Source organism: Pinus tabuliformis, chromosome J, assembly GCF_031772625.1.
Source record: "Pinus tabuliformis cultivar Carrire ecotype Pingquan chromosome J, CPIR1, whole genome shotgun sequence".
NCBI classification, from domain to species: Eukaryota; Viridiplantae; Streptophyta; class Pinopsida; order Pinales; family Pinaceae; genus Pinus; species Pinus tabuliformis.
The window spans coordinates 279982901-280127079 of record NC_142295.1 but is presented as its reverse complement, the minus strand read 5'-3'; positions in this window follow the sequence as shown (position 1 = coordinate 280127079).

Here is a 144179-nt window from a genome sequence, read left to right as displayed (position 1 = left end):
TATTATAGGAGCATTCAATAAGCCTTTGTATGTTATGGGTGAATATCTATTTCTCCATTCAATCTTCCAAATCCCCATGCCTCTCATAACCAACACCAAGTTCTTCAACAAGCAACTTTCTCTCATAACCTATCGAATGTCAATTATCCCTAATGTTGTGCCCAAGAAATTTGGATGATAATTTCCTCACAATGTTTGAACCCCACAATTTATAATATCCTCAATATTCTCTCGAGCATCAGACGAAACCTCAATTTGTTTCCCCTCACCTCTGTTGCTCCTCTAGACTCACCAACTTTCCTTCCTCTTCTATACATTATGGTCCATGGCATGTCAATAAAATTTACCTGCATGCATGGGGATGATCATGCCACCCATCCATTTAATGGATTAATCTCATTAGGGTGGGAAGCACAAACCCTAACTCCATTATCCTCCTCGAATAACACCCCATAAGGGAGATAAGAACAAATTTTTATCAACAACAATTTCCAGTATTGAAAAAGTGGATGTTAATGAGGAAATCAAAGACTAAATAAATTCAAATAAAAGACATTCCATTAATCATGATGGTTGTGTTCATGAATTTAGCAACTTTTGTGAAAATTATACCTATAGAATACATTCTTCTAAGATACTTTTAAAGGCCATTATTTAATATGAAGAAGAAGAATTAGATTATTTTGAACAACTAAAAAAAGAAATAATTTATATAAGAATTCTTATGTTTTCTCTCATCTTGTTCATAAATGGAAAGAAATAAAGGTTAAAATTCCATTAATAAAAATGGTTAAGGAAGAGAAATATAGAGCAAAGTATTTTGAATACAAAATAATCCTACATATCAAGATGCTATAATTTTAAGAAGATGCATGGAAATAAAAGAGAGGTACAAAAGAGAAAATAGTTCCCCCTGATCCCTCAAACACTCCTACATTTTCTAAGGAGATATTCAACCCATATCAAATTTCAACTATATAAGTCCTTCAACATTAGTAAACCAATTCAACCATGGGTATTTTGAGCTAAAAATCCATGGGGGCTTCACTCAATGAACCTTGGACATATCACATGCATTTGTGACATACTAAACAATACCCTTAATTTGACGGCATATTGAAAAATACCTCTAAAAATCACATAAAAAATGAACTCAATACACCTTCCCAATTTAAAAACCCTTACTTTCACTAGATATTGTAGGTATCGATTTTTTCACAAACCTTTTTTTTTCCACTTTATATTTTTCATTAACTTTGAGCCCCATTTTTTATACCTGCCAATATAAAAACCACTTACCCCCTATTGTATGCTCAATATATTATGTCACATTTTATTCAATGTATATCCCCCAATATGAATGACGTGGTATGGTATTTCTCCCCCAGTGAAGCCCCCATGTATAACTAAAAGAGCCCTATCTAATATTGGGATTCTTTTGTCAAATGTTGGACTTAATGATCTATAAATTGTCATGCATACTACACTAGGATAGTTCGTAACAATAAATCTAATAAAGTATAGAAATATTCAATATAAATGTTAATTTCCTTAGATCTTAAATTCTTTGTTTACTATTTTTATGTTTAAATGAATAAATTAGTTAACATGTGATTAATATAAAATAGAAAAAAGTATTTATAGAATCCATAAGACACAAAATTTCCCTTGAGAAACCCTTATGGAAGAAAAACCAGATAGGAGGTGAGGCTACTATACTCTCTCTTTTCTATAGTATGGAAATATGCAAGTACAAATGAAGAAGTACACTTTATGAACTTACTTGAGATATGTGATCTATAAGGCTACTACAAATAGGGAATATTTTAGGGGTGAAATTTTGCCAACTAACTATTTTTTGGAAAATAAAAAAAAAAAATATTTCCTCATTTGGTTAAAATATTTTTCCTATTATATCTATATATATATATATATATATATATATATCTATATATATATATATATATATATATATATATATATATATATATATATGAATAAATTAATGATATTCATGAAATATTTACTAGATTTAATAGTAAATTACATACCTTTTATTCAATATTTTCCTACATTATATATGTATGATTTTTCAAACTAGAATAGTCACCTGTAATACTATACATAGGAATAATTTTTGAACCCTTTAAAAATACCCTGAATACAAAACGTCAACTCCCTTTATTACACTCTCTAACTTCCTATTCCTAGTTTCTCTTATCAACCATGGATTTAAATTCAATAATGTAGAATGGAAACCTTACTCCTCCTACTGGCTCGATATTTAACATAGTTTGATCACCAATTATGGTTATCATTTGACTCCCCAAATCCTCAACTACATTTACAATTTTTGACCTTCTAGAGTCTTCTTGAAAGTACATACATGGCTTGCCCCATATACATGAGTAATGGGACTAATGTGACATCCTCTCATACCATGGTGCTCAACACTACAATTTAACTTGTAAGAGGTATAATTTTTTCATATGAAATCTATTTAATGCGATTATTGTGCCATTGGAAAATTATGTAAGTATAGAATAGTGCCAAGGGGATTAACATGAACAAGATTTCTTTTGAACACAGAAAAAATTATATTTAGTTCCACAAAATAGTTTTGGCAGGTTTTAAGACACCAATTCTTTACTCATCATTAAAATGACCCTACAAGCTAATTCCTCTAATTATTTTCCACTCTAAAAGCATGAAGATAGAGAAAAAGTAATCTAATTACCCAATTTGTCTCATAGCTCTAGATTCAAGGAAGACTTTGGTATTGACAATATTCATTACGTGGAGTGAAGAAAATTTTCCTCTACCTTGTCCTTGGAATACCATTTTTATTTTCTTGTAAGTTTCCCTTTCAACCTAATCTACCAAACGTCCTGTAGTTTGTACCTTTTAATTTTGGACCTCTTTTGCAAAACTATGTTTGCATATAACTATACACGGGAATATGATATTAAGTCCTTTATTGAAGGTAAAAACTACCCCTCTTCCTTATCCAATATGATAGCTAATAGAGTTCAAGATTCTTCACATTCACCACTAAGTAAATGTGTATATATGGGGGTAACTAAGTCTATAAGAATTACTTCCCACCTTTTCTAATGTATTAAAATGAGATGTTCATTGGAGGAGTTGTCCCATCCCAATAAGAGGGAAAATTTCAAGATGATAGGTCCCAACTAGTCCCACTCTCTTTTGGTATTGAAATTTCCACTAGTATGTGGTCCCAGTTTCCACCAACTAAATAGATTTCTCCTAAAAAAGAGAGTTTCTCATTGAATTTTTTCTAAACCGTAAATATTGAACTAATCTATTATTTAAATGAAATCCTACAATAACCTATACATAATCTTAATATAACATGAAAAAAAATGTTTTTTTCAAGGATAAGGTAGCTACTAAAATAAACAAATAATTCACTGCTATCAACATAAATCAAAGTAGCATATTCAATTCTAATCCACTACAAATAATTTGCATGGATATAATATTGAATATGTTCCTAATATTAAATTAGTAGCTATATCATAACGTTTCCTATAAAAAAAAATGATAGAATGACAAATTGGAAGAATCTATAGATAGAAAACAATCAACAATAATGCATAATTGCTTAAATAGACTATGAATTAAATTGTCCTTTTATTCACTCTTAAGAAATAGTTCCTAAGATTCAAGAAAAATTATCCATCCTTAAAGTGACTTATTAAATCTGATACAATTATACCAGCATCAATTTTGAGTTTTCTAGCTCTCTAGTCATCAATCTTTCAATTCATCTTATAAGAATATACGAGTAACAATCTTTGATTTTCCAACGATCATTCTGAGTGTAGGAAACCATTTCTCATAAAAAAAAAAATCCTAAATAGTTCCTCGATTCCTTTATCTTGTTATATGGTTATAACTAATTCTTTTATTCTCTTCAAAAATTCAATACTCATTTACGAACAATATCTTGAGAATAACAATAAAATAAAATAAAAATATAATTTAACCATTTGAATCATTTCCAGTTTTATTCTTACTAAATTAACGATTCCCACTCCATAAAAATTTTAATTTTTTATACAAATGTGAAAGTATGATTAAGGACATGGAAACAAATATTATTTATGTTTATTTATCCTTATAAGTACATTGTTACCATAGCTTAGTATCCATTAATTTCGTACCAAAAAGAAAACATACATCAACATTTTTTAATTGATTGATTAAATATTTCTAATTAAATTATTTAAAGTGATAGAGAATTTCATTAAAATGGGATGGAGAAATTTAAATAGCTAATTAAGTTTCTCCCCAAATTTTAATCATTCGAACAAGATCTTTCTTACTTGATTTAGTCATTTTCTGCTAAAGATCTAGCCTGCAAAAAAAATTGGTTACAACAACATTTGAGGTTGTCTCTAGGTGAACTTGAGGTATTCATTTATAAGTTTTTTATCTATACCACATGCATCATGGGTTTTAATTATAGAGAATTTAAAATGGACATGCTTCTCAACAAATTTTTTATTTGAAGCCATTATGGTATGGAAGCCCATGTAGCCCATTTGTAGTCTAATTTTGGAATTACCTAGTCATTTTGTAAATTATTATTTAGTGATTTGAGTCATACCATGCCTCACCAAGTGTCCAAACAATGTTTATAAAGTGTCTAAGAGTCATTGATTATCATCTACATGTGGAGGTCAAAGGTGTCTAAAGAGAGATCTAGAATCAGCTAGAATCTATAAATTTAGAAACTAAATTTTTTTTTGGGAGGTTGAATACCTAAATTCACATATATCTTATGATCTAGTAGCACTATATGTACAAAAGTAAGCCTGAAACATGAACCTAGATGAGGAGTTAGATAGGAAACATCCCATCCATGTCGATGACACATAGTAAAATCCTCATACACCACATAACATGACCTAATGATCTAGGTGGCTCTAGAAACACTTAGAAGTCAACGTGGGCTCAGGAAAAGCTCAAAAGTAAAATTTGTTGGATCATATTGAAACTACATTCATATCGAAGAGCTCGTCATAATAGTTTCAATAGCGCAAATGAAACCTAAATCCGAGTTCGTATGTGAAAGTTATGGGAAGTCAAAATTTTGGTCAACTAGGCATCTTAGCTAAAGTTAGTAGAGTGCCAACTAAATTTGGAGCCCCACTAAATTTGGTGGAAATTAACGAAGAAAAAAATTGACACTTGTCGGTGATGGTTTCCTGTAGTCAGAAAGGGAGAAATTGTCACCTACTTAATTTTTTTGGTGACCCCAAAATTTTAGCGAATGAGTTTTGTCCATATTATTATAAAATAAAATAAAAATTTATAAAAAAATGGGGTGGGCCGGGCTTGGCAGGCTCGATCACCCAAGTGATTGTTTTAAATTAATATATATAAACATATATATTGGTAATTGTTACAAATGGCTATATATATATATATATATATAACGACTGTTGTAAAGAAAATGACACTGACAGGTGTCGAACCTGCGCTGGCCGAGTGGGCTCGCCCGCCACTAACAGCTTCACATAACACCATATTCCATAGAAAAAAACACACCAAAATAAATTTAATCGTCCTCCAACCACTTGGGGGTCCCGCGAGGTTTAACCCCGGGACCTCCCACAACTGTTATGTTTAAAATAACTCCACCCGCCAACATGCCAACAAACACATTGTAAAATCCGATCGAGAATTTTATCTAAAAACCGAATTTCTCATTCACTTGAGATGAAGGATTGCACACAGAGGCCAAGGCAATGCAACCATGCTTGGAATGGATTTCTAGGAGAATATTCTTTGATGCAGAGGAGGAATCTTAGATATTCTTTGGAGGGAAAATTTTCACAATGACAAAATTATGTTGAATTTATACTCAAATTACTCAAAAATTCGCTAGGAGTCTTGTGGTGCCGATGGTTTTCTAATCTGAGCAACGAATTTTTTAGAGACACAATGTTGAGGCCAGAACGATGAAGGTGGAACCATGATGCAAGGATCTGCATGGAATCTGAAATATTCCCTTGAGGGTAATTTTTGAAGGTGACAGAAGTATGTCGACTTTATACTCATTTTTCTTAGTTTTTTTCAAGGAGTTTGATGGTGTAATCAATTTCCTTATCTAAGAAAAATAATTTCGTTCTGTCCAACAAAAGGAATATTTAAGGAATCTTTAGGAATCTAAAAGATTCCCTTGACGCCTGAAAATGATAGTTTCAAAACCAGGCCAACTTTATACTCATTCTTCTCAGTTTTTCATAAGAGTCTGACAGTGTAATTAGATTCCTCATCTAAGAAACATAATTTCATTTAATCGACAGAAAGGAATATTTGTGGAATCTTTAAGATTACTTGGCAGCCCAAACTTGACCGAGTTAGAAAGGGGTCAAGTTTACAATCAAATTTCACCAATTTTCAGCAGGAATTTAATTGTGCAATTTGTTTCTTCAGCAGAGGTGTGCATTTTCAAGTCATCCCTAGATGTGGAGGTATAAGAGATGTCATGTCTTCTTTTGATTTTTGGTGAGATGATGCTTTGATGTTGAGATCCTTGTTTGCTACTATGTTGGAGGATCCTTGTATTCCACTTCATTTGAAACTTTGGTATCTTGTCAAGCTAATTGAGAGATTTTATGAGTGAGAGTTCTTATAGAAGAGTGTCTTGTGGAGAGACATGCCACTCTTGTTAAGAGAGGTATTCCTTGCATTGACAAAGAACACATCATGTATTCATCATCATCTTGCAACAATTAATGAATCGGCCTCCCCACTCTTGACACTAGGCCCGAAGACATAGCCTACACTAGTTGAAATCCATTATCAAGTTGTTTGTGCCCTTTGATTTGATGGTTTCCTTTATGTATCTGCTTATTTAGAGTTTGCACATGTGCTTTTTAATACTCTTTAACATTCAATTCTATTAACATCACAAAAGTAAAAGATCTTGTTTAATTCTGATAGTTGAGAGAATCTAGATCAAGTTTGGTATCAGAGCAGTCTTTTTGTTGGTGTGAATTGTGAGTGTGAATGATAACCAGAGATTGAATGTGCAACAAGAAGGGAAATGGAGGATCACAAATATCTCTATGAGGACATACTCACAATGGCACACATGGTACATATAAAATATGTAGATTATGTAGAGAAAATGGAAAAAGAGAAACATAAGAAAGAGAGAGAAGAGGACGATGCTCTATCTCCATCTTTGAGAGAATATTCTTCTCATCATTCAAATGAAGAGATCAACAAGAGCCTTCAAGCAGAGAATGTTGATTTTAAGAGACTTTTACAAGAAGTAGAGATTGCAACTTCAATTACGAGCCATGGAAGAAGCCTTGGAAAAGTTGAAGCACAACAAAGGCTTAGCGAGTCCATCATTGCCAGCTTCAGAATCAACAACTGAGGAAAACAATGTTGATTGTTCTTTAGTTCCATTTTCACATGATGTTATTTCAGTTGGAAGCCTTGATGTACCCATTTGAGGAACCGACATGAGATTCCTTACCAAGATGGGATATAAAGGGGGAGGACTTGGTGTTAATGGCCAAGGAATGACTAAGACATTGGAGGTTGTACAAAGACATTGATTTGGAGGATTGGGATATACTGAAGGAGAGTGTTCAAAGGTAGCGGAAGCTTCTAAGCCATTGAAACCATTGAGGAAAGACTATGATGGGAACACATCAAAATATTCCCATGATATTGCACATTATAGAGGAAGAGCTAAGGCAAGCTCTCGTTGCCAGGAACCAAAGACAACCAAGAGAGTTGTAAAAAGTCGCATTATGCTCATATTCATTTTATTTTCAAGCACATTGTTAAGGATGAACATAATTTGTGGCATACGAAACCATGTAGTTTTCATGACTTGTATAACCATGTGGTTATCGAGTGTTGGAAGAGAATGATAGTAAGAAAGAGGACAAGACATTAAAGTCCCTCTCCACATCATGGAAGGAGGAAGGTTAAGCAGGTTTGGAGGAAGAAGAATTTGTGAAGTCATTGCAATAGAGGTGGACATCAAAGATCCACATGTTGGGAGCTCCATCCAAACTAGTGACTCAAGAAGGATAAAGCGCCCATGCAGGAACTAGTTGGAAAAGTTGTTCAACAAGTGAATCAGCTCCAAGATGATTACCAATTCACTTTAATGAGTGAGAGATGGTTTTATTAGATATAGTAGTTTTTCATGGCCATATTATCGTAAATCATATGTTGTTCAATGATTCTAAAAGTGTTGATGTGTTTTCCATCACTTATGAAAGAAGCATGATGATGTTTTTGGCCTTTTGTTGATAGTTGGGGTATCGGTTTCTCTTATTATTCTAATGTAAACTTGACCAAAGCATGTGTTATAAACTCTTGGAAAGTATGGGGTTTTTCTTGGGTCATGATAGGTCTTAAATTGTAACATGTATTTTGCAAGATTTACTACAGGTTTGCAGAGAGTACAGGTGTTGGTTCATCCCTTATGGATTTGAAGAACAAAAGTGAAGGAGAAGGAAGTGTGTCATGTTAGGGCACTTGTTATGTAAAAAAGGGAGAAGAACAGATTTCACATTACTTTGATGCTTTTGGAGGACCAAAAGCTCCTCAGTGGGGAGGAATGATCCAAATGGCTCCAAAAACACTCAAAAGCCAAAGAGGGATCACGAAAAGCTCAAAAATAAAATTTGTTGGATTGTAGTGAAAACAAGGTCAGATTGAAGAGGTCGTCACAATACTTCCAACAAAGAAAACAACACCTCAATCTGAGTTCGTATGTGAAAGTTATGGCTAGCCAAAGTTTTCGTTAGCTAGGCCCCCTAGCTAAAGTTATAAGAGTGCGAACTAATTTTGGTGCCCAACCAAATCTGGTGGAGCCGTTAAATTTGGCAGAAATTAATGAAGCAACAAATTGACACTTATTGGTGATAGTTTCCTGCAGTCGAAAAGGATGAAAGCGTCGCCTACTCAATTTTTCCAACCACCCCAAAATTTCTGCCAATGAATTTTCTCCACATTATTATAAAATCAAAAAAATTAATAAAAAAGGGGGTGGGTCGGACCTGACAGACCTGCCTATCCCACTGGTCGCTTTAGATTAATATGCATGTTGGTCGATGTTACACACATTTGACCATATCTCTCTCTCTCTCTCTCTCTCTCTCTCTCTCTCTCTCTCTCTCTCTCTCTCTCTATATATATATATATATATATATATATATATATATATATATATATATGTTGAAAAGAAAACGGGGCTGGCGAGTGTTGAACTCGGGCCGACTGGGTGCGCTGTCCTACCACCCGTGGCCCCGCATAACACCATATTCCACACAACAAAACACACCAAAATAAATTGAACTACTTTCCAACCACTCGGTGGTCCCTCGCGGTTTGACCCTGAAACCTCCCCAAATTGTTATGTTTAAAATAACTCTGACAACCACTAGGCCAACAACCCCATTGTAAAATCTGCTTGAGAGTTTTATATAAAAACCAATTCTCTAATTCGTCCAAGATAGATGAGTGCGCACAGATTCCAAGGGAGTGGAACCATGTCTGGCATATATTTCAAGGAGAATATTCTTTGATGTAGAGGAGAAATATTAGAGATTCCTTGGAGGGAAAATTTTCACGGTGATAGAATTATTTTGAATTTATACTCAAATTACTTAGAGTTTTGCTAGGAGTCTGATGGTTCCGATGGTTTTCTGATTTGAGAATTATGTTTTCCAGTGACATAATGTTGAGGGCAGAACCATGATGTAGGAACCTGCATGAAATTTGAAATATTCCATAGAGGCCAATTTTTGAAGGCGACAGAAGTGTGTTGAATTTAAACTCATTCTTCTCAGTTTTTCACAATGAGTCAGATGGTGTAATCAATTTCCTCATCTGAGTAGAAAAATTTTAGTCAATCTACAATATATATATATATATATATATATATATATATATATATATATATATATATATATATATATATATATATATATATATATATATATATATATATATATATATATAGATATAGATATATCGAATCTTGAGGAATCTAAAAGATTCCCTTAAGGCCCGAAAATGACAGTTTCAGAACCAGGCTGACTTTATACTCATTCTTCTCATTTTTTCTCAAGGAGACTGATGGTGTGATCAATTTCCTCATCTGAGCAGTGAAATTTCAGTCAATTGGAAAAAAAAAATGACCAAATTTGACCAAGTCAGAAATGGGTCAAGTTTACAGTCATATTTCATGATTTTTTGCTAGGAATTCAATCGCGTATTATGTTTCTTCAGCCACACTCAAATGTGGAGGTATAAGAGATGTCATGTCTTCTTCTGATTTTTGCTGAGGTGATGCTTTGATGTTGAGATCCTTGCTTGCTACTATGTTGGATGATCCTTGTATGCCACTTCATGTGAGAGTTTGGTATCTTGCCATGTTGATGGAGAGTATTATAGAAGAGCGCTTAGTGGAGAGACATGCCAATCTAGTTAAGGGAGTTCTTACTTACATTGACAAAGAACACATCATGTATTCATCATCATCTTGCAATAATTAATGAACCAAACTCCCCACTCTTGACATCGAGCCCAGAGACATATCCCACACTGGGTGAAATATATTATCAAGTTGTGTGTGTCCTTTGATTTGATGGTTGCCTTTATGTTTCCTCTTCTTTAAAGTATGCACGTGGTTTTTCATAGTCTTTCACATGCAATTCTACTAACATCACAAAAGTAAAAGATCTTGATTAATTATGGTACCTAAGATAATCTGGATCGAGTTTGGTGTCAGAGCGATCATCTTGCTAATGAAAATTGTGAGTATGAATGATAACCAGAGATTGAACGTGAAACAGGAAAGAAAATTGAGGATCACAAAGATCTCTATGGGGACCTCCTCAAGATGGAACACATGGTAAATATAATGTATACAGATTATGAGGAGAAAATGGAAAAAGAGGAACATGAGATAGAGTATAGAACGATGCTCCATCTCCATCTATGAGATATTCGTCTCCTTCATCTACTTCCCATCATTGAAATGAAGAGATCAATGAGAGCCTTCAATCAGATAATGTTGAATTGAAAAGACTCCTACAAGAAGAAGAAGAGGAGAAGCAAAGATTGCAACTTGAATTACGAGCCATGGAAGAAGCCTTGGAAACATTTAAGGGCAAAAAAGGCTTAGCGAAGCCATCATCGCCAGCTTCAGAATCAACGTTTGAGGTAAATAATGTTGATAGTTCTTTAGTTTCATTTTCACATGATGTTATTTCTATTGGAAGCCTTGAGGTATCCATTTTAGGAACCTGCATGAGATTCCTTACCAAGATGGGATATAAAGGAGGAGGACTTGGTATTAATTGCCAAGAAATGACTCAGCCATTGGAGTTTGTACAAAGACCTTGATTTATAGGATTCAGATACACTAAAGGAGAGTGTTCGAAGGTAGCAAAAGATTCCAAGCCATTGTCAAAACGATCGAGGAAAGAGGATGATGGGTACACATCAAAATCCTCCCAGATGGTGCTCATTGGAGAGGAAGAGCTAAGGCAAGCTCTCATCGCCAGGATTGCACCAAAGACAACCAAGATAGGTATAAAAGGTCTCATTATGCTAATTTTCATTTTGTTTATAGGGACATTATTAAGGATGGATAGAATTTGTGGCATCAAAAACCATGTAGCTTTTATAGCTTGTATAACCTTATGATTGCCAATTGTTGGAAGAGAATGGCAACAACAAAGAGGACAAGACATGAAAGGCCTTATCCACATCAAGGAAGGAAGAAGGTTAAGTAGGCCTGGAGGAAGAAGAATTTTTACAGTCATTGCAACAAAGGTGGACATCAAAGAGCCACATGTTGGGAGCTCTATCGAGACCAACGACTCAACAAGGACAAAACTTCCGTTCAGGAACCAACTAAAAAATTTGTTCAATAAGCGAATAAGCTCCAGGATGATGACCCATTCACTTTGATTAGTGAGAGATGGTTTTATTAGAGATAGTAGTTTGTCATGGCCATCTTACTGTAAATCATATGTTTCCAAATGATTGTAAAAGTGATTATATGTTTTCCATCACTTGTGAAAGTAGCATGACGATGTTTTTGGCCTTTTGTTGATAGATGGGGTTTTGGTTTCTCTTATGATTTTGATGTAAACTTTCCCAAAGATTGTGTTATAAACTCTTGGAAGGTATGGGGTTTTTCTTAGGTAATTAGAGGACTTGAATTTGAACATGTATTTTGCAAGATGTACTAGAGGTTTGCAGAGAGTACATGTGTCAACTCATCACTTATGGCTCTAAATAACAAAGGTGAATGACAAGGAAGTGTGGCTTGTGAGGGCACTTGTTGTGCAGACAAAGGAGCACAACAAATTGTAGGTTGTGTTCTTGCTTTTGGAGGATCAAAAGATCCTCAGTGCGGAGGAATGATCTAGGTTGATCTAAAAACACCCATAAGTCAAAGAGAGCTCAATAAAAGCTCAAAAGTCAAATTTTTTGGATCACAGTGAAAGCAGGGTTAGATAGAAATGGTCATCACAAGTTTTTTAACGACGCAAAAGACACCTTCATTAGAGCTCATCTGTGAAATTTATGTCCTTTCAAAGTTTTGGTCAACTAGGTGCCATGGCTAAAGTTGGAAGAGCACCAACTAAATTTAGAGCCCAATTAAATCTGGTGAAGTCGTTAAATTTGGTGGAAATTAATGAAGCAACAAATTGATGCTTATTGGTGATGGTTTTCGGAAATCGAAAATGGAGAATTTGATGCCTAGTTAGTTTTTCCAGTGACCCCAAAATTTCAGCCAATGAATTTTGTCCATATTTTTATGAAGTCAAAAAAATTAATAAAGAAAGGGGGTGGTCCAAGGTTGAAAGACCCGCCTACCCCACTAGTCTATATATATATATATATATATATATATATATATATATATATATATATATATGTATATGTATATGTATATGTATATGTATATGTATATGTATATGTATATGTATATGTATATGTATATGTATATGTATATGTATATGTATATGTATATGTATATATATATATATATATATATATATACATATATATATATACATATATATATATATATATACATATATATATATATATATACATATACATATACATATATACATATACATATACATATATATATATATATATATATATATATATATATATATATATATACATATATATATATATATATATATCTATACATATATATACATATATATATATATATATATATATATATATATGTGTATATATATATATATATATATATATGTTGGAGGACCGTCAAATTTATTTTTGCATGTTTTGTTGTATGGTATATCATGTTATGTGGGGTTGCCGGTGGCGAGCCGACCCACCCGTCTGGCACGGGTTCGACACTCGTTGGCCCCATTCTTTGAAACGATTGATATATATATATATATATACCAACGAGTGTCGAACCTGTGCCAGACGGGTGGGTCGGCTCGCCACCGGCAACCCCACATAACATCATATACCATACAACAAAACATGCAAAAATAAATTTGACGGTCCTCCAACCACTCAGGGGTCTCGCGAGGTTTGACTCCAGGGCCTCCCTAGGCTATTATCTTTAAAATAACTCCGCCAGCCGACGGGCCAATGACCCCATTGTAAAATATGCATAAGAATTTTATATAAAAAAAAAAACTAATTTTCTAATTGGCTTGAGACAGAGAAGCATGCACGGATGCCAAGGTTGTTGAACCATGCCTGGAACAAATTTTAAAGAGAACATTCTTCGATGCAGAGGAGGAATCATAGAGATTCATTAGAGGGAAAATTTTCATAATGACAGAATTATGTCGAGTTTATACTCAAATTACTCAAAATTTTGCCAGGAGTCTGATGGTGTTGACAATTTCTAATATGAGAAATGGATTTTCTAGAGACACAATGTTGAGGATGGAACCATGACAGAAGAATCTACATGGAATATGAAAGATTCCCTGGAGAGAAATTTTTGAAGGTGACAGAAGTATGTTGACTTTATAATAATTTTTCTTAGTTTCTCGCAAGGAGTATGATGGTGTAATCAGTTTCCTCATCTTAGAAGTATAAATTCAGTCAATTTTCATAAAAAAATCTTTGTAGAATCTTGAGGAATCTAAAAGATTCCCTTGAGGCCCGAAAATGACAATTTTAGAACTAGTTGACTTTATACTCATTCTTCTCAGTTTTTCCCAATGAGTCTGACGGTGTAATCAATTTTCTCATCTGAGTAGCAAAATTTCATTAAATTATTAGAAAGGAATATTTGTGGAATCTTTAAGATTCCCTGAGAGCCCAAATTTGAGTGAGTTAGAAAGGGGTCAAGTTTACATTCAGATTTCATAATTTCTCACCAGGAATTCAATCATTCAGTATGTTTCTTTAGCAAAGGTGTGCATTTTGAGGCCATCCCTGGACGTGGAGGTATAAGAGATGTCATGTCTTCTTTTGATTTTTTGTTATATGATGCTTTGATGTTGAGAGCCTTGTTTTCTACTATGTTGGAGGATCCTTGTATGCCACTTCTTGTGAGAGTTTGGTATATTTTCATGCTGATGGAGAGATTTTATGAGTGAGAGTTCTTATAGAAGAGTGTCTCGTGGAGAGACATGCCACTCTAGTTAAGGGAGTTCTTCCTTGCATTGAAAAATAACACATCATGTATTCATCATCATCTTGCATCAATTAATGAAGTGACCTCCCCACTCTTGACATCGGGCCGAGAGAAGTAGCCCGCACTGGGTGAACTCTATTATGAAGTTGTGTGTGCCCTTTGATTTAATGGTTTCATTTATGTTTCCTCTTATTTAAAGTATTTGCATTTGGTTTTTCATACTTTTTCACATGCAATTCTGCTAACATCACAGAAGTAAAAGATCTTGGTTAATTCTAGTAGCTGAGAGAATCTGGATCACCTAAGAACCTCAATCCAATGAGGAAGTTAGCTAGATTATGATGTGGAGATGAGTCATATTCGAAATCTAGGTTTGTGTTTGAATAGCAGATAGTGTGTGGATTTAGATAGCCCCATTAGGGGAATTTTGAGGTCTAAAATGGGCCTCCTAAGGAAATTATAAAATAATAGTGAAATAATAAAATAAGATTAAATTACATCATCAAGTTTTAGAGGGAAAAAAGGTAAAACTATTTTTTCAACTGGTATTTTCAACTTATCTCCCTACGAGTTTACTCAAATTTCGAACGAAAACACTCATTGGATGTAGAATTTGATTTCTCATCCAAGGAGTACCCATGTTGCATACTTTTGATGGACCCTGCTATTATCACTCAGATTTTTTCCTTAGATTTATCAAAGAAGGAATAGTCTGAGGTAACCACAAACCTAATCTTTTAGACTGAAGTTCTAGCCAACCTAAGCCCAGAGAGGGCTCTCTCTTTATAATTTAACTTTGTTTTGGGTAGGTTTCAGGCTAGTTATTAGTGCTCAAGGTGTTTTGTTTTGATTGGGTGGTGGAATAAAGAAACAGATGGGCAGAGAAAGTATTTAGGCCATTGGGCTATGGAGTCAATCAATAAAGCTTAACTGGATCTGATCAATCACTAAGGTAAGAGTCCACTGGGAAAGTTAGCACAGTAAAACCAAATCTGCAGGTTTAAGTGAATGAAGTAGTCCTAACCAGGGAAAAGGGCAATGAAGAATCCTTAACCAGGATTAAGATGAGGAAAGGAAGGATGATCAGTAGCAAAGGGCAATGAAGGATCCTTTACTATGGACCAAAGGGGGGTAAACTATGGAAGTAAGGGAGAAATTAAGAATTCCCAAACCAAGATAGCTTAGTTGAAAACATATAGAAAGTAAACAGTTAAAACAGAGAGCATTTAAGCTAATTCTGAGATATTATTCCTTGTTTACTTTACAGATTGTATAAGAAACACATATGACTATTCATAACATGAAGAGATAACAGTAATTCAACACGAAGAGATAATACTTATTTGTTCCATAGTGCACATGAATCCAGTGAAATGTCCTTAGCTTTATTTCATTTCCAGCAAAACCAGTCCAGTCTTGTTTACGATAACTCCTTGACTCAAAAATAAAATGTCTATAGAAATGTATTTTCATCCACACTAATTACTTCGTTTTGTGAAGTATTTATACAAAAATGTTTACAAAAATATCTCATAACTACATGAGAATTATTCAAGGAAATGAGAAGATATTTAGCAAGAAGATAGAGACAGATGGAGAACTATCTTCTTGTTGTCCCTTTTATTGTGACTGTGCTGGTTGTTGCAACTCAGATTTGGCTCTTTCAGTTGCTTTGTAGTTGTGTGCTGGAATCACTTTCTATCTTCTACCTACTGATACTCTTTACCTGTTCTGCTTTGACCCTGTATTACCTGTTTCACCTGACAACAATGTTTTACCATACAGATTTACCTTAGTAACTTTATAGTAAATCAGTCAAACTTGTCCACCATTCACTGTCAGGTAATTTCATCCTTATCATTTTCCTGTAAATCTCATCAACTTCTGTGTACTTGGAAAAATTTGGTTTGCTTGTGAACAAGTGCTTGATTTCATGCTCTATGTAGAATAGATTCTCAAGACCATCATATAACACTTTTCCAATGGGCAAAGATTTTGCTCCTAAAGTACTAGCTTGGCTTTTGGCAAGCTTGTTTAACCTTTCATTGTAATCTTCCTGGGTCATCAGCTTGTAATTTATTACCAAAGGATTGGGAAGTCCTTTTTCTCTTCAAATGCCATACTTTAGCATAAAGCTGTCAATGTCTATTTGGATTCTCTAACATCTTTTCTCTAGATTAAGCATTAGGTTCTTTTTGGTGAGAAACTTTTCAATTTTTATGATTGTTGTTGTTTGGTCTTCTATTTCTAGTTCATCAAGCTAATATCTATTTTTGTTGTTCAAAAATGTGATTAACTGATTGGCTTCTTTAGGCTTATTTCCCAATTCTTCCACTGTCTTGTGGATTGCTTTCGTAGCCATCTTGACTAATTTAGTTTGTTAAAAAAGAATCTAAATAGCAGGCCAAACTTCATTGATGGAATCAATGATGTTGGCCCAAAGGATTTCTTTCATGTCTCCCACAGGCTCTTGTAATGTTAAGTCCTTTTCAAGAGCTTTCATCTTATCTACCATCCTTTCGTTCTTCTGAGCTTCTTCTTTCTGCTGTATTTGAGCAAGTTTAAAATTGGTCTCTAAACTTGTCACTTGTTCTTTGAATTTTTTAAGCTCAATGGCCTTGATACTCATTTCTTCCATGGCCTTAATTAATTATGCAGTCTTCTTTGTTGGTGTCTCTGTGCTAGTTGATGTAGATGTGCCTACTGAAGTACTTGTTACTGGCAAAGCAGTTGTTGGTGGAATTTTTGGTGCTAATGCAGCAGCCAAGGTGGAGGGCACTGCTATGGAAACTGTAGGTATTACAGTCTGAGGAGCGGTGGCCAGCTCACTCTGCTTGGACTGTATCAAGTTATCAAATTCCTTTTCAATTTCCTTCAATTGGTCATTCAACTTAAGTACTAGGTCCATAAGTTCTTCTTCCTTCTATGTTTCTAACACTTCAACCGTTTGAGGATGATGCAGAGGAGGAATTTTAAGCTGCTTCTTCAGTGTAGTTATGTCATCATTTTTCTTCTTTATAAGCTTCTCTACAACTTTCAAATCCTTGGGATCATGCCCCAGTTCTATGACCAAGTCCTCTAAGGACTTTATTCTGGTGTCTCTGGCCTGTGAGGAGGCCTTCTCTAGTTGGAACTGTGCTGATATGTTGTTTAATGAATTTTGGAGTTGGTGGGTTGTGGTTTCCTTGCCGGTCAGTGTTGAATAAACCATTTCACCAGTCTATTTGTGAAACTCTATTTGGTCAATAGGATTGATATCCTTTGCCAATACCTCAAAATATGTTTTAAGATAATCTTCCATTGATTTAGGTTGCTGTGTGGTTGGCTTCAAAAAGCTCATTTGCATTTTAGCTTCTTTTACGTCAAAGGCTGACATTAGCTTGTTTGGTTTGTTGGAGCCATCTTCAGATAATGTGCATAACTTTTCACCTTTAGTCTTTCATTCCTTGCTTTGATTTCTTTGTATTTTTCCTTAATACCTAGGCTCTGCCTAGTAGGAGCCCTGAAGGAGGATACTTCCACACTTTGTTGCCTTTCTAGCATGTGAGCCTGTGAGGTGGAAGGTTCTTGTGTCCCTCCTGAAGGAGTGGTATGTCTGCCTTCTTCTCCTACTATACCTGTTGTTTCCTCAGTGTATTCTCTCTCTGAAAATGGATTTAACCTCTGCCTTTTAGCATAGGTTTGGGCAACAGGTCTGTTGGAAGGAGTGGCCTCCTCTCGGTCTCTTTTAAGGTTCCTTTCCTCATTTAGAGGAGCCTGCAAAACGAGAGGATTGCTCATGATTTTCTCAAGTGGAGCAAGCTCTTCTGAAATTTTAGGTTGTTCAGATTCCTCTGGCTGCTCTGTGTTCTTTGAATGCTTTGATGATTTTGGCTGCACTGAAGGCTGCTGCTCTAATTGACCCAGTTGCTCAGAAGGGCCTGGATGTTCTGCTTTGTGTTCATTGGGTATTTGTGACTGAATTGCTTCTGGCACATGTACAAGTGAATCCTCATCAAGTCTTATATCTAAATCAATCAAAACATTATTTACAATAGTCTCTGTGGTACCACGGTCTACCAAAGTATTTTCCCTCCATTCAAGTTGATTTGCATATTGTTCAATTTCAGGGATTCTATGGTGGATGTAAGGAGATAATTTATTCTTCTGTCTCCTATTACAAATGAAATCATAGGGATCATATATCCAAATGAAACTTTGTTTTAATCTCAGTCTTTGGAGAATCTCTTCTGCTACTTTTCCTACTTCCCTATTATTACAAATGAATGGGCCAAGTTGATCCTTTATTCTAAGTTGTGCTTTCTTCTTGGCTTTGACAAAGTGCACCTCATCTGAGTTGATCATTTATCTATAGTACTCTAGAGCAAATAATCTCATAGGGAGGTGTCTAGGAAATTTTCAGGGATCCAACTCACATCCATAAATTCTTGTCTAAGTTTGGTTTTGGTACAAGTACCAATCCCCCACTCTATACTATTTTGATAACTGAAGGACCCTCCTGATGTCTGCACTAATTCTGGGTGGAGGGCTTCCTAGCAACATGGTTGCTACTAGATGTACAAAGAGGTCTATGAAGTCATTATAAGAGTACTGAGAGTCAAACTGGTGGAACAACACAGTCCAGAAGAGCACTGACCTGGGGTTGCCTCTGGTATCAAGCTTTTGGAGGGCAATTGGAAATCTATCAGCTTGATAATACAAGAATAAATGATACAGAACTGAGGAATACTTAAACACTCTTTCATTTTCTAATCTCATGAATTGATCATGCATTTTGTTAGCAATGAACTTGGCATAATCAAACATGATGGCTGGTGGTTGCCCAGGAGAGTAGATGGACATAAAGGCTATAATGATTTCATCAACAAATTCACTTGTGGTATAACCTAACACATTGGAAATCATGTCTATGATGTCTCGGCCAAGGTCAGAGAATATGGTCCATAGATAAGGGGGAGAGTCCTTTGGGGTGTATTGTTCTTCTCTGATGAAGGTCTGGTACAATCGAGCAAGTCTGATTGAAGAAAGGGTAGGGTATCTATTCAACATATCTCTGATGGAAAGAGGAGTCAGGTCTTGACTTGGTCATAATTGCAGCATTTCGTTTATTGACTGAGTAGTTATAGTGAATAGTACAGACTGGTTCGGGGCTCTTACTGCTCTTTGGTTAGGATCATAGTTCATGTGGCAGTAATGTACAATCTTTGGGAAGATGTGGACCCTTGGGAATTGGTATTGGGGTAGTCCGGATTCCCAAAGCCCTATGTGGTCTACATGGTTGAGGAATTGGTCCCGGTACTTGCAATAGAGTTTCAAAGGGGATTCAGAGACAAAGGTATCTTTAATCTGGAAATCTTTGTCTGCAAGTGGGAGATGGTCTAAATCTCTGTGAGGAGTTGTAATGGGCATGATATTCAATGCAATTGGGGTGTCCATCCTTGGTTCTTGTGGATTCAAGGACTGGGGCAAAGGGTTTCAGTGGAATTGGGAAGAATTGGTCTGTTTTAGGGTGTTTTAGAGTCACCAGGCAACTTATCTTACCAAATTACTTAGTATTTAAAGCAATCTAGTTTCAGTCTTGGTAAGAAAACCGGGTTTCTTGGTGAAATTGGGGTAAATACCTGGTTTCGGCTATTGAGTAGGAAGTGCACGGGTCTGCAAGGTGGTCTGGAGTTCAGCAGCTTTGGTAAGTTGGCAGTTGATAGCAGGTTGATAGTTGAAAGTACTTTGTGCTTTACATGGAAGTCAGAATGATATTTTCATGATAAAACGAAAAACTATAATTTTTTTGGTTTTGTGAGTAAAGTCAATGACTTTGGAAGGTACATTGGGAAAAGGACAGTTGGTGCCAATCGAGGGATGTGATGTTTTGGCATGTAGCATAGGTCGTAAGTGGAATTCATCGCACCGCTTTTGGGAAAAAGTGGTTTTGGGTAGAGGTCACCCAATGCCATTCATCGGGCACTACGTAGTGGCGGAGTGAACAGTGAAACCGCTCACATCGGGCGAGTAATGTTCAGCTTTCAAAGGCCGCCTGATATGAACGTAAACTGTTGGATATAAAGAGGTCGTATCACACGGTGATTGGGATGGTGATTTGATCGAAGGTTTAGTGGAGGGGCCCGACGGTGTTTTAATGAGTGGAAGGATTAATTAATCGTGTATTAGGGAGGCTTAATGACGTTGGGAGTGATTTGGTTGGTGAGGAAAGATTATTAATTAACCACTGGTTGATTAATTAATTTCTTCATACGGTGGTGGGTCATGGTTATTAATTAGTCAATGATTGACTTAATTAGTCCCTTTATTTAGTTTACTAATAAGACTTATATTTCAAACCTCGAGGCAGGATAATAATATATGGGATTTAATAAAATATATGGGGAAGGGTTTATTTTCGAGAGTTAATAACTATAGTTAAAATTAAAGTTTAATATGAAATGAAAGTGGAAAATTGATTTTTGTGCTAAGCATAATTTGTTTGACAATTGTTTACATATTTGCATTTGCACATTATAACTTAGGCTAAATTGTTTTTTATGGGTTTTTGTGGAACAAGGGGTTTTGTATAGGGGTAATAACTTTCCCTAGGTAAATGGTGATTTCACCTTAGGAAAAGGGGTTTTTCAGATGAAATGAATGAATTATGGAGGGGTGAATATTGGGAAAGGGGCTTTAGTACTTAGACCCTATAAGTTATTGGGCCAAGGGTCCGATCCCTCCAGAAGTCAGAGAAATGCTCTGAGCCCCTTTAACTTACGGTTTTAGGTACTTTTGTCTTTACTTATGGGAAATTAGTAAAATTAAGGATGAAATGAATGGGGAAATTAACAATTTGACTTTTTGTAACTGCTCAATTATCCACCATACTTTAGCAACTTGATGATGAAAGTAAATGATATGATCTTAACTAATCATTCATCATAATTCTGCAACTATTCAACTACTTACCCATCTATTCATCCTACCATTTTTTCTACTCTTTAATGGGGTGCACTTAAGCTGGAAAACCGTTATCAAAACATTTTTCCTTTCTTTTACAATAGAAATCTAACTATGTCTATCCTTATTACATCCAAGGGCTCAGATGAAACAGTTGAGCTCCTTTTATTCACTCTACCTATCTATTTATCTGCCAAGATTACACTGTTTGGTCAGATCTTTATTCTCTATCTATCAACATGAAATTTAAAACATGGAATAACCAAGATTTAACTGTTTGATTACCATGGATTGTGGCATGAATAAAAAGTTGCACACAATCATTATTATGCATAAAAATTAAATGGTAGTGGAATTTGGACTTGCACACTTTCATGGTCTTTTTCTTTCTTGGGGTTCATTTTTTCATCTTTTTTGACCTTTTTCATTCTTTTTTGTCCTTTGATCTTTCTTTTAGGACATACCCTCTTTACATTTTTTATTTTTTTTTATATTTATAATATGGAAAACATTTGCAGAAAGAAAAGGTATGTACATATTATAGGTTTAATCTCAACCATTCATAAATTATGACTCCTATTGGTATAGGAACCTAACAGTGGCTCCACTTGGGGATGGCATTTCCTGGTGAAATGTCAAGAACTAGTAGATCAATGGCCTTCTGAATTGCTGTGATTTTTTCTGCAATTTTCCCTTTTACTTTGCTGCTTTATTGATACTTATGATAGTGAAACTTTTGAAGCTTAGGGCCTTCTCTTCGGGCTTCAACTCCAAAATTTTACCATCCAATCCACACTAAACTTTTTGTAAAGGATATAATATGTACAAGTGATTAGTGGAATTAGTTACTGGGATCTATATAGTGCTTTAACATTCGACCATTGATTGGTCCTCCTTCTACTTCAGCACCATCCAATTATTTGAGAAAATAAGCATTGTTACCTCTGAAAGCATAAATTATGTAAGGGCCTTTCCATAGGAAGTCAAACTTCCCATGTTTACCTTTTTCCTCCCTTCTGGAGTCCCATTTCAAAACTTTATCTCCTAGATAGAAATCTTCTGCCTTGGTTCTTTTGTCAAAAGCCTTTTTGATTTTCTCCTGCACAATTTGGGATCAGATATAGACTTCTTCCCTAGTCTGTTGCAAGTGTATTGTCTGGTTAATCCTCCTTTGAATGTCATTTGGCTCAACCTGTGCTTCTTGAAGCAGTTTCATTACTGGTGTTCCCAAAGAAGATGGGAAAACAACCTTCATTCCATAAACTTACTGATAGGGATGGGTACCAGTGGACTTGTTAGTGGTCAGCCTATCTGCCCACAAGGAATTTACTAGCTTCTTATTCCAGGTCTTCTTGTTATCTTCCAACAATTTTTTGATGATATTTACTAAGCTTTTGTTGGAAGACTCTACTAGTCCATTTCCCTAGGGATAGTAGGCTATGGAGTGACCAAGGGTTATGTGATATTTGTTGCAGAAATCAATCATTCTTTTTTATTTAAATGCTACTTCATTGTCTGTGATGATCTTGGAAGGGCAACCAAATCTGGATAGAATGTTAGCCTCAAGGAAACCTATTATGTCAGTATCAGTAGCTTGTCTTGAGGGTATAGCTTCAATCCATTTTGTAAAATAATCTATGGCAGTTAAGATCCATCTATGTTGGGTACAGGAAGGGGGATGAATTTCACCAATGAAGTCAAGACCGCATTGTTGAAATGGTGTTTCGGTAGATATAGGTTTCAATGTTAATGGCAATAATTTTCTTTTTCCTTCAAAACTCTGGCACTTGTGGCATGAGGTTACAAATTTTTTCACATCCGAGAATAGAGTGGGCCGGTAGAAACCAGCTCTTAAGATCTTATTAGCTATTGTCTTCCAATAAAGGTGTCCCCCACAGTCTACTGCATGAAATTCTTGCAATATCTTGTCAAATTCTTCCTTTAACAAACAATTCAAAAGGATGCCTTCATGAGTTTTCCAAAATAAAGCATTGTCGAATATGCAAAACTTTAAAGATTTCATTTTTAAGAACATACTTTTAGTTCTGGAAAACTATGGCAGAGCTTGAAGATTCTGTAGAATGTATATTATGCCATCATACCATGGTCAGTCTATAAAGGCCTGGCTAATCTGTGGAGTCGCCATCTCCTCTTTGTTATCCAATTCTATAATGAAACTTATGTCTAGGGCCTAGCAGTTTGATTTAGCCACGAGTTCGGCTAAACCTTTGCCTTTGATCAATTTTGTAGGTTTAATTTCTAAATCATACTCTAATATTGTATCTATCCAGTTCCCTCTCTTTCCATCTGGTCCATCCTATGTTAGAATGTCTTTGACTATAGCATTGGGAACATAAGCTACTATATGAGAGTACAAGATATAAACTCTGAAACCTTTAATAGCTTTGACTAGAGCAAAACCTTTTTTTTTCCATTATATTGTACTTTAAAGGTGCATCCCTCGAGGCTTTATTGAAAAAGGCTATTGGTTGTTCAAAACCCTGATCATTTTTCTGTAGTAGGACTGTAGCAATTATGTCTTCTGGGGTGAAAGAAAAAATGATGAAATCCCTATCAAAAATTGGACTAATGAGGACTGGTGTTTGTGTTAAGGCTAGCTTTATATCTTCAAATGACCTTTTACCCTCTAAAGTCCATTTAATAGTCGAATCTTTCTTTAACATGTTGTTTAGTAATCTAATTAGTTCAGCTGGATTAGAGATAAATCTTCTCAAAAATTTTATTTTATCTAAAAATGCTTGGAGTTCCTTGATGTTCCTCGATGTGGTATCTGCAAAATGGCTTCAATTCTGGTTGGGTCAATCCGGATACCATCTTTGGAGATTATGTGACCTAGTAGTTTTTCCTCTTCCAGTCCAAATAAAGATTTTTTAGGATTTAGGGAAATTCCATACTTTCTGCACTTAGTGAAGACTTGCCTCAGATGATCCAGGTGTTGTTGATCTGATTTAGAGAATATTGTGACATCATCTAGGTAGATTACTAGGAAGTCATGGATTTCCTTTGAAAATGCTATGTCCATTGCTCTTTGAAAAGTGGCCCCCGCATTTTTTTAACCCAAATGGCATTTTCACATACATGAAAGTGCCCCATGGTGTGGTGAATGCAGTTTTTTCCTAATCATTTGGGTTGACTAGGATTTGGTTATAACTGGAAAACCCATCTAGTAGTGAGATTCTGGTGGAACCTACTACCCTTTGTAATATGTGATCCATTTTAGGGAGGGGGTAGTTATCCTTTAGTGAAACTTTGTTTAAATTCCTAAGGTCAACAAACAGTGTAATTTTGCCAGTTTTCTTTCTTGTAGGAACCAAATTAGAAACCCAGTCTGAGAATATAATTGGTGCAATAATCTTAGCTTCATACATTCTTTTGATCTCCTTTTCAATGGAAGGCAATAGAATAGGGTTGATTCTTCTAAGCTTCTGTCTAAAAGGCTTTTGATTTTCTTTTAAGGGAATGGTGTGTTGTATTATGCTAGTACCATAGGACTTTAGGTCCTCATAATTCCAGGAAAAAACATCTTGGAATTCCTTTAGTAGTTCCATATATTTCACTTTTTCATTGGGAGGCAATGATTTTGAAAGTTTTATCATTTTGGGATCTTCTTCAGAGCCTATATTACATTCTTCAATGTCTGATTTTAAGGTTTCCATTTTAGGTTTTTTAGGAGCATCGTTTGAATCAAGTAAGTCCTCCAAAGGAGTTAATCCTTTGGGAAAAAAATTATCTTTCAGGTTGAGGACTTCAGACTCTTCATCAATTTCTTCATTAATTTCCATTTGTTTTAGGCTTCGAATATCTGATTTTGTAAAGTTTGTGGGATGAAATTTATCTATATGATCATCTTCTACTTTGTTAATTTCTACTTCATTAGAGCAATCAAAATATAATGCTATGTTTGTGTCTATTCTTCTATTTACAAATTCATCATCTAAAGTTAGAAAATTGTTAATTTGTTGATCTTTTTCAAACACTTTCCAGTTCTTTAAGTTGTCAAGAATAGCAGGTCTATGCCTCACCTCAACAGTGTATTGATGGTTTGGCTGAAATGGCAACTTGCAAGTACTAGCAAACATCGCTAAACTGTGAGCTTGCATATTGTGCTTTCTTGGAATAACAAGCAGCTTGGTTTCTAAAATAGTATTTAGTATTTCTACCACTGTTCGTCTATAAAATCCTAGCCTAGGATCCCTAGTCATATAAACAACATTAATTTGTCTTATTACCAACTCAAAATCTCCCATAATAGAGACTCTTATGGCTCCTAACCTTTTGACAAATTTCAGACCTAACAGAAGTGCTTCATATTTTTCCATATTGTTTGTACATTTAAAGTTCAATCTGTAGGCATGACCTTCTAAATGATCATTTTCCAAGTTGTAAATCCATACACCTACTCCTGCACCTAGTTTGTGGACTGACCCATCAAATTCAATATGCCAAATAATTTCGTGTTCATAATTCTTACTATCTAAGGGTACAAAATCTTCTTTGACTAAGGTATCTAGGTATTTTTTGTTATTTGAAATCTCATGAATTTGGACATTTTGATTTTCTTCTGATGCTGCAATTTATTTTGGTTCTGCTGTTATGCTGTTTGAAGTGTCTTCTTGATTAGATTCATCATTATAAAGTATGAAAGAATCAATATCAGAATGTACTAAATATATAGGAAAGTTCTGAGGTCTCTCCTGGGTACTCACTACATACTTCATTAGAGTCTCTCTATAAATTTTCCTAGGATGTCCAAAGACTGATATGGTAGCATATGGTATGTCCAGTTGCAGAAATCCCTGGAGTTTGGCGCCCCAAGATCTAGACAACAGCATACCATACTTAGGTGGTATATCAGCAACAACTATGTCCATAAGTATGGTCTTAGCAGGGTACTGCACTAGGGAAACACATAAATATTTTATAAGTCCTAAGCACTTAACTTGGCTTGAATCAAAGGAAAACAGATCCTTGTAAGGCCTAGTGATATCCAAGTTTAGTTTCTCCATTACAGACTTAGGCATAAGATTGTGTGAAGCCCTAGAGTCAAGCATGGCATTATGTAGGATTTTATCGTGGATGTTAAGGCTAATGTAGAAGGGTGGTATCCCTCCTTCCACTGGTTTTCCATTAACATCAGGTCTGAAAATTAACTCAGGTTTATCATCAAATAGGTTCACAGAGTCTTCATTTTCAACAAAGTTTAAATATTTACTTATTTGAGATCTGTAAGTTTCATGTTTAACCAATTTTGTTAGAGGCACTGATATTTTGAGTTTGGCCACCTCTGCTCCCAAATTGAAAGGCAAAGGGTTTTGTCTGTTTGAACATTTGAAATCTTAGCACTTAGGTTATGAGTGGTTTGTTCTTCTTTTTCATTCTTTGGAGTTGTTTTAGTTGGATTTTCTACTGCGATCTCTGGAGACTGTTCCACTATTTCCTTGAGGGAAACTAAAGTGGAAGGTTGGTCATTTGTTACATCTTCAATGATAGGACTGGGAGGATTTTTATTAGGTCTAGAAAGGATTTGCAGGGTTTTAGTAACTGGGGGATTCAGATTTGAAGCTTTTAATTTATTTGGTTGGTTAGGTACTAGCTTTTTATTTTGGTCTGGAACACCAGTGTTCTTTTTGCTCCTCAAATTGTACTATTTATGCACTTCGAAAATAGCAGAGTCATACCCTTGCTTGTAATCAAATGATTCTCCAGTTTGGGTTTGTAACTGTTGAAGCATGTATAATTCTTGGTCATCCTGAGTCAGAAAAATAGTTTCTTCTTCATCTAACCCCATTAAGTTGATTTGAGTGTCTAGCTCAAGGTCTTCTTGATGGGAAGTTTCCGCATAATTTTCTTGGAAAGGTGGTCTAATGTTTTGATCAGGCCCATTTTTACCAATGTTTTGGTTCTGGTTTTTCCTAAAGTTAGGATTCCTTACTGGAGGTGCTTGTTGGCTGTCCTAGTGATGTTTCCTTTCAATGACCTCTATTCTATCCATCAACCTTTTAATTCCTTTAGCTAAAGCATCCATTTTTTTATCAAAGGGTGTAGTCTCCTCTTTTAGGGTTTCTCTTCTCTCATTTTTAGCCCTAGCTCTCTTAGATAGCAGATTAGCTTCTACACTAACTGCTACGCTTTTCATATCTTCAAGTGTAGGGGGGTTCCTTTCTCTAAGTTGAAAAGCCATATCTATGTCAAATCTGTCTGGAAACTTAATCAGGGCTAAGTCAGGTAGAGGCCTAAGGTCAAGTGGGATTGCATTATATATATTGCTAAACCTAGTGCAATAGTCCTGAATCGTTTCGTTTGGTCCCCTTTTAAGGTTTTCATATTCAGAAACAATTTGAAGGGAATTCTTCTTCTTCTCCTACCTATGTAAAAATTACTGGTAAAGAACTTCTAAACTATCTATACTCTGATGGGGCAAGGTGCTAAACCATGTTCTCACTTCTCTAGCTAGATTTTGGACAAAGATTCTCATTTGGACATCTCCTATTTCTATTTCATGTAGTTCGAAATAATCTATCTTTTTCTTTGTGTGCTGCTGTGTAGTGTAAATTCCAGTGACATCAAATAAGGTAATTTTACTCTGATAATTTGCTGGTAAGGCACCCTGAGGAGCAGGCATGATAAGATGGGCATATTTGAGTGCCATAGCTCTAAGTTGGACTAGATTGAGAACAGGAGTTGGGGTAACAGGAAGATTTGAAACAACAGGGGGAGTTGGAGTAATAGGGATAATGGGTATTTGAAAGGTGGTGATAGGCTAATGGGGGAGTGAAGGTATGAATGGAGATGAGGGATGATATTCAGAGGCATGGGGAAATGATGGTGAGCTAAAAGAAGTCGAAGTAGCTTCAGAAAGTTCAGGGATTCTTTCAGAAGTGAGGGATGACTGAGGGGAATTCAGAAGGTACTGATCAATTGACAAGTTGGTTCGTTGGACTTCAAGTTCTACTGTGAATTCTGGGTCTAAAACTGTGTTCTCAAGTTCACTTTCAGACTTGGTTCTAAACAAAGAAAGGTCAAAATACTCATCAAAAGGGATGTCTTCAATGAATAACCACTCAGCAGGGCAGGAATTGGATCTGAATAGAGGTCTAGGGCTTACTGAACTTTCCTGTCTTCTAATTATTCTCGGAATAAGGTTGGGATTTTCAAATACTGGGGGAGGATTTGGATCAGGGTTGGCCCTGGTATAGTGAGTTCTCCCTGAAGCCAGATTTAGAGATTTTTATGATTATTTTACTCTTTTATGAAATTTTTCGAAATAACTTCTAGTAACCCCTTAAGATTTTTAAAAAATAAAGATTTGAATTTCTCAAAGGTTTATTAAGACTGAGGGTTTTGAATCCCCAACGGAGTCGCCATTATGTTATCACTCAAATTTTTCCTTAGAAGTTATCAAAGAAGGAATAGTCCGAGGTAACCACAAACCTAATCTTTTAGACTCAGGTTCTAGCCAACCTAAGTCCAAGGAGGGCTCTCTCTTTATAATTTAACTTTGTTTTGGGTAGGTTTCAAGATAGTTATTAGTGCTCAAGGTGTTTTGTTTTGATTGGGTGGTGGAATAAAGAAACAGATGGGCAAAGCAAGTATTTAGGCCATTGGGCTATGGAGTCAATCAAGAAAGGCTTAACTAGATCTGATCAATCACTAAGGTAAGAGTCCACTGGGCAAGCTAGCACAACAAAAGAAAATCCGCAGGTTTAAGTGAATGAAGTAGTCCTAATTAGCGCAAGGGGTAATGAAGAATCCTTAAGAGGGATTAAGATGAGGAAAGGAAGGATGATCAGTAGCAAAGGGAAATGAAGGATCCTTCACTATGGAACAAAGGGGGGTAAACTACGAAAGTATCGGAGCAATTAAGAATTCCCAAACCAAGATAGATTAGTTGAAAACATATAGAAAGTAAACAGTTAAAACATAGAGCATTTAAGGTAATTCTAAGATATTATTCCTTGTTTACTTTACAGATTGTATAAGAAAGACATATGACTATTCATAACATGAAGAGATAGCAGTAATTCAACACAAAGAGATAATACTTATTTGTTCCACAGTGCACATGAATCCAATGTAATGTCCTTAGCTTTATTTCATTTCCAGCAAAACCAGTCTAATCTTCAGTACAGTAACTCCTTGGCTCAAAAATAAAATGTCTACAGAAATGTATTTTCATCCACACTAATTACTTGGTTTTTTGAAGTATTTATACAAAAATCTTTACAAAAATATCTCATAACTACATGAGAATTATTACAGGAAATGAGAAGATCTTTAGCAAGAAGATAGAGACAGATGGAGAACTGTCTTCTTGCTATCCCTTTTATTCTGACTGTGCTGGCTATTGCAACTCATATTTGGCTCTTTCATTTTCTTTGTAGTTGTGTGCTGGAATCACGTTCTATCTTCTACCTACTGATACTGTTTCCCTATTCTGCTTTGACCCTGTATTACCTGTTTCACCTGAAAGCAATGTTTTACCATACAAACTTACCTTAATAACTATATAATAAATCAGTCAAACTTGTCCACTATTCACTGTCAGGTAATTTTGTCCTTATCATTTTCCTATAAATCTCATCAGCTTTTGTGTACTTGGAAAAATTTGGTTTGCTTGTGAAAAAGTGCTTGATTTCATGTTCTATATAGAACAGATTCTCAAGACCATCATATAACACTTTTCCAGTGGGCAAAGATTTCGCTCCTGAAGTACTAGCTTGGCTTTTGGCCAGCTTGTTTAACCTTTCATTGTAATCTTCTTGGGTCATCAACTTGTCATTTATTACCATAGGACTGGGAAGTCCTTTTTCTCTTAAGATGCCATACTTTAGCATAAAGTTGTCAATGTCTGTTTGGATGCTCTGACATCTTTTCTCCAGATTAAGCATTAGGTTCCTTTTGGTGAGAACCTTTTTTATTTCTATGATTGTTGTTGTTCGGTCTTCTATTTCTAGTTCATCAAGCTGATATCTATTTTTGTTGTTCAAAAATGTGATTAACTGATTGGCTTCTTCAGGTTTATTTCCCAATTCTTCCACTGTCTTGTGGATTGCTTCTGTAGCCATCTTGACTAATTCAGTTTGTTAAAAAATAATCTAAATAGAAGGCCAAACCTCATTGATGGAATCAATGATGTTGGCCCAAAGGATTTCTTTCATGTCTCCCAAAGGCTCTTGTAATGTTAAGTCCTTTTCAAGGGATTTTATCCTGTCTACCATCCTTTGGTTCTTCTGAGCTTCTTCTTTCTATTGTATTTGAGCAAGTTTACAATTGGTCTCTAAAATTGTCACTTGTTCTCTGAGTTTTTTAAGCTCAGTGGATTGGATACTCATTTATTCCATGGCCTTAATTAATTTTACAGTCTTCTCTATTGGTGTCTCTGTGATAGTTGATGTGGATGTGCCTGCTGAAGTACCTGTCACTGGCAAAGCAGTTGCTGGTGGAATTGTTGGTGCTAATGCAGCAACCAAGGTGGAGGGCACTACTGTGGAAACTATAGGTATTACAGTCTGAGGAGTGATGGCCAGCTCACTCTGCTTGGACTATATCAAATTATCCAATTCCTTTTCAGTTTCCTTCAATAGGTCATTCAACTTAAGTACTAGGTCCATAATTTCTTCCTCCTTCTATGTTTCTAACACTTCCGCTATTTGAGGATGATGCAGAGGAATTTTAAGCTGCTTCTTCAGTGCAGGTGTGTCATCGTTTTTCTTCTTTATAAGCTTCTCTGCAACTTTCACATCCTTGGGATTATGTCCTAGTTCTATGACCAAGTCCTCCAAGGACTTTATTTTGGTGTCTTTGGCCAATGAGGAGGCCTTCTCCAATTGGAACTGGGCTGACATGTTGTTTAATGAATTTTGGAGTTGGTGGGATGTGATTTCCTTGCTGGTCAGTGTTGAATAAACCATTTCGCCAGTCTGTTTGTGAGGCTCTATTTGGTCAATAGGATGGATATCCACTGCCAATACCACAAAATCTATTTTAATATAATCTACCATTGATTTAGCTTGCTGTGTGGTTGGCTTCAAAAAACTCATTTGCATTTTACCTTCTTTTATGTCAAAGGTTGACATTAGCCTTGTTTGGTTTGTTGGAGGCATCTTCAGACAATGTGCATAACTTTGTACCTTTAACCTTTCATTCCTTGCTTTGATTTCTTTGTATTTTTCCTTGATATCTAGGCTCTGCCCAGTAGGAGCCCTAAAGGAGGATACTTCCACACTTTGTTACCTTTCTAGCATATGAGCTTGTGAGGTGGAAGGTTCTTGTGTCCCTCCTGAAGGAGTGGTATGTCTGCTTTCTTCTCCTACTGTACCTACTGTTTCCTCAGTGTATTCTCACTCTGAAAATGGATTTAACCTCTGCCTTTTAGCATAGGTTTGGGCAACAGGCCTGCTGGAAGGAGTGGCCTCCTCTCGATCTCTTTTAAGGTTCCTTTCCTCATTTAGAGGAGTCTGCAAAATGGGAGGGTTGCTCATGATTTGCTCAGGTGGAGCAAGCTCTTCTGAAATTTCAGGCTGTTGAGATTCCTCTGGCTGCTCTGTCCTCTCTGAATGCTTTGATGATTCTGGCTACTTTGAAGGCTACTACTCTGATTGACGTGGTTGCTTAGAAGTGCCTAGTTGTTTTGTTGTGTGTTCACTGAGTATTTATTATTGACTTGCTTCTGGCACTTGTACAAATGAATCCTCATCAAGTCTTCTATCTAAATCAATCAAAACGTTATTTACAGTAGTCTCTATGGTATCCCAGTCTACCAAAATATTTTCCTTCCATTCAAGCTGATTTGCATATTGTTCAATTTCATGGATTCTATGGTGGATGTAAGGAGATAATTTATTCTTCTATCTCCTATTACAAATGAAATCACAGGGATCATATATCCAAATGAAACTTTGTTTTAATCTCAGTCTTTGGAGAATCTCTTCTACTACTTTTCCTGCTTCCCTATTATTACAAATGAATGGGCCAAGTTGATCCTTTATTCTAAGTTGTGCTTTCTTCTTGGCTTTGACAAAGTGCACCTCATCTGAGTTGATCATTTGTCTGTAGTACTCCAGAGCAAATAATCTCATAGGGAGGTATCTGGGCAATTTGTAGGGAGCCAACTCACATCCATAAATTCTTATCTCAGTGTGGTTTTGGTACAAGTACCAATCCCCCACTCTATACTGTTTTGATAACTGAAGGACCCTCCTGATGTCTGCACTGATTCTGGGTGGAGGGCTTCCTAGCAACATGGTTGCTACTAGATGTACAAAGAGGTCTATGAAGTCATTATAAGAGTACTAAGAGTCAAACTGGTGGAACAACACAGTCCAGAAGAGCACTGACCTAGGGTTGCCTCTGGTATCAATATTTTGGAGGGAAATTGGAAATCTATCAGCTTGATAATATAAGAATAAATGATACAGAACTGAGGAATACTTAAACACTCTTTCATTTTCTAATCTCATGAATTGATCATGCATTTTGTCAGCAATGAACTTGGCATAATAAAAAATCATGGCTAGTGATTTCCCAGGAGAGTATATGGACATAAAGGCTATAATGATTTCATCAAAAAATTCATTTGTGGTATAACCTAACACATTGGAAACCATGTCTATGATGTCTTGGCCAAGGTCAAAGAATATGGTCCATAGATAAGGGGGAGAGTCCTTTGAGGTGTATTGTTCTTCTCTGATGAAGGTCTGGTACAACCGTGCAAGTCTGATTGAAGAAAGGGTAGGGTATCTGTTCAGCATATCTCCGATGGAAAGAGGAGTCAGGTCTTGACTTGGTCGTAATTGTAGCATTTCGTTTATTGACTGAGTAGTTATATTGAATAGTACAGACTAGTCCGGGGCTCTTACTACTCTTTGGTTAGGATCATAGTTCATGTGGTAGTAATGTACAATCTCTAGGAAGATGTGGACCCTTGGAAATTGGTATTGGGGTAGTCCAGATTCCCAAAGCCCTATGTGGTCTACATGGTTGAGGAATTGGTCCTAGTACTTGCAATAGAGTTTCAAAGGGGATTCAGAGACAGAGGTATCTTTAATCTAGAAATATTTGTCTGCAAGTGGGAGATGGTATAAATCTCTGTGAGGAGTTGTAATGGGCATGATATTCAATGCAATTGGGGCATTCATCCTTGGTTCTTGTGGATTCAAGGACCGGGGCAAAGGGTTTCAGTGGAATTGGGAAGAATTGGTCTGTTTCAGGGTGTTTTAGAGTCACCAGGAAACTTATCTTACCAAATTACTTAGTATTTAAAGAAATTTAGTTTTAGGCTTGGCAAGAAAACATGGTTTCTTGGTGAAATTGGGGTAAATACCTGGTTTCAGCTATTAAGCAGGAAGAGCACGAGTCTGCAAGGTGGTCTGGAGTTCAGCAACTTTGGTAAGTTGGCAGTTGATAGCAGGTTGACAGTTGAAAGTACTCCATGCTTTTCATGGAAGTCAGAATGTTTTTTTCACGATAAAATGAAAAACTATAAGCTTTTTGGTTTTATGCGTAAAGTCAATGACTTTGGCAGGTACATTGGGAAACAGACAGTTGGTGCCAATTGAGGGATGTGACGTTTTGGCGTGTAGTGGAGGTGGTAAGTGGAATCCATCACACCACTTTTGGAAAAAGGTGGTTTTGGGTGGAGGTCGCCCATGCCATTCATCGGGCGCCACGTAGCGACGGAGTGAACAGTGAAATCGCTCACATCGGGTGGGTAATGTTCAGATTTCGAAGGCCGCCCAATATGAACGTCGACCGTTGGATTTGAAGAGGTCAGATCGCATGGCGATCGGGATGGTGATTTGATCAGAGGTCTAATGGAGGGGCCCGATGGGGTTTTAATGAGTGGAAGGATTAATTAATTGTGTATTAAGGAGGCTTAATGACGTCAGGAGTGATTTGGTTGGCGAGGAAAGATTATTAATTAACCACTGACTGATTAATTAATTTCTTCATACGGCGGTGGGTCATGGTTATTAATTAGTCATTGATTGACTTAATTAATCCCTTTATTTAGTTTACTAACAAGACTTATATTTCAAACCTGAGGGCGGGATAATAATATATGGGATTTAATAAAATATATGGGGAAGGGTTTATTTTCGGGAGTTAATAACTATAGTTAAAATTAAAGGTTAATATGAAATGAAAGCGGAAAAGTGATTTTTGCGCTAAGTATAATGTGTTTGACATTTGTTTACATATTTTCATTTGCACATTATAACTTAGGCTAAATTGTTTTCTGTGGGTTTTTTTGGAACAAGGGGTTTTGTATAAGGGTAATAACTTTCCCTAGGTAAATGGTGATTTCACCTTAGGAAAAGGGGTTTTTCAGATGAAATAAATGAATTATGGAGGGGTGAATATTGGTAAATGGGCTTTAGTACTTAGACCCTATAACTTATTGGGCTGAGGGTCCGATCCCTCTAGAAGTCAGAGAAATTCTCTGAGCCCCATTAACTTATGGTTTTAGGTACTTTTGTCTTTACTTATGGGAAATTAGTAAAATTAAGGATGAAATGAATGGGGAAATTAACCGTTTGACTTTTTGTAATTGCTCAATTATCCTCCATACTTTAGCAACTTGATGATGAAAGTAAATGATATGATCTTGACTAGGCATTCATCATAATTCTGCAACCATTCAACTACTTACCCATCTACTCATCCTACCATTTTTCTACTCTTTATTGGGGTGCACTTAAGCTGGCAAACCCTTATCAAAACATTTTTCTTCTCTTTTACGATAGAAATCTAACTAAGTCTATCCTTATCACATCCAAGGCTCATATTAAACAGTTGAGATCCTTTTATTCACTCTACCTATCTATTTATCTGCCAGGATTACACTGTTTGGTTGAATCTTTATTCTCTATCTATCAACATGAAATTTAAAACATGGAATAACCAAGATTTAACTATTTGATTACCATGGGTTGTGGCATGAATAACAAGTTGCACACAATCATCATTATGCATAAAAAGTAAATGGCAGTGGAATTTGGACTTGCACACTTTCATAGTCTTTTTCTTTCTTAGGGTTCATTTTTCATCTTTTTTGACCTTTTTCATTTTTTTTGTCCTTTGATCTTTCTTTTAGGACATACCCTCTTTACATTTTTTAATTTTTTTTATATTTAGAATATGGAAAACATTTGCAGAAAGCAAAGGTATGTACATATTATAGGTTTAATCTCATCCATTCATAAATTATGACTCCTATTGGTATAGGAACCTAACACCTGCTACACGAAAATTAGAAGTACATGAAAATACATTTTTTCATGTATTTCTGATTTTCCATGTAGCAAGGTCCATCGAAAGTATGCAACATGGGTATGCCTTCGATGAGGAATTAAATTTTGCGTCCAACGAGTACTCGCACTCGAAACTTGAGTAAAACCTTAAGGAGAAAAGTTGAAAATATGAGTTCAAAAAGTAGTCTTATTATTTTATTATTTTTTAATCTTTTTATGTTTTTACTCCAAAAATGGTGAATCATCCCCCACGGTTAACATCATAATATTGAATCGTATTGGTTCTTATAAATTTTATTTTAGTTGTACAGTTTTGTTAGGAGGCCCATTTTAGACTTCAAAATTCCCCTAATGATATTTGAATTCCATGTAAAGTGGTCATCTCAATGACAATTATTTATCCACATCAAAATAAAATAACACATCCTAGCTCCTCACCTACTGGTTAGCTGCCTGTTGTTCCAGATTGGCCTGTCTATTACGGTTCCGCCACCCTCATAAGCGGTATATTATTCGCTGTTAACAGACAATGGGCCTCCTGCGCGCTGATGATGGTAGGGGATCCAGCGGAAGCACTTGCAGCAGTGCTAGCTGCGGATTTAGTTCAAGATCCTATAGATCCAAAGTAACCACCTCGTCCAGCTTCTTTCCAAGCATCCCTGTTCTTAGCCTTTGTAATAGCCTAGGTCGAATAAAAGCACAGCGCCCGTAATAAAGGTAAAAAACCGCCCTAGATAATCGATTGCACACCCCATCCATCCCAAAAGCCATCTTATATATGTCGCTAATAGCTAATAGAAGGTCGTGTATAGGGGAGGGAATCATTTATGGGAGGGAAAGTGGTAGACTTCGATTTGGAAATATTGTCTTAAAATTCCATTGGAAGAGGTGAGGGATCCATCACATATACAACATCTAGGATATTGGATAAAGGTGAATAACTCAAAAGATATATATATCCATATTATGGATGGTCAAATTTAATGCTATAGTCAAATCCAGATGGTTAGATGATCCAAAATATAGAAAAGTTATTTATCACAAAAATTAAAGTGAAGAGATAAATACTCAAATGTAGATGACATGTCACATGTTAGGTTTGATACCAAGTCATGTACCATGAGAAAATAATACAAAATTAAAAAGTTTTTTGTATATCTAGATGGATTGGAGATCAAGGATCTGGATATCTAGAATCTACTTCAATGGGGTGGTGAACAGAGGAAAAAGACACACACACACACACACACACACACATCTCAAATATGGATGCCACAGAGGATGTGCTACGTCAAATCCCAAAAAATGAATGGTGATACATTGAACACGACATCAAATGACACATGTGATTTTCCGTAACGTGATATGTCAAAAATCATGATAGCCTGGGTGACAGCAATGACACATCATAGGTCAAGCAGTTGAGCTAGTACTAAGTGGCATGATCTGCAAATTCAAGAGTAGAGGAAAATGTCACAAGAAGTAAAAGATAAATGACCAAGATATGTATGCTAAATAAACATGGACACATCATCTTGTAACATAGAATGACACAAATTCAAGTAAGATATGTGGTGTGTTATGATTGAGCCACATAATGTTAAGGCTCCAATATAGATTTCCAAGTTCCATATCCAGCATATGCTTGAGAAATGTAGGTAAGAGGTTCTCTAGATGTTTAGATGTTGGATGAATGTGGTTGATGCTAGTATTAGGATTATCTAGATCCCAATGAATGGTATTATATAACAGATAATGAAAAATCCCTCAATGCTATTCTTGACCCCAGATTTCAAAAGAATATAAAGTTTAAAAATCAAGTATGAACACCTAGATGACTTAGATATAGATGTTGGCATAAACTAAAGTTCTAAAAATCAAGCCAAATTATGCTTAAATTCTAAAGGGAATATGGATGATCCATAACCTAGATTATCAAAATATAAGGTTGAAAATCCAAAATAGAAAATTTCATAAAATATAGATATAAAGAAATAAACTAAAGCTAAAGAGAAACCCTAAGCTTAGATATTATGGATCTGAATATGAAGAATTGAAAAGATAAAAGTATGAATAAAATTAATTTCATGATGACTAAAAGTTTATGGTTTCTTGCAATTTGTATTTAAAAATTCAAAAATAAACATTTAAATAAATGGGGATTTTCCCAAAGATAATAAATGTGAAATAAATATTTGGGGTTTCCTAAGGTAAAAGTTGTGGTTTCCCCAAAAGAAGAATCATTCACCCAAAATATTGAATCCAACAAAATAATCAACATTAAACCCAATGAGAAAATAGCTTAGCTAATTTTGTATACAACAAAATGAAATTAGAAGTATAAATCCACATATTTAAACCAATGTATCTTTATTGTAATTGAAATGATAGATTAGGAAATTAAACACAAAATTTCAAAGGAATACCGATTCACTTTTGTTCAAAATGAAGGGGGAGTTGTTGTAGGCTCAATGGGACCATACCACAAATCCTTGATCCTATTACTAAGAGTTGGTAGTATTTCATTGTTTAATAATAAGCATACTTTGTCTCCCACTTTGAATGACTTCTCTATCTTATATTGATCATGCCTCACAATATATATTGATCATGCCTTAAATGTATTTTATACTTTGAAATGTAACCTCCTAATTGTCTCAACAATAGTTTTTATTTTCTACATTCAAGCTTCTGTGATCCATAATGAATTAAGCAAAGTCTTTTGGTAGAAATCACATAAGAGAAATTTTTGGTCCTGATGATGAACCACACTTGTTGGTTCGAAACACGTCGACAAAAAATTTCTCTTTTGTGATTTCTACCGAAAGACTTTGCTTAATAGTTTTTATTCTTAGTGCATCTCCTGTGAGGTTTTATCTCACTCCTTGTTGTCCATAGACGATATCCAAGGATGAAGGTGAAAATATCCAATCCAATTTTCTAAAGGTGATTTACCACAACAAGCATGGATTTCTATGATATAATCCTTGTTCTATATATGTTATATTTGCATCTATGCATTCGGATGCTTCTAACTATAACCCATGAAAAGTTTCACCAAAGTCTGATTGACTACTTCATTTTTCCCATATGTTTATGGATGGAATGTTGTTGACCTATTCAACAATGTGCTCATATTCTCCAAATTCTAGGCCAAAATGAACCGAGTAATGTCACATCCTTGTATGATACAATCCCCTTTGGCATCCCAAAGTGCACCTAGAATTGTTCAATGAATATGTTTACGACTTCTTTCTCGTTGATGGTACTTTTGTACGACATGAGAAGGCATATCTTATTGAACTTGTAAACTACCATAAATAGGTAACTATCCCCCTTCATATTTGTTGGTAAACCTCTAACAAAATCCATGGAAATTATTTCCTAGGGGTGAGTTGGTATAATTAAGCGATGGAATATACATTTCTTCTTGTTGTTGAGATTGATAATACAACGAAGTATAAATCCTCTAATGTACCATGCTATATCTTCTTGCATTTTCAGACAATACACATACCTCCAAAAGTTTCCAATTATGTTCACAACATTAAAATTCCCTACAACTTTATATGTATGAGACTCCCTAATAAGTTGTAGTTTTTCATATTTAGGAACATAAAGCTTGTTTAACCTATAGAGTATTCCATTCCAAAGATGAAAATTAGCTTTTCTCTCACTATAATCTGCATGACTCTAGACTTGTAGCTATTGAAAAATCTCCATGATGTCCTCATATTCTATGTGTCCCTCTTTGTATGCATGTTGGATGAAAGGCTCCATGTGCATCAAATTTTCGAAAGTTATAATTCTTTATGTGGGCAGCCTTAAAATCATTTCTTCCAACTAGTGTTGTGTTTCTTTTCTACTTGATGACTAGATGAAATTGTTGTAAAGACTCCATCCACTTGTAGTGTTTGGGATGTTGTATATTATTATGGGCCTACAAATACTAAAGTTTTTGGTGAACTACATGGATTATGGTATCCTTTCTTATCAAATAATGTTTCCACCTTTTGTAACTTGTACTAGGGAATAAAGATCCTTATCATAGGTTGAATAATTAATACTTTCCCCATTGAATACCTAATAATGAAAGCATACAAGCCTTCCTCCTTACATTAAAACCACTCCCATGGCATACTCACTTACATCAATATCTACCTAGAAGGTTTCAGCACCTCATAATTCCTCTAGGCTGAGGAGAGGAATCCAAAGGTAACCACAAACCACCTTAAAACTGGAATCTAGCCCTTCCATCTTTAGAGAGGGATCTCTCTATATGAATCTTCAGTCACTTAGATGATTGGTTTTATTGGGTTTTAGGTTAGGTATTAAGATCAGAGATGAATAGGTTTTAATATTTTGATGGCAGGGAAGAGAGAAAATCCATTGGTCATGGAGTCATATTGAGCTAATGATTTTTAGCAATATGATGGGAAAATGAGGAATCCTTAGCCATGGGAAAGGTAGGCAATCCTTATGGTGTCTTTGTCAAATTTAATTATAGAGAGGTGAGAAGAGGAGTAGTGGAATTTATAACATCTAAATCATCTATCTTAGGATGAATTTTAGATATTATGAGGGAGGAAAAACACTAAAATGTTTAGTTAGCCATAACAAAGCACTTAAAAGTGATTTCTGAAATATTTTTTTCTTAAGGAAACATTGAATACATGAAATTTAAGCATGTAAATAACATAATTAAAGAAACAAAACATGATATAAACATCACCATAAGAGACTGACACATGAATCCCTAAAAAAGTAGACTTCAACATTCATCATTCACTGAAACTTTTTAATGAAAATGTACAATGCTCAATGTCTTCTCTATCAAACGATGACCAACCAACTCTTTTCATAATAAAATTCATGAAATATATACAATTATCTCATCCCTAGACTAAGGAAGTCGAAGTCCATCCTTTTCCCAAAGATAGGAAGAGGTTAGAGTGCTTTAAGAATAAAATATTTGGAAAATTTGTCTATATTCTACTATATAGGGTTTGGTTTTTAACGAACCAAAAATATGCCAAATAAATATAAAATCATGGGATTTGGTAGAAATATCTTCAAAACTAATCATCCAAATTAATTTGGAGTCAATTATGCCAAGTTGGAGGTCCACCAAGTCAAATTTCAAAAAATTCTAGAACTTTGTCAACAAATCTCGATTGGAAAAATTCTGAAAAATGAGTCTCAAAATGACACCAGTAATTCCAAAACTATAAAACCTGTGTAAAACCTGAGAAATATTTTGTACATTATCTTTTACTTGACAAAAATGTCTCTCATTTTTCTAAAATTCTTCTCCATCTCCTTGGAATCCACGCCCATAAATCATGACTAAAATAAGAAATGATGAAATCTAAAATATGATCATAAAGTGAAGAGACTCAAGTGACGAAATGAGAAGACAAAAATTGGACTGGTGGCCCTGCAATCTAATCTAGGGTTTGAGTTATGGTTTGGCATTGGTTACCATGGTAGTTCATGGAGGAGGGAGTTCTGCTCCCTCCTACAGTCAAATAGCTACGAACAGAAGCAAGGGAACTGGTCTGCATCACTTCAAGAAACCACCAGAGGTGATAACTGAGGATATTAACATAGGAAATATCAAACCTCACGGACAGAAAGAAAATCATGAGGAAGATAGCAGGGAGAAGAGGAAAGAGGGTAACAGTCAGAAATCTGCACCTATGAGTGTGACATGGGTCTGTAAGCCCAATTCGACCATTATTCCTCGGGTCATTTTAAGTGAACCAGTGCTACAGGTGCACAGAGAACACATGGTGGAACACGCAGTTATATGCAAATTTATGGGGATTTGGCCGACAGAGAAGGCCTTACATGCATGGATAAGGAACCACTAGAAACCAAATGGGGAAACAAACCTTCACCTTGGATCCAAGGGCTTCTTTACGGTGGTGTTCACAAGCTTAGAAGATAAAGACAAAGGGTTCGAGGGAGGACCCTATTTTCATGTTGTTGTAGGCCTTTACATGCGACCATGGGTGATGAATTTTGTCCTAGAATGAGAAACGTTCACTTCAGTACCAGTATGGATAAACTATACTCCCCTCCTTTATATTATTGGTTTCCAGAGTCTCTAAAGGCTATCAACAATAAACTAGGGCATTTTATTAAAGTATCAAATGCGACTCTAAGAGGTAAATACACTTCATTCACCCGAATTTGTGTGGAAATGGACTTATCTGGGGAACTTTTGGACGAGATCATTTTATAAGTGTATGATGAAGAATGGGTGTAGGAAGTGGACTATGAACATGTCCCATTCAGGTGTTATAAGTGCCATGAACATGGGCACCTATACAGAGACTACCCATCAAACAAACTGGAGAGCAACACAAAAACCACCACAAGAAAATATCTCGAGGGTTTCACTAAGGTGCGGGCAAAGGGAAAGGAGGAAAGCGGTACCAAAAGAAAATCAATGAGGATGGGCAATCGAGCCACAATAGTTTCAAAATCTTAGAATACGAAGTTGGAAACAATGGGGCAAACCGGGAATCAGAGACTAATACCAATGAGAAGGATAGGGATTCTAACATGGAGGATATACCAGAGAACAACCAATAAAAGGATGATATAATGAGCATTGTGGAGCTCATTAGGGACCATGAGATGACCCCAAGTGATGCGAGAATGGAGGACCATGAACTACAAGAGATTCTTGAGAGGGAGAACTTAGATCTAGAAAAGTTTCTGGAGCAGGGTATTGCCAAAGGGGTTTACTCCCTGCCAAAGGAGGAGTTTGACAAGGTTCAACAACTCTTCCTCTAGAGATCCCAATTGAAGGGCTCTGGAGTCAAAAGAAACCATGACAACCAGGAGAATGGAGGGCTGAAAACAATGGAGGAAGCACTGAGGCACTCTTCCAAGAATCCAGGTAGGAAAAGAGGAAGAAAAAGATAGAATGAGTTGCTGACAAAATGTGGAAAAATCATGATTAACTCCAGTAAGATGAGAGATCTCACTAGCTACTCCTTTACAAACCTTTCTTAATGAAACTTACAACCTAGAACATTAGGGGCCTAGGAAGTAAAAGGAAACAAATAAATCTTAGCAATAGAATAAAAGAAGAAAAACGAGATATGGTTTTTATTCAGGAAACTAAGTGTTCGATGGAAAAGATCAGAGAAATACATAGCGAATGGTTAAGCAAGTATAAGTATCTAGAGGTTAAGGTAGATAGCTCGGCAGGAGGGATTCTTACGCTTTGGGATCCCCAGAAATTTGGAATCCTGGATGCGGAAGCGTCTAGGAGCTATCTATCACTGGTGATTCAACCTTTGGGTGATAGGGAGACTTACATGATTACAAATGTCTATGGTCCTCAAAAAATGGAAGACAAACTCAAGATTCTCACCTCCGTTGAGGAGATGAGAGAGAGATATCCTGATATGCCCTGGATTCTGGTAGTGGATTTCAATGTGATCAAATCTATTACAGAGAAAAAAGGCAGCACTTGAACACTAGGCAGAGACTCCATTGCCTTCCAGAACTTCATAAATAAAATGAGACTAGTGGATGCTGAAACAATAAATGGAACTTTCACCTAGAACAACAAGAGAGGAGGGGCTTCTCAAGTCGCCTCTAATCTAGATAGATTCATAATCTCAAAGGACCTCCTTCTCACAGGCCTTGACATGTCAGCTCTAATCCTTCCCTTTGGAGGCTTGGACCACTAGCCTGTCCAGTTTGAAGCTGCTTTTATGGGTACACCAAGGAACATACCTTCTAGGTTTGAAAATATCTTGCTCTCTCACCTTGACTTCACCAGCAATATTGACAAATGGTGGATGGAATATTTTCCCATTCAAGGCACTAAAATGTTCATGTCGCAACAAAGACTTAAACACATCAAATCCAAACTCAAAGATTGGAACAAGAAAGAGTTTGGTAATATTTTTAAAGCCAAAAGATAAGTTGAATAGAAACTCCAGTGGATTAATCAAATCATAATCACAGATGGTTTTACCGAGGAAAGGAAAACTTAAGATGATTCTCTTCAGAGGGAATGGGAAGATAGGTGCATCCAAGAGGAGATATTCTGGAGGTAGAAATCAAGAGTGCAGTGGATTAGAGGAGGGGAAAGAGACACAATTTTTTTTCATAAATCAACTTTGGATCACAAGTCACGTAACAGAATTTCAAAAGTCAGAGATTTTCAAGGGAAAGATCTTGTTTCCCACATAGAAATGGAATCTGTCCTAGTACAACACTTCCTTAGCATTGGAAAGGAGCCTCTCTTAGACAAGTCACGGTTCATTAACAATTTCACAAAGTACATTTCCAAGCTTGTAACAAGGGAAGACAATCACAATCTTAACAGGCCAGTGTCTAAAGATGAGGTGAGTGAAGTTATCAATGAGATGCAAAATGGTAAAGCTCCTAGCCCGGATGGATTCAATGTGGAATTCTTCAAAGCATGCTGGAAAACAGTCAAACAACACATCCTTGATGTAGTGGAAGACTCTAGAAGATCCAGAACGGTTTTGAAGGATATCAATGCCTCTTTCATAGCTTTGATTCCAAAGCAAGAAAAATTTATGACACCAGACAGATTTAGACCCATAGCTTTATGTAATGTGGTGTACAAGATTATTTCCAAAGTGATTGCTAATAGACTCAAGCCCCTTCTTCCAGCTCTTGTCTCAGAGGAGCAAACTAGTTATGTGGAAGGAAGACAGATTCTCAATAACATCATACAATCTCATGAGGTGGTACAATCTCTTAAGATCAATAAGCAAGCTGGTATGATCATACAACTTGACCTAGAGAAAGCTTATGATAAGCTAAGCTGGTCTGGCATCAAGGCAGTGCTGAGAGCTTATGGTTTCGACCACAACTGGATTAGATGGGTCATGGCCCTGGTATCCATAGCTAGTTTTTCAATCCTGCTTAATGGCTCGCCCTCAAGAACCTTTATGCCTTCTAGGGGTCTCAAACAAGGAGATCTGCTCTCCCCCTTCCTCTTTGTGCTCATGATGGAAGGGCTGGGCAGAGAGATAAAAAGTGCAAGTGCTGAAGGAAGAATCAAGGGACTGAAACTTATCATATATGGAGCTACTTCAGCTCATAAACAATTTGTGGATGATACTATGCTGTAGGTCATTCCCACGGTCAAGGAAACCAAATCTTTTAAACAAATCTTGAAAGAATTTTCTATGGCCGCTGGTACAGAGGTAAGCCTTGACAAATCAAAAGCTTTCTTTTTTAACACTGGTATTGCTATTCAGAGAAACCTCACCAGAATTTGAGGGCTTCAAATGGATCAGTTACCTTCTAAGTATCTTGGAATCCCTCTTACAGAAAAACCTCTAAGTAGGGGAGTGTGGGAGCCAGTAATTAACAAATTTCAGGAAAGGATTAGGAAATGGACATGCAGATCTTTGAATTTCGTAGGGCGCCTTGTGCTTACAAAGGTTGTCCTGTAGGCCATACCCATTTTTATGATGTCAGCTCTTCCTGCTCCTATAGGAGTTATGCAACAGATCGAGAACATTAAAAGAGATTTTCTTTGGGGCAAAGGGGAAGAGAAAAAGAAATGGGCTTTGGTTGCTTGGGACAACATTTGCAAACCTAAGGCCCATGGTGGTTTGGGGCTTCATGACCCTAAAACCCTCAGCAGAGTTTCAGGTGCAAAACTTTCGTAGAGGTGGCTTAAGGAAATGAAAACCCCTTGGGCCAAGCTTTGGAAACAGAAATATGCAAATAATTGGCAGGAGATGGATCATATTCGAATGTCTGAGCTTACCAGGGGCTCCCACATTTGGAATCTTTCTTGGGAAAATAGAGCCATTATCCAACGACATAGCTTCTGGGAGATTCGAGCTAGGAACATGGCAAGATTCTAGGAGGACAACTAGCAGCAGGAACCAAACTTGTTTAGGGAAGAACTAACCATTCTCAAGAATGACATTGATAACAAAGGCTTACGCATGGTAAGTGACTTCTGGGATCAGGGAAGGAACAATGGTAAATTGAGAATATGGAAGGAGCTGGGCTATAGTGAAGAGAGCCCTTTGAAAGCTCAGGCAGGCTCTCTTGCTCAGGACTTGGAACAGAGGAAGATTTTGGTATCATCCTCCTCTGACTAGCTGAGATGGAGAAGAAACACAGAAGGTACCTTTAACCTCAAAGAAGCTAAACTAATAGCATGAGGGTTTGATTATCAAAACCCTAATAAGGTATGGAAGGACCTTTGGCAGCACCAACATTGGATGAAAATAAAGTTGAGTTGAGGCTTCTGTGATCCATATCAAGTTTATGAGAAAATTCTTCGGCATAAATCACATGATCTTACATTTGTCAACGCGTTTCAAACCAACCAGTGTGGTTCATCGTCAGGACAAGTTGAAGAATCAGATCTAGGCTACATGTTAAATAGTTAGAGCAGGACCTCCAACGGCTATATTTGACCAGGCAATGGCAAAATTGACCAACTAATGGCTAATATTGACTTGGAAACGACTAGTAGGATAGGACGAAGGTAAAGGAGAGCAATTTAATTAAAAATTAAAATAAGTTAAATTTAAATTAAGTTAAACTAACTATTTCAAATTTGTTTTAATTTTAGAGTTTAATAAAAAGAAAATCCTATTGTTAGGATTTTTATAAATAAATTTAAGTTTACTATAATAAGATAAAATAAAATAAAATAAAATAAATTCTACTCTTAGAATTGTTATTTTAGATTTTAATATAATAAGAATTTACATTTTAATTTTATTTAATTGTTAAAAAAAAATGATTTGAATATATATAAACAAACACTCAAAGGGGAACAAAGAACTATGGTAAAAGAGATAAGGATAAAGGATAACAAGGGGAACCTAACAAGCAGTAAAAAATGAGAGGGGAGGAAGGGAATAACATGACTAGGAAGCAAGGGCTGAGGCCCAGCAGCTATTGATCTTCCAGTTGTCCCCTCTATTAAGATTCCTCGGCCTTTTTTCAATTTCAAGGGCTTCCCTAAATTTTCGGTGATGGAATTGTGAAACCCTAGCACTAACACTGGCCTCCTCGATACAAACATGATGTTTGGTTTTCTCTGCATGCTCTGCAAGTGCGGAAGACATGGTTTTCCTATGTTTAAGGTCAGCTTACGTGCTCACTAATCCTCTGATTAATAGAGCACCCAGTTTCACCAATATAGGGGGTCCCAGAGGAGCAAGGAATAATATAGACCCGCTTGATGTCCTTCGGGTCGATAGGATCCTTCACTGATCCTACCGTTTGTGCAAGGGACCACTGATAAGATAGCGAGGATTTTTAGGAAACATAATGTTCCCTTGACCTTCAGACCCCTTAACACCATTCGTAATTCCCTCTGATCAGTGAAGGATCCTATCGACCCCAAGGACATGAAGGGGATCTATATTATTCCTTGATCCTGTGGGACCCCATATATTGGTGAAACTGGGCGCTCTATTAATCAGAGGATTAGTGAGCATGCAGCTGACCTTAAACATAGGAGAACCAAGTCTTCTGCACTTGTAGAGCATGCGAAAAAAACCAAAAATCATGTTTGTATCGAGGAGGCCAGTGTTATTGCTAGGGTTTAGTAGTTCCATCACCGAAAATTTAGGGAAGCCCTTGAAATTGAAAAAAGGCTGAGTAATTTTAATACAGAGGATGGCTGGAAGATCAGTAGCTATTGGGTCCCAACCCTTGCTTCTTAGTTGTGTTTTTCCCTTCCTCCCCTCCTGTTTTTTATTGCTTCTTAGGTTCCCCTTTTTATCCTTTATCCTTATCTCTTTTACCATAGTTCTTTGTTCCTCTTTGAGTGTTTGTTTATGTATATTCAAATAGTTTTTTTTTTTTAACAATTAAATAAAATTAGAATGTAAATTCTTATTATATTAAACTCTAAAATAACAATTCTAAGAGTAGAATTTATTTATTTATATTTGAATATAAAATTAAAATATAAATTCTCATTATATTAAACTTTAAAATAACATTCTAACAATAGGATTTTATTTTATTTTATTATATCTATATCTATATATATCTATATCTATATATATATATATATATATATATATATATATATATATATATATATATATATATATATATAGATAGATATATATAGATATATAGATATATAGATATATCTATATATATATATATAATATATCTATATATATATATATATATATATATATATATATATATATATATATATATATATATATATATATATATATTAAAACAAATTAATAAATAAATAAACAATTAAATTAAATTAAATTATAAATTCTTATTATATTAAACTTAAATTTATTTATAACAATCCTAACAATAGGATTTTCTTTTTATTAAACTCTAAAATTAAAACAAATTTGAAATAGTTAATTTAACTTTAACTTATTTTAATTTTTAATTAAATCGCTCTCCTTTCCCTTGGTCCTGTCCTGCTAGCCGTTTCCAAGTCGAGTTTAGCCGGCTGTTGGTCAATTTAGCCATTTCCTGATCAAATATAGCAGTTGGAGGTCCTTCTCTAACTATTTAACATGCAGCCTAGATCTGATTCTTTAACATGTCCTGACGATGCACCACACTGGTTGGTTCGAAACACGTCGACAAATGTAAGATCATGCGATTTACGCCAAAGAATTTTCTCAGAAAATAAAGTTGTTTATGTGGTTGGTTCAACAAAAGAAAATTCTAACTTGGGAAAATCTTCTGAAAAGGGGTTTTGTTGGCCCATCCAAATTCCATCTATGTGGTTCACAAGAGGAGATGATGGAACACTTACTCAACCTTTGCCCTTTCACCTCTACCTTGTGGGATTGGGTGGCCTCAATCTTCAGGCAAACTGACAAGGACAGACGTTGTATTACCAACACTTTGAAGAATTGGATAAAAGACTTCTCAGGTAATGAAATCATCAACAAAGCTTGGACTCTAGTTCTAGGCTTGATAATCTGGGATGTCTGGAAAGAACGCAATGGCAGGATTTTCAAGAATAAAACTGGCTCAACCCAGAACATTATTGCACAAATATTAAGACAACTCAAAGACACTGTTGGATCCCTTTTAGGGAGACCTCTTGAGGACCCTACTCTGCACTAGGATGCTCGTATACTGCTGCAGTTGGGTCTCCATTTGCTAGTTCCCTAGAGCATAAACAAGGGTGTGAGCCAGATAAATGTTGGTAAAGACTTCTGGCAACCTCCTCCTCATGGTTTCTTGAAATTCAATATAGATGGAGCCTCTAAAGGTAAACAGGGATGGTTGGTTTTGGAGGGGTCATTAGAGATGAGCAGGGGTGCATTAAGGATATCTTTCACAGTCATTTTGGGACTACCACTAATAACATAGCGGAGCTCATGGCCTTAGAGAAGTGCCTGGAAATACTGATTGAGTCAAATTTACATAATGCCATCATTGAAGCAAACTCTGAATTGATTATTAATGCGGCCAAGAAGATATGTAATGGAAAAGCGTCAGGTAAAGTTTCAAAACATTGGCAAATTTTGCAGGTCTTTCAACGCATTCATACCCACCTACAAACCCTGAGAACGGTTAGCTTCGTTCATGTGCGAAGAAAAGCCAATATGCTAGTTAATTGTCTGGTGAATGAAGGAGTGTTATGAAAAGAAAGTTACAGTAGGTATGCTTGGGATTTGACACCCTCAGGAAAATTGCATGAGGATTGTCAAAGACAGGTGGCCAAAGACATGGAGAACTTCCAGACTATTAGAAATGAACAAGAAAAAAGACTAGTGGAAGTAGGAGTAAGTAGAAGCGAAAGGCTTTCCTAACCATTGATCCCTCAAAAATGCGTAAAACAGAGCTTTCTACAGGGGACGGGCACTTGGTAAACAACAGTCTTCTTAAAAGGTCGTCGACCATAGATCTTGATAGCCTTTGCCATCGAATGGCTATCGGGTGGGAAAGTGATCGAAGGTTAACTATTCAAGCAGACCTGAAGATTTTTAGATTAGCAGTTCATAATCTTCTTCGGGTCCACAAAGAGGGTAAAGACCATGCAAGTTTCTGATCTGATATCTTGAATGACCGTTAGATCAATAGGGACCTGATCATATGGATATTAGGTTCTAAAAGTAATCGAAGGTTAAGTCTCAGACCAGACTCAAACATTTATAAACCAATGGCTTATAATCCTTATCAGATCCATGAACCGGGTAAAAGGGGTGCATGTTTCTGAGGCGATAGTGTTCATGACCGTCGGATCTTATGGGATCTGGATTGAAAGGATATCAAGTTTCAACATGGGAGGAGGTTAAGTCCAAGAATGGACCCGAAGTTTTATACATTGATAGTTTATTTACCCTGTCGGCTCCGTAAAGCTGGTAAAGGTCGTGCATATCTCCGAAGCAATTTCTTTAATGACCGTTGGATCACTGGGGGTCTTATCGAATGGCCATCGGGTTGGATAATGGGCAGAGGTTTAGATGTAAGATTTAGGTATAAGGTTTTGGGTTTGTTTCAGGTTTGTTTCAGGTTGTTTCGGGTTAATCTTCATCGGGTTAGCCCTTGTTGGTCTTTACACTTGTAAAGACATGTAATATATGTAATTTTTCTTGCAGTTAATAGAAGGCTCCACTCTTACTTGACCAAAAAAAAAAGATGAAATCTAAAATATAGGTTGTAATATTCATTTGAATATTCAAATATGTGACACTTGTTACAAAATAGAAGGAGGTTTTTGTTACTTACCTCATTTTTTACAAAAAAATGTTTTTTTTCATGATTCATCTCTGTTTGGATAGAAATGATTTTGAAGTTAACTTCTAAAAGAGTAAAAAAGATGCAGCAAATCCCCTTCAGCGAGAATTCAGCAAGTTCATCGTTTTCATACTTCTGACCATCCCCATACTTATAAATGTGTCAAATAGGTGGAAGAAAACCTCCTAATCATCAAACACCTATTAGAAAACATTTTTCCAAATTCCAAACCTCCCTTGTTGAAAATCACCACCTACAGCAAAAGCGCAATGAATTTCATTTGCATGTGTTTAACCAAGTGTTGAAATCTATAATCTAGAAAAATACTTGATATTTGATGTTTACAACCTCATGAACCCTCTTTTAAACTCCACTTATGAAAAGGAGTGCAAAATCATTGATTTTCTTCATATCTTATATTATTTGATAATAGCATAACGGTGAAGGAATAGATATGAAATTGACTAGCTAAGCACCATCTTGAACATTTTGAAATGAATTTTGAGGTATTAAAAATAAAATTAACAATAAAAACAAACTTCTAGAACCTGGAGGTTGTCTAAGTGTAAGAAACCACAACAACTGTGAAAGCGCAACTCAAGGAAGAAACACAACATATTTTTAAACATTTGTATTTGCAAATGATATCACAAGTTTTGAAGTAGCTACAAAATGACCAAGCTTGAAATTGACTACTATAACATTGGCTCCAATGGGGATGATATCCTTTTTGTGAGGTGTTAAAGAATCACAGATCCAGTGCCAAACCATTGGGTTGTTCCCATACGACACATGCACCCTGTGACCTAATCTTCAACTGAAGGTAAATGAAAATTGAAACTCAAACTAAAATTACTTCCCACGGCTGAAGTCAGGAGTGAAAACCAAACTACAACTATTGCAAACTGACTGCTGAAAATGAAAATTGAAAAATGTTGAAAAATGCTCATTCCCATGTGCTTATTTGCATACCTGCCTACCCTAAGTTGTTCCATGAGTTGGTTGATCAAGTGAAATAAAAGATCTAATGAAACAAATCAAGTAAATTCCTACTTGATTGAGGCTCATAGTCATCTTCCCCAGACAAAAATAAAAATTTAAAATTTGACAACTCAACATACTATTGAAACTGATCTCCATTATTCGTGAATGCTACAAAATATACCTTTACTTATGATTGTAATAGACTAGCCATGGGATCTTGAAAAACATGAAAAATTACCTCTTATTGGCTTGGAGAAAACAAAAGATATCCTTCCCTTAATGATTCCAATAGAACTGCAAAAGAATATTCAAAAGCATGATTAGTTACTTTTACTTGATGATCGACAAGAGGAAGGAAACAATCTTTTAGAAACTCAGGACTATCTTCAAAAGAAACAGGAGCAATCTATTCATCTGTCTTTCCATGTACATTAGGGACAAGTTCTACACATCTTTGTGACATTTCCAATAAAACATCCACATTATTTAACATTGGAGTTTCCAAAAAATAACAATTCACATAATTCAACAGGAATATCATTTTGATTTTTAAGAAGAGAAACAACTCCTTGCTTATTATCTACTTGCAATCATGACTCTATGATGAAATTTTCATTAATTATCTCATTACTTTCATGAATAATACATTCATCTTCATGAGAATTTAATACCATAATATGCTTTTCAAAGTTTTTCCCAAAATCTAGTTCATAACTATCATGTGTAAGCATTGATTCTTGATTATAAATATGACAATTATTTTCTTGAATAAATGGCACAAGAAAATTTTGAGCTAATTCAAAATTTAATAATTCAATCATTTTTGTTTCTTGTTCTTATGAAATGACTAAAGGCTGTTGAATTTTATCAACAAGCTCAGGAGGAATAACATGACTTTCATCATTAAAAACTTGATTAGTTCCATTTTCAACCTGCTGAGAATCTACTATTTGTTGGAAATTCTTTTGATTATCATGGAAAATGACTTATACATCTTCTTCCTGATGGTTAAAATGGTTCTCATGAATAGTCTCTACAAGGTCTTCTTCCATATATTTATCATCGTCGCAAAAACTTTCCAAATGCTCAATAATTGTTTTTAAATGTGTGCAACAATATTTGACCAGCAACAAGGAAGGATGATATTATTTATATGTCTCATAAAGTACTGTATGAAAATCTCTAAGAGAATACAAATAAACATTTGTTAAGCTTTCATACCATAATTGTGCATTTCCCTCCAAGGTTACCATAAACATTTCCAGCAAGCAATCTTCATGAAATTGAACCCTCAATTTGTGTACATGCATATGAAATTTGACCAAATGAAGAGCACCATTGTCTCCTTTTCCACCTTTGAATCTAATAAGATATGTTTTCCAATCTACACAAGGCATGTGATGTGGAAAACCTAGAATATGAATGTAATGCAAGGAGCATACCTTGCAGGTCCATGATCCATCTTGAGCGATAAAGTTTCTAGTAAAACCCTGATTTCTAGATCCTATTGCTAGTGGATTCTTTGGATCTGGGCAAAACTTGATTGGAGTCACCAAGTGAATGATATCGCCTCCTTGTGTCTGACCACTTTCCACCATCAATAATTACATCTGAAACTTGATGGTTATTTCTCAGGGAAGATGAAACCTTTCTCTCACCGATAATGGCGCCACTATGCTAGCAGTTCATAATTCCTGCAAGCTGAGTAGAGGAACCCAAAGGTAACCACAAACCACTTTCAAAGTAGAATCTAGCCCTTTTAGCTTCAGAGAGGGCTCTCTCTATATGAGTCTTCAGTCACCTAGATAACTGGTTGTCTTAGGTTTTAGGTTAGGTATTAAGGTAAAAGAGGAATAGGTTTTAATAGTTTGATGGCACAGAAGAGGGAAAATCCATTGGGCATGTATTCATATTGAGCTAATGTTTTTGAGCGATATGATGGGAAAATGAGGAATCCTTAGATAGGGGAAAGGTAGGAAATCCTTATGGTGTATTTGTAAAACAAATTTGTAGAGAAGTGGGCAGGGGAGTAGTGGAATTGATAACATCTAAAGCATCTAGTTGAGGATGAATTTTAGATATTACAAAGGAGGAAAAACATTAAAATGTTCAGTTAGCTATGATTGAGCACTTAAAAGTGAATTCTGAAATAAATTTTTCTAACTAAACAATGAAGAAATGACATTTAAGCATGGAAATAAAATAAGATAATGAAACAAAACAAGATATTAACATCGCCATAAGAGACTGACACATGAATCCCTGAAAAGGTAGACTTCAGCCTTCATCATTCACTAAATTTTTTTAATGAAAATGTACAATGCTCAATGTCTTCTCTATCAAACCTTGACCAACCAACCCTTTTCACACTGAATTCATGAAATATATACATTTACCTAATTCCTAGACTAAGTTGAAATCTATCATTTTCCCAAAGATAGGAAGAGGTTACAATGCTTTAGGAATAAAATATTTGGAAAATCTATCCATATCCTAATATCCAGGGTTTGGTTTTTGACTAACCAAAAATATGATAACTAAATATAAAACCATGGGATTTGGTATAAAAGTCTCCAAAATTCATCATCCAAATTAATTTTGATTTAATTATGCCAAGTTCGAGGTCCACCAAGTCGAATTTCAAAAAATTCTATAACTCTGTCACCAAATCTGGCTTGGCGAAATTGTGAAAAATGAGTCTCAAACAGACATTTGTAATTGCAAACCTCTAATACCTGTGTAAAAATTGAAAGTGGTTTTTATATATGATATTGTTATTGAGAGAAAAATCTCTTTTTTTACATATCCTCGGAATCCACACCCACAAATCATGACTAAAACTGGAAATGACGAAATCTAAAACATAGGCTATAAATATTCATTTCAATCTTCTAATATATGCCACATGTTACAAAATGAAGGAGGGTTTTGTTATATATCTCATTTTTTACAAAAACCTCTTTTATATTTTTAATATACATCTCCATTTGGTGAGAAACCTATTTTGAAGTTAATTGTTAAAACGGTAAAAAACGGAGCAAATCCCTTGCAGCCAAAACGCAACAATTCATCCTTTGCATACTAATTACCGTCTCCCATAATTATGAATGTGTCATATAGGTGGAATACATCCCTTGAATCATAAAATACCTACTACAAAACATTTTCCCATATTTGAAACCTCCCTTCTTGAAAATCACCACATACAACAAAAGCGCAACGAATTTCATTTGCATGGGTTTGACCAAGTGTTGAAATTTATGACTGGGAAAAATAGTTTATAGATGATGTTTACAACCTCATGAACCCTCTTTGAAACTCAACTTATGAAAAGAAGTGCAAAATCATTAATTTTCTTCATATCTTATATTCTTGACAGTAGCATAGCAAAAAAGCGAGGTAGTGAAGGAATATATGTGAAACTAAATAGATAAGCACCCTATTGAACATTTTGAGATGAATTTTGAGGTATTAAACACAAAATGAACAAGAAAAACAAACTTCTAGAACCCAGAGGTCGTCAAAGTGCAAGAAACCATAGCAACTGTGAAAGCGTAGCGCAAGGAAGAAACACAACAAATTTTTACACCTTTGTATTTGGAAATTATGTCACAAGGTTTGACGTAGCTACTAACTGACCAAATTAAATGACCGAGCTTGAAATTGACTACTATAACATAGAACTCTAAGAAAATGGATTTTTCAAGTTAAATAACATTAGAATTGGTGCTTGAATAATTTTTATTTTTAGCACATCATAAGCCTTCTTGTAATTCTTTCCTCCCTAGAAACTCTTTCTCCTCATTTTATGGCATGGAGAGGTCTAAATAATATTGAAAATGAGCATATGAAATTATAAAGGTATTTTGTTTCCCCAATAAAACTCCTAATTTCATATAGTTTTATAGGGAACAAGCACTGCATGATGGCCTCCATGTTCAGGGCATATATATTAAGTTCCATTCCACTAATCACATACCCCAAGTACACCAAATATTGTGGGGAATACTCACATTAATTGAGGATTTCTAGTAGTTAGTTCTTCTTCAAAATCTCTATAAGTTGCATTAAGTGTGAGATGTACTCCTCCCTCGTAGCATTGAAACAAGGATATCATCCAAATATACTACAACACATGAATTTATGTATGGGAATAATACATCATTAATTAGTCTCATAAATGTAGTTAGCGAATTGTATAAAAAAAATGGCATGGCAAACTATTCATACAAATTTGTTTAGTTTTAAAGGTCCTCTTCCAAGTATCTTCTTCTTGTAATTGAACTTGGTGGCATCCTAATTTTAATCCATATTGATGAAGTTTTTGGTGTGCTGCAATCGATCTAATAAATCATCGAGCATGGTTAGAGGGTATCACTGCTCGAGTGTAATATTGTTTAATGCTTTCTAAATGATACACATTCATCAAGTCCCATCCTTCCTTGGTATGGTTCTGATGAGAAACCATCAAGGTAACGTGCTTAAATTAATTATTGGTTTAATTGCACCCTACTCTAGAAATGAATGAAACTAATTTTTCACTTCATTTTCTTCTAGAATGGGCTATCTATATAGGCCAATATTTTTCAATGGAGAGTCTGACAATAATTCATTTTCATGCTCCATTTCCCTCTTGGTTTGTATCCCTTTAGGTTCAGGGAACACTCCTATATATGCTTATATAAATTATAATAATTAATGTTTCCATATTTTTGTACACCCATCCAAGAATGCCTATGCTCTTATTAAATCATCATTTGGATGATTTTCCATTATGAAAAGTAAAACATATTTCTTACTAGACAAAATAGATTATTTGGTTCATTGGCGGCTACTATTGAAATATTTGATTTTCATTTATGTGTATTGATGATGAAGGATTCCCCAACCTTGATGAGGATGTATTAGTTGTCTCTCCTCATAAATATTTCATCCCTCATATACATGTAGGGACTGCCAAACATGACTCTACATACCTCATGTGTTACTACATCCAATTCAACTTCGTTAATATTAACAACACTACATCCTTGTTTATCCATCCCAATGGAGAAGCGCTATGATGGCATAAACTTCCATTCCAAGTTTTTTGACCTATCTATTTCTATGAGATTAGCCCATGAACTTTAGTTAAAAAAACCATTTATCTCTTTTATCATGACTTGGAACTTAATGTGGAAGATTTTGGTCATCTCCTTCTCTTACTAGTAATGAATATTACTCAAGTTAACCTCTTTTTTCACTAATGTGGATACAATATTTTCATCCATAGTAGAGCTACCTTTTACCTGATTGCTTAGATCTATGGCTAGAATATTCTTTTTCTTTGCATCCTTCTTGCAATTCTTTAAGTTAATGTTTGGATGTACTTTCCATCACTTTTCCTCAGTGTTAGCATAAATTTTAGAATGGTTACAATGTTGTTTATGATGCTTTCACTAATGTACAATGTTTGTTGTCTTCTTATCCTTCCTCATTTTCACTTCTCCTTCGCCTCCTTGGAAGTTTCCTAGCATTCCTTGTAATTCAAACTACTTCATTACCCTTTCTTTCGGGCCTATAATTTCCATTTGTTATTCCTGTACACATGCCTCATTCACTATCCGTTGATTTAAAATAATTGGTTTCTTTTGTACATGGGTATGTAGACCCCCCATATACTTGAGGAGTACATCAAAGATCCTAGGAGAGATAGTTAGCATGATGGCAATATTTTTGAACTTAATGGTGTCCTCCAATGCATTCTATCCTTTTGGAAGGAGTGACACTAGATAGTGTAAAATTTAGACATAATGAGGGTTTTGAAGTCGTCCCACCTAGTTACTAGCAAATCACACTCCATGCTTATTGTTTTGATTTCGTTTTCCTTCTAGGTCAAATCATGCCTCTCTAACTTCAATCAAGTAAAATATACCTTTCATTTTTCATATATATGGTGAACATTGAAATAAAATTCTATTTTCTAAAAAAAGATTATGTTTTAATGCATCAATATCACCTTATATATTCATTTCATTCATATATATATTCAATATATTCCTTTCCACTTTTGATTCCATATTGAATAAGGAATATGAAGTATTAATAACGCTTGAACTTGGCTACTCTTTCTTATGCTCTTCCCTTGACTCATTTTATGGGTCTTGATGATTTCTTTATTTCCCCTTCAATCTAAACTTTGACTTAAAACCTTCATCCTTTCTAAATATTCTAATCCTTTGTGACAAATCTAACATGAGGAGGTTCATATTGCAACTAATGTTGGCAACTTGCACTTTTAGACTCTCAAATATTTCTTCTACTGAAATGTGAGGGTTATTATGAACAAACTCGTTGACATTGGATAGCGTTTTATAATTTTATCCTTCAACTAATTCTTGTATCCCCTGCAACTTACCACATAATACCCCAAATAAACCAACTCTAATACCAATATGATATGTAAAATGTCATGGATATTTCACTAGAATGGTTAGTCAAAATCGATCTAATAAAATACTAAATCTTTACTATGAATGTAAGTTCCTTTTAGATATCATATTCTTTATTTGCTATTTTTACACTAAAAATAAATAATTTAGATAAATTGTGAGAAAAATAGAATAGAAAGAAATACGCATGCCATCTATAATAGACACAAATTTTGCCTATGAAATCTTAATAGGAGAAAAGCAATCTAGAAGGTGAGGCTACTCTACTCTTTCTATTCTCTAATATGGAAATATGCATGTTCAAAGGATATGGTACTCTTTAGGAAGTAACTTAAGACTTGTGGCCACTAATGTTACGACATTTTTTTTACCACCTTTATTCTCCTAAATTCTCACTCCTAGCTTATTTGTTCAGCTATGGAACAAAATAAAATAACATACAATTGAATGGCTACTCCTCTTAGCAACTGGATATTTGAAATAGCCTAAAAGCCAACTAGGGATAATATTTGACTCCCTCAACCCTTAACCAAAGCTACAATTTTGGATTTTATAGATTCTTATTGAAATTCCACATGTGGCCAACCCTATTTACATGAGTAATAGGGGTTAACACTGCATCCTCTCATACCATGGTTGTAAAGATAGTAGGTCAACTTCTAGGAGCATAAATTTTGCATATGATATATGCTTGATTTTATTCTTACATTTTTGGAAGGCCTCTAGGTAGAATAACAACAAGGGTTTTTTTATAAGTGATGGTTCTCCCCCTAAAAAAAATCATTTAGTGCATCAAAATGGCCCCAAAAGGTTTCAGATCCTAATTCTACAAATTAAGACCTGCCATTAAAACGACCCTACACGTTGATTCCTCTAATTTGTTTCCACTTTAAAAGCATCAAGATAGATTAAAAATAATATAATAATTCAATCTATTTCACTTAATATGATATGGATTTGATCATTATAATCCTTTAAGTAAATTTACTAAAGAAGAACCTAAAGAATTTTATAATAATATCCCATAAGATGGTAAAATTTTTTCATCTATCTATCTGTCTTTATGATTGAGAAGCTTTGTGATATTTACATGAGTTTTGAATATCAATATGTTGCAGGATTTAATGTATAAAGAAGATCACACTAAGGATCCTCTCTAATTTAGATATCATGCTATATCTTGGCTAGGTATCATTCTTAATTTAGTGAGATGGAATCTTTAGAATTTGAAAATGGATATGGAAGATTTCCTCTAATAAGATTATATATAGATATTAAAAAGATCGTATGGGATCTTTAAATAAGTACAAAGACATAGAGCTATTAAATAAGTAGGCATAGTTATTGAATCAATATCTTTGCAATGAATTTAAAGAAATTATTTTATGTTCTTTAAGTAGAAAAGAATAGCAATAAGACATCCAAAGAAGTAGTACTCGTTTAATTTCCTATCCAACATATTATATAAAAATGGATTTTAAATGCATCAAAAGATATATTTCTTCAAATCAAAAGCTATTATGAGGAAATCATGTCACTATTTTATTTGTAAGAACCAAGGTTATTGGGAAAACAAATATTTGAAAGAAATAAACTTTTGTAAGGATGCCAAATATACTAATTAGTCTATTTGGTAAAATATTACACCCATCGATTTAGATTCTTTTTCCAAATTTGATTTAGAAGTTACTTGTTGTCTATTGCAATTATGATTTTGATTTTAATACTTAATCTTATTGCCATTTTTTTTTTGTCAAATTTATATTAGTTTGAGTTTGATAAAAATTTTATATACAATTTTTATAGTTTAATTTTGAATATTAAACTTTAATATTATTTTACAATTTTTTTATAGGTCCATGACATTCTGGATAAATCAAATGCCAAGTACAAGAAGTGACATGATGAACATTGGGTGCCACACAAGTTTCAGGTGGGAAAAAAAGTTTGGTTGCATTTGCGAAAGGAATGCCTTACCGAAGCCTATTAGAAACTCATACCACTCCGATATGGTCCTTACAGCATTACCAAGACTGTGGAAGACAATGCATTTTAACTCAACATTCCCCCATTCCTTGGCATACACCCAGTGTTCAATGTGGACCGCCTTCGGCCATACTTTCCACCATTACTGGACACATCTGACATTGCAGAACAAGTCACACCAACATAGTTAAATCCAGATTGAATGGAACAAGCTGCAACTGATCGAATCATGGACATGCAGATCAAGCACACTCACCAGTAGAAGATCCAACTATATCGAGTTGTCAAAGCAGGCCAACTGCTTCACCAGGGCAAGTGGCTCACTAGGGACCAAGTTCAACAGAAGTTGCCTCATCTCGTGGAGGAACTCAACGCAATGGGGAGAATTGCTTCCTAAGGGGGGTGGAATGATCCAGGTGGATATTGGTGGCCACCCGCCAATTCCACTTGGACCCCCACCATTGTTTCTTTCAATTTTTCAGTTTCCTTATTTGTAGCACAATTTACTATTTTTTGTAGTTTTTCGGGTCCTGAACTTCTGGAGTCATTTTGAGGCCATAAACGACGTTTTTTGGGAAAACTAGGAGCAACATGGGTCCATGGACAAATGTTTCTCTTCCCAAAGTTGTATTCCTCGAATATATCTTCTAACGAGGTATTGTGCACGTCAAACAGAGATCGTATGCCAAAGTTACGACCCTGAGAAGTTGATGTACCAAGTTACCTAAAACGGGGCCCATTGTTTGGCGCTTCATCTCCTAGGGTTAGGGTTTTGGATTTTTAGGATTTTCCATTGTTTCTCAATAATAAATAGGTCTTCGAGCCTCATTGTAAGTCTATTTAGAGGCATGTAGCCACCACATCTCTCCTTAGAGATAAGCTACCATCACCCAAGCTAGTTTATTTCCATTTCTGTTTGTAAGCATATCTCAGTATTTTACATTAATGAAATGAAGTATTATTTCTTCTCTATATTTGTATTTATGGTTATCTCTATACTTTGTTGCATTCCTATTTAAATCCGGATCAGTGGTATTAGAGTGGTTTGCTCTTTCTTTGTTTTTCTTTGCATGTCCCCAAAGAGGTCAGTATATAAGGAGTTAGGGCTTGAATTAGTCGAACCTTTGCAAGAATAGCCTTGCAAATACCTATGGCCTCCGATGGTGAATGAAAAGAAAAATGAGGTGGCAGGAGATCTTATCAAAATCTTGCTCGAAGAGGCCCTTGAGCGACAAAAGAATGCGATGATGGACAACTTTGCCCAGATCCTTTAGTGGCTACCTAGGGGTGACACATCTACATCCAACAGCTAATTTGGAAGTGCCACACCCTTTAAGGTACAAGTTAACTTTGAAATTCCCATATTTGAGGGTCACATAGATGCAGACATTGTAGATAAATGGTTAAATATGCTAGAAGGGTATTTTTCTGTTCATGGTTTTTCTAGCTAGGAAAATATTACTTTCACTCTTCTCAAAGCCAGCCCCCATGTCAAGGAATGGTGGGAAACCTACTGCGAGCAGAAGGATGAAAGTATGACCTCACATTTTTCAGCCGCACCCACTTAGAATTCATTCCGCAATTCCATCAAGGAGTAGTACTACCCTGTCAAAAGCTATGAGGATAAATACATAAAGTGGACCACGATGCGGCAGGGAAGGGACCAAGACATGCCAAAGTTTACCAATATTTTTCATACTCTTTGCACAAAGTTGGGTATCAAGGATTTTGAGCTACATTGGTACTCAAATACTGTGGTTGCCTATACAAGTACATCCAGGACGAGATGGATTTCCTAGATATCTCCTTGCTCAGCACGATGTATTGATACGCTGCCAAGATCAAGCAGAATTTTAAACAAAAGAAGTGATACTTTGGATCTATATATCCAAAACAAGGGAAAGGCACCCCCAAACCGCTGAACAAAGGGTGAATCCAAGGCAGGGTGGCCTAGGACAAACTACCAAAGCCACAAGAAAAGAAGAAAACCGTAAAGCCAAAGAAGGACACGGGAAAGTGGTGTGAGTCCTAGAAGAGCTCCACTCATAGCACAAGTGAGTGTCATTCCAAGTAGTCACTGGTGGCCCAACTAAAGTTTTCAGAATCAGATGCATGTTCAAACTCTGAGTCAGAACCCAATAAGGGAGATAAAAAAGGGATGCAGATTATCGATGTAGAGCCCAATGCCATTGTTGCCACCATGAAGATCTAGAAGGAGGAACTTAAAGATCGAGAGGAGGAGGAGCGCCTCTACCACTCCCAGATGTGGGTAAAGGGCTCCCCGCTACAGTTCATTGTCGGCAGCAGGAGCCAAAAGAACCTCATTTCAGCAGAGGTCGTGAAGCGGTTGGGCTTATTGACCACAACACATCCACAATTGTACACCATTGGGTGGCTTAACCAAGGACATGATCTCCGCGTAAGCCATCAGTGACACCTTCCATACAACATCAAGCCCTTCACGGATTAGGTATTGTGTGACATTGCTCCCCTTGATGTTTGTGATGTATTATTAGGCCAATCATACTTGTGGAAGCGACATGTTGTATATTAGTCAAGGCTTTGTGTTCTTATTGTTACTTTTGGAACCAATTTGTACAGGATAACGGAGGTAGAATTGCCTACCGCCATCTCTTTGGTTACTGCAAAAAATGCAGTAAGCTCATTTCCAAAACCAGTAAATTTGTTTTCCTAATGATACACCCTTAAGGAAAGAAGAAGACGGTGGCCACGACCTCCAGACAGGGCCCCTCCGCACAACAACTACAGATGGACAAGGTCATGGAGGAGTACGAGGACATCTTCACCTCCTCCACAGGGATTCCTCTACACTGTCAGGTCAAGCACTCCATTGATCTGACCCCTGTTGCACTGCTGCCCAATAGACCAATCTATCAGTACTCCGTTCTGGAGAACAATTGTTATAGCTCCAAATCTCACCCTTGATATTTGTGATGCTCCACTTATTTCCTAGGGCAACCCCTCCTTCCAGACCTGGTCCAAATACTCAAAAAATAGTGTTTTACTCCCTATACGTGACATGGCCCTAAGCTAAACGTGTGTGTACGCGGGTCAGTATATACCCAACCCACGTATATGTCTTAAAACACTTTAAAAAATTAAATCTCCTAAATTTTGAGCGGAGATCACGGGTTTTACCTATTGATTACCGATTAGTGCCTGTGGCCCAACTGTTCCCAACGAATTCCCAACTAAAAAACTACTTTGTGAGAAGTATAAAAAGGCTTCAATGGGAAGGCCTAAGGAGAAGAGAATAGAGAGAAAATTACTCTGCTGAGATTATCCCTGATTAGGTCTGAAGATCCTTGTGCTTCCAGCACTCCGCCCATTACGGGAAACTCTTGTTTCCTTGAGCTATGATGTCATTTCACTAGTTGAGATATCTTTGTATGAGTCATGGAAGGAGCCTTTTGAAGACTTGGGATTTGATGGATTTGGAGGACGGTTCTGCTTGGAGCCAGCGAGAGAAAGATTCAAGTGATATCATTCCTTGCTTTGTTTTAGTTATCTGCAATAAAGAAACATTTGTCTTGTTCACGAAATCAATCTTCTTTGTGCATATGATATTAATGTTATGGTTTACTTATGAATAATTGTTTCAATTGTATAACTAACTATCTTTCAATATGTTATGAAGTTGATTTCTATATGATACTTGGTCCATCTATTGCTATGCTTATTTGAATTGGTTTTTTTGCAGGTCTAAGGATCGAAAGGAACTCTAAGAGGGTTTGAACCCTGTTAGGATCTACCTGAACGAAGGACCCCCAAGTAAACCTCTCTTCGCGTAATTTTCTTATTCAAGTATCATGACTAGGTGGAATGCTTGTTTTTTACTGTAGATAACCCTTGCTCTACTAGGGTGTTGACCCAAAACCCTAGGGGACTTTGTCCCTCAACATAATTAGCAACTCCATTGGGGACAATAGTATTGTTGTTCCTAGTTTGGGTTATTTTAAGCCAATCAGGGCTCAGCCATAATTGTTCTTGTTGTAACTGGTTTGTTTGCACCTGTAGGAACTTAGACTTCAAGTCTGAGTAGTTTATTCAGACCCCCTTTTTTCTTTTCCTTGTGAACTATTATATATGTAGTTTTGTCAGGTTATAGTAGCATATGTACGCAAGTTTCCCCATATGAACCTGCGTATACGCAGGTTTCTTTGGGCTGAATCGCGTATGCACACCACTGTGTATTGACATAGTCGCGTATACCCTAATTTTCCAAGATTTTTTCAAGTCTTTCTATTTCATAAGATTTTTTTACTGGTCTGAGTATTTCCTGAGAAGTCAATTTTTGTTGTCAGCCTTTTGTTTTGCAGCAAGTTTATGGTTTTGAATTCTCTCCTGTTGTGGAAAGTTTTTGTCTTGTTTTGTTTTGTTGCAAGTGTCATCATTTGTGTTTGAGCACACGAGATTTATTTATGAGAATCTTGGCTATTCTAGCCTTCCAGAGCAGAAAGATTGGTTTCAATCTTTGTGACAAACTTTATCTTTGTGATCTTCTTGCTTTCTGTCAAAACTACATCTTGTGGCCATTTGCTTTTCTCACTTTTTGAAAGTTGTTGGTTGACGATTTTGAAAGTTGTCTTTCTTGGTATTTTGATCATTGTCACCAAGCTCTTTTTGTTGCTTTTTGGTCATTCAGGGCATCTTGAAACACCTATTTTGTTGAGTTTTCACCCATATTGAGTTGATAACTTGCAAAGTGTTTTGTTGCCTATTTTTCGGTCTTAAAGTCTTCATTAGTAGTTGCAGCGCTTCTGAAAATTTGTGGTTTTTCTTTGCTTTTGAGAAAAATAAAACTCCTTAAAATCTTGGTTTTTGCTTTCTTTTGCCTTGTTTTGATTTGGTTACTTTTCGCAAGTAAGAGTGCATTTTGTTTGTCTTAAGATTTTCTTTTAGTTTTTGGACGAAAATTTGCATTAGGAACATATATTCTATCTGAACATCTAAGGTGGCCAATTAGAAGCGATAAACAATTTTCTTTCATTCTTTGCTATAGAGTAATCTTAAGTTTCTTGCATCTTCATTACACCTTGCATTAGGATAATTTTTCATTGTTAAAGCATTTTAGTTTTTGTGTGTGTGAAGTATGTTGCAAGAAAAGAAAAGGAAAAAGTTTTTTGATTTCTAGGTGTTTCTTAGAACCCAAGTAGAAGTTGCTTTTCATCGAAAGAAAAATGATTGCATTCATGTAGTTACCTTTTCTTTGATTTCGGTTGAGTCATACACACATCATCAGTTTAACTCCCATACCCTTGACTTAAAAGAAAAGCCTTTAAAATCAAGCGTTAATTAAAATATCCTAGAACTTTTTTATTTGTCGATTTAGACACACCAACAAGTTTTAGGATATTTAGGGCCTTGAATTAGGCGAATGGAAAGTAAACTCTCCAAGGTCACTCTAAATTGTCAAACATAGAAGTCTGAATAAAGAGTCAAAATCCAATAGTGTTAGGGAGACCAAGAAAGCTTCGGATCTGGGAGTTAAGCACGAGGGTTTTTGAAGTGAAGAAGAGAGATACCCCCTCTCCTGCTTGTCAGATCTTACCTCAAGATTGTTCCACCTGGCTTCTGACACGAGTTGGTAACCTTAGTTGCTTATCCTAGGGATCTACACAGGTGGCTACTAAGGGGAATCCCATGGCACCTGAGGTCGATGTTGTATCTCTCGCAACAATACTTCTGGAGGGCACCCTTGCGAAGCTCGGGGGCTTGCATGAGCACAGGCTATTGTTTGGAGGTCAACGTAACTTCCTCCGATACCTTCGCTAGTAGACCTGGGCCGTCATTATCCCAAACTATCTTTGGAAAGTCCCTTACTTCACTTTCTTGTATTTTGGTGTCTGGTCCTAATCACTCGGAGCAGAAATACTTGGAAGTTGCTTGATTGGTTATATCTTGAGGGACTTTATAGTTGAGTGCTCTTTGCTCCTTGTATATAGTTGGCTTTAGGTATTTTTGTCTATTCACTTTTGGACTTTTTATTCTGAGTGACTAACTTACCACTCTGCCAATCTTGAAAGGCTTTTGGTCGTTCTTTTGAGGTTGCGGAGTTTCCTCCTCAAGGGCAAAGGTCTTGATTGTGTGTCTATCTTCCTTGAAATGTCATTTATACATTACCGTAAGGGAAGGGTCTATGAATTAGTTAGATATGGCCAATATTCCTGTGGAAACCAACCAAGGTACCCTCCCAAAAGGCGATCCCTGTTCTTTTCCTTTCTTTGGAAATGTTGGTACTCCCTTAATGGCCACCTTGAATATTCCTGGATTGAAGTTGGAGTACACATTTGGTTGTGGTCCACTCCGAATGTTTCGAATGCTCTTGAAGCTTCTCAGTTGAATGCTTTATTTTAGGGGCATCATATGGATGTTAATCGTTCATCTTCTTTCAAAGAGAAATCTAGGATTCCTCCTTCTCCTCCTTCTTGTAATAAGAAATCTAAAAAGAGGAGAAAGTGGAAGTCAAAGAAGAAGAATAATTCTATCCATTCATCATCAACCTCTACTAGTCATGTTGAAGATGAGCCTTCAGCCGCTACGAGTCATCCTGGGAGCACGAGTCTAGTCACTGCAGGTAATACTAGCACTTCATCATCAACCTCTGCTAGTCATGTTGAAGATGAGCCTTCACCCGCTGCAAGTCATGTTGGGGGCATAAGTCTAGTCACTGCAAGTAAAACTAGCAAAGAGTCACCGACCTCTGCAAGTCATGTTCAAGACTCTTCGAAAACCACTACTAGTCATGTTGGCGGAATGGAGGTTGATAAGAAACCTGGACGTAGAAGTTTTAAACCTAGGTTCCCTTGTAAGAATGCAAGGGAGATCATCTTACTAATTTATGCCCTAGTATTCCAAAGGTACAAAGGATATGGTCTAAGTCTGAAGGTTCTTCTAATCCTGGATCTGATGTGGTTTCTCATCAATCCTATAAACCGTTGGCTGATAATGTGGTAGAGCCAGTGCAATCTCTGCCTAATTACACTCCTCTTTTGGAGGGTGAAGTGCCTAACAAAAGAGTCTATTTGATATCTAGTACAGAGTCTTCTAATATAGGGGGCATTCCGGTTTCTTCAAATGTTCCCCCTCCAAGTTCTAGGAGTGTCTCCTTTGATTGGGATAGTCTTGTTGAGCCTGTCTTCCTTCCACTGCACATTTCCAAATAAAGGTCAAAGTTAATTCCACAAATGTCTATCAATGTATGGTGGATGAAGTATCCTCTGCAAGTATTATATCCTCTTTGACATTGAAAACTTTGGGTTCCCCAAATTTGTTAACAACTTAGAGTCAATTATTAGCCGTTGAATCTATGCGTGTTCTTCCTCAATTGCCTATTACTTTAGGTGGGAAGACTCTCTTAATCGATATGATGGTGGTTGATAGGCCTTTAGACTTTAATATGCTACTTGGGCATGATTATTTCTATGCTATGAATGTTGTGGTGTCTTCGCTCTTTTGAGTGATGTGTTTTTTTCATAAGGGGAGTATTGTAACTTTTGATCAGCATCTGATAATCACCACCCTAATTCGACTTTACCGTAGAATACCCCTTAGTTTGTTCCAAGTGTTCAAGTGGACTTTACCCCGCCATGGGTCAATTATGTGGCATTGAATCCTCAATGTTCAATCGCTTTTGAGAAGGATCCTTTGACTTATTATTCTCCTTCTTGGGACTTGGTCCCAACAATTGAGCAAGAGATTCTTCCTATAGGGACATGGGACCCCTTAATTCCCTCTTTTGATCCTCGTAGTTCTCATGATTTATCAGAACTTGATTTGCCTTCACAGGAGGAACTCTTTGAAGCCATGGGTTTTGACTACCAAAGGAATCCTTGGCCTAGGCCCTGTAAGTGGTTTGTCCAGAAGAACTATTATGCGTAAGCCGCAGGGTTGCGTGGTTCCCTGTACCATATTGTATATATAAGGTATGCATTTTCAAGTTTTGTATTATATAACATAAGCTTTTATAGGAAGTTTATATGTGGGATGTATTAACTTCTTGTCTAGTGTTCCTATTTATGTTTACAGAACTTGGAAGATTTCTCCTTTGGAAGTTTATGGTTGATCCGTTCTGACAAGTATTGGTTCTCGAAACTGGCATATAGGTTAGGTTTTCACCTGCATTGTGCATTTATTAGTTTCCTTTCTAATTTTGGCCTTAGGATCGACCCCGCCGAGCTATGATGCAAAACCTTCTCATTGCTTAGAAGTATCATGACTTGTGTGGCAGAGCCTATATTTTCATGGGTGCCCTAGTTAGTATCTTGTTGTCACTTGGCACCCATGCTGATTCATTGTCCTTAGGCTCAGGAGTCCTCTTTAGTCCCACCATGGATTGTGCGTTGAAGACTCATTCCTCTTTGCTTCTTCACTTCGTTCTGGCCTTATACCCTAGAGGCTCTTTCGTGTTGAGTTGTACTACTACATTGCATTTTGACCATTTGCACCTTTTGGCCTTAAGCCGACTTCACTTGGACTCGTGTTTAAGCCACTTTTTGACCATATCATCTGTAAAATCAAACTTGCAATCCCTTAGCTTCTGCAACTCGACACCTTATGACCCGTGGAAGGAACATACCTTTGAGTGTCTTTGACCAGTTTTCACCTCCTTGCATTGAGCATAGGATTGTTCCAATCCCAGGAACTAGATCATCTGCTTCACCGACACTCATTCTTTCCACTGTACTATAACATTCTTTTATTCTTTTTCCATCTTAAAGAAAAATACAAAAAAATTATATATTCCAAAAAGAGCGGGAACAGGACAATATTTCCATTTATTGTTGGCAGCTAGAGTCAGTCATGTCACCCTTGAACAAAGCACTCAAAACAAAGTGTCTCCTTCATTTGGGCAAGATTTAGTTTGACTTAGGTACGCCTTAACCTTGTTATTGAGTCATTTCTCCTCTGATTGGTTATCTTTGTCTAGTCAATTTAACGTCTTAAATTGCTCTACTTAAATTATCAATCCAGGAATCGTAAACTAATGAAGTGTGGTGCACCGTATGTGCTTAATTAACCTTTTTTTCTTTCTTCATTGTTTTATAGTTTTTTATCTTGTTTTGGGGTTTTGTTCTTGTTGGTTTCCTAAAGTGTTTAATGCAAATGGAAATCCTATTCTAAGGTCTTAAGAATACTTTTAAAGGTCAAGTATGGATGTAGATTTCAAGACAAGGTTTATGTCCCTTATGGTAACTTCCAAAGCTTAGCACTTCAAAAGATCTCAAAACATGCTATTGATAAAATTAATACTTGAACAAGAATGTAAATATGCAGCTACTTAAATCAAACAAAAGATGAAATACTGATAATGAAATCACTATCTCTGCTACCCATCGAATTACAAAAATAAAATCTAAACTATTGCACTCAAACAAACCAAAAATTGTAGACTAACGAAAGCAAAATCAATTTACTTCACTTATAATCCAATAGCTCACCAAGTATCTTTTCCGGGTTAAGCCATGGCTCCAGAGATAACGTCAATAACATGAAGAATTGACATCTAAATTACCTACTTGCAAATGAAAGTAAAATCAAGTCACTTCACTTATAATCCGATAGCTCGCCAAGTAGATTTTCGGGGTTAAGCCATGGCTCTGGAGATAACGTCAATAACATGAAGAACTTGATATCTAAATTACCTACTTGCAAATGAAAGTAAGATCAAATCACTTCACTCATAATCCGATAGCTCACCAAGTAGCTTTTCGGGGTTAAGCCATGGCTCTGGAGATAACGTCAAATGACATGAAGAATTTGATATCTAAACTAACTAACAACAACGAATAAATAAGACTGAATCAAAGCATAACTGGAATTGAAAAGCTTAAGAAAAAGTTCAGCAGAGAGGCAAATCTCATGTCACTATTTGATGCAAAAACATGTAAATAAAAACTAATGTACAATCAACCGGTTGAACACACTTGCATGAATTAAAATTGCATCAATGGCTCTAATCTATCAAACTTGAAAGCAATCAAATGACATAATGAAATCAAAGCAAAATTACAAAATAAAATCTACTCTACCTTACATTCTAATGTACTCCATAACATATATTTCACATCTCCTTCCATGTTGAGAACATCAAAGCTTTATTCAAATTCTTCAAAATTACAAAGTACAACAAAGCTCTCCAAATCTTTCCAAAGCCATCAAAGAAGAACTATAAACTCCAAGCTAAGCTAAGAATAACAAGCTAACAAAACTAACAAATGAAGGAGAGAGATCTCCTATTTATACAAAAAGATGAGAAGCCATCTCATTAATGAGAGTCCATGAATCTCTCCCTCTACCTCTAGAGTCCTAATCAAAATAGGAACTGATAAGATACATCTGCTTAGAGTTTCAATACAATTAGGAGATGTGACACATATCCTCATGATCCCATGATTCTTTCCACTCAACTTCGAATTTGGCCTTAGAGTGCCACATAAAGGTCTTCTAGAAGCCTCCTTTTGACCTACACATGTCAACAATCTCAACCCACTTGTTAGGTATAAGCATATGCACATTATTTGCTAATTTTTAACCACAAATTCACTTAAAGAGACTAAGAATTAATAAAGTTTGGAAAAACATAAATGTGGCCCAATGATAATAAAAGTGGGATGAATGTAGTGACATAGTAGTGAAATGGAGGTGATATAATGGACATAATAGTGAAAGTGTAATGGAAATGAATGACATTTTCAAGACCCAACATACCCCTCAACTGAAATTATTACATGTCCTCATGCAATATATATTACATTAACTATTTTGATCCTTGAGCTTTGGATTAACTTTGCATGATACCATTTGATAACTTCATATTTCTGTAAAGTGTTTTACTTGAACTGCAACATGGTTGGTTCTTGTGTTACAACCAATTTTTTGTTGTTGTATTCTATTTTGATCTTTGAACTCTGCATAATGATATTTTGATTATTGTTTCAAAGTATATCTTTATTGGATTGCATGATGGTTGGTTCTTCTGTGACAACCATGATTTTGTTTGTATCCAATTTATCCTTTAAGCACTTTTGAAAATCCATTGTATGCTCATAATAACAATGTAATAGTTAATATATGTTGGAAGTATGTGGGCTCCTGAATATGATATGGACATGGCAAGATATGAATATGAATGTATTTCCCCCCCCCAACTGGTGGTATTGGCAATTTTATGAAATGAGGAAGAGAAATGTTTTTCCAACAATTATCATTCTAGATTTTTATGGAATTCTATGGTCAAAAGTTAGAAAATGACGTACCTTAACTTACCCTTTGGAATGGATAAGTTGTATGTGTGGTGGCTGCAAAATTTTGATCATATTCTTCTTCAAGTGGCTAAACAAGAGGAGTCATGGATAAAGAGTTAAGATGACTTTTTATTGCTTCTACTAAAACTTGTTGAATTTGCTCCAAAATGCTGAAAATAATAGTTTTCATGTCTTCAAAACTCATTGGCACAATTTCTACTATGTGAAAAAAAATGTTCTGATGTCGAACATAGCAGGAAATTGTTGATTTAGTGGCCATTAATGGATGCCACTAGTCAGCGTGAGAACTCTCACCATTGATGACAATGAGAGTCAAGATGCCCAAACACATCTTGCTAGGTACGGATGAATTTTGCCGATGTCGAGTCACCTAGAAGATCTGATGAACAAGGGACATTAATGTATTCCCATTGTTTGTCAGCATGAGGACTTGCCATTAAGGCATGCAAGCCTCAAGGTGTCTTTACAAGGAACTTAAACTCAAAGTACTATGGACTCAATAATTTGCATTGAAGCAGGGCTTATTTGCGAAATGAAAATGACAGAAAAGGGAAGATGAAAATGGAGGATGGCAGTGGAGAGCATAAATGGCAATGGGCAATAAGCATGTGAATGAGCCTCTTGCTTTTATTTGTGGGTTATGAATGGAAAAAAGAGATGGAAAGTGTATGTGAATGTAAATGGAAAACATGGAGTGAAATGAGGTGAAAGGTTTATTATGAAGTATGGATGTGATGGAGACAATAGTATCTAAAAGCTTTTCAAGTGTTTGGATCTGATTTTGCATTAGCATATTTCCTCTTTGTTGTTGATCATCCTCTTATGAAACAAATTGGTCTCTTAGAGAGACACCATTCTCTTGTAGTCATTTGTCCTTCATCTTAGAACCTGCAAAAAAACTAATACTTCTTCTGCAATGGAATGTAAGATTATCAAAGGAGAGAGGTGATCAATCTCTCTAGTTATGATATTTACACACAAAACTACGAATTTGTATTAATGAAACAAGTTCTCAAAGGAAAAATCAAAAGAATTTATACCTGATTCGGAATTAGTGCCTCAAGTTGATGTTGCTTTCTTTCAGCAATTTATTTCATTATTTGCCATTTCAAACTCTAATGATGGATTTCTCATTGTGTAGATCTTGTTGAGATCTTTCCAACAATACTTGAATCATCAAAATCTGATTTCGTATGAGAAAGTTATGCTGATTTGAACAATGAGGTTTTTTTCAGCTGGAGAATTGGAGAACAGCTGCGGAATTGGACTTTAGTTGCGGAATGTGCACAGTTTCTGTAGCTAAAAATGTTGAATAAAAAGTTAGCCATTCATCTTTCATAATTAGTCCAAAATTAATCAATAACTTCAGAAATGTGAGCAAATAACTTATTCATTTCATTGATTCAGAATTATTATTTTTTTTTCTTGACATGCGGCGACTTGGTGTGGCGACTTAGTGATAACACACACCTTGACTTTCCTTTGACCGGGGTCTTTTTCATCAACTTGGATCAAATGAATAGGACACCATCCATGTACTAACATTTTCCCAGCTACCCATGTGGTTTGTTTCATCTCTTGACACTTGTAACCTACAGAAGTATGAAAATGTCTGCGAAATTGCGAGTTAGCTGCAAAATCAGACTGCATTCCGCAGCTAAAAGATAGCCAACCATCAGTTTTGATTTTTTTTTTTTTTGTATGTATAGAGGATTATTTGCAGATCAACTATTGCATCACTCAAACTTGTTTTGGATTTGACAATTCTCAAGAAACCATTTCCCAAAATTTCATAGTTGTTGAATGAGATAGCCATGGTTTTTTTACATTTCCTTTGATAGAGTTTAGTTGTTTTTGGTTTAGGCATGCATATACTGAGCCATAGCTCATGTTTTAAGTCAACTCCTAGGAATATCCAAGCGATGATTCTAAAAACAAACAACACAACTACCTGCATGGGATTCATTCCACTTTGATACTTTTTCTTTCTCTCTGGTAGTTCCAGGCAACCAATGTAATTAGAGGCAATTTTGGGTTTAACTCACAGGAAATATACATGAACAGAATTTGAGTGACTTTTCAAATGGTCTCTGCATTGAATGCCAAGAAGCTCCATGCCACATCTATTGGTTGGTTGCGAAGAGCTGTATCCAATTAAGATTGTTGTTAACAAGTGTTACGTCTATTAGCGAAGAGCCATATCCAATTAGAATTGCTATTAATCGAGAAGTGGCAGAGCAGGTGTTAGATGGGTGGCAAAAGGCGGGAGATGTATAATCAACAAACGGTTAATTATTAGTATGCCATTGATTTCAAATCGGAAGCAGCCGAATTAAATCAACTGTCAGTTAATTAATTCAAATTCCATTTTTTCCTCGCGGCCTGCAAAAATGGGCTTCAAAGAACTGAGAAATTCTCTCAAACCGCCATGAATTTCTTAAAACGATTTCTGGGTTATCTAATTGACCCTACTTCCGAAAAAAACCATGTTTTATTTTTCTCAAATTCGTCTCCGTTTGGCCAAATCGTGCATTCAAAGTTTGATGTTTTTTCTGTTCTGCGTTTTTTCTGAGTTGATGTTTTTACTGTTCTACATTTTATGAATTGTTACATTTGGCTTTTTGGGTTTCATTTGCTATGTAATGGCTCTTGAGGCTAGCTATTTACCTATACAGTAAGGAGATATGCATTCTAAATCCATGTTTTAATATCTCCATATGATCAAATCCCTGTAGCCTCGTGCTAAACTGTATGTTTGATTTGCAGTGCAGTTTTAATCACATTCCCCCTTGTAAGTAATCCAACTATTTTCTCATTATTGTCCACTATATGTAATATGGATTGGCCTGGTTTACTTAGTGTTGTGCGCCTAGGAGGGTTTAAGGTTGTCTCGACGAAAGATAGAGGAGGGCTGCGTGCTTTGTAATGAACCTCTGCTCAACTGATAACATCACAATATACTCCTATATTATGATCCCTGATATTGTATGGCTCGCATCTCATTGGAAAGTTACTGATTTCCTTATAAATGTTGGCAGACATCTCCATATAGTTATGGTCTCAGTTGGGATGTTCCAGCAAGACGGAGGGATAGAAGAAATGATTGAGATGAGAAATAGCAGCTGTAACAATGCTGATGATACTTCAACAATGGATGGAATATGGATGAGTGTTGAAGATTTTTACTAACATTGGCCTGATGCTATTGATTACAAGAGTCAGGTAAACAACTAGAGGAGGCTATTGTAGGTTTTACTTTTATTTTTTATGATTTTACAGGTTTGTTTCAAGGCCAAAGCTCAGAAAGGAATGTAGATTTTCTATTGAGACCACAGTGAAGACTGGAATTGGGGATAGCCTTTGATTGGTTTTCTTTCTTTTTTTTCTCTGAAATTGTGAAATTTTATAAGAAGGATTAATGATTTTCAATTTCAGGCAGCAAAGACTTCAAGGTAAATGTATTGAAAACAGGACTTTGACTAAGGTCTTAAGCTAATTTTTTTATCAATCTGGGTTGGGTGACTAGGATAGGATCCATGTCAGGACAATTTTGGAGATGCCCATGTGGTCGGTTTCTTCATTGGATGCCTGTAACCTATTAAACCTTGAAACTAGCTGCGGAATTCACAATTAGCTACGGAATCAGGCTACATTCCGTAGCTAAGTTGCAAAATCTTATTAAAACAGAACACAGTGTTTTGATGACCACTACAAACCATAACCAGTTGATCTTGGACAGCTGAACCTATCAAAGAAATTGGGTTTCATATTTTTTTATTTTTATTTTTATTGAATCAATTGAAATGATGAAGTTTATTTTGTCTCCTTTTTTTTTTTTAACATAACAATCATTTTTCTTATCCTCCAAATCACACAAAGTGTAGGAGGAGAGCATACTCAAGAAATTATTAATTTTTTTTTTTTACATAACAATCCTTTTTCTAATCCTCCAGATCACACAAAGTGCAGGAGGAGAGCATACTCAAGAATTATTAATTTTTTTTTTTTAGATGTAAGAAATAAGGTCTCCTAATTACACTTCCCTAGCAACGATGCTAAAATGTCTAGTCAATTTAACGTCTTAAATTTCTCTACATAAATTATCAATCCGGGAATTGTAAACTGATAAAGTGTGGTGCACCATATGTGCTTAGTTAACCTTTTTTTCTTACTTCATTGTTTTATAGTTTTTTATCTTGTTTTTGGGTTTTGTTCTTGTTGGTTTCCTAAAGTGTTTAATGCAAATGGAAATCCTATTCTAAGGTCTTAAGAATACTTTTAAAGGTAAAGTATGGATGTAGATTTCAAGACAAGGTTTATGTCCTTTATGTTAACTTCCAAAACTTAGCACTTCAAAAGATATCAAAACATGCTATTGATAAAATTAATACTTGAACAGGAATGTAAATATGCAGCTACTTAAATCAAACAAAAGATGAAACACTGATCATGAAATCACTGTCTCTGCTTCCCATCTAATTACAGAAATAAAATATAAACTATTGCACTCAAACAAACCAAAAGATCTCAAAACATGTTATTGATCAAATCAGTACTTGAACAAAAGTGTAAATATGCAGCTACTTAAATCAAACAAAAGATGAAATAATGATCATGAAATCACTGTCTCTGCTTCCCATCTAATTATAGAAATAATCTAAACTACTGCACTCAAACAAACCAAAAATTGTAGACTAATGAAAGCAAGATCAATTTACTTCACTTATAATCCGATAGCTCGCCAAGTAGCTTTTCCGAGTTAAGCCATGGCTCTAGAGATAACGTCAATAACATGAAGAATTGATATCTAAATTACCTACTTGCAAATGAAAGTAAAATCAAGTCACTTCACTTATAATCTGATAGCTCGCCAAGTAGATTTTCGGTGGTAAGCCATGGCTCTGGAGATAACGTCAATAACATGAAGAACCTGATATCTAAATTACCTACTTGCAAATGAAAGTAAAATCAAGTCACTTCACTTATAATCCGATAGCTCGCCAAGTAGCTTTTCGAGGTTAAGACATGGCTCTGGAGATAACGTCAATAACATGAAGAACCTGATATCTAATTGCAAAGATGAAAGTAAAATCAAATCACTTCACTCATAATCCGATAGCTCGCCAAGTAGCTTTTCGTGGTTAAGCCATGGCTTTGGAGATAACTTCAAATGACATGAAGAATTTGAAATCTAAACTAACTAACAACAGCAAATAAATAAGACTGAAATCAAAGCATAACTGAAATTGAAAAGCTTAAGAAAAAGTTCAGTAGAGAGGCAAATCTCATGTCACTATTTGATGCAAAAACATGTAAAGAAAAACTAATCTACAATCAACCGGTTGAACACACTTGCATGAATTAAAATTGCATCAATGGAAACTCTAATCTATCAAACTTGAAAACAATCAAATGACATAATGAAATCAAAACAAAATTACAAAATAAAATCTATTCCACCTTACATTATAATGTGCTCCATGACATCTACTTCACGTCTCCTTCCATGTTGAGAATATCAAAGCTTTATTCAAATTCTTCAAAATTACAAAGTACAACAAAGCTCTCCAAAGCTTTCCAAAGCCATCAAAGAAGAACTATAAACTCCAAGCTAAGCTAAGACTAACAAGCTAACAAGCTAACAAAATTAACAAATGAAGGAGAGAGATCTCCTATTTATACAAAAAGATGAGAAGCCATCTCATTAATGAGAGTCCATGAATCTCTCCCTCTACCTCTAGAGTCCTAATCAAAATAGGAACTGATAAGACACATGTCTTCTTAGAGTTTCAATACAATTAGGAGATGTGACACATATCCTTATGATCCCATGATTCTTTCCACTCAAATTCGAATTTGGCCTTAGAGTGCCACATAAGGGTCTTCTAGAAGCCTCATTTTGACCTACACATGTCAACAATCTCAACCCAATTGTTAGGTATAAGCATATGCACATTATTTGCTAATTTTTAACTACAAATTCAATTAAAGAGGCTAAGAATTAATAAAGTTTGGAAAAACATAAATGTGGCCCAATGATAATGAAAGTGGGATGAATGTAGTGACATAGTAGTCAAATGGAGGTGAAATGGAGGTGATATAATGGACATAATAGTGAAAGTGTAATGGAAATGAATGACATTTTCAAGACCCAACAATCTCTTCCAATCATATGGAGAGTTCGTTCGTGCCTCCTGCATGACGAGCTTATACAAAGTTATCATATGCTGCCACAAAGTCATCATTTGAGTCGTGCTTTTGTTCAAAGGAAGTAAGCCTGAGTTGACCTCTCTGCGGTTTCTCTTGACTCATTTTTCAGTTGGCCATCCCTGGTTATCAGTGTCTTGTATATCATCACGTCAGTTATATTGGTCCTTTACTCATGCCGGTTTGAGAAGGCCTCCATTGACTTCTTATTGGCGGGTCTTGTCCTTATCGATGACGACATCTTGCTCTGAGGACAAGCCTAAAGCCGCACCCTGGCCCTATTTTCATTATTGATAGGTCACCTTGTGCTCAGCATCGATCAGTATCATGGGTCTTTTACTGAGTGGTTTCCCTTGGTTTCGATTTGACCCCGTTGGTAGATACCTCGCCTCTATGTCAGCTTTCATTATTGGTTGGTTGAGAGGGTTTCTGTGATGCACTAGCCACATCTTGTGTATGCCAGAAACGTGCTTCGGTTGGGTTACTACATATTTTTCATCTGATTCCTTCCACATTATTGGCCTACGATTTACAATTGCGTTAGATTGATGAAGGATGCCTTAATGCCTTCCTTCTAGCAGATCTTTCCCCATCGACTACGACTCATTGCTCTGGGGCAAAGGTCTAGAGTCCATTTGGTAGTACCTTAGGGTTTGCAGTCATTAGTGGTATATCCTTTGTTATAGACAGTGGGAAACCATCATTGTCTCCTGATTGATAGATTCTTATAGGGGTTCGACTCCAACTTATATATTCGCACTTGTTAGATTGTACTGTGTACCTTGACTCTCATTATCATTATCAGTGAGTAGTCTCGCATTTGTTAATGGTATACATCAATGATTGGTAACCAAATGATTTCTCTCATGGTCGACTTCAGATCATTCATTCCCATTGTGTAGAAATGTACCACGGCGGTCGGTGAAGACCTTAGGTTGCATCAACATTCAATGGTTCACTTGACAGTTGCTCCTGTTGCTGCTAGTTGATACCATTCCACCTTATATGTTGCAGTCATTCATGGTGACATTCTATATGTTGGCACCCGAATTTGCAGTGTAGTGCCATCTTATTCCATCACATTCATTTGGTACTATTGGGCTCAGTCTTTGATATCAGTGATCAACTTCATCCTTTAGCATCATTAACACTCTTATATGTGACATTTGGATATGTACTTGTTCGATCATGATCAGATGATCCATTATGTATTTCCAGTCTTCTATACTTGTATACTTAGTGGATCCACTTGTACTTGATATGCAGACATGCTTTACTTTCTTTGAGCATGGGTATGCCTGCCTCAAACAGTGTTTCTTTCTGATCTCCTTTTGTGGCTTGGCAGGTTGAAATTTGGTGAAGTCCTTCTCAGTTTCTGACAGGTTTCCTTTCCATGTACTTAATACATTTTGGCCATCATGTATCCCTTCTGACCTCATATTTTAGGGGGCATCTGTTATAGCTACAAATCTCACCCTTGATATTTGTGATACTCCACTTATGGCCTAGGGCAACCCCTCCTTCTAGACCTGGTCCAAATACTTAAAAAGTAGTGTTTTACTCCCTATACGCGACATTGCCCTGAGCTAAACGCATGTTTACATGGGTCAATATATACTCAACCCGCATATATGTCTTAAAACACTTTAAAAAATTAAATCTCCTTAATTTCGGGCGGAGATCACGGGTTTTACTTGTTGATTACCTATTAGTGCCCGTGGCCCAACTGTTCCCAACGAATTCCCAACTAAAAAACTACTTTGGGGGAAGTATAAAAAGGCTTCAATGGGAAGGCCTAAGGAGGAGAGAATAGAGAGAAAATTACTCTGCTGAGATTATCCCTGATCAGGTTTGAAGATCCTTGTGCTTCTAGCACTCCCCCCATTACAGGAAACTCTTGGTTCCTTGAGCTATGATGTCATTTCACTAGTTGAGATATCTTTGTATGAGTCATGGAAGGAGCCTTTTGAAGACTTGGGATTGAATGGATCCGGACGATGGTTCCGCTTGGAGCCAGCGAGAGGAAGATTTAGGTGATATCATTCTTTGATTTGTTTTAGTTATCTGCAATAAAGAAACATTTGTCTTGTTCCCGAAATCAATCTTCTTCGTGCATATGATGTTAATTTTATGGTTTACGTATGAATAATTGTTTCAATTTTATAACTAACTATCATTCAATATGTTATGAATTTGATTTCTATATGATACTTGGTCCATATATTAGTATGCTTCTTTGAATTGGTTTTTTTGCAGGTCTAAGGATTGAAAGGAACTCCAAGAGGCTTTGGACCTTGGTTGGATCTACCTGAACGAAGGACCCCTAGGTGCACCTCTCTTCGCGTTGTTTGCTTATTTAAGTATCATGGCTATGTGGAATGCTTGTTTTCTACTATAGATAACCCTCGCTCTACTAGGGTGTTTGCTTATTTAAGTATCATGGCTGTGTGGAATGCTTGTTTTTTACTGTAGATAAACCCTAGGGGACTTTTTCCCTCAATAACAATGAAATCAAGAGGCAGATTCAGGAGCTGCTGTAGAAAGGTCACATCCAACTGAGTTCATTGCCCTGTGGGAGCTCGGTCGTGTTGGTACAGAAGAAGGATAGGACTTGGAGACTCTGTATTGACTATCGGGCGGTGAACAAGATCACTGTCTGGAATAGGTACCCGATCCCACGGATTGATGACCTTCTGGACCAATGGTAGGGGGAAAATTATTTCAGTAAGATCGATTTGAAGTCAGGATATCACCAAGTACCAATCAAACCCTTCGATGTGTGTAAGACTACCTTTATAGCCAAGGAGGACCTTTTCGAATGGTTGGTTATGCCTTGTGAGTTGACAAATGCTCCTGCAACCTTCATGAGCCTAATGGATGACATCTTGTGGCCATTCACCAACTGATTTGTAGTGGTATACTTGGATGACATCCTGATCTTCAGGTAGAGTTGGGAAGAGAACCTCCACCACATCCAACAAGTTCTCCAAACACTACGGCAACACAAGTTATGTGCCAATTTGGAGAAATGCACTTTTGGCATGAACCAAGTTCAGTATCTGGGATACATTATTAAGGAACATGGGGTGCAAGCAGATCCAGCCAAGATCTAAGTCATTTGCGATTGACCATCCCCAACCAATCTGATAGAGCTCCACAGCATTCTCGGTCTTGCCAACTTCTACTGCAGGTTCATGTTGGGATTTTCTCATATCACTTGGCCCTTGAGTCAAGTCACCAAGGGAGGAGTGAAAGCAAAATTCTTTTGGTCTGAATATCAACAGAAGGCATTCACAGAGTTGAAACATCGCCTCTGCTTGGCACCAATGCTCGCATTACCAAACTTGCAACAACCATTTGAGATCGAGACAGATGTCTTTAACTATGTTATTGGGGTAATATTTACTCAACACAGGCATCCAGTGGCATATCATAGTGAGATACTTTCAGACACAATCCGGAAGTATCCCACTTATGACAAAGAGATGTATTCCATTGTGCAAGCCTGTCGACAATGGAAGCATTACATTTTGGGGAAGGAAATGGTCATCCACATAGACCACAGACCCCTGTAGTTCATAGAGATGTGAGGGAAGTTACAGAATGATCGCCATTAGAAGTGGCCCACATACCTACAACAGTTCCATTTGAATATCAAGTATAAGAAGGGTAGCACCAATAGTGTTTTAGATTGCCTCATTCGACCACCGATCATGGTGTTAACCACCATGCTCAACTCTTATGGGAACGAGAATTTTGATTGGCCACTTCTCTACAAAAGCGACCCAGAATTCGACCACACATACCAAACACTCTTGGAGGGTCAACTTGTTCTAGATTTTCAGCTCCAGGATGCCCTATTATGGCACTTGGGTCACCTTTGTGTTCCTTCAAGCGAGCGTGCCAAGATGATTTGGGAAGCACACTACGGTCGGGCTACTAGGCATTTCGAGGTCGAGAAAATGGTGGCAATACTACTAAAGTATTTCTATTGGCCAAATCTTCAACAGGACGTCGGAAAGTACATCAGATCTTGCACTACCTACGCCATTGCCAAATCGACCATCAAGAAGAAAGGCCTCTATACTCTGCTGCCTGCCCCTAGTTGACCTTGGGAATCAATCTCTATGGATTTCATGTCAGGCCTACCTACTAAGAATGGAAACGACTGTATTTTTCTGGTCGTCGACAGGTTCTCAAAGATGGCCATTATGATGACCTGCAAGAAGAATATCACAATAGAAGCCACTGCTAAACTCTTCTTTGAACGAGTCTGGGTACACTTTGGGATCCCATAGTCTATCATCTCATATTGGGATAGCAAGTTCCTCAGTGCATTTTGGTCCAGTCTCTGGTCGATGCTAGACACAAACTCACTATGTCCACAGCCCTCCATCCCCAGACTGTTGGTCAGACAGAGGTTGTCAACAGGATGATCGTACACATTTTGTTCATGTACAACTCAAAGCATCCACGCACATGGGATGAGAGCCTCTCCTATGTTTAGCACAGTTATAACTGGGCTCTCCACGGCTCGACTGGTGACAACCCTTTTCAAGTGGGATTGGGATTCCAGCCACTATGTCCCATTGATGTGGCCATGCCATTTGCAGCTACTCAAGAAGATTCGACTCATGTCCAGTCTGAAAAAGATAAGGAAAGCAACTTCATTGAGCACATCCAACATATCTGCCAGTAGGTTCATCACATTTTTGAGAAATCAAAAGCAAAGAACAAGAAGTGACATGATCAACATTGGGTGCCACACAAGTTTCAGGTGGGCGACAAAGTCTGGTTGCATTTGCAAAAGGAACGCCTTACCGAAGCCTATTGGAAACTCAGACCACTCTGATATGGTCCTTACACCATTACCAAGGTTGTGGGAGACAATGCATTTGAGCTCAGGATTCGCCCATTCCTTGGCTTGCACCCAGTGTTCAATGTGGATTGCCTTCGGCCATACTTTCCACCATTACTAAACACATCCGATATTGTAGAACAACTCACACCAACAGAGTTAAATCCAGATTTCAGGGAACAAGATACAACTAATCAGATCATGGACACGCAGATCAAGCACACTTGCCAGCAAAGGATCCAACTGTATCGAGTTGTCAAAGCCAGCCAACTCCTTCACTAGGACAAGTGGCTCACTAAGGACCAAGTTTAGCAAAAGTTTCCTCATCTCATGTAGGAACTCAACGCAATGGGGACCATTGCTTCCTAAGTTGGGAGGAATGATCCAGGTGGATATTGGTGGCCACCCGCCAATTCCACCTGGACCCCCACCATTGTTTCTTTCAGTTTTTCAGTTTCCTTATTTGTAGCACAATTTACTATTTTTAGCAGTTTTTTGGGTCCGTTTTGAGGCCATAAACGATGTTTTTTGGGAAACCTGGGAGCAACATGGGTCCATAGACTGATGTTTCTCTTCCCAGAGTTGTATTCCTCAGATATATTTTTCTAACGAGGTATTGTGCAGATCAAACAGAGATCGTATGCCAAAGTTACGACCCCAGGAAGTTGATGTGGCAATTTACCCAAAATGAGGCCCATAGTTTGGCGCTTCATCTCCTAGGGTTAGGGTTTTGTATGTTTAGGGTTTTCCATTGTTTCTCAATAATAAATAGGCCTTCAAGCTTCATTGTAAGTCATTTAAGAGGCATGTAGCCACCACATCTCTACTCAGAGATAAGCTACCATCGCCAGAGCTAGTTTATTTCCATTTCTGTTTGTAAGCATATTTCAGTATTTTACATTAATGAAATGAAGTATCATTTCTATTGTATCTCTGTATTTATGGTTATCTCTATAATCTGTTGTGTTCCTATTTAAATCTAGATCCCTTTGGATCTGGGTGAAACTTGATTGGAGTGAATAAGTGGCGCCTCCTTGTGTCTGACCTCTGTCCACCATCAATAATTAGATCTAAAAGTTGATGGTTCTTTCTCAGGGAAGATGAAACCTTTCACTCACTGACAATGGCACCACTATTTTAGCAATTCGTAATTCCTCCAAGCTAAGTAGAGGAACCAAAAGGTAACCACAAACCACTTTCAAACTGGAATCTAGCCCTTCCAGCTTTAGAGAGAGATTTCTCTATATGAATCTTGAGTCACCTAGATGATTGTTTGTCTTAGGTTTTAGGTTAGGTATTAAGATAAGAGAGGAATATGTTTCAACAATTTGATGGTAGGGAAGAAGGAAAATCCATTGGGCATGTAGTCATATTGAGCTAATGATTTTCAATGATATGATGGGAAAATGAGGATTCCTTAGACAGGGGCAAGGTAGGCAATCCTTATGGTGTATTTGTAAAATTTTATTGTAGAGAGATGAGCAAAGGAGTAGTGGAATTGATAACATCTAAAGCATCTAGCTGAGGATGAATTTTAGATATTACAATGGAGGAAAAACACTAAAATGTTCAGTTAGCCATAATCGAGCACTTAAAACTGAATTCTGATTTTTTTTTTCTTAACTAAACAATGAAGAAATGACATTTAAGCATGGCAATCAAAAAATATAATGAAACAAAATAGGAAATTAACATCACCACAAGAGACTGACACAAGAATCCTTGAAAACGTAGACTTCAACCTTCATCATTCACTGAAACTTTTTAATGAAAATGTACAATCCTCAACAACTTCTCTATCAAACCCTGACCAACCAACCCTTTGCACACTAAAATTCATGAAATGTATACAATTATCTCATTCCTAGACTAAGGAAGTTCAAATCTATCATTTTCCCAAAGATAGGAAAAGGTTACAATGCTTTAGGAATAAACTATTTGGAAAATCTATCCATATCGTAATATCTAGGGTTTGTTTTTTGACTAACCAAAAACATGCTAACTGAGGAGAAAACCATGGGATCTGGTAGAAAAGTCTTCAAAATTCATCATGTAAATTAATTTTGATTTAATTACGCCAGGTTAGAGGTCCACCAAGTCGAATTTCAAAAAATTCTAGAACTCTGTCAACAAATCTAGCTTGGCAAAATTGTGAAAAATGAGTTCCAAACTGACATTTGTAATTCCAAAACTACAATACTTGTGTAAAATCCGAGAGAGGTTTTTATATATGAGATTTTTGTTTAGAGAAAACTCTCTATGTGTTCTAAAATGACTCTACATATCTGCGAAATCGACACCCACAAATCATGACTAAAACTGAAAATGACGAAATCCAAAACATAGGTTGTAAATATTCATTTGAATATTCCAATATAGGCCACCTATTACAAAAATGAAGGAGGTTTTTGTTATATATATATATATATATATATATATATATATATATATATATATATATATATATATATATATATATAGATATATAGATATATAGATATATATATATATATATATATATATCTTTTTTGACAAAAACCTCTTTTATATTTTTAATATTCATCTCCATTTGGTGAGAAACCTATTTTGAAGTTAACTGCTAAAATAATAAAAAACGCAGCAAATCCCCTGCAGCCAAAACGCAACAAGTTCATCCTTTGCATACTTATGACACTCTCCTGTAATTATGAATGTGTCAAATAGGTGGAATACATCCCTTGAATAATAAAATACCTATTAGAAAAAATTTTCCCATATTTGAAACCTCCCTTCTTGAAAATCACCACCTACAACAAAAGTGCAACGAATTTCATTTGCATGGGTTTGACTAAGTGTTGAAATTTATGACCAGGAAAAATAGTTGATAGATGATGTTTACAACCTCATGAACCCTCTTTGAAACTCAACTTGGGAAAAAAAGTGAAAAATCATTGATTTTCTTCATATCTTATATTCTTTGAGAGTAGCGTAGAAGAAAAGCGTGACGGTGAAGGAATAGATGTGAAACTAAATAGATGAGCACCCTAGTGAACATTTTGAGATGAATTTTGAGGTCTTAAACACAAAATGGAGAAGAAAAACAAACTTCTAGAACCTCGAGGTCATCCAAGCGCAAGAAACCATAGCAACTATGGAAGTGCAGCGCAAGGAAGAAACACAACAAAATTTTTACACCTTTGTATTTGGAAATTATGTCACAAAGTTTGACGTAGCTACAAATTGATCAAATTAAATGACCAAGCTTGAAATTGACTACTATAACATAGGACTCTAACAAAATGGATTTTCTAGGTTAAATAACTTGAGATTTGGTTCTTAAATTATTTTTATTTTCAGCACATCATAAGCCTTCTAGTAATTCTTTCCTCCCTAGAAACTCTTTCTACTCATTTTATGGCGTGGAGAGGTATAAATAATATTGAAAATGATCATATGAAATTATAAAGGTATTTTGTTTCCCCAATAAAACTCCTAATTTCATATAGTTTTATAGGGAACAAGCACTTCATGATGGCCTCCATGTTCGGGGCATATATATTAAGTTCCCTTCCACTAATCACATACCCCAAGTACACCAAATATTGTGGGGAAAACTCACATTTATTGAGGTTTCCTAGTAGTTAGTTCTTCTTCAAAATCTCTATAAGTTTCATTAAGTGTGAGATTTAATCCTCCCATGTAGCATTGTAAACAAGGATATCGTCCAAATAAACTATAACAAATGAATTTATGCATGGGAATAATAAATCATTAATTAGTCTCATAAATGTGGTTAGTGAATTGTATAAAAACAATGGCATGGCCAACAAGTCATACAAATTTGTTTAATTTTAGAGGTCTTGTTCCGAGTGTCTTCTTCTCGGAGTTGAAGTTGGTGGTATCTTAATTTTTCCATATTGATGAAGTTTTTGGTGTGCTACAATCGATCTAATAAATCATCGAGCATGGTTAGAAGGTATCACTTCCCAAGTGTAATATTGTTTAATGCTTTGTAAATGATACACATTCATCAAGTCCCATCCTTCCTTGGTATAGTTCTGATGAGCAACCATCAACGTAAGGTGCTTAAATTAATTATTCGTTGAATTATACCCTACTCTAGAAAGGAATGAAACTATTTTTTCACTTCATTTATTCTAGAACGAGTTATCTATATAGTCCAATATTTTTCAATGGAGAGTCTGACAATAATTCATTTTCATGCTCCAATTCCCTCTTGGTTTGTATCCCTTTAGGCTCAGGGAACACTCTTCTATATGCTTATAGAAATTATAACAATTAACGTTTCCATATTTTTATATGCCCATCCAAGAATGCCCAAGCTCTTATTAAATCATCATTTGGATGATTTTCCATTACGAAAAGTAAAACATATTTCTTACTAGACTTATTAGATTCTTGGGTTCATTGGCAGCTACTATTGAAATATTTGATTTTCCTTTATGACTATTGATGATGTAGGATTCCCCAACCTTGATGAGGTTGTATTAGCTGTCTCTCCACGTAAATATTTCATCCCTCATATACATGTAGTGACTTCAAAACATGACTTTACATACATCATGTGTTACCACATCCAATTCGACTCCATTAATATAAACAACACTACATCCTTTCTTATCCACCCCAATGGAGAAGCGCTATGATGGCATGAACTTCCATTCCAAGTTTTTTTACCTATCTATTTCAATGAAATTAGCCCCTGAACGTGAGTTAATAAAACCATCTATCTTTTCTATCATGACTTGGAACTTAATGTGGAAGAGTTTCGTCATCTCCTTCTCTTACTAGTAATGAAGAGTACTCAAGTTAACCTATTTTTTCACTAATGTGGACACAATATTTTCATCCATAGTAGAGCTATTTTTTACCTGATTGCTTAGATCTATAGCTAGAATATTCTTTTTCTTTGCATCCTTCTTTCAATTCTTTAAGTTAATGTTTGGATGTGCTTTCCATCACTTTTCCTCAATGTTACCATAAATGTTACAATGGTTACAATGTTTTTTATGATGCTTGCACTAATGTTCAATGGTTGTTGTCTTCTTATCCTTCCTCATATTCACTTCTCCTTCCCCTCCTTGCAAGTTTCCTAGTGTTCTTTGTAATTCAAACCACTTCATTACCCTTTCTTTTGGGCCTATAATTTCCATCTGTTATTCCCGTACACATGCCTCATTCACTATCTGTTGATTTAACATAATCAATTTCTTTTGTACATGGGTATGCAGACCCCCCATATACTTGAGGAGTACAACAAATATCCTAGGAGGGATATTTAGCATGATGTCCATCTTTTTGAACTTAATGGTGTCCTCCAATGCACTCTATCCTTCTTGAAGGAGTAACACTAGATAGTGTAAAATTTAGACATAATGAGGGTTTTGAAGTCGTCCCACCTAGTTACTAGCAACTCATACTCCATCCTTAGTGTTTTCATTTCGTTTTCCTTCTAGGTCAAATCATGCCCCTCTAACTTCAATCAAGTAAAATATATCTTTCATCTTTCATATATATGGTGAACATTGTAATAAAATTATGTTTTCTATAAAAATGATTATTTTTTAATGCATCAATATCACCTTGGTATATATTCATTTCTACCTTTGATTCCATATTGAATAAGGAATATGAATTATTAATAACACTTGAACTTGGCTACTCTTTCTCATGCTCTTCCCTTGACTCATTTTATGGGTTTTGATGATTTATTTATTTCCCTTTCAATCTAACATTTGACTTAAAACCTCCATCCTTCCTAACTATTATAATCCTTTGTGACAAAGCTACCATGAGGAGGGTTCATATTGCAACTAATGTTGGAAACTTGTACTTCTGGACTCTCAAATATTTCTTTTACTGGAATGTGAGGGTTATTGTGAACAAACTCATCGACATTTGATAGGGTTTTATAATTTTCTCCTTAAGCTAATTCTTGTGTCCCGTGCAACTTACCACATAGTACCCCAAAGAAACCAACTCTAATACTAATATGATCTGCAAAATGTCATGGATATTTCACTAGAATAGTTAGTCAAAATCGATCTAATAAAATACTAAATCTTTACTATGAACATAAGTTCCTTTTAGATGTCATATTTTTTATTTGTTATTTTTACAATAAAATCAATAATTTAGATAAAATGTGAGAAAAATAGAATAGAAAGAAATACACATGCCATCTATAATAGACACAAATTTTGCTTGGGAAAACTTAATAGGAGAAAACCTGTTAGATGATCCAAAAATACTTTATTATCATAGGTTATAAAATTGAAATAAAATAATTATTAATTTAAGAAATTAAATTAATAATTATTCTAGAATGATTAATTATTTTAGAGACAATTAGAATTAGTATATTGTTGTAACAAGATATGACTCTCCAAATGTGTCGTATCTTAGGCTCTATTATAGGAGATTAGTTAGCTAGTTGGTTTGAATAGCATTTATTGTAAATGGACACTTGTTATTTAATAAGTGCTCCATAATTACAGGTAGTTAGGACATGGAGCTTATAAATAGCTCATTGCAAGAGTGTTTGGTTGTTCGGGTGTAAGATCTTGCAAATCAATTATGTAATTGTTTTTTTTCTGATTAATAAAATTACGTGTCTGAGGACACTTCTGCCATTATTGTGGTATCAGAGCTCCAGTAATGTTGCAGTGGATGTGAGGAGGATCTTCCAACTCAAAAAAGTCCTGGAAAACTCCATTCAGTTGGCCAGCAAATCATTGCCTCTTCCGAAAAGTAGCGGCCATCACCAGAAACAACAATTTTGGAACCTTTTATTTTCTCCACTGGCAGTGCATCGAAAGTTGCTTGAACAAAATTGTGCAAGTAATTCTGTTGCTTGAAGGTCTACAAACCAGTGTGCATGAGAATAGGAATGAGAAATAGGTCAACGGGACAGCTTTTCGGTAAGCTAACATTATAAAGCCTATATACTCAGAGTTGAAAATCAGGAAGTGAGTTTTTCAGAAAGAGAGTTTTGCACGTGCTTCTTGAAAGAGTAAAACGCCCGATTCATTTCTTTCCGATTACGGTTTTCAGTTCGGTTAAAGTTTTTGTGGAGGAGACTTAGTTGAGTCCTAATGTGCAATACTCGTCTTCATCACCGTTTACATTAAAGTTTACTGCAACAAATTCAATAACATTTATTTGCTGCTGCTCATTATTCATCCAATTGTAGCCCTTACTGACAGATTAAAAGTAAATAAGCTCTGAGTTCAAATGCGCTAGGTTCATTACAGCATAAAGAGCTTGGTTAAAGACAAGCTCGGTTACTCTTAAGGCGGTGATCTTCACACATTTCTGGCATCGATTTTGTAAGGCTGGCAGCTGCAAGTGTGAGTGAAAACGCTGGAATTAAAATCCGGTATTTTTCAGAGTGACAAAGTATGCAGCTGGAATTAAAATCCGGTATTTTTTCAGAGTAAGAATGTATGCAGCTGGAAATAAAATCTGTAGAAGTCTTATAACCAATCTGAAACCTATTTGCAGAAGCGTGTGAACGAAATTGTAATGGTGGGACCATTGAATATTAATTGGATTGGGAATGAAAAAGCCGAAGCCAACCAAGCCAGTCAAAGCCAGTAAAACTAGCGGAAGCCAGCGTGAATCAGCGTAAGCCAACCTGCCAACAACAAGTTAGCATGAGCCAGCCCGCCAGCAACAAGTCCGCGTGCCTCCAATAAAAAAATATTTTTTAATTTTGAAATATTAATGGAGTGATAAGGTTTTTCCATTGTTGTTAATTTTTGTGAGAATATTTTTTATTTTGTAACTATTTGGAGGGATAAGGTATATTGTATTTTGGAGAAATCTCGTGATTTTTTAATTTTGGAGTTTATAGTTTGTGGAGTAATAAGGGGATTTGTAAATTTTTGGAGTAATAAGGAGATATTTTTTTGTAATTTGTTTTTTGAAGAGATAAGTGTGGCATTGTAACTCAAAGTAATTTTACTTTGAGGGGGGGTAACTTTTTTTAGCAGATTGTGCAAAAGCACCATTGTAAAAATCAAATTTTGAAAGTTTCCTTGTAAAAATTTGAGAAATTGACTAGAGCCAAGTGCAAAGCTCAATCAATTTTCTCTTGTTTTGACGACTATTCGAGGGTCAAGGCCAAGCCCTGATAGATTGTGTTTTTTGCGTGGTGTGTTGTGTTGACTATCTTGTCCTTTCTGTTCTGATTCTTGGTGCGACGCTTCAACGCTAAAATGTCTAAGTTGATTAATTTGTTTTCTGATTCCGACAAACTAGAAGGCACCAAATCTTATAAAACATGGCATCGTCTCATCGAAAGCACACTCATTTACAATGAATTATGGCAGGGAATATGTGATGGAGATGTTAAGCCGAATAAACCCACAGATGCAACTGCACTAGCAAAATGGGAAGTCAAGAATGCTAAAGCCTTAGCTCTTATTAAATCTTCTGTGAATGATGAAATGTATGTCCATATAGAAAATGCCACAGATGCATGGTCTGCCTTGAAAACTTTTAAAGACCTCTTTGATACTCAGCCTGAATCAAAGAAAGTCGATCTACAATTAAAATTGTTGCAACAAAAATTAACTGAAGGCGGTGATGTTCTTGAATATCTCTCAAGACTTAAGAATATCAGGCAAGAAATTATTAATGCTGGTTTTCCCGCAATTGATGATAGCTTTATGGTCACAATTGTAATTACTGGGCTTCCTTCTTCCTACACACATTTTTTAGAGACTCTACAAGTAACTGGGAAATTAGAGAAATTAAAGTTTGATGAGCTTTGTGAAATGTTGAGTCAACATGATAAAACTTTTGGGAAGAAGAAGAAAGATGGTGAAGATGTTTTTCTCACAAAGGCTAGCACTAGTAAGTCATCAGCAGATAGTTCTCGAGGCAGAGGCAGATGGAATCAGAATCAAGCAGCACATAATCGAGGTCGAAGCCAAAGCAGAGGCAACAATTTTAACAGAGGAGGAAGAAATAATTTTCAAGGTAGAGGAAACAACCAAGGAAGAGGCAATTTTCAAGCACAAGGATATAATAGTCAAGGTAGAGGACAATCTCCAAATAGAGGTCAAAGCAGAGGCAGAGGACAATCTTCAGGACGAGGAAGAGACTTAAGTCAAATTGTGTGTCGAAGATGTAACAAAGTTGGCCATTATGCTGAAGATTGTCGAACATCACTTAATAAAATTCCCAAGTTTCAGCAGCATTCAACACAATTTGCAAATGATCAAGATGAAGATAACTCAGAATATGTTTTTACTTCCTCACCAGCATCACAACTTTCATCCCATCTTAGAAGTGACTATGAAGATGCCTGGATCTTGGATTCCGGGGCAACTCAGCACATGACTTGTCGACGTGATTTTTTCTTGAATTTTCAAGAATGCCAACTTAATTCAATTTTTCTTGCTGATGATACAAAACATACTCCTTATGGAAAAGGAGTAGTAAAAGTTTTTCTCCCTGACATTGGAGAAAAATTGATTTCCAATGTATGGTATGTACCCAGTTTCAAGAAAAATTTGCTCTCTTTAGTCACGATTCGACAAGCAGGACATAAGGTGATTATGGAAGATGGTTTAGTGAAGATTAATTCAGTGAAACAAAACTTGAAAATAGTTATGACAGGTTATGAAGATGGAAAACTGTTACGGATGAAAGGGACAGTTATTCCAAGGCATTCTGATTTTGCAGGGGCAGTGACTACAGGTATTTCACCTATCAGACTATGGCATGTAAGATATGGACATTTGAATTTTGAGAGTCTTCTCAATTGAAAAAACAAGGAATGGTTAAAGGACTTCCCACATTCAAAAGGGAAAATGCAAAATGTGAAGCTTGCATTTATGGCAAACAAAACCGAGAAAGTTTTCCAACAAGTTCATGGCGTGCAAACAGGCGACTACAACTAATTCACAGTGATGTTTGTGGTCCACTACAAACTTCCTTTGGTGGTTGCAAATATTTCTTACTATTCATTGATGATTTCAGCAGAATGACTTGGGTTTACTTCTTGAACAACAAGTCAGAAGCATTTGATAAGTTTAAAATTTTTCGCCAACTTGTTGAAAATGAAGTCAAAGAAAAGATAGGTACTCTCAGAACGGATAATGGGGGAGAATTCACTTCCAATGAATTCCAAACATATTGCAGTGAAAATGGCATAAGACGACATCTCACTAATGTTTACACTCCACAACAAAATGGAGTAGTCGAAAGAATGAATCGCACTTTGTTAGGAATGGCGAGATCCATGTTAACATTCAAGAGGTTAAGCCCAACATATTGGGCGGAAGCAATTCATACAGCTGTCTACTTAAGAAACAGATCTCCAACTGCTTCTTTAGATGGAATCACACCTTATGAAGCTTGGTTTGGTTTCAAACCTCGAGTCAAACATCTTAGATTTTTTGGGTCAATGTGTTATGCCTTAGTTCCGAAAGAAAAGCGAACTAAGCTTGACTCAAGAAGTTTAAAATTCACAATGATTGGCTATTCTGATGAGAAGAAAGGGTATCATCTTTTGACCAATGGAAAATTCATTGTGAGCAGGGATGTCATTTTTGATGAAACAGAGAGTAAGAGTGCTGAAGAAATTGAAAATCTTCTTCACAAATTAGAAACTAAGGGAAGTAAAAGAAATGGAAAAATGCAAAGTCAACCAACTTCACCAAATTGGTATGAACTTGATTTTCCTTCCTCTGAAGATGAGTCATCCAGTCCATCTACATCAACAACATCATCTGGGTCTTCTAGCAGTTCATCCGCATCTCCAAGCAGAAGCAGTTCTTTAGACAGTGAGTCTCCACATTCTTCACCTGAATGACGTACATCAGTTTATATTAATCCTCCTTACAATGATGGGGACTTTACAGAAGCACAAACAAGTGAGCACCAACTTCCGAAATGGGCAGTTCAACTTTTGAAAGATGTAAAGCCTGATGAACAAAATAAAACTGGCACCAGAAGGGCACATAGAAGTGAAGGCAATTTTTCCTTGATAGCAAATGATTTTACTGAACCTTCCACATACAAAGAGGCAGTAAAACATAAAGAATGGCAACAGGCTATGGTTGAAGAATATAAAGCAGTAATTGATAACAACACTTGGAAACTTGTTGATTGTCCAGCAAATGTTAAACCCATAGGATGCAAATGGGTTTACAGAATTAAGTATAATCAGAAGGGTGAACTTGACAAGTATAAAGCACGACTTGTCGCAAAAGGTTTTGCGCAGCAGGAAGGCATTGATTATGAAGAAACGTTTGCTCCAACAGCTAAATGGAACACCATCCGATTAACACTTGCATTGGCCGCTCAAAAAGGATGGAAAGTTCATCAAATGGATGTGAAAAGTGCTTTTCTCAACGGGGATTTACAGGAGGAAGTGTATATGACCCAACCACCAGGTTTTCAAGTGGAAGGCCAAGAACATAAAGTCTGCAAATTGATCAAGGCTTTATATGGGTTGAAACAAGCTCCCCGAGCCTGGTATGCAAAGATGGACGAATACCTTAAGAAAGTTGGTTTTCAACGAAGTGAATCTGATGATACTTTGTATGTGCGACAACAGGGAAAATATTTGGTAATTCTTGTTATGTATGTAGATGATTTGATCATCACTGGCAATCATGATGATCATATTGCACAGGTAAAAAAGGAGTTACATGCAGGTTTTAAGATGACAGATTTGGGATTACTTCACTACTATCTTGGAGTTGAAGTCTTCCAACGTCCACATCATATTTTCATTTCTCAGAGTAAGTATGCCGCAGAGGTTCTTCAGCGATTTGGCATGCAAGATTGCAAGCCCGTTCTCACCCCCATGGAGCAGAATTTGAAACTTTCAAAATTTGAAGGGGGGGAAAAGGTGGACAGTACAACTTACAGACAGTTGATTGGCAGTTTGATTTATTTGACAAATACTCGTCCTGATCTATCTTATGCAGTCAGTATTCTTTCACGTTTTATGCAGGAACCACGAGACAGCCACTAGAATGCAGCCAAAAGAGTTCTTCGATATATCCAAAGAACAAAAGATTTTGGTCTTCTTTACACAAAGACTAAAAATTTTGTACTTGGTGGATATTCTGATGCTGACTTTGCTAGGAGTATTGATGATCGAGCATCAACATCAGGTTATTTAATGAATATGGGGTCAGCAGCAGTATCTTGGAGTTGTAAAAAACAAGCTACAGTGGCCACTTCTTCAGCAGAAGTAGAGTACATTTCAGCATGGGAAGCAGCATGTGAAATTGTTTGGTTGCGCCGAATTTTGCAGGACTTGGGCATTTCTCAGGGAGAAGCTAGATCATTGTTCATTGACAGCCAGTCAGCCATCAAACTTGTGAAGAGCCAATCTAGAAGGTGAGGCTACTCTACTCTTTCTATTTTCTAGTATGGAAATGTGCATGTTCAAAGGATAAGGTACTATTTAGGAAGTAACTTAAGACTTGTGGCCTCTAATGTTAGGACAATTTTTTAATGACCTTTATCCTTCTAAATTCTCACTCCTAGTTTATTTGTTCAATTGTGGAACAAAATACAATAACATACAATTGAATGGCTACTCCTCTTAGAAACTCGATATTTGAAATAGCCTAAAAGCCAACTAGGGCTAATATTTGACTCCCTCAACCCTCAACTAACCCTCAACTAAAGTTACAATTTTGGATTTTATAGATTCTTATTGAGATTCCACATGCGGCTAACCCAATTTGCATGAGTAACGGGGCTTAACATTGCATCCTCTCATACCATGGTGGTAAAGATAGTAGGTCAACTTCCAAGAGCATAGCTTTTGCATATGATATATGATTGATTTTATTCTTACATTGTTGGAAGGCCTCCAAGCTGAATAACACGAAGGGTTTTTCATAAGCAATGGTTCTTGCCCCAAAAAAAATCATTTAGTGCATCAAAATGGCCCTAAAAGGTTGCATATCCTAATTATCCAAATTAGAACACGTGGTTAAAACGACCCTACATGTTGATTCCTCCAATTTGTTTCCATTTTAAAAGCATCGAAATAGATTAAAAATAATGTAATAATTCAATCTATATCACTTAAGATGATATGGATTTGATCGTGATGATCCTTTAAGTAAATTTACTAAAGAAGAACCTAAAGAGTTTTATGGTAATATCCCATAAGATGGTAACATTTATTCATCTCTCTTTAAGCTTCAGAAGCTTTGTGATATTTGCATGAGTTTTGAATATAACTGCGTTGCAGGATTTAATATATAAAGAAGAGCACACTAAGGTTCCTCTCTAATTTAGATATCGTGCTACATCTTGGCTAGGTATCATACTTAATTTAGTGAGATGGTAATTTAGTGAGATGGGATCTTTAAGATTTGAAAATGGATAGCGAAGATTTCCTCTAATAAGATTATATATAGATATTATAAACTGAGCTATTAAATAAGTAGGCATAGTTATTGAATCGATATCTTTGCAATGAATTTAAAGAAATTATTCTATGTTTTTTAAGTAAAAAAATAGCAATAAGACATCCAAAGAAGTAGTACTCGTTTAATTTCCTATCCAACATATTATATAAAAATGGATTTTAAACGCATCAAAAGATATATTTCTTCAAATGAAAAGGTATTATGAGGAAATCATATCGCTATTTTATTTGTAAGAAGCAAGGTTATAGGGAAAACAAATATTTGAAAGAAATAAACTTTTGTAAGGATGCCAAATAGACTAATCAGTCTATTTGGTAAGATATTACACTCATTGATTTAGATTCTTTTTCCAAATTTGATTTAGAAGTTACTTGTTGCCTATTGTAATTATGATTTTGATTTTAATACTTAATATTATTGTTTTTTTTGTTAAAATTTATATTAGTTTGAGTTTGATGAAATTTTTATATAAATTTTTATAGTTTAATTTTGAATATTAAAATTTAATATTATTTTACAATTTTTTAGTTTATTTTTTACAATCTGTTTGGCTATCAGATTTAACAACTTATTGCTCATTCAACCATACATATTTCACATTATGCAGGCAGTGTGGATGAAATTGAAAGAGGCTCGTGCTGTCAGAGGACTATCACAAAAAACTAAGGTTGTACATGTTGTCTTATCCAAATTACATGATCTTATCTGGAGTCGTCTAACGAGGCCGAGGAATTGTTTGGATGGTCAAAAGTGGCTGGAATCTGGGCAAAAAAATTTCAACATTTTTTGTAGAGACAATACTTGAATCTTGTTTTTGATGGTATAAATAGATTCAGAACCATAAAAAACGTCTAGAACACCTAAACTTTTGAAGTTTAACAACTACAACTTGGATTTACAAAAATCCTCGCCAGATTTTCTCTAAATATGACCCGAATTTCCATAATTTTTTGGGCAATTCCTCAGGCTAGTTATACTAGGCGATCTTATTTGGTTGATAATGTCGTGGCACTTACTGATTTGACTCGTACCAACCTTTTCGTTGCACTCTCCATTTACTGGATCTGCGGTATCCTCGTGAGCAGTATACATTACTTTATTGTCTGAGCATTTATGGCTTCTCCGAGGCACAAATCACATCGTCCAGCCAATTTGAGGCATCTCAGTGGGCTCATCACCAGCAAATGCTTTATTAATGTAAACCTCTGGCATCTCACTGGGCTTGTCATCTTTCTGTACAATAAATGTGACGTACACACTAAAATTCGCCACAAAATTTACTAAAACAAAAAAATTGGAAAAATAGTGATAGTTTAATGTTGTTGCATGCCTTTGATCGGGTCAAATTTTTTGGAAGCTTTTTCGGTGGGTTTTTCCGGTCAAAATCCGGCAGCAATTTATAGGAATGGCAAGTTTGATAGCTAGTTTCTGCACAATCAAAGCGTCCTAGGGGTTTTTCAGTGTGCTGAATCCAAATATGCAGTTAAAAAACCATTTTAACTGCAACAAATCAAGATTTAACTTCAATTTATTCGGCCGGATTCTGTCACCGGAATCTCCAAAAAGTCGCATTATAAACAACTCCATATATATGCAGTTGTCTATAATGCGATTTTTTGGAAGCTTTTTCGGTGGGTTTTTCCAGTCAAAATCCGGCAGCAATTTATTGGAATGGCAAGTTTGATAGCTAGTTTCTACACAATCAAAGCGTCCTAGGGGTTTTTCAGTGTGCTGAATCCAAATATGCAGTTAAAAAACCATTTTAACTGCAACAAATCAAGATTTAACTTCAATTTCTTTGGCCGGATTCCGTCACTGGAATCTCCAAAAAGTCGCATTATAGACAACTCCATATATATGCAGTTGTCTATAATGCGATTTTTTGGAAGCTTTTTCGGTGGGTTTTTCCGGTCAAAATCCGGCAGCAATTTATTGGAATGGCAAGTTTGATAGCTAGTTTCTGCACAATCAAAGCGTCCTAGGGGTTTTTCAGTGTGCTGAATCCAAATATGCAGTTAAAAAACCATTTTAACTGCAACAAATCAAGATTTAACTTCAATTTATTCGGCTGGATTCCGTCACCGGAATCTCCAAAAAGTCGCATTATAGACAACTCCATATATATGCAGTTGTCTATAATGCGATTTTTTGGAAGCTTTTTCGGTGGGTTTTTCCGGTCAAAATCCAGCAGCAATTTATTGGAATGGCAAGTTTGATAGCTAGTTTCTGCACAATCAAAGCGTCCTAGGGGTTTTTCAGTGTGCTGAATCCAAGTATGCAGTTAAAAAACCATTTTAACTGCAACAAATCAAGATTTAACTTCAATTTCTTCGGCCAGATTCCGTCACCGGAATCTCCAAAAAATCGCATTATAAACAACTCCTAAAAGTCGCATTATAGACAACTCCTATATATATAGGAATGGAACCTCAAACATAATGATTGCATGCTCATAATAACCACATTGGACGTTTACCGATACACAAAATCCATCCAACCAAAAAGTAGATGTTAACAAACCTTCGGGTCCTGGCCTTACATTGACAATAGTGTATTAAAAAATAAAAATTATCAACAAATGTGCATTTAATATATTATATTTTTATGGTTAAATAAAAAATTAATTATGAATTTTATTATTATTATATTTTTAATTTTTAATTAAATGCAAATAATAAATTTATTAATGTAAGTTATTAATAAAAACATTTAATATAAAAAATATAGAATTATTTTAAGTTAGAATTAATTTATTTTATTATATATATATGGTACCATTCATTCTAGATTTTTTTTGGTAAAATAAGTTTATTTCTATTATATTTTTATTTCTTTTTATTTCAATTTAACTATATTTAAAGCAAATGACAGGGCCTAGTTATTATGTAGCATTGTTTTTTATAGATTATAAATCATCTTTTTCTTGTGATCTAATCTAAAATAATTTAATTTAAACTAAGTTTTTCGCTCTCATTACCTGTTAACACAGAAAATTATGTGTTTAACTGATCCTAACTACTTTTCAACCTTCTGATTTTAGGTATAAGAACTCACTTCATCTCAAAATTGATAACCTTTTTAAAAGACTTTCTTGTTGAAATGCGGTGAAGCCCATATTACCTGAATTGTCTTCTCCATCTAATTCGCAGTTTCAAGATTTCCATTTCTAATCTATAATTCCTCATCCTCGATATTTTTCCTAGAGAAATATGATACTAAAATAATGATACAAAGTCATTAGAAAAAGAAAGAAATCAAGAGTGGCTAGAGCATTCAACTAAAGAAAAAGAAGCAATTAGCGGAGAAGCTACTAAAGGAAAAGAATAATTGTTGTTGATCACATACCAAGTACGAACACTCTTTTGATGTGTCATTAGAAAAGAATGGAATGAAGAGTGACTAGAGCATTCAACGGAAGAAAATGAGCAATTAGCTGAAAAGTTACTAAAGGAAAAGAGTAATGGTGGTTGATCAGATACTAAGTACGAACACTCTTTTGATGAAGAATTAAGAGAATCATTTCATGAACCTATTGAATAAGACAATAAATAAATACAATCCTATCAGATATCTTAGAGATAAAATTGTTTAATGAAAGAGTAGTCATAACTATTGAGATTAAAGTAAAATGACAGAGAGTATTTATTAGATGCTCATATTGCCATTGGTTCATTGATGTGTTGTGAAAAGACAACATGTTTTTAAATATTTTTGATGCCTACTATCAATCAACGTTAGATCTATGAATCCAGAAGTTCTAAATGTAAATAGCTATGCGCCAAATTTTCACATGTAAATATATGTGAAACTTACACTTTGAAAAAAAATTGTCGTTGACATTTCTCTTATTTAGCAATATTTTCATATATGTCTCCCATTTATTACCAGAAAAATTTATGTTTAGCCAGCAATGGTTGGAGATCAATTAAAAGGTTTTAGCAAAATTACTTAGATAGATTAGAAATTTCAAAATGATGATTGAAAATACAAATCTTCATGTAAGGGAGGTGTTTGGCCTGGATTGTTTCTACATTAATATCATAGTGTACATTAAAAAAATCCAAATGTATTTTGGTTCAAAAAAAATTTGTCTCTGTCTACCATACAAAGAAAACATTAATGTTAAGCCACAAAATGTTGTCATGAATTTGTTGTGTCTTGATGAGCATAGATATTGTAAACAAGAGATAGTGGAATTATTAGAAACAAAATTGATTGAGAGAAGTAGAATCCCTTAAGATTTCTCAACATTGTATAGCAACAATCACATTACCTAGATAAAAGGCCAATTGAGGATGGTCATTGTCTGCACAAAGTTAAATGAATCCATCATTCTTATAAATGATACAATTCCTAATAAAGAAGGATGTTGATACAATTCCTAATAAAGGCCAATTGAGGATGGTCATTGGCTACACAAAGTTAAATGAATCCATCATTCTTATAAATGATACCATTCCTAATAAAGAAGCATGGTTGTGTAAAATGCAAAATTGTAACATTTCCAAATAATTTGATTACACATGTGAATTTTGCTAAATAGAAATAACTCCTGACAATAGATATAAAACCAAATTTTTTTGTTCTTTAGGTTTAGTATCAACGGAGAGTGGTGAATTTTCGTCTTTGAAATGCACCTTCTAAATTCCCAAATATAATGGATGACATTATTAATAATTTAGATTTATCTATTGTATATATTGATGATATTTTGGTTAGTTCAAAAGATCTAAAAGAATATGTAGGATATTTAGAGAAATTTTATCAAAATGTTTAACGTAATTGATTTCAATTGGATAATTATATTTCTTTTTTTCCATATTGATGTTTCTAGAGTGGAAAATTTGGAGGAATGAGCTCACCAGCTTTTTTAAACCAATGTGTCACAGTTTGGTAATTGGTGTTTAAAACCTTCTAGAAGTATTTTGAGGCACTTAATGAAGTTTTTTGGTGTCCAAATACTCTTTATAGTGTGAGACCCCTAAGTGCTAATATAGAATTATATGCATTTCCATTGATGTAATAAATACCTCAAAAAGATTCTATATGCAAAAATTTTGCTACTCTTAATTTGAACTTCCTATTTTGTCCACCATGATTCAAAAGGATGCCACATCATCCCCATTACTCAAGGAAAAGGCGCTAGCCACATGTACCCTCTGTAAAATAATTTATAGTGGTTGAGTTGTAACTCATATTTATAGTTGAATGGGTTGAATTTAACCCCTAGTTGTATATTAGGCTATTTTATAATCAAGCCACTAGGAGGAAAAGGGGTTTGTTTCTATTATAGTGCATTTTGTTCCATAGTTGGATGGAGTAGATGAAAGTGGATAGGGAGAGGGTGGAATAGAGAGGTTTCGTGTTTTGTACAACTCCATGGGTCACATGTCTCACTCCTTTGTATTTTCACCATTTCTATTAAGAAAAAGAGGGAGCGGATCAACCTCACCTTCTACCTAGGTTTTCTCCTGCAATGGTTTCCCAAGTCATGTATATTATTTTATTATGGTTTTGTGAGTGATTTTTATATTTTTTTTCTCTACTTTTCACATATATGAATTGCATTCATAAGAAAAATAGTTAATTTGTAAGTCCAGAAATTCTTAGGAAAATTAACCCTCACAATATAGATTTTTGGAGTTCAATAAATATTTATCAAATTTGTTGGAATGAACTGCCTAATGGATATCCATAATAATTTATCGATCAGTAATGGATTATAGACTAGATCATCACATTTTTTTTCATATACCTTAATACTTTTAAAATGAAAAATATTGGAGGAATTAGTTTGTAGGGTCATTCTAATAGCAAGTCCTAGCTTGGAGAATTTGGGTTTAAAACACTTTGGAGCCATTTAGGAGCACCAGATTGCATTTTTTTGGTCAAAATTTCTTGCTTTAGCATGAGTGTAGAGAAACTAAACTACACATAGATTCATTTACAATGGTGTAAGAATCACATAAAATAGAGTTTGTATGCAAAATTTATGCCCTATTTAAGTTAACCTATGTTATTGACCACCCATATAAGAGGATGCCATGTCAACCCCCATTACTCATGAAAATGGGGATATCCATATGTGGCATTTCAAGAACACTATTAAAGCTACAAACTATAATTGTCGTTGATGGTCGAGGGAGATAATGCTTTCCCCTTGTTGGTTATCAAGCTATGTTAATATTGGGCTACGAAGAGGAGTAAGGGTTCCATATTATGCTATTCTATTTTATTCCATAGTTGAGAATATGTTATAGGTGAAAATGACACTTTCCTAAGTCAATTAGAGAAGCAACTAAAAAATATCCTAGAATGCAACTTCAACTACATCGAAAGCCAATGAAAGCTTATGTTTTGGCCCTCTAATGCCCCTAAGACATTAAAAAAATGTGTTGTAGTGCCCTCAATTTCCTAGTAGAAAGAGTTAAATTCTCCAAAGCTTCAAACATAGAGAATTGAATGGATAGAGTTGTTGGATAATATGGACAAATATTAATAAGATCAAAACATGATCAAATTTCAAGATAGGGATGAAAGGACTAAATCAAACTAAGTCAAAATGATGTCCATGTTTGTGTAATCACTTTGTTAACTCATTTATAAAATAAAATCTATTCATGAGGAAAATAAGAGGATAAAGTTAGAACATGTACATTCTCCCAAAATAAGAACTAAGATCTAGCTTGAGATTAGCCAGGAAATGGCTTGAGCCTTGCTATGGGTACTATTTAGAGGTGGAGCTAGGGTCAAGGAACCTAATGGTGTTGCAACCATTTTAACAACTTTTATGTCATGGAAAACTCTAATTTACTCATTGTCCATTCTATGCAACTGTTTTCATTTCATTATTTTGATTTTATAATGCTAACATTATTGTAGAATTTGGTTAATTTTTGGTTGTCAGTTCGAAGGTTACATGCATGAGGTGAAAAGAAATGGATCTGAGGAGTTTCTAAACACCCAAATAAATTTGTTTCCAACCTTACAAAATAAGGTATTTTCCCTATCCATTTGCGTCTTTGTTTTTCTTTTGTTTACATGAAAGTAAATAGACATTATGTAGGTCACAAAAAAAATTGTTTTTCATACGCCTTGGGTAGGCTTGTGGGGTTAATACCCTAGTAATATAGGAACACATAGATAGACATAATTGGCGACCATAATAGGGAAACCACTAGCGTGTTTTTTTGTTATTTTTTTAACTCATTTGTTTTATCCCTCTTCTTATTATTGTTTTGAACCATTCACTAGATATTCTATGTAACACCCTCCTCCCACATCTACCAATGTAATCGACCAACCGGGGTAAAAATTTGATGAGAGAATACTATGATATGATTCAACTCCCCATGTACAGTTAAGGAAGTGGAACCGAAACAGCACAACCAATCTGACCTTCTACAAATGCAACAGAACCACTGGGAGCGATCCAACCCTTCCAGGTTACCAAGCCCTGGGACAACTTGGCATTATCATGCATTAAAGCCTCAGTTTCTCCCTTGATATGTCCATGCATGCAACTAGGACCTTCCATTTGCTCCCACAACAAGGCATGTATGCGGCTGGGGACTTTTACAGATAGTTTTCTGCCAGCGACTCTGAATTTTGTGCCACGTTTTCAAGGCCAGGACTCAGGCCACTTCCCATAACTCCATGAAACATCCAAAAATCAAAAGTAACATCAAAAAAATTATGGAAATGAAAATATTTGAATAAGGAATTGAATAGACCCGTACTAGCCATGACAGAAATTTCGTCAAACATGTCACTATTATGCATTCTCCAGGTTTAAACAAGGAATATGAGCATAGGGCTCTTATACTTATCTGAGAATCGCTAAGAAGAATTGGTGCCTTATCACATTAGTTTCATTATCATCTATTAGGTCATATATTGGTTACTCGTTCATTTAAAAATCAAAACATGATGGCAACAATACATCATCACTGGCATAATACATATTCATATCCATAACCATCATATAAAGAACAAAAATATTGAGGATACAACAACCATATATGCCACAAATAAACCAGTACATTTACACATATAATACCAAGGAATGTAACCCTTATTAATGAATAAAAAATCCAACCTAGTATGGGACTGCCATGCTCCACCTAACCATAGATTGGCTAAGCCAAAACTCTCTTCAGTCAATCACCCTCGTGACATATTCCAAGCATGAATGTGGGAATCATAATTGAGATAAGAACCAAATGAGCATGGATGCCACTGGATTTTTCCACCTACATTGTGAGGGATTTTACTACACCCTCGTCCCTAGGATTTACTGCAAGACATAGTCTGATTTAGGGGTCACTAGGCGATGATTGAGACACAACCCTCAAACTTTTATCGTATATCCTTCCATTCACTGGCAAGGATTCATAGGCCTTATCAAGGGAAACTACCTTTAGGTTTTATCATATATCCCATCATTAATTGGTTGAGGATTCCTAGCCCCACCGAGGCACATAATGCCAGACTATACCGCAACCCATAGTCTGGTTCAAGGGTTACTACACTAGTTTCTTTACTGCAACCCATAGTCCGGTTCAAGGATCACTAGGCCATGCTTTTTTCCTTTCAAATATCCACCTCACTCAGCTTCGAATCCATTAGGAAATCCAACTACACTAAAGCATGATAAGCCATCACCTCAAGCCTATCCGGAAATGGAAAGGCAAGGCTGAAGAAGATTGTCACACCTAGAAAAATCCATGCCAATCACAGTAAGAGAACCAAGAACACACATGCATAAACATGCATGAAAAAATCTTGCAAGGAAATCACACATGCAAAATCAATACACGCAACTAAAGCCACTGTAGCTTCCTGATCCTTCTCTTCCTTGCTTGATTTGTGCTTCCTCTTTTCCATCTTTTCCTTTCTTGATCCAATGTTGAAGTGATCCAAGAAAGCTCTAAGTGTATAAGAGCGAGAGATAGAGAGATAATAGAGAGACAAATCCAAAACAGAACTAGACAAAAGCCATGAACTGATCCTCAAAATATTTTTTATTAATGTGGCTTTTATTTCCTTCATTTTTTATTATTTTCCTTCATTTTCCTCCTCATATGCAACATGTGACTCTTCACCTTCCTTTTCTCCTAGTTTCCATTATTTTCATAAATAAAATGTCAATTAATGCCTCATGCCTTTCCAAAGCCTTTTCCAATTCCTTTTCCAATTTCATTAGCCATAATAAACCAAATGAACACCTGCACTAGGATGTTTTTTCCCAACATTAAGCTTGGAATAAGTCTCCCATAATTGTCGTTATTATTTTTCCTTTATTAACTTTTATTACATAGAATTTTCACCAGGGATTTTATAGAACCCTCCCCCTTGGGGGAACACCATCCTTGGTTTTCAATGACACCTAAAATGAACAAGACTGTTGAAAGAAAAACATACTGCCCATGTAGCATTATAACTTAGCTTGTTGCATTATTTACAATGATCAACCTGCCGAGAAGAAAGCCAACATGACAACCATAATGAAATGACACCCATACCACTTATTAGAGCTTTATAACACATCTCATGGTGGTATTTACATCCATATACATATGTACATATATGAAAACATCATACCATACATATACCAAAAAAATTTGCTCAACCAACGAATAGAGAAGGATACATAGCCCGTATTTGTTCCACCATCTCCCATGTTGCTTCATCGTGCCCAAAGTGCTTCCACTACAATTGAACATGCTTGATTACTCGGCTTCAGATCATGAGCATCATTCTTTCATCTGGATCCCCCTGCAATATAGACCACTCGATCACATGATCAACATATTTAACATACTTATTAAGAAATGACACATGGAAAACATCATGAACATTCACTGTCATAGGAAGTAAAATTTGATAGGCTATTGGTCCAATCCTTTCAATAATATTGAAAGGTCCACAAAACCAAGGTGCCATCTTGGCACACAAACCAATCTGCAAGGAGCTCCTTTTGGGATTGACGTGCAAGTACACCCATTCCCCAACCTGAAACTCCTTAAACAACCTGTTCTGATTTGCATAGATTTTTTGTCTGTCTTATGTTTCCCTTAGATTCTTTTTTATCACCTTCATTTCCTATTCCATTTCTACTAACACATTTGGTCTATTCAATACCCTGTTCGTCGGGTCACTCCATTGGATGGGAATATTACATCTTTTCCCATACAATGCCTCAAATGTACTCATCTTCAGTGACTCGTGGTAACCATTTTTATAAGAAAATTCAACCAATGGAAGGTACTCCTCCCATCTCCTCTGTTGATGCATCATATACATCCTCAACATGTCCTCCAAGATCATATTGACCCTCTCTGTCTGTCCATCTGTCTGCAAATGATAAGTTGTGCTGATGTTAGGCCCATATACTACTAGTGTAACCCCTTATTGTTATTAGTACAACCCCCTTATTATATTTATATACCCATGTAGTGCTCATATTCTTACTATTGTGCCCCATAGAAACCCACTATTGTTATTATTGTTCCCTTACATTATTATTGTTATGCCAGCTCTAAATATATTATGACCCCTTAGACTCCTATATATAGAAAGGAGGTCTTTTCATTTGTATCATCCAAGAATTGTTCATTTGTGTAATGTAAAGGAGGTTGCCCCCCGAAGAGGCTGAATTCTAAGGTGTTCAACTATCATTTCTATCTTTTTGTGAGTTGGTTTCATAACATTTGGTAACAGAGCTTTGGATTCTAGGGTTTCGTTGCTCCAAATAGGTCATCATGGTATTTTCGCTATAACGTTTTTTCTACGACGTTTCAGAAGCTAAAAAAAAAATCCCATTGGAGATGAAATTTCACTGAACCTCGGATCCAAATTTCAGAGCTTTTCGCACTATATTTGTGGAGATATGATCTGAGGAAGTTGGTCTTTTTGCAGACTCCTGAATTACATTCCAAACAGGTGACATGGGGAAAATCATCATAACTCTCTCTCTGAGCATCGGATTGAAATTTTGTAATAAGGTACAGAAATAGGACGGACTTTAGCTTCTTGTATATATTTTTTAGAGCCAAAGGTCGAAATAGATACACGTGGCACGTCGTACAAGTTCGCTCTACTGAACTAGTATATAATCAGGTCACTGTGGGAGATTTGGAATAACTCTTCCCTGGAGAATCCAATTTGGATCATACTGGTGGCATTGGAAAGAGGACGTAGAGGGATAATGCAAGTTGCAATTTCAGAACTTAAAGATCCGAAAGTACAGAGTTACGATCGTTTCAAGATCGAGCTCCTAAAATCAAGAAAAAGCAAGATGAAGAAGTTTGATGGCAAGGATCCGGTAAATTGGATACTTCAAATGGAGCTATATTTTGATCTACATGGTGTACCACTATTACAAAAGGTATGCATTGCATCTTCATATTTAGAACCGGATCAATTTTTATGGTATAAAGGGCTTTATTCTCGTAAACAACTTGTTACGTGGTCAATTTTCATGGAGGAAATGATAGCACATTATGAGGATACAAAGAGCAACACCTTCTTTAGAGAAACACCACAACAATTGGAAAGAGTAAAATGGCTTTGTTACATAGTGGAAAGTAAAATTATGGCAGCAAGGAAGTCTACCCCTCACAACTATAAAGATGGAAGTCTTGTTTCTCCTAGCCTTCCACAACCTACAAGGGTTACACCACAACAATTGGAAGAAAAAAGAGAAAAAGGGTTTTGTTACAATTGTGATAGAAAATGCACTAAAGGTCATAAGTGTGCTGAGAAGAAATTATTTTAGATAGAGTATGAAGAAGAGGAAGAAAGGGATCAAGAAACCTCAAAAGAAGAGTATATACACCAAGAACCAACCCCAAAGAAAGAAGAAATGAATCCGACCATATCTTGTAAAGCATTTGAAAGAATTACTACTCCTCAAACTATTAAGATAGAAGGACATATCAAGAAGAAAAAGGTTCAAGAAGTGAAAGATCACATCGAGAAAGAAGAAATGAATCCAACCATATCCTGTAATGCATTGGTCGAAATTACCACTCCTCAAACTATCAAGATAGAAGGACATATCAAGAAGAAAAATGTTCAAAAAGTGAAAAATCACATCGAGCATCAAGAAATGAGTCCGACCATATCTTGTAAAGCCTTGGAAGAAATTACCACTCCTCAAACTCTAAATATAGAAGGACATATCAAGAAGTAAAAGGTTCAAGCAGTGAAAGATCACATCGAGCAACAACAACAAGTTCTCCAACTTTTAAAGGATAACGCCACTTTGGTGCAAAATCGAATGAAACAACAGGTATATCAACATTGTAGTGAAAAATGTTTTGATGTAGGTGATTGGGTATTTTTACTGCTACATCTCAAGCAAGATATTTATGAGAAGGAAATGTTGGCAATGCTACATGCACTTAAGAAATGGTGACCTTACCGAATGGGAAGACACTTCAAGGTAAAAATGGATCATGATAGTCTTAAATACTTTTTATAACAACTATTATCTTTAGAAGAACAAAAAAAATGTGTCACAAATATGTTGGGTTATGACTTTGACATCATCTATAGAAAATGGAAGCAAAATTTTGTTGCAGATGCACTCTCAAGAAAGGATGAGGATGTGGAAGCATTGTTTTGTTCTATTTCTATTATCCAACCAGATTGGATAAACAAAGCAAGGGATGAATGGAAGAAGGAAGAAGAAGTATGGCCACTTATTCAAAAGTTGCAAAAGATCCCAATTCAAACAATATTGCCAGAAATTAAAGAGGAAGGAAAAATCATATTGCAACCTGGAGCAGTCACAGAAACAAGAAATCGATAGCTACGAAATCGATCAATTTCAGAGTATCTCATCAAGTGGAAGAACTTACCCGCTGAAGATTCCACATGGGAGGACAAGAATTTTATACATAAGCATTAAGAACTACTCAAGCATTGAGGACAACACTTTTTGAAGGAGAGGGGCATGTTAGGCCCCTATACTACTAGTGTAACCCCTTATTGTTATTAGTACAACCCCCTTATTATATTGATGTACCCATGTAGTGCCCATATTTTTACTATTGTGCCCCATAGAAACCCACTATTGTTATTATTGTGCCCTTACATTATTATTGTTATGTCAGCTCTGATTATATTATGACCCCTTAGACTCCTATATATAGAAAGGAGGTATTTTCATTTGTATCATCTAAGAATTGTTCATTTGTGTAATGTAAAGGAGGTTGACCCCTCGAAGAGGCTGAATTCTAAGGTGTTCAACTATATTTTCTATCTTTTTGTGAGCTGGTTTCATAACAGCTGAAGGCCAACTCTATACCGAAACCTGCAAACAACTCCTTCCAACTCTTGGAAGTGAACTTTGCATCCATGTATGACACAATATTCTTCAAAACACCATGTAGCCTGACCACATATGTCATGGAAACATGTGCCACATCACTAGTTGGATAGGTAGTCTTCACAGGAATGAAGTGTTCTACCTTAGTCAACCTGCCCACCACAACCATGATGGAATCATGTTGTATATATGTGCTCGAAAAACATGTAATGAAATACATGGAAATTACCTCCCATTTCCACTCTGGAGACAAAATTGATTGTAGAAATCTACCTGGATGTTTACACTCTGCCTTCACTTGCTGATAGTCAAAACATCTAGCCACAAACTCTACCACATCCTTTTTCAAATTCGTCCAATAGTAAAATTGATTCAATACTGTCAATTATTCTGGTATCCTAGGTGACTTGAATATAGTTTTGCATGAAACTCCCTCATGATAATATTCTTGAGCTCACTACTATCAGGCACACATATCCTCTCCCTAAATTGATCAAACCATCTTTTGAGAGATGATAGTCCACACCCTATGCTCTTGTATCTGCACCTGTACCTATACTTGTACCACTACCTTTTCATGCACCTGTAATCTACTATAACCTCTACCTAATCTCTCTATACCTACCATCCTGTCGAATTTCCTATAAAATCAGATCCTACAACTCTATCCCATAAGAGCTCATAGTTGCTATATGATTCACCTATATCGGTCAACTAAGTTCATCTGTAAACCTGTTATCTTTACACTTGATGTGCTTGATTGCGAAGTAAAACTCATTGATCGTCACCAACCATCTAGCTTGCTTAACATTCAGATTCGGTTGGTCAAACAAATATCTTGACCCACTGTGATCACTCATCAGTATAAACCTCCTGCCAAGAAGATATTTCCCCCACATTTTCAAAGCATGAATGATCGTTTCCAGCTCAAGATCATGTGTCTCATAGTTTTTCTCATTCTCGTTCACTTTTTGTGACTCATAACATACTATCTGTCCTTCTTGGATAAGAAATAAACCAAGCCCTCTCTTGCAATCATATGTATATACTACAAACTCTTTGTCTAGATATGAAATCTTTAACACTGGAGCATTTGTTAGCAACTGCTTAAACTACTCAAAACTTGTTGCACATCACTCTATCCATTCAAATTTCTTACCTTTCCTCTACAATGATGTAATAGGATATGCAATCCAAGAGAAGTTCTTGATCAACCTCTTATAATAGCCTGTTATCCCCATGAATGATCTTTCCTCATCCACATTTCTAGTAGCCACCCACTCCATGATAGCTCTTATCTTCTCTGGATCCATTATTATGCCTTCCTTGGAGACCACATTCCCCAAGTAATGTACCAATGTCTGAAAGAAACTACATTTACTAATATTAGCATACAAATGATGCTCTCTCAATAGTATGAACATTGCTGCTAAATGTTCGACATGCTCTTCCTCATTCTTAGAATATACCAATATGTCATCAATGAATATAATAACAAACGTCTCTTAATATGGACACAACAAACTATTCATCAAGCACAAAAAGGTAGCTAAAGAATTTTCAAACCATAGGAACTACAAAAAAATCATAATTTCCCATACTTGGTTGAAAAAGTTGTCATGTAAATATCCTCTTCTTTGATGCGTACCTAGTGATATCCAGATCTAAAATCAATCTTTTAGAATACTACGGCTCCCTTCAACTGATCAAATAAGTCATCAATCCTCAGCAATGGATACTTATTCTTGATGGCCACTTTTTTCAACTACCTATAATCGATGCATGACCTGAGAGTACCATCCTTCTTCTTAACAAATAATACTGGTGCACCCCACGGTGATACACTTGGCCTAATGTATCCTTTTTCTAGCATTTCTTTCAACTGCAACTTCATATCTACTAACTCTTGAGTTCTCATCCCATATTGTGCCTTTGATGCTGGTGCTACCCTTCATACCAATTCAATAGAAAATTCTACTTCCTTGTGAGGCAACAATTCTGAGATCTCTCCTGGATACACATCCTAAAACTACTACAAGATTGGGTACCTTCTCAATATCTTTGCATCCTCATCATCCTTACCTTTATCACTAGAAATGTGCATTGCAAATAACACACATCCTTTTCTCTAATTGTGCTTTTCCTACATATCTATCACCATCCTAACTGATGTTACTTTCTTCTTTCCCTGTAAGATTATATGTTCTCCATTGTCATCCAAGCACTCAATGGTTTTGTCATAGCAAGCCACTGTATACTATGAAGACATAGCCAGTCCATACCCAAAAGCATACTATATGACCCCATTGGTAATACATTCAAGTGTGATGATGTAGGCATACCATTCAACTCAAATGCACAAGCTCTTACCCAATGATGAACTCTCTTCTTGGTACCTATATCCAACTATACTAAACAAGATTCTGCATGCACTTTTTTATTCAAACCACGCTTATCCACCAAGTCACGGTTAACATAACTATAAGTAGATTGAGGGTCAATTAGAATAGAAACAACTTGATCACAAATCTCACCTTCCATCTCAATGATAGATGCATGATGATCTACCTGCTTGTTATCATTGCCACATAGATACGAGGAATTCTTTTCCCAACATCCCCAACAATCTGTGCCTCCTGTTCACTGTAGATATGATGCCTACCACCCTGATTCTGCGGACAATCCTTCCTAATATTCTCCTTACCACATGTCCAACAATCCAATCGTCAAGTACCATCACCTCTATTATACCATTGTGACGCATGTCCTTATCTAGCTGCATTGAACTTCTTATGTGGTGCAACATTCTCTTTCTCTTCTGCAATTTGAGGTCTTTCTCTTTTTTGCTGCCATTTAGCTTTACCTTTATCTTTCTCTTCTATCCATGCTGAGATTCATTCTTACACTTTCACTTCTCATAACAATGCTTCAATTTTCCAATAACTTCTTCAAGTGTCCAAGGCAAATCATACTCAATTGGATCTCTAGATGCTAATGAAAATCCACTAAAAAATCTTTGAATGTTAGCCTTTTCATCCTTAAGATATGGTACATACCTCAGTAGCTCCAGCAACTTGGTCATATACTCCTCATTTGTCATTGATCCCATTTTAAGCTCATATAATTCCTTGGCTTTGTTTTCATATTACCTTTCTGACAAGTACTTCTTTTTGAAGAATCTTTTGAACTCATGCCAAATAACCCTCTTTGTCTTGATCTCTTTGACTAATTTTACATCTTCCTGCCAAATTTTTTCTTTACCTTTCAAGCTGAGATAGCCATTATGATCTTCATATCCTCTTTGTACTCATGTAGTTCAAATAACTTATTCATGCCAAGTAACCAAGCCTCTGCATCCTCTGACTTCTTCAACTCTCCATCAAACGTAGGTGGATTTTCTTTCTTAAACTCATCTCAAAAGTATCCCCTCTCACTCCTCCTATAAGGGTGATAACAATGACGATCATAGTCCCTGTCAAAACTAGAACTAGAATAGTACATGTGTCGATCACCTCTCCTATCCAAAGTATCCTTGAATCTACCATCTTTGATCGTGTCATATCTATCTTACCTGTAACCACCATGAGACTGATTTCCATATGCCCCATTAGTCCAATCCCTCTATCCATAACCGATTTGGAGTGACCTTTGTCTCTGCAATTATGACAAACTCTGAAGAATTATTGTATTGACTTCTTCTTGTTTCTCCTGTGTTTGCATGATTCAGTCATTATCTTCTTTACAACTCCTTATTTCTTCCTTCAAAATCCTCAATGTGTCTGCTAAGTCAGAAGAGTTCCCAACACCACGATTCTCATCTGATGTGTCTGATTCATAGCAAGAATATTTGTAATCTACCATCTTGCTAGTCATGTTAATTTCTTCCTGTAAGGCATACTATGTTAGCTAAACCAAATCATAAACAAACCAGCTTACCTTAGTATAAATTGGGGAAGATATCTCATCTATAAGACCGACCAATTTAGCACAATATATATATATATATAAACATAATCATAAGAACATATAGATATCATCCTAACCATAGTCCAGTCATCAATGCATGACCATATCAACCACCCATCATGACCACATGCATGGAAACTATAACCATATTACTGTATGTATGACAAAATATGTATGACACACACACATACACATTACATAAAAACATTGACATGCATATCTAGTAAATAACTGACATAAACTCATGATAAACAAATCCAACAACAACGCCATTAACATTTCAGATGGAAACACTACTACAACCATAACCAATACGATGCATACACAACCATTACATATACCACAAACATGAGAACACATATGGATTGACATGAATGTGTAACAAACACACCGCCCATCTAGTCCAATGGGTGAACCATGCTCTGATACCACTTTGTAAGACCCTACTCTAACATCTACCAAAGTAATTGGCCAACTGGAATAAGCATGTGACGAGAATCTATTATGATCTGATTCAACTCCCCATGTACAGTTAAGAAAGTGGAACTGACACAACACAACCAATATGACCTTCTACAAATGAAACAAAGCCCCTAGGAGCCATCCAACCCTTCTAGGTGACCAGCCTTTGGGACAAACTAACATTCTCATGCATTAAATCCTCAATCGCTCCCTTGACATGGTAATGCATGTGATTGGGATCATCTAGTCGCTCCCACAATAAGGCATGCATGTGACTCGGGAATTTTCCAGGTAGTTATGTGCCAACGACATCGGATTTTGTGCCACTTTTTCAAGGCCAGAACTCAGGCCACTACCCGGAACTCCATGAAAATTCCAGAAATGAAAAGTAACATAAAAAAAATGACACAAATTAAAATACTTGAAGAAGGACTTGACTGGTCCCCTACTAGCCATGAGAGGAATTGTTATCACTCCAAGAAGCTCTCCTAGGTTATAGCTCGGAGACGCCTAGTAACATATAATCTTCAATATTTTTCTCTGAGCTATTGGAATAAATGATGGTTTGGATCAAGTCAGATAACCATTTTAGCTCTATTTTCACTCAAGACATGCATGGACACTCTCACCAATACAAGGCTTTAGACCACTAATGCTCAATAATTTATAGATTCAATGGATAGATGGAGAATATTGACTGTACCAACAAATTGCATACATAAACATAAATGAATGGCTAGCTACAGGCAGCAAAAGAGAATACTAACTATACTGGTAGATGCATATATGACCACATATGGATGGCTAGCTATAAGCAACAAAGAAGCTTGCAAATCTAATTTATCAAAGCAGAGATAAGATGATAGTTATTTGGCCTTAGACACAAAGAAAACATGAACAAACTGTTCAAGTGCAAGCATAGAACAACAAAGAGAATGGACATTGAACATATAATGGAAAAAGAAGCTTATATTGCTAGAATGAAGATGAGAAGCTTGAAGGAAGAGGAGGAATAATTTCTAGAAGCTGAACCCCTATTACATCTTACTCTTAGCTATTTATAGCCTGTTTACAATGCTCCTGAGCTCTAAGAGGCTTGGAGTCTTAATCTGTCTGATCTGCATTGTTAACCGATTTGATGCCCTCTAGGAAAGCATGGGATAGGAATTTTTTGCTTATGACAGTAGAGTAACCGCTTTCAGATATTTTTGGTAGCTTGTAAGCTGTCTGGGAGTTGTCTTGTGCCAGAGATGCTCCATGATGATTCTGTTGTTATGGATGAGCTGCACTTTCTATTGATGCTCCATGATGTATTTGTTTCATGTTGCAGTGTGTTGTGGCCCTTCTCTTTCCTTTTCCAACCTCTATTTCCCAGCAAACTATCTCCTCGGCTCTGTTATATGGTGGAATGGGTCTTCATGCCTTTGATTTTCCCTTTAAACTACAAACAATGACTGTTTCTATTATAAACAGTGAAGACACTGTAACACTAATAAATCTCACCCATCACTATTCATTTCAGACTTCAAAAGTCCTCAAAAATAATTAATTGTCTATTAGGTTCTGGCCTTGTCGCCATTTCAAGTCGCATTCGGCCCGCACCCTTTGTATTTCGTTAAACAACGAAAATACATAAAAATTGCAAAAAAACATTGAAAATGGCCCTTTCGCGGACTTCAAATTTTACGTATTTCACTTCTCGGACACTTTCAGGTCTGCGCTTCATCACAATCGCAATGCCCCAAGGTTTCCATTGTATTTTGTTTCATAACGAAATACACGAAAAATCCATTAAAAATAGCTTTGGCGCGGACCTGAAATCCTATGAAACATTGTTTATGATACCATCGAGTCCGCAAAATCGGGTCGCTCGTATGTATATGCAAAGGCCTTGTCCCATAGTTTCCACTGATAGTGATTCGGTGATGTAACGTGGTTCATCGATCTGTGCGCGCGATCGACGGTCCATGTTTAATTACCAATTGCAGTCGCTCCTTCCCCCTAGTCTGTGCCGATAACACCAACTCGCCTCCGCCGATTGCGACCCGCCGATCCGATCACTGATCGGTGGTGTCCAGCACTGATTGCCACTACCCGAAGTCCTTTTTGCTTGCTAATTTGCAATTTTCCCTTAGATTTAGGCCATTGATCGACCATATCCAACAACAGTTGTGCGTTCTTGAGTTTTAAGCGCTTGATACTGGTTTTTCACTGTTTTTCTTTGGTTTTTTCCCCCCGATAGTGTATTTATGCCCTTCCAAGGGCTCTTGGCATGCTACAGTTTTGACTTTGAATGATCCTTAAGAGGATTTTGAAGACTTTTGGGCATACCTGGATCTTCTCGCATGATTTTAACTAAACTTTGGAGAATTTGGGAGTGTTTTGGGTCTATTTTTGGGCCAAACACCTCAACGACTAACACTAGCTCCTCCTGGGGATGAAATCCTCCCTGTGAGGTTTCAAGAACTACAGAACAATGGCTTTCTTGTAAAAAACAAGATCAAATCTTCCTCCTAGTGTTGCTTTGGGCATGGAGTCTATTTAACATGAAAAAAAACTTGAAAACAACATATTTACAATACTAAGGCCTGAAAGCCTTAACTGAAATAAAGTTCAAATAATAGCCCATTGACTGGGCTATCAAAAACATATCCTTCATTTGATGCATCCCTTTTGAGAAAATAGTCACCAAACTGAAAATTGACCCTTTTTACCTTTGTGTCAAAGGTTTCTTTGTCTTGGTCAATGTGGATATCAACAAATTCATCAGACTTGTAAAAGCCTATTGATTTGATCACCTACTTCAAAAAATTTCCAGCATTTGGTATTATTGGGTAGAAATGGTCTATATTTCACCACATCTCTATATGTTTTCAGCCTTGGATGTTTTGCTTGGAAGGTTTTGTACACCTGCTGAATAATAAGGTCTGCTTTATACTCTACTATGTCATTTGTGACCTGAAAAGTTAATATGAAAGATGAATCAATGCATTCCTCTGTGGGAGACACAAGGTCTTCACCTGTTTCTGCAGCTTCCTTAGAGCAAGCCCCATCAAAGAACATGTCCAAAATCTGTGGTACTTCTTCCTCTATGATCTGGCAAACTGGTTTTTTAAGCTGTGTAGAGGCCAACTAATAAGGCTTGGTAATGTCAAGACCGAGCTTATCCATGATAGCCTTGGGCATTGGATTATGGTTGGCTCCAGTGTCTTGAAGGCAATTGTGAAGGGCTTCATCATGAATAGACAGAGAAACATAGAATGATGGGGAGCTGCCTTCACAATTTTCACTCATTGGGCTGAGAATAACAGTTGGTTGGTCATCTTGCAGATTTACATAGTCAGTGAAGGCTTGGATCACTTTAGACTCAAGATCCCCAAGTATGGATGCTTTGAAGGACTCATTCTCTATGGATGGAGCTTTGAATATGATAAGGTCAACTGTTGGTTTCTCCTGCTTATTAGCTTGTTGATCTGCAGGGACAAAAAATTTATGATCAGGAGTTTCCTTGACATTATTCATCATAGACCTCAGATTATATTGGTGTTGATCTTCAATTTGTATAACAGCTTCACCATCCCATTCTTGGCCGATTTGGTCATTGAATAATGACTTCTCATAGGCAGCTTTGGTTAAAAAAGTGGCGTTGCCTTTGTCTTCCATACAATGGATATGGTCATTCTCTTCCAACTACTCTTCTTCCATGACTGCATTCTGAAAAAGGGCCTTCACCCTTTGGTCTCAATTGGCTTATTTTCTTCTTTGCAAAATCTGCAACTGCTCATTTTCTCTTCTATATGGATTTGGATTTGGAGGAGCAAAAGTGTTAGGACCTCTTCCTTTCCCAGAATGATGCTCAACCTTTAATTTGAAAACTTCAGAGGCTAATGACTCTATCATCTTGGCCATTTTATCGATCTTGGGATCTGAATATGATGAAGGCTCGCCCCTCTGTCTCCTTCTATCAGCATTACCTTTGAGCTTTTTTGCAACCATGATGTTTGATTCTACTTCCAGGGTTGCATCTTGCATATCAGCCAAAGAAGCACATTGCCTCTCCCTCAATAATAAATAGAAGTCAGAGTCAAAGGAACTGTCATAGATGAGTCTAGCAGATGTATTTGTGGGTTTTACTTCAGCTAGTATCTTGTTGTACATGCAGTTAAACCTCTTATTAAAATCAAACAACAGTTCACCATTTTCCCTTTGTAAGTTCCCAAACTCAGTGTGGTAGTAAAGGGGATCCTTCTGATCCCCCCAATGATTTAGGAATGCATCATCTAAGGCCTCAATATCTGCTATAGATGTTGGGGTCAGTTCCCTGAACCATTTTCTAGCCTCTCCATCTAGACTTTGGACAAAGACTCTCATCCAGACATCATCTTCACTAATGTCCAGGTTATCAACATAGCTATAGTATGACTCAAGATGTTCTTCAACTGGAACACCTTCAGTCCCAGTGAACTTAGGCATATACTTCTGATACTCTCCAGTAGACATAGCATTCAAAGGAGTGGGCAGTATTAGAGGTCCATACTTAGCAGCTATGATTAGTTCCATTTTGCTAGCTGCCTGTGGACCTGCCATAGCTGTGGTGGATAAAAGAGTACTGGTATTCTGAATGATAGAGGGATGAGGAGTGACTAACAGGACTAAAGGAGTATGATGGATAGGAGGTGTGGTTTCCTTTGGGCTTACAACAAAATGAGAACCTAAAGAATAAGGAGCTTTATGAATTTCTGAGAGTTTTTCTTCACTGCTACTATTAGATGGTATACTCTCAACATGTGTTTGTTCTACTACAAGCCTTTCCTGAAGAGATATAGAAGATTGTTTAGGTTTACCTGAACCTGATGCTCCTTCCTGCAATACCTTTCTCTCTTTGATGATTTTTTCAAGGTCATTTACTAGGTCAGCTTGTAGCTTCTAAGTATTTCTCCGAGTATGCCTCACAAAGTGAGCCAGAACTATGATGTGGAGTCACCAAGAGGTTTGGCCTCTAGTAGAGTCACCAGATGGATGATTACAAAAAAAAATGTGCCTAGACTTTGTTTATCATCAAAGCTGGATCTGTGTCATTTCCCAGGGAAGCTGAGCTTCAGTTTCCTCAAACCAACAATGGCGCCAATTATGTTATCACTCCAAGAAGCTCTCATAGGTTGCAGCTCGGAGAAGCCTGGTAACATATAATCTTCAATATTTTTCTCTGAACTATTGGAATAAATGATGGTTTGGATCAAGTCAGATAACCATTTTAGCTCTATTCTCACTCACGACATGCACGAACACTCTCACCAATACAAGACTTTAGACTACTAATGCTCAATAATTTATAGATTCAATGGATATATGGAGAATACTGACTGTACCAACAGATTGCATACATAAACATAAATGAATGGCTAGCTACAGGTAGCAAAAGAGAATACTAACTGTACTGGAAGATGCATATATGACCACATATGGATGGCTAGCTACAGGAAGCAAAGAATATTTCAAATCTAATTGATCAAAATAGAGATAAGATGATAGTTATCTGGCCTTAGACACAAAGAAAACATGAACAAACTATTCAAGTGCAAGCATAGAACAATGAAGAGAATGGACATTAAACATATAATTGCAAAGGAAGCTTATATTTCTAGAATGAAGATTAGAAGCTTGAAGGAACAGAGGAGGAATAACTTCCAGAAGTTGAACCCCTATTACATCTTACTCTCAGCTATTTATAGCCTATTTACAATGCTCCTAAGCTCTAAGAGGCTCGGAGTCTTAATCTATCTGATCTACATTGTTAACTGATTTGATGCCCTCTAAGTAACCGCTTTCAGATATTTTTGGTAGCTTGTTGTACTGTCTGGGAGTTCTCCTATGCCAGAGATGCTCCATGATGATTTTGTTGTTATGGATGAGCTGTGCTGTCTTTTAATGCTCCATGATGTATCTGTTTCTGGCTGTAGCATACTGTGGCCCTTCCCTTTCCTTTTCCGACCTCTTTTTCCTGGCAAACTATCTCTTGGGTTGTGTTATATGGTGGAATGTGTCTTCGAGCCTTTTTTTTTCCCTTTAAACTGCAAACAGTGACTGTTTCCATTATAAACAGTGAAGATGCTGCAACACTGATAAATCTCGTCTGTCACTCTTCATTTCGGACTTCAAAAGTCCTCAAAAATGATTATTTGTCTATTGGGTCTGGCCTTGTTGCCATCGCAAGTCGCATTCAGCCCGCCCCCTTTGTATTTCATTAAACAACAAAAATACATAAAAACTACGAAAAAAATGGGCTTTCCGCGAACTTCAAATTTTATGTATTTCACTTCCCGGACCCTTTCGGGTCCGTGCTTCATTGCAAGCGCAATGCCCCAAGGTTTCCTTTATAATTTGTTTCATAACAAAATACATTAAAAATCCATTAAAATTGGCTTTGGCACGAACCTGAAATCCTATGAGACATTGTTTATAATACCGTCGGGTCCACAAAATCAGGTCTCCCGTATGTATATGCAAAGGGCCTGCCCCATGGTTTCCACTGATAGCGATCCGGCGATGTAACATGGGTTGTTGATCTGAGCGCGCAATCGACGGTCCACGTTTAATCGCCGATCGCATTCGCTCCTTCCCCCTGGTCTATGCTAATAACACCGGCTCGCCTCCACTGATTGTGACCCGTCGATCTAATCATCAGTGATCGCTGATCAGCGGTGTCCAACACCGATTGCCACTGCCCAAAGTCCTCTCTACTTGCTGATTTGTGATTTGTCGTTACATCTAGGCCGTTGATCGGCCAGATCTAACGATAGTTGTGCATTCTTTGAGTTTTAAGCCTCCAATACTGGTTTTTCATTGTTTTTCTTTGGTTTTTTCCTCCCAATAGTGTATTTCTTCCCTTCCAAGGGCTCTTGGCATGCTACGGTTTTGACTTTAAATGATCCTTAAGAGGATTTTAAAGACTTTTGGGGCATACTTGGATCTTCTGGCATGATTTTAAGCAAACTTTGGAGACTTTGGGAGTGTTTTGGGTCCATTTTTGGGCCAAACGCCTCCAAGGATAATAGGAATTATGCCAAACATGTCATAATTATGCATTCTGTAGGTTTAAATAGCATGTCTAAGCATAGGGATCTTATACTTATCTGAGAGTCACTAAGAAGCATTGGTGCCTTATCACATTAGCTACATTATCATCTGTTACGCCATATATTCATTACTAATTGATTTACAGATCAAAACATGATGGAAATGATAGATCATCACTGACTTAAAACATATTCATAGGCAACATATAAACAACATAAATAATTAGGATACAACAACCATATATGCCACAAATGAACCAGTACATTTACACATAATATACCAAGGAAAGGAACTCTTATTGATGAATGAAAAATCCAACCCGGTATGGGACTATCACATTCCACTCGATCATAGATTGGTTGAGCCAAATCTCAATTCATCCAACCACCTCGGTGCCTTAATCCAAGCATGAATATGACACTCATAACCAAAAGAAGAACCGAATGAGCATGTATGCGACTGAATTTTTCCACCTACACTGTGAGGAATTTTACTTCCTCCTAGTCCCTAGGCTTCACCACAACCCATAGTCTCATTCATGGATCACTAATCCATCATCGAGACACCACCCTCCAAAATTTACCATATATCTCGCCATTCACTGGTCGAGGATTCCTAGTCCCACTAAGGCAGACAATACCTATCTTTAGTGCAACCCATAGTTTGGCTTAGGGGTTACTAGGCCAATTTCTTTACCACAATCCACTATCTGGTTTAGGTATCGCTAGGCCATGTGTTTTTCCTTTCAAAGATACACATCAATTAGTTTCCAATCCATCCAACAATCCAAATCCAATAAAACATGAGAACCCATCACCTCAAGGCTATCCAGAAATGGAAAGGAAAAGTTTAAGAACATTGTCACGCCTAGAAAAATCCATGCCAATGACAACAAAAGAACCATTCATGCCAAATCTATCAAGGAAACCACACATGAAAATTGATACTTGCAAGCAAACCCACTGTAGCTGCTTGATCCTGCTCTTCCTTTCTTGATCTTTGCTTCCGCTTTTCCGTCTTTTCCTTTCTTCATCCAATGTTGAAGTGCTCCAAGAAAATGCTAAGTGTCCAAGAGTGAGAGAGAGAGAATAGAGAGATAACTCTAAAAATGAACTGAATAAAAGACATGAATTAAATCCTAAAAAACCTTTTTATTAATATGGCCTCTACTTGCTTCATTTTCCTTAATTTTCCTCCTCACATGCAACATGTGACTCTTCACCTTCCTTTCCTCCTATTTTCCATTATTTTCATAACTAAAATGTTAATTAATGCCTCATGCCTTTCCAAAGCCTTTTCCATTTCCTTTACCAATTTCCTTAGCCACAATAAACCAAATGAGCACCTGCACTAGGATGCTTTTGCCCAACATTCATCTTGGAATAAGTGTCCCATAATTGTGGTTATTATTTTTCCTTTATTAACTTTTATTACATGGAATTTTCAATAGGGCTATTACATTCTTCTAGAATCAAACCTAAAAAAAAATCTTGAAAAATAATAAATCAATATAAAACCTTGATCATCGCTCCTGTTAGGAATTGATAAAACATTGAAACCCTGTCCAAGTCCCTATGTGTTATAGGTCTGTTTGGTCAAATCACTCCTGACATTCATATCAATACAATTAGGGCTTATCAAAACCTAATTCATTTGTTCCATCCATGAAAGTTTCCTAGCCTGAGACCTTGCTGAAATACCTCCTTGGGACATTAACACATCCCTAGTTAAGGGTAACTGCGTTGCAGAGAAGGCAGGCCCATTCAAGCCTGCACTGCAATGAGGGAAATTCACATTGGATTCTGGGAATATTCCTTGATTCTAGATCATTCTAGAAGGATCCCATCTCTTATCTCCTCATATGAGCTTTAATTTGGATAGGCTAAGAATAAATTAACCTCCTATCCTCTCATCCGTTTCTCCATGGAAACTAACTCCAAGTTTGGAAGGCCATTCAATACTGTCATTTATGACAAAACCACCTCCATTTCCCTATAAATTGAGCACTCATCATAGTGATCAAGGTGCTAGAATCTGAAGTTTGTAAGGAAATTTTGCTGGTTTTATATTTGAGTTCATGTCAAGCAATGTTATGCTACTGTATTGGTGTGCTTTTGATGTGGCGAGGGTTGGGATCAAGTTGGAGGAGTGGCACAGGATCAAATTGTATTGGGTGAAACTCTTCCTTCTACATAAATGAAAGTGTTTAATCCTTTTCTCATATTCTTTTCCATATCTATGATGATTATGTGTTTCAATGTCTTTGATTCCATTGGTTTATAGTAGATAGATAATGTATGCTTTGATCATTGTTGTTTTTGTTTTTTTTTACACAAGTACCAATTGAGCGAATTTAGTTCAAGTGAGAGAAATGGGAGAAATTCAAAGGGGATTAAGGAAGCGAAAGACTACAAGTAAGTTCCTTCATCTCATCTATCTACTATAGGAAAATGTTAAACTACTTTCTTTCTACTGTTCTAGGTGTAGCTACCCACCTAGGGAAAATGTGTTTATCCGTAGATCTAAAAGGAACTTCCATAATGTCTTCGTTTCTTGTGAAATGTATTGATTGATTGGTTGTGCATTTAGTTTCCTTTTGTTCATCTAAACGTTAAGGGAAATGAAAATAAAAACTTGCATTATGCATTTAGAGGTTTGTGTGTGCTTGTAGGAATAGTATGGGGAAAGTTGCATTAGATGTCCTCTATGCTCTTTGATTAAACATTATGATTGTTCTATCCCTTGTAGTTAAGGTTTTCATTATTCAAATAAAATGAAATGAATGTTTCTCATTGTAGTTTCATTCTAGGAATTTCAAAGACATCACGCGGTGAACCTGAAAGGCAAACTCCCAAACAAGATCAACTTAAAAGTTAACTAAATTAACCTAATGGAGCACTGTAACTTAACGCATAGAATTTAGAGGTTCTAGGCTAGAGACGTGTTTCGACATTGTAAAACACAATAGTTGTCGTTAATTGTCTGCCATACATTTCAAGCGTGATACCTTATTCCACATATGTAAGTATATCGCAGCTTGTCCATGTACTTTCAGTATACCGGGTAGTGTTATAGTACGGAAATTATAAAGGAATGCTGTCACTGTGCGGTTTCACATTAAACAACGCTAACAAAGTTTGGGCCTCCATGTACATTCAGGTATATTTGGGAGGACTAAATTAGGTTGCTATCCATCCATAGGTAACTGAATTGGCCGCCTTGTATACTATGATACACTGAAAACAACATTCGGGGAGATTTCCTACACGTATGTTAAGTACTTGGTTTACTGAGGCAATATATTATAGTTCACAGTTACATGGTAATCCTTTTGCCTAGATTATCCCTCTTTCATTTTATTATGTTATTTTTATTAAAATAAAATTAATTAGCCGCGGATAACATCCTCCACGTCACTCCTTAGTTGATCTTAGGTTGAGACATATGGAAACAACTCCGGAGTCCACCGATCAAGGAATTCCTTTTGATGGAAATCCTAGTCCTTTTCTTCCTTTCAGAAATATTGGTGCTCCATATATGGCTACATTATCCCTTCTGGGATTTACCATTGGCTTGCCGATATGGTTGTTTTCAATCTCCTTGGCCCGCAATTGAATATTCCTTCAATTGGACAAAATCAACCTCTAGTTGATCCTGAAGTTGACCCTTTATCTTCTTCGTCAGTTGTTTCTTCCTCCCTTTCTCCCTCTTCACCTGGTGAAATTATTAACACTAGTAACTAGGTGGATAAGAAGAAGAAGAAAGGGAAGTAGAAGAAGAAGAAGAAGAAAATTTAGCAAGGGGCAACCAAGCAACCATTTCTTTGAATGCAACTTCATATGAGAAATTATTCGATAAGCCTAAAAAACTTCGATATCCTTGCAAACTTTGTACAGGAAACCATCTTCTTCAAAATTGTTCTAGTATTCCTCAAATCTTAGAAGAATGGTCTTCTCATTCACATCATCCTGTGTCATCAACGTTGGGAGATCATGTTGGTGACACACCAACAACTAGTGGTAGTAAAGTTAATGGAAATAAGGGTAAAGTTAAGTTTCCCTGTAGGTTATGTGAAGGGAATCACCCCATTCACCTTTGTCCCTATCTGGATGAAGCCCAAAAGGTGTTGGATAACCGTCCCGCTTCTCCGCAGCGACTTCCAACTGGTTACAGGAGACTCTCCCTTAATCTTTCACTAGTTGATGAAGTGACTAACCCAAATCAACCGTCGGTAAAACCCACTCTCTTTGAGTGTGAATCCATGAGTCTATACCTGAACAATCACAAGTCAAGGAAACAGTTGACCCGATTTCACCTTCAGTTAATCGAACCTTTCCCATAGAGAGTGAGTATGATACCACTCAGGTTCTTTTCATTTCTTTAGATTGCAATGAGCTTGAAGGCAACCTTCCTATTCCATCAAGAGAGGAGGAAAATCCTCCCATTCTCATAACTCAAGGGAGTAATTCCCTCGTACTTACGGTACCCTCTCCAAGTAGTCTGGCCACTTCATTTGATTGGAATCGACTGGAAAGATGTCGTCTTCCTTCTTATGTGCCTTTCCAGAGCATAGTACATGTTTATAATATTATTTTCTCTGGAACTATTATAGATGAAGGTGCATCTATGCATATCCTTTCCTCCATTGGTTGGCAAGTGCTCGGTTCGCCACCACTTGTGGCTGTTACCAAGAATCTGCTTCCTTTTAACAAAGGAACTGGTCAACCATTACAGATCCTTCCTCTGTTGCTTGTTACTTTTGGAGGGAATTTTTTTTATCTCAATGTGATGGTAGTCCCAGGCCCTTTAGATTACAATTTAATTCTTGGGTGCGACTATGTTCATGACATGGGAGCTATGGTTTCAACACTCTTTCGAGTGATGTGTTTCCTGCATGAAGGCAGAACTGTCACGGTTGACCAGCTTTCATTTCCCAGTCCAAATATGGCTTCCAATCAACCATCTTCCCTAAATGGTCCTTTTGTCCTAATGGTATATTCCCCGCCACGGGTCAATTATGTGGCAACCCGTTCCATGCCTACATCAACTGAAGATCAATTCCATGATGTTGTGCATTATGTACTGGGGGAATTGGAACCACATCTCTCTAATGGATTCCTTGCTACGTATCCCTTCCAGAACATTGTTCTCCCATCGGATGAGAACCTCTTGGAAGTCATGAACTCCTATGGGTTGTGAGCAAAGGGTATGAGCATATTTCCTTGTCTTGTGTCAAGCTCATTAAAAAATGAAACAAGGAATATGAGGATAGTTCTTTTACTGTGTCAACCTCATTAAAAAAAAATGAAACAGGTCCCATAAGCATAGTTCCTTGTCTTGTGTCAAGCTCATTAAAAAATGAAACAAGGTCCCCTAGAGAAAAGTTCCAATTCGAGTCTTTGATTAGATCTCGTAAAACCCAGTCGAGTCTTTCACTTGATCTCGTAAATGAACCTTCATTCAATCCACCTGATAGCCACGAGTAGTCTACTTAGGTGAATGCAATGAAGCTTGGGGGGCATGCACCTAGAATCGAGTCATCATGCTGGGGGCATGTAAACCAATCTCAAGCATATTTCTTCATTTCAATCTTGTGTAAAAATGAAACAGAAGGCAAGCATATTTTCCCATTTCAAGCTTGTGTAAACATGAAACTGAATCGAAAAATAGTTCCCTATGGTTCAAGTTTGTGTAAAAATGAACCCATCTCCATTTTAACCTTTGTGATTTCCATTCTATCAGCCTCTTCCGTCAGATGAGCTTTGGTTTTTCTCCTTCCATCGTCACTATCTTCTTGGCCGATCATACACTTTCACTTGGTTGTTTTACCCTTTTTGAGGAACAGTTGCAGTGATTGGTATTATTAGTCAGCCTCTTGACCATTACGTGTTTTTAGAAGTTCCATCATCACTGGAACTAGTTGCTATCCTAGACACCACTCGTTCCTCTAAGTGGAGTCCTCTTTAAGCTCTTTACAGACTGTCGAAACATGAAAATATTGCTGAGTGCTTGTCCTTTTCAGCTTGTAAATGAATTGGAAACGACATCTACTCAGTATAAGTTTAACCCTTTTCTACACTGAGATAGATTACTTACAAAAAAGGAATACGTTGACCGAACATGGTCAATAGATTATCTCTTGTATTATTTTACGCTTTTTCAGACTTGAGAGATAAACTTACGAAAAATAACTTGTGGAGTTTTCTTTTTGTCCCTTTTTAAATTCTCTAAACATGAAAAGGATTGAGTTCTTATTGTCATTAAACTCGTTAAAACATCAAATAGCGACAAACTTGTCAATCATGAATGGACCGAGTTTCACCTTGGCTGGACTCATTAAAACATCACATAGCGATGGATTCACCCGAAGGGTGGAATTATACTAAAGCATATGTTATCCTCATCAAGCTTGTTAAAAAATAAAGAGGTACTGGTCAGGAATGACTGGGGAAAATGGGAAAATGGATAAATCATTTTATGGTAGAAATCCACTCTTGAACATGACACTTTCACTCCATCTCCATGACTATTTGGGTTGGGTTATCCTCTTGATGGTTATCATACCTATGGTCTATCACACCATCCATCACTTTGGTTTTGGGTCAATGATGCCAATTCATTCAGTGTCATCGACATATTCAAGAGAAGTCACTCAGTAAACTTCATCCTTTGAAATACTTACAAACCTTCATTTTATGACCGCCATTCCCGAACCTTCTATTGTGAGTCAAATTCTGTCTTCAAAATCATTACACTCGTTTTGTGTCATTGATGGGGGATACATCAAGGCCCTCCTGCAATGAGTCGCTTCTTGTCGACATCAACACATTATCCAAGAAGTTGACATAGAAAAACCCTTCCATTACCTTTAAGCTTGCATACATCAATGGCAAGTTTCTCACTTCCGGCGACAGGTTGACATCACTACACTTTGACCGAAATACTTTGTATGGTGTTCGACATCAAAACATCTATTCACACCATGCAGAATGTACTGCAGTACCTTAAGAATCATTATCATTATCAGTGATCTCTCTCGCATCTATTAACAACTTACATCATTGGCTGGTAATTGGACGGTTTCTTCCCATGTTCGACTTCACATCACATTTTCACATGGCTAGACTCGTATTTGAGCAAAAAATTGGACAAGATAGAAGATCTCGGATCTAGTTTCATCCATCTAGGCTGCGATTTCAAGAGAGTACTAAATCATCTGTACGATGGCTCTAAACAGATGGTCATCTTATCATGGGTTTATATCTATAGATGACTATCTAATTTATGCACATGTAATGAAAAGTTTATATGTTGAGCATGGGTATGCCTTCCCTCAAAAATTCATGAAAAGTTCAAAATATCATGATGCTATGTAAAGCATATCACTCATCATTATCATTTTCAACTTCTTGCTTTAGAGGGCAACTGTTATAGGTCAATTTGGTAACATCACTCCAAACATTCATATCAGTACAATTAGGGCTCATCAAACCCTAATTCAGTTGTTGCATGCCCTAAACAAGTCATCTCATTGAATTCTTTAATCCATGAAATTTTCCTACCTTGAGACCTTGCTGAAATGCCTCATTGGGACACGAACGCAACCTTGGTCATGGGTAACTGTGTTGCAGAGCAGGCATGCCCATTCAGGCCTACACTACAATGTACTTAGGCCCTGTTTGACCTATGCTGGGTGAGATTGAGCGAACTTCACATTGGATTCTAGCAATATTCCTTGATTCTAGATCATTCTAGAAGGATTCCATCTCTTATTTCCTCCTATGAGCTCGAATTTGGATAGGATAAGGATCAATTAACCTCCTATCCTATTATCCCTTTCTCCATGGAAACTAACTCCAAGTTTGGAAGGCCATTCAATACCATCATTTATGACAAAACCACCTCCATTTCCTTATAAATTTAGCACTCATCATAGTGATTAGGGGGCTAGAATCTGAAGTTTGTAAGGAAATTCTGTTGGTTTGAGATTTGAGTTCATCTAAAGCAATGTTATGTTGCTGGATTGGTGTGCATTTGATGTGGTGAGGGTTGGGCTAAAGCTGGAGGAGTGGCACAGGATCGAACTATATTGGGTGAAACTCTTCCTTCTACATTAATAAACTGTTTATTCCTTTTCTCATATTCTTGTTCATATCTATGATGATTATGTGTTTCAATGTCTTCGATTCCATTGGTTTATATTAGATAGATCATGTATGCTTTGATCGGTGTTGTTTCTATTTCTATTGACACGTTTACCAATTGAGTGGATTTAGTTCAAGTGGGATCAACGGGAGAAATTCAAAGGGGATTAAGGAAGCAAAAGAATAGAAGTAAGTTCCTTCATCTCATCTATGTACTATAGGAAAAGGTTAAACTACTTTCTTTCTGTTGTTCTAGGTGTAGCTACCCACCTTGGGAAAATGTGTTTATCTGTAGATGTAAATTCCATATAACACTATGCAATCCTATACACCATATGGTAGAACATAAGGTTCCAAACATTAGTTTCACTGAAGGATCCCCTAAGGAAACTTTCACACAGTATTCTACTACCATAGTTTCTTTCTCCACCACAACTACTGAATCCATATTCTCCTATTGGAAAAATAATCTAGCATGGTTATTCCAACCATTTGTACAAGTAGTATATGTTCCTCAACAACATCAACTATAGTCCCCCCATTCACATCAATTGGAGGCTCTAGTGCAACTATGAGTAGTATACCCATTTCTACAATAAGATATTTGAAATATGTGTCTACATCTAGGTCGATGTGTCCATCCTTTTGTCTTAAATATCTATAGGTAGTTCATTTAAAACCAATGCTAGCTTTTGTTTTGGTTGCAATAATAAGACAAGGGCTATGTTTTCCCTAGCATATTTGGGGATATAAATTTTTTGGGTGAATTTAGTAATCCATGGGGAAGTCAACATTTTAGGGTGTCTTAGCTTGTATGGAACACTCAATTTCCTTGAGATTTACAAGGGTTTAGGGGTACAATCCTTGGTAAGAAATTGTATCCTTGTGCTGTTAAATTTTATGGTCACCGTTTTGGTCTAGGGGGTTTTCCTACTGGTCCACCCTTTAGTCTTGGAAGTTAATAACCTTTCAAGAGCCCTTATACCAGTGGGGGTACAACCCTTTGGGAAATAAATCTTAAAATTATACCATGGTATTTGGAGGTAATAAACTATATTTTATCATTACACTATTTTTCATGCATATTGATGCCTCTAGGGTGGGAAAAGAAAAGAAATCAACTTACATGAGCGGTTTTAGTGATGGGACCTGGTTTGGAGAATTAATGTTATAAACCTTTTGGGGCTAGTTTGAGGCATTAAATGAATATTTTTGGAATAAAACTCTTCCACTTAAGCGAGGGAACCTTTATTTCCATTCTAAATTTTAATATCTTTCCAATAGTGTAAGAATCATGTAAATAGGAGTTCAGATGCAAAATTTATGCCTCTTGGAAGTTAATCTATCTTGTTTGATCAGTGCCATAATTTGAAAGGATTCCATGTCATCCCTTATTACTCATGAAATATGGGATAGACACGTGGGGATGATAAATAATAATCTAGAAGAGTAAATTTGTAACTCATATTATGGGTTGAGTGGGTCATTAACTACTAGTTGGTCATTAAATTGGCTATTAACCAGATCACAAAGAGGAAAATGGGTTCCATTATATTCAAGTCCATTTTATTCCATAGAAGAGTAGTTGAGAGTGGATAAAGAGATAGTATAACATATATGGTTTTTTTTTTGAGTATCCCATGGGCCATAACTCTCCCTCCTTTGTATTTGCATTATTTCGATTTAGAGAGAGAGAGTAGAGTAGCCTCACCTTCCAACTGGGTTTTTCCTTGAAAGGGTTTCTGAAGTCACATAAGATGTTCCTTGTGATTAATGTAAGTATGATTTTTCATTTTTATCTTTTGTATGCATTATATATTTTCCATGCATAAGTAGGTACGACAAAAAATTAATAACTGTAGAAATCCAAGGAAAATTAATCTTTGTAGTATAAAATTTAGATTTAAGTGTATTTTTTTCATAATATTCGTTGTGATGACCTATCTAGTGGAGTTTTAATGGTAGTTTATGGATAATATTGATATCATAGGTAGTATATTTTGGGGAGTTGTAGGGGATTATTTTGGTTGAAGAAAAAATCCATAAAACCCAACCATGGATAGTGAATATCCTTATGAAAACCATACGGATTTGATACAATAAAATTTTACATGACTAGAAGTGCACTTCATAGACATAAACTATAATGTGATCCTCCTTATGGTGGGAATAACCAATAATATTGAGATTTTTATAGAATATGGAGGTTCTAACATAAAGATCAAATTGGAGGGGAAATCCAGGGATCATGAAGAACCAAAGAAAAATTCAAAGAAACCTAGAAAGGAACAACCTAGTTTTAGTGCCATGAACCATTCATAATCCATATTTTAGATGGAAGATAAGGTATACATCAATCCATATGAAGTTTATATTAATGATTTGAAATTAAGTCACTTGTTGGCATAATTATAGGTTTATTTTAGTGTTCACCAAATACAAGAGAAATAGAAAATTTCATTCTCATAGTTCAAAATAAAGGGTCGTGCCCTAACCTGGTGGGAATGCCACACAAAAAAAATTAAAATGGAGGGGATCCCCCAGTCACTAACAGGAAATATTTTTAAAATATCACAAGTTCATAATTATTCTTTATTGATAATGTAAATGGGTAGTGGATCTGGTGGCATTAATTTAGGAAGAGATAGGGGAAGAGTGTATAGGAATACACCACAACACTCAAGAAGGGAATATTGTTCGTTATCTTTCCCAAGAAAATAGAAATTCTCCCCAAATATCTAGGGAGTTTACACATCCATCTACAAATTCAAGTGATGGTATTCAAACATACAATGGTGGATGAGGCTGGTATCTAGGCATATTACCTAGAAAACATAGGCTAGAAGAAAGGGGAGTTGAGTGGTTCAAAGAAAAAGAAATACAAGGAAGATTCCAAAGAAGGAGATAAGTAATGGAAATGGGGGAAGGATAAGAAGACAACATTCACAGTTAACCAATGCGGATATCTGATAACCCATTACAACCATTCTAACATTGGTGGTCACACATAGGAGAATTGCTAGAAATTGCATCTAGAGCTCAACCTAAAGAACTAAAAGGAAGAAAATAATAAGAAAAAAATCATGGCAAGAGATTCAAGCAATCACATGGAAATTAGCTCATATGTAGATGACAATATTTTCTGCACATAAGTGTAGAAGGAGGGGATCCTTAGTATCCTTCACCTATAGGAAGATAAGAATATGACCAAACTCTTTCATATTAAGATACAAGTCAAGGAGAAAAATATTGATTCTCTATTTAAATTAAGATCATAGGTGAATATAATCATACTATATCTAGTCAATGAACTAGTGTTGGAAGTTCATGATCATACAAGACCATATCCTTTGAGATGGGTAAATAAGGATGTAAAAATCAAAGCAAAAAAATAGAGTAAAATGAAATTTTCTATCATTGTCGATTTTTTTGATGAACTAGAATTTGATGTAGTTCCATATGATGTATGTGGAGTGGTGTCTGGGAGTCCCTATATGTTACATTAGGGATTCAATCTTCATATAGATACCCAACAAGAATTTCCTCATCAAGGAAAAAGAAATCCTTTACCATCAATCTGCATAGGGGAAGGTCTAAAATTTCATTTGTAATTGCCAACAAAGCCAAGAAGCCAAGAAACAATAGAAAGAAACATGTTCTACTATTTTTAAGAGAAATAAATTTGTATGAGTCAATTGGAGAAAATGTATCCTTGGAGGGGTGCACTAAGGAACATTTGATGCATGTGCTAGAGACATTGAGGAAGCGCCTAATGTTGGAAAATCTCAAGAAGTGTGAGTTTTCACAATATTATTTACTTTACTTAGGATATGTAATTGGTGTGGGAGAGATAAAGATAAATCCTGCCAAGATGGAAGTCATCATGAAGTGGTCAATTGCTAACAATGTTTCTAAGGTCAAGAGTTACATTGTAATAGCATAGTACCTACGCAAATTCATAAGCTCACTTTTAGTAGTGGTGAAAACACTCCATTCTATAATAACAAGTGGAAACCATTTCCAATGTAGAAAGGGTCAATCGAATTCCATTGAAGAGTTAAAAAAGAAACTTAGTCAAGCATAGGTTCTTTCTTTACTAGACTTATAACCCTTTGAAGTGGAGATGGATGCCGGTGAGTATGCTATGGGAGCAATCTTGATGTAGTGAGGAAGGACTGTATGATATGTTATAAAGTATTTGATGGTGTAGTTCTCAACTACCATGCCTACAATATGGATCTTTATATCTTGGTACAAGCTATGAATAAGTGAAAATGTTGCCTAATGGGAAATGAGATAGTCATCCAAATATATCGCCAACCACTAGAGTATTCGTAGGGCTAGAGTAAGTTATAGTGTACTAGGAGTTACAAGTGGATGGGCCTTTTATAGTAGTTTCATTTATTTATCAAGCATAAAAAGGGTAGCACAAACTAGTTGGCCAACATGCTTTCAAGGCCACCCATGTCAATAATCATAGCCCTGGGAACTTTGATGCACATGGAGCCTTTCACCAATGATCTATATAAAGAGGCATATATATAGGATTATAAATTCAAGGAAGTGTTGTGTAGTTGCAAAGCTAGAGGCATGTGCAAGATGGTGACAATTCAATTTAATATCATTTCTACAATGGGTTCGTTAGGGAAATTTGGAGGTAAAAAAGTGGGCCTCAAATTGAAAAGTGTACTAACAAAATCAACTTTAGAAGAACCAATAGAATTCAAGATGATGATGAGCGAAATATATTTTTAAAGAGAAAGAAGAAACTAATTTTTTTATTTAATTTTTCATTTATATTTTTACAAACTCACTCAAATTTCAAATGTAAAAACTTATTAGACGTGGAAATAGATTTTGTATTTAAAAAAAAAATTAATCCCAAAGTGCATTATTAATATTTTTTTTACATTTTTAAAAATCACATTGCAACATATTTAATTGGTTTTCTTACAAATGTAATAACAAAGGGTTTCTAAATTTTATAGAACCAAAACAAATATAGTTGTTACCATTTACGAATTGAAACATGTAACGTGTGTGTATATATGTATGGGTTTTCTTAAAATATATTATAATTTAAAAATTAAGAACATATAAAAATAATTCTATCGAACAATATCTGCAGCTAACCAAAAAACAAAGAAGGAACAAATATGAGAATGTCATGTTCTCTCTTGAAATATAAAATATGTTTTTTTTAATGAAATAAGTTTACAATGACAACTCTTTATAGGTAATAAAAAGATAATATGTGCTAGATAATCTCTATAGTTATTTTGTATTTAACACTCTAGTGATTTAGGTGATATTATGAATAGATCTTCGCAGTGATATCTATGAAGCAGAGATATAATCCCCCGTAGTCGCATTTTAAGGTTTTGATTCTCTATGGTGATATCTTCCAATGATTTTCTGTTTGATACTATAAGTTAATATGATGGAGTGCAAGCAAACCTATAATAATATATAGGTGATATTATCATATAGGTGATATTATCATCAATAGATCTGTGTCATCAATAGATCTGTGTCATTAGTATGGAAGAGATATTATAATGTTGTTTTATTATAATATTTTATCTAAATATTTTGATTCGATTAAATTATATAAATATTGAAAAAAAAATAAAATAAAATAAAACAAAATTGAATTAAAATAATTACGTAAAAAAAATAAAACAAAGTAAAAAGAATTAAAATTAATAAATAAAATAAAATTTAGATAAAATGTTATAAAATAATCATTTTATCATTTTCATATATTTTACTAATAATATTTTTTTCTAATATAGTCTATTTAAATATAAAAAATTTCAATTAAAATTAAAATTATCTTCAAAAATGTCCAATTCCAGTTATCTAAAAATTGTGGTAAACTATTAAGCTATTAATCTTCTAGCGCTACTTTAAACATACATTACGTCAATACTCTTCTTTTCTAAGATATGTTGCTATTTCAATTCGTCTATAAATATGTTCTATTATGTTATGCCTTGCATTTTTTTTTTCTTCAGAATATTACACTAAAAATAGGAAAACCACAACCACTTTTCAATGTTTATATTTTTTTAATGTTAGAATATGGTTAATAGCATAAAACAATTGAATATAACTTTAGCTTGGAAACAAATTTGGCCTTTACAACCTTATAAATGGGAAAAGGTCCAATAATATCTTTATGTATCTATAATAGCCAAAACATTTTAAATTATAAAATATATTTATAGTTATTAAAATGATAAATTATATTATAAAATTACGAGAAAATGTTTTATTTAAAATATTTGAATATATATACATATTATTATCTCCAAATTCTTATAGCATACAAAGTTTTGCATCTCGGAAACCTATCACTTAATAAAATTAACACGGAGGAGAAGAGATAATTCATTTGTTGCGTTAAATATTACTATATCAAACATGTGTTTTTTGGTTGAAAGCAACGAGGGGAATGCTTTCTTAGATCTTTGATTTTCTAATTGATCTAGACTCGTTTTCCGATAATACGGTGGTTTAAAGAAAAAATGATTTCACAATTTGTAAATGTTTTGAGAAGAAATTGATTCTATAATTTATGGAATTTTATTATAAATTTATATTTTAAAAACTATAAAATATATTTATAATTATTTAAATGATAAATAAGATTATTGTATTTTATTTTAAATATTGGTTAAAAAAATTTAGTGTAGATAAATATTTTTTTTGATTAATCTAAAAGATATTTATTTACAATATAGATCACAAAAGTCTTAGATCTAAGAGGATATATAATGTGTCTAAATTCTTATAAGTTGAAAATGTTTGTATATGAGAAACCTATCACTTAATAAAATCCACCATAGATCCATCTTAACTTTGGATCTACCAAGCTTAAAAAGATCAAACCTCTTTTCACCCTAAAAGAGATTTGCGTCTCAAGATATTTGATCCCTCTTAGAATTTGGTAAATCCAGAGTTAAAATAGATTTAAGCTAATTTTTAATATTATATTATATATCACTTTTTTATAACATTTAAAAAAATTATTAATTGTAATAATATAATTTTAGTTTCAAAATAATTCTATTTAAATTAATTTAAAACAAACTACTTACAATAATCTTATAATGTAAAAATATATTTATGGGAAAGGAATTAAATTTAAATAAAATAAAATACTGGAGAAGAAATTTTTTGTATGAAAGAGAATTATCAAACTTCCCCTTAAGAGATAGCTTATCCATTCTCTTTTAATAAGTTATATTTCATTTTAATAAAACCGCATATATATATATATATATATATATATATATATATATATATATATATATAATTTTATTAAAATATGAAAAATTTATATTTCCCATTCTCCTTTTACAAGATTAGTTTAAAAATTTGGGCTTTTTACATAAAATAAGTGTCCAGTATATGAAGTGTTGGAGTATTAATACATATTGGAAACATACATATAAATATATATTTGTTTCTATAAAAAAGAAATGGAAACAATAGTATGTAATTAGAAAATATTATAGTAAATAAACATGATAATGGTAATTGTGTTTTTATACATCTAGTCATCTTTTTGTGGAAGGATGATGAAAATATTCCTATGCCTTTTTACCTAGTTGTTTTGTGATCTTCCAAATGTCCATAGCCTACCAACTCAGAGCTTGCTTTCGGAATTGTGTTCTTCTGTCTGTAGATATGGCGACATGAGATGTAGTCAAAAGATAGCTTTAGGTGAAGAATCTTCCCCATAATAAGTAGCCATGTGTGGCTGCAACATCTTCGTGTTTCATTGAACCAATTTATAACATTCATAGAATCACAAAAAATATGTAGTGTGTGACATTCTTTGTCAATGAAAAAACAAATAAGATGTTTTAAGGAGAGAATCTCTACATTTTTATTTGTGCCCCTTGGATCAGGAACTCAAAATTTGCCAAAAAATCAAAGTGTTAGAATATTGATAAGCTTACCTCCAGATCAAAGAGCTTGTCATTCTGAATCCAACTGTGTGAATGAGACTCAAATCTGAGCTCGAATGCAGAAGTTAGAGTCAATCAAAGTTCAAGTTTGACTTGCTCAAATGGCAGGATTGGATAACATGGCAAAGGTCCCAGCGAATGGGGAAGCGTCAAGTGGTAGGTTGCCATTGGCCCCCGCAAATCGCATACCAAAGGAGTTAAGAATCGATTCCGGTTCAAGCACAGTTGTGATGGGATTTATTGCATATTACAATTACAGAAAGTCCCGCATTACATTAGTGTCGGTTCTTCGTCGATGCAAAATACGATAGGATATCCCGGATGTAATGCGACTTCAGTTTCAAGTTTATAACCTCAATGGGTCCGCTGCTATCACAATGTATGTACTTTGATATCCACTGAGGGAATGTTCTAATTGCGATATGACTCCTCGATGTGATATGTTATATGTTTTGTTTCATAATCCCAACAGATCTCTGTATCGTACAGTGCATATTGTTTAGGCTTGGGGTTATCTGCCAATCTCAATAAGTGATAAGTCCCGGATGTGATATATTTTCAAAGTTGTAATTTATAACTCGTTGAGTTTATTAGATTGGCGAACATAGTTTCTGAAGGAGTGATGACGTTTGTCTCTCCACCGATAGCTGATTGTGATTGCGATATCCAACAAGGTTGCGAAACTGTAGCCTTAACCATCGGACCACCACTCCGCATGTGACCACTCAACTCCTTAACTGCAAGATAGGTGGGAATGATAGCAGAACCTCCGATTTTGGTGGAACTGTCAGTTTTAGTGGATATCAAATTTAACTGGAAGTAAACCAGATTTGGAGGAGAAAATTGTGGAAAGACTGGTATAAGTCATAACTAAGGAAATTTTTCGACCAAATGAGTTGCAAAAAGAGGCTAGATGACCACTTTTGGGCATTCTGAACTTATTAGAACAACTTTGAGGAGGAAAGGAGAATTTTTGGATAGGATTTTTGTAAAGTGAAGCCTATGGGTGCCCTGGTCAACCAGAATGTTGATTCAATTTATGGAGGAGTTCCAAGATGGAGATGACCTTGCAGGGGTCTTCCAGCCTCCATATGTTTTCTACAGTAGCCATTACAACAGTGTTGTAGCTTTATTTCTTCTTTTCTCTATATGTGGATGGAGAAAGAGACTTGTTTAAGTACTTCAAGTGGATTTTTGTACTTGTTTATGATCATGGTAGTTGGAGTATGGGATCTTATTTTGAGAGCCCTTATCTTGCTAATTGTTTCATGACTAAATGTAGTTTGACATATGTTTAAAGTTAGATTTCTTTGCAAAAAAATGTTTCCTTGAAGGGGAAACTAGCCTCTCTTTTTGTTAGCACAGTTATGTACTCTTTACCATTGAAGAATTTTGAGCATAATGAGAAGGGATCATGCCTTTAGAGTTGATCTGAGGAGATGTAGCCCAAGAGGGTTGAACTCCTTTATCAATGGCTAGTGTATTATTCTTTGCTACATGATTCCATTCAGTGTTTTAGTTTCATGTTTTAAATTTTCTTCATGAAACTAACTTAAGTAAAAACACATAAAATTCATGTTTTTACTTGCTATTTTGGAGTCAAACCTCAAGCACATTTTTATATTCTGATGAGGGGAATTAGCAAAGCATTACTAATTTTCCCCAATTCAGATCAGGTTGGTATTAGATCTTTGGTTTTCTTTGTGCAAGGAGGAATTAATTGTTGTTTGCAAGTAATTGTGTTTTGAAACTCATTGAGGAGAATGCTTTGGAAAGGAGAGCAGGATTGTTACAATATCTACCTCCAAGTTCTACCTCAAATTGCAGTAGAAACTTCAAGGAAAGCATGTCCCAAGGAGGAGAGATTGCAAGAATGTCAAAGGATGTGAAGGCATTTAGAAAGGCTTTCTTAGACATGGAGGAAATGGTGAAAGTCCTCTATGAAGAGAGGAATATCAAATTGCAAGATGAAAGCTCTAGACCTTCAAGAGGAGAATGCTCTCCAAGGGAAGAAGGTAAAAATAATGGTGAAAAACCACCATCTTCTCCATAATATTCAGGTTTTTCTACAACTATTATGCAAGATGATAGTATAGAAAGCCCTCTGAGAAGGTAGATGGAAAAATTTGTAACTTTTGTCCACATGATGTGGAAGATGAGGTTTTATCAGCACCCAAATCTGAGGAGCTGAAAGAAGAGAGCTGAAGAGTCCAAGAGGGCACATCTCGAATCAAAAGGGAATCTGAAAACATCTTCATGTGTCAATCGAAAGATGAAACAAATGGTAATAATTTACATGCTTCTTCCTTATGTGAAAGTATTGATGTAAATTCATTTGTAGCCTTTGAAAAACATAATAAAGGCATTGGATCCAAGCTCTTGACCACGATGGGTTACAAGGGAGGAGGGCTTGGCATAAACCAGTAACGAATTAAAAATCCAATTGTGGCTAAGGAGAGGCCTAAATATGAAGGCTTAGGCTATGTTGCAAAAGAAGAGTAGTCTTCTAGCAATAGTTCATGGATATCGTGTTTCTTTTACTGTAAGAAAGGACACAAGGAGGCAAGATGTTGGAAGTTGCATCCAGAAATGGTTTCCTCTTGGTTCGTCAAGTGTAAGGAGGAATTATAGTTAAGAACATCTCCAAAGAGAGATGTAAAATCTGAAGAAGAAGGAAAGTTGAGTTCTTCTTTCCATGCAAGTTCCTCACACGGGAAGCATAAGCCAAAGGACAAAAAACATAGGTATAATCATTTTGTTAATTGAATGTTGTTCATGAAAGAAAACAATGCAGATTTGAAAACATGTTGAGGAAAATTTTTCCATGCACCTTTTTCCTTTCATCTAACCATTGTGTAGATAAGTGCGATAAAAGGAAATCAAACATCAAGAAGATGTTTATGTCTACTGGAATTGAGATTGAAAGGATAAAATCTCATTCAAGGATAAAGCCAAGTGAGCCTAGAGGAGCTCAAAAGAACTTTTGTACTCACTTTAATATCAGTGGACATTGGGTCAAGAATTGTTGGAAATTGTTTCCACAACTTCATCTTTGTAAGGGAAAGCAAATCATGAAAGCACTAGAAGAGGAAGCGACAAAATAAAAAGTGGCGCATCATGCAACCATCCCTAAAGAAACTTCACAAGAAGAGAAAGTTCAAATAGAGGGTTTATTTACCTAGTTGGGTAAGAAATGGGCAGACTATTTATCCAACTAAAGTTTGTAAATTTCTATTTTGCACTAGTTGCATATCCTCATAATTGGGTAATTTGTAAAAGTGATGTTCATAAATAAATCACTTATATGCAAAAATGTTTTATTTAAGCAATTACAATGCTAGTTTAGCTTGTTGATATTCAATTTGAATGTAAAATTTAGGAGTCAAGTTTATTCCATTTTGTAAAAAAAAAAATAAGGCATTTTAAAACTATTGTATGAGTACTCGCAACACATTTAGTATGTTCCAAATGCGTGTAGTACTCAAGTTATACAAGTATTCACTATGTGCAACTTGTTTGGGTTCATTTGGCGAAGTATTTTAGGATCTTATCCTTGATAAGGATTTTGTAGATAAGCAATTCCAAGGTGCTCCTCTTCTTGGAATTCTTCTTCAGAAGGATGTTTCTGTGGATGGCCATAATGACATGGACAGGTGTCAGATCATCGCTTATGGCTCTGAAGAACAAAGGTGAAGGAGAAGGAAGGATGACATGTAGGAAACTTCTGGTGTAGAAAAAGTATAGGGAAGTTGCAGATTATTTAAAATTTTGGAGACCAAAAGTTTTTCAGTGGGGAAGAGTGATCTGGAGCTCAAAATTTGTCAAAAAAGAAAAGTGTCATAATGTTGGTAATATTATATTCATATTGAATAGCTCGTCATTCTGAATCCAACAATGTGAACGAGACTCAAATCCGAGCTCGTATGCAGAAGTTAGAGCCCGAGTTCAGGTTTGACCTGCTCACATGGCAAGATTGAATGACATCGCATACTTTCCCTGAGAGACAAACAATTCCCCATCTCCTTTCCATACTTCCATACCAAGGAAATAATGCATGAGCCTCAGGTCCTTCATCTCGAATTCTCTCACAAGATTCTCTTTGCAATATTTTATTAGCTTCTCATCACTTGTTAGAATGAAATCATCAACATATAATACTATAATCAACAATTTACCTTCAAGCACAATATGGTAAAGGTTCGCATCTACTTCACTTTTGGTGAAACCGAACCTGGTGAAATAGTTGTCAATCTTGGTGTAACAACCATGGGGTGATTGTTTTAGTCCATATAATACTTGCTTGAGTCTTCACACATGCGATTCTCTGTTGAAGGTCTCAAATCCTTTCGGCTTCTCAATATAAACCTCCTCCTCAATCACCCAGTTAAGGATGCTGTCTTCACGTCCATCTGATGTATCTTCCATCACATATATGCTGAAAGTGTTAGAATAGATTTTATTATAGAGTACCTTGCTACAGGAGAAAAGGTATCCTCATAATCAATTCCCTCCACCTGAGATAACCCTCTGGCCACAAATTTGGCCTTCTATTTCTCCACACTCCCATATTCTACTTGCTTTACCCTGTAAATCCATCTAGAACTCACCACTAATTTTTCTACTAGTCTTGGGATCACTTACTAAACACTATTTCTGATAATGGAGTCATACTCCTCAACCATGGCACTAAGCCATAGTGGTTTTTGCACTAATTCCTTGAATGAATATGGCTAAACCTCTACACTCTTGCTCATCAGAGCCATGTAGCCAGTATACTGATTTGGTGACCTCCTATGCCTGCACTATGATGTCGATGCTCCAACATTCTCTCTAGGAGCATGCATCAATATCTTAGCCTCTCTGGTGTGCTTCCTTCCATCTCTGGAAGGCTCTTCATTAGTGGGTGCTTCCACTCTCTGCTCCTCTACATGTGGTTGCTCCACACCATCCTGAAGTTCTTCTTTAGGAGCCAAAAGATCCTCTTCTCCATGAAACTAAAGCTCCCTCTCAAGGGAACATCTCATGGCCTTCTCTTCATCGAAATTCACATCTCTATGAACAATTATCATCCTCCGAATGGCAGGTACACCCAATAGTTGCGAGGTCTACCAGTGCACCCCAAAAATATCCTGCACTCAATTGTTGGCTCTAGATTTTTCTGTGCATCCGTGGTAACATGACAGTAGACTGATGAACCAAAGATCCTGAAGTGTGCCACATTTGGTTTATTACCTGAAAAAACTTCTTTGGTGTACTCATCTCAATAAATTCGATGAGGACTCTTGTTTTGCACATAAAGAATTGTGTTGCATGCTTCAACCCACAAGTGCAATGGTAGGCCCTGATCATGTAAAATTGTCTGTGCAGCTCCCATGACACTTTTTTTCTTCCTTTCAGTGACCCCATGCTTCTGTGAGTTATGGGGCGATATTAACTCTCGTCGAATTCCTTTTGATGCACATAAGTTCTTGAATTCATTCAACACATATTCTCCATCGTTATAGCTCTTGAGGGATTTAACTTTCCTCCTAGTATCTTTCTCCAAAAGTGCTTTAAATTCACAAAATTTAGCGAATGCATGATCTTTCTTCTACATGAAGAAAATATAGAACTTACAAAAAAATTCATCTACAACTATTACATAATACCTGTGCTTGGCCTTGGAGGCTGTCGAGAATGGTCCACACACATCTGAGTGAACTCTTTCAATGATCGCTTGCGCTTGAATATCTTTATCATGAAAGCTAGATTTGGTGTACTTCCCCAGTGTGCATCATTTGCATGTGTCTCACTACTCTAGTGTACCCTTGGGAAGTGTTACAGAAATTTGTTTCATGATCTTCAAAGATCTGTGGTAAAAGTGACCCAATATTCTATTGCACAACTCACTGATGTCTCAGCTCTGCACCTTCTCTGACTTTGTGCTCAAAGAAGCAAAATCTTCTACATCAAATTTCTAGAGGTTCTTCACTGAACCCCGATCTGTTTCACTTGTCCTAAGGCTATTTGACGAAGGAAAGCCTTTCCCTTACTAAATATCACATCGTAGCCATGGTCCTCCTACATGCCAACTGAAACCAAATTCTTCTTCAAACATGGAACATACATGACATATTTTAATGTTAGAGGAGAACTAGAATCCCTCTAAAAGGTCACAATATCGATGCCAGTTATGCTATACCTCCCATCATCTCGCATTTCGATGTGCATCTGGAGGTCCATATCCTCCAAGTCACTGAACAACTCTCTATTTCCATTCATATGGAATGAGGCTCCACTATCAAGATACCATAGACTACCAATCACTGATGTCACCATCCAAGTGATGAGGGTGAAATCCAGCTCAAATTGTGAAGCAAGAGCTTCTTCTACTACTCTTCTTGAGGGTTTCTTGTTAGCCTTCGTGTGCGAACACTTTGTGGCATAGCGTCCTAGCTCGTGACAGTGAAAACATTTAATCCTCGACATGTCGGTCTTCTTGTCACCCACGATGGAATCTAATTTGGAATGGGATGGCTTTGCCTTCCCTTTCTTCGCCTTTCCAGCTAAGGCACAATTCTCTTAATCATCATGCTTGGATGAGGATCCAACTCTAGTGTTTCGACGAATCTCTTCTTGTACCAAGCTAGATCACAAACACTCCCACTATGGTAGCTTCTCCCTCCCATTTACTAAGCCCTAGTAGATGTACCAACTCTTGGAAAGGACTAGAAGTGCTAGGCTTACCAGATCGTCTTCAACAACTATAATATTGACACTTCCAAGCTCATCCCGACATTGGGTTAACTTGGTCAAGTACTTTGGTCTTTTGTCGCCCTTCTCCATCTTGATTTTTCTGAGCTTGTCCTTCAGTGCCAGCTTCGTACGGTCATTATTTTTTTGAAACAAGTTTGTTAAAGCCTTGCACATCACATATGGATTCCCCTTATCGTGGACGTTCGAGACAATATGATCTTGAACTCCTTCTAGGATAATCCTTCTCGCATTTTCCATACATTTTCTCCACTCTGCTAGATCTTGAGCATCAATTGCTGGAAGCTTAAGAATATCTTTGTTTATGAATTCGTTAAGCCCATTGTCTTCCAACACTACCTCCATCCTGTCATTCCAAGCAATATAGTATGAACTACCCTCAAGGGCATATTCGAGTCTCAATCCATAAAACAACATCCTACTGACTCTAAAGTATGACACTGCAAATTCAATTTAACCTACAAAAGACAAACTCGTATGCTTGCCTTCTATATTGATTTCATCTCTGATACCATGTAGAAATTCCTTGTAGATTCAAAATGCTAACTGTACTATGCTAAAATAATAGACTTGAATCTACACTACTGATCAGTGGAAATAATTAAACGATCACGAAATCATGAAGAGTATAAGAGAAAGAATTGAATCAATGCATAACACAATGATTTCCTGGGGAA